The following is a 144,179-nucleotide window of genomic DNA, read 5'->3' on the forward strand; positions in this document are numbered from 1 at the left end:
GGATGATCAAGTTACCTGTTATAGCGGCACATCTGCCAGGGCAGTCAATCACTGTGATGTCTCTGACAGGTCGATGGAGACTGAGTACGAAAGGCTAATGCAGAGAGAAGCTGAGGAAGGGCTGCCCTCCTGCCTGTCTCTTGTGTTTGACTGGTCTGAAAGCTGCACTTGAATTTGCTCTGGTTAAAAAAAATCTGTCTGTAGCACACAGATCCTAGGAAAGACTTCAGTCACAATAAAAATATCCTAGTGCACTGAGCAAGCATAATTGTGAAATAGATCCATTCTTGATTTTGTCTGGGGCTTTTTTGTTTCAGGAATCAAGCAAAAATGGAAAAAGATGGATTAATATAAATATATTTTGGCGAAATCACTGCACAACAAAGAAGATGATAAATGTGAATCACCAGAATAGAAAGAAAGGTTAAGGCTGTCAAGTAACAAAACAAAATAAACTGTGGCACTGGAGTAGTTTATTTTTTCTGAATCTGTGATTACATTAATTTGCATTAACCATGATGTCTTTCTTCTGTGTTTTCAAGCGTATTTATTTTCAGAGCTGCTGCTCTATATGCTAAGGTTAATTGTCCTGCAAAAAGCTTACACTAGGAAGTACTGAGTACCAAGAAGGTTTTTCACAGTTACAAACAACTTCTAGATTTTTGTTACATATTGCATATGTGTTAAAATGAGTATAGTGCTAATTGGATTGCCATTTTACCACATTTGCACCAATATGAATTTCTACTTCTTGGACAACAGAGCTCAGAAGAGTGTAAATATAAGGGCAGAGAAAGTGCTCTAGGATACAGTAAAAAGCCTTAAAAGCTCCAAAGGTTTTGATCATTAAAGATTATTTGATTTTATTCAATGAAGGTCATAGAAGTTCCTATAGCAAGAATAAAAGTTATAAATTAAGGATGCTTTTTACAAATATAATACTCATTTTGTTTTCAAACATCTTCAAGCTTGCCCACCAACAAGCTATTACTTGGAAGAAAACAACCTGAGTGTCAAAAAAGCCTTTAATATTTCCAAACTGCAAAACTGATCAGTACCTATGGAATACTAATTAAATATGTTTTTACATATTATTAGTCTGGCACCCATTTTTTAGTAATCTTCATCAGACTATTACTGTGATAAGTATTTTCTCTAGAAATGTAGTTTCCTGGCACAAACACAATTCTATTTTAGAATATTTAGTTTGAGATCTCTGAAAGTGAAACTAATATTATTTGTGGGCTTCTAATACTTTCAGCAAGTATTTTTGACATTTTCTGGCACGGTAGAGGCCAGATCCATCCATGTTTCTGAAAGCACTGTACTGGTGATTACCAACACCATGTAAACTGAATATTATATTTATACGTTCAAGGTAAAAGCTTAAGAGGCTGAACTAGAATAAAGGTGAGTGACACTGGGTTTAGATTTTTAATTTTGGGAAGGTATTAAAGAAACCTCTCTGAAGAAAACAGTAATCATAGTTGATTTTTGTGGGTTTTTAACTAGACTAAGAATGTGTTAGTCTTTTGCATATGTTTACTCAACAAGAGCATTCCCAATGAATTAAATATGTTCAATAGAATCACCACTCTTGGTAAAGATATTTACAAAACTGCTTCTAGGGTCTAGGCCTTCAGTTTTATCTCTGTTAAAAGAGATCACAATATCTCAAGAAAACCATGAGAACAGGAGATCCAACTATGGCTGTGTAATACTAAGGTAGGTTGGTGAGGTATATCATGGGAGAATCTCTAAGAAAAATAATGCTTGTTTTTCCAAATGTAGTGGAAATCCGTGTCTTGCTAGCAAACTGTTAATAGATAGTAAGCTTGTTGAAATAAAGATTAATTGGGTAAGACACATCAGAAGCTGCTTTGTTTTTAAATCATGTACTATGACTGTGATGGAATGAAAAATGGTTTGCCTTATTTAAGTTTTTTGGTTTAAGTTTGATATTCCTTAATTAGGGGGAAATGTATTTTTTATAATGCCTTAATAGATTTACTTTGTCAGATGGCGATTGGAAGAATGGCTACCACAGGTGGATTCCATTCCTTATGTACGTAGTTAACACACAATTACCAGTCTGAGATGTCTCAAAACAAAATTATATTATTTGCATGGTTTTATTTCTTTTAGTCAACATATCTGATATTCTCAGGCATGATAGAGGCCAGAACTACCAATGTGTTTCTGTAGGCACTGTGTTTGGTAATTATCAAATGACCTAAGCTGCATAAACTGAGAAATATTTTTCCTGTATGAAAAGCCTGAGTGAAAGACTGAGATCATGATAGGTTTGCTGTATCAAATAAAATGTAGCATAAAATAATTCCTGCTACAGATTATGTAGCCTAGCAGGTCTGGGCCTAAGCTGCTCCTATTCTTATATTTGCTTATATCCTTATCTTTTCTGACATCATTGGTCCAACTTATTTCATACACTTAATGTATTTGTAAAATAATAAGACGAAATATTTATACATATGCATATCTGCACAGTTTAGTCATTGTGAAAGCCACACAGAAAAATCTAATACAAACAGCAACTCTGAATGAACTGCTATATAATAAAAGAAATTATCTGCTTGTTTTACAATATTTACAAATGGAACTCCCATCAACCCATGACCTGCAGTCACATATGCTAAAATATTTTGCCAGAAGTCATAAGCTAAACAGAAATATTGAAGTGTATATTAAAATTAGATCTTGTCCTTTTTGATACAGCATATTTCTGGAAGGTAATTGTAGCAAAAAGTAAACAATTCTCCATAACAAGAAAAATCTCATCCTTTTAGAGGTACTAGGCAAAGTGTTAATACTAGTCTATTGCTGTGCTAAGCCTTCTAGACTAAAGCATTTTAAACCTTTGTGGAGCTTCTCAAATTATATTTTCCAGCAAGTATCGTTAGAGAGGAAAAAGAATTAATTCTAGATATGACTAGCAGCCCATTTCCTCCATTACTCGTGGCATCTCATGTGATAATGCAAAAGTTCTAAACAAATCATAATTAGTATTTGTTTACATTAATAAGAAAACAATTAAATATTTCTGCATGTCTGATTTACTCTCTACCTTAAATTTAGTGATTTGCCTCACTAAACACAATGCATTATTTCATAGCCAACACAAATGGCATTGCTTTCAATTTAATCACTGCCTTTTTTGCCATTAGTACAATAGTTATATGGGAAGAAGTGATCATGTTCGCTGTGATGTTAAATGTAGACAGCAAAAAGCCCCCACTTGATACTGTGCTGGTATGCTGTAACTGAGCTATTTTTAATATTTCCTTGTAACTGATTTGTAAGTGAATTGTGCTTAGGCAGTGTCAGAACTTTCCTGTCAGCTACTTTAACAGCAAAGAGATAGCTCGATGAATAATTCATTAAAGGCAATTTTCTCCTAGTCACTGAGTCATCAATCATAGTTGCCTAAAGAGCCTTGAATTGGCCAGCAGAGCGCTATTCACAGGTAGTGTGATTTAGGGAATAGGAGCCACATTCATACTGACAGGTCAGGTAGCAATAAGTAAGGGAAGGTGCCTCCTTTACAGACTGCTAATGAGTCACCAAACCTGTATACTATTTCCAATTCTCCCCTTTTTGTTTTTTTTTCCTCTTCCTTTTTCAAAATATCACTCAGAATTGTAGCCATAGGGTGGTTTTGCCAAACAAAGGTGCAGTTGGATGAAAAACCAGTGTAAATATTTGCACATTTTTTCTGGCAGAAATCCTACCCTGAAAAGAAGCTCTTCAAAAGGGAAAAGTGATTTGATACATGATTGCATGCATTTACCCATGTAATTGAAATAATGAGAGATGATTGCTTTGAGCTAATAGTCATAAGTTACTGGTCTTTTTGTTTAATCCAACCATCAGCTGTCAAGAGCCTCACAGGAGCATGGGGAAGATGCACCAAGGATATCATTTGCATCACCTCAGACTGTAATTTTGTTGTTTTTTTCAGAGCTGATACAAGCGTCAGATTCTATACAAATCTCCCTGGAGCATAAGCGTTCTAGTGTTGTTTTGATAGGAGCAAAGAGAAAAGGAGCACGTATATGCTGCTTCTAGTAGCTTAAATGCTCTCAGGATCACAAATAAAATAACAGCAGTTTTTGGCAGACTTCTTGCAACTGTTAAAAACTAATTTTGCATTACAGTCAAGGTATGTCTTTGTGCTTGAGAAAACCTCATTTGAGCATAATTTTCAAATATATACGTCTTACATCATTGTGCTTATTGTTCCAGATGACAGATACCTTTGTGGTGTATTATACATCACCCATTAATTCCCTAAGCACTACCTATTGTATTAATACCAGCTGTCTATGACTATTCAACCAGCACAAGAAAACAGGCAAAAACAATGGTGCAGTGATGAGTCATAATTTTCATAGTCTTGCTTAATAAGGAGGTGTGAAAAATGTTTTCTAAATATTGTAGCTCTGCTGTTGTCTATATGTGATTATAATGTTTATGCAAGCAACACAAAACAATGTGTACACAATCAACATCTGGCTACTGAGATGGCTGTATAGAAAGATTTGAAGATTTATCAAACGTTACTTATAACGGGTCAGATTCTGATACTCTTACTCAGGTTCTGCAGCTACTGTATCGCAAGAGACTGTTTTCCACAACTCGCAGTACGAGAATCTAGTCTCAAAAATTAACCTTAGACTATATTTAGCACAGTCAAAGCAATATAAATAAGGACAAGTGTAAACTACATTTCTGAGAGTTAATAACTTTTTTCATTCTCTTTTTCAAGTGTTACCTGTCTGCACGTGTTTGAAATATTTGACAGACAGGACAGCCATTCCAACAACGCTGTCCACTGACTAAAGCTCAGGCCTAGTGATGAATACATGTTTTCTGCCCCTCCCTATGTGCACTGTTAACACTGAAGAGGCCAATTTTAACCCCAGACTGTGTCTGTCCATCATAAATTTCCTGTGCAGACTTCTTTGTATTGAAAAGAATAAATTAGTATCCAAATAAATGCTCAGGAACTAATTCTGGAAACAGCTGTAGCTACAGGCAGTGTAAGTCAGGTGGTAAGGAGTCAAGACGCTACTTAACTACAATGCATATAAATGTTTTCTGAATGGTCATTTTACTTCAGTGTTTTGGGGGTGCTTTTCAAGGGCTTATAACACACAGCTCCATATATTTGTTGAATTATTTCAGATGCACAGGTTGAAATGCTGGCTTCCTTGAAGTCAACAAAATTCCTCTTGATTTCTGTGAAGCTACCATTTCAGTCCTGGTCTCTGAAACAGTTTATTTCTAAACAGAAAGATAGTAAAACAGACTGCTGCAACTGCAACAAATTCTTAATCAGAAATATTTTTGTAAAAAAAAAAAAAAAGCTAATATGGTAACTGAATACCCTTGCTTTTTTTCCTAAATATGAAGCTCAAGCTAGTTTTTATTCACAGAGAATATAGTAACAAAATTAGACAAATGCAAACATAAACGTCAATAATGATTTAGTGTTGTTCTCCTTTCCTTCATCTTGAAAAGTTCATCCAAAGGCTGTTTTCTACTTAAGATCACTGAAAGGAATGAAGGGAGAAGTGCGAGGAAGCAGAGAACAAAGTCCAATTTTGTGCTTCTTTTCATATTCTACAGGCAGCATTTTCTGCATTAAGAAGTATTAATACTGCAAGAGTGTAATACAAATTTTGTTTTCAGCCTTTAAAACTCTTGATATAACTCTTTAGCATATGAGTGTTCTGTTTTGAAGTATTATTTGCCTTGATGCAAGAAATGGAAACCATATTTTTAGCTTTTAGCTAATGTTGAATGTTGAAGTGGTAGATGTCAATCCTCTAGTATCTCTGTTTTGCAGTATTCCTTTGAGGTTAGCAAGTTGAAAGTCAATGCTAATATCTTACAGCCATTCTTTGGCTGGAAGATGGGATTAGGAAGCAACGTTGAAACTGTCAGTGAGGAAAGCCATAGAATTTACGTTATGTGATAACACCTAACTCAAACGGAACAATCTTATATCTGTGCTAGTGTTTCTGAATGTACTGCACAACAAAACAGTCATAAACTTAAGAATTAGGAATAGATTATCTCAGTGCCTACTGGATCCAACACAAAAATGAAAAACATCCATCTGCAGAACTCTAGACTCACCCTAACATTAAGCAGACCTATTGCCCATCAAATTAATTGTAATTTTCTCCAGTTATAGCTGCAACCACTCACATCATATGAAAACAGAACCATGATACTTTTGCAATTAAATGGGTAAACCCATGTAGTAATATTGAAACGTTGTCTATTGGACAAATGAGAAAGTAAACTGTTTTGTAGTAAAATGCTTTCTTGTATTTAACCTTAATGGTGTCTCATTGTGAAAAAAGTCTGGTTTTGAAATGTAAGGCAACAGTATTTTGCTGGATACAAAAAAAAAAAAAAAAGTGTTTACAACACTTCTGTTTATTCATTTGATGGACCAGAGTCACCAATGTTTTCACAAGTAAATATTCCCTGGCACCTAAAATGGTGCTACAGACAACCCGCTTCTGGCGAGGAATGATCTTTCTCTTCAGAAGCACTGAATTTTATGAAGCCTGGCAAGACTTGGAATAAACAGTCATCTGAGTGTAAACTTTCATTGCATTGTAGTGTCACAATCAGGTTAAGCCTACAGCTCACTATTAACTTAAATTTGTGCTACAGTGAAAAAACATTCTCTATCTTGCCACTTTGTCATGCTTGCTCCTCTTCCCCCAACTCTTGTCTTTTTCCCATGGACTGCTCTTCTGCCAGATCAGTTTCCCATTCCAGTTTACTATGCATCTGCACAAACACTTTTTCTGGTATGACAGAGAGAGTGTCATGAAGGTTAGAGGTGAATACAATGTGAACAGTGACATTGCCAAATATCTAATAGGAGCCTATAGTGGCTAAAATAATCCTTGAATATGTACAGAAGGGAATATCAAAGAGAAATAAGTAGATCATGTTACCTCTGTATTTAAAACAGCTGCAACTGGGACGGTAGCACTGAACATCATAAACCTTTAGAACAGCTAATTTTCAAGCACAGAACGTTTAAGGTAGGGAGGAAGCTCCTTTCTGAAAGTCAGGAGTCTAACCACAGTCAGTGCACTTGCAGTAAGAGTTCATTCAAGGAAATACTACGTCCTGTTTTGTGTGGAATATCATACTGGTTTATGAAGAAACATTCTTTCTGGCCTTAGTTTGTCATTCTCTCAACCTGTTCTGATAAACATTTAATACTTTTGTTAACATCTTGCAATATTTTTAATTCAAATATTTTCTGAGTAAGTGGCTTTCATGGAATCTAATTCATTACAGAGATCAAATAGAAGATTTTTTCTAATATAAAATTTCATAGTTGAAATAAGGTTCTGAATTAAATTTGTGGGTTTGCGCATTATAAGTGAAAAAATTATTGCGAAGACAAATTTATCTAGATGAACCAAGCTCCCTAAAGAAAACGCAACTGGGTAACTGGTGTAATAAAACACAAAACAATACCACTGATACTCTAACTCATAAAAACAAGAACACAAAGTTTGTTGACCCTAGTATCTCAAATTTACCAGAACGTTCAGGCCAACCTGGAAATAATCTTCATATTTTAACTCTGAGGAAAATTGTTCACTAAAACTAGTTTCCAGAGTATGTGTGACTTTTGCTTGCACAAAGAAGGCAGTACTGGAGCAAGCTTTCATCAGTGGCAACATTCCTCAGGTTTCCAATAGAACAAATCACATTTCTTATATTATACTTAAATCTGTCTTTGACTAACAACAACTTTTTGTGGTACTGAAATTCAGATTACCTTTATCTCATACATTTTGACAAGGACTGTTTTGATATTAAGTAACTTTAAAATTACAGACAAACAAAAAACTGTGTTATCATACTAAAATTTATTTTTAATAGAATTAATAAGTAGCTAGAAATTGTAAAATTCATTGATAATACCAAAACCATTTGGAAAATCGGAGCTAACAGCCATAAATACTCCTGGACTCTTAGTAGGACTGAGATGAGATTATTATCATACTGTAATTTGTGGAGCTAGTACCTTGGTCAAATCAATTTTGGTGAAAAAAAGTTTCCCTACATCAACAAATGTGTGGATAACAAGATAATGAAATGCATGCAGCTTCACTGGACACCTATTAGGCATTCAGCCCTGCATCATCCTACTTTTAGAAATACATGAAATATCTTCCTTCCCTTGAACTGCTAATGAATAAATAGGTAATATTGTCAGGCAGAATCAACCTCAGCAGAGCAACCAGGAGGGGTGGGGGTAGCAGGGAATCTGAATACTATACCACTGAGTATCATCGATGACGTAGGAGTGTAATATCTACTGCTTTCTAAACACTCTTTTCCAAAATGTTCAATCATTTTGAACAAAATTAACTGCAGTTACAAGTCTATCATAGGGTGAAAAAGTCACAGTAAGTTGACAAGCATAATTTATTTATGCGTTCTAGAATTAAACTAACAGATGTTATGAGAACTCTTGGCTGGGATGATGCAGAGTGCAGTCATTTCTGTATCTATGTCAGTGCCTAATGATATTGCAAAGAGTAAAATAAATAGCAACCTTTGAAATCTAAAAGTGTACTTTTCTTAAAAATATGTGATTATAATAGAAGCAGATGATAACCAGCAGTTGAAGAAGCAGTTATTAAAACAAGCAGGGGGAGTTGTAGCCAGTACTCACAAAGGATCTGGATTCTGCAGAGGCCCTTCAAATCAAGGCCAGATCACAGACAATTGTGCCACTAAGATAAGCAACAATACAGATATCAAAGACATCGTCTTACTGTTTACAATTTTAAATTGTGATAGCTTTTTCAGCACATCAGGTAAGAAGCTGATCCACAAATTGGTATAACTACACTGCCTTCATCTAGATATATACCTCATCATGATTGGTTGTTAAATCTTTATGGCACTAAATATTAATTTAGGTGCATACTTTTATACCTTCTTACCCATGGGAACTAATATATCAAGGAATAACTTGAGCAAACAGACAAATTATCTTCAATTTGATTATGCTATTCCCTACTATTGAAGTTAGCTTGAGCCATCACACAAAAATACAGAGCATAAATTAAATTCTCACCTCACGTTAGTCTCAAGTGAGACTAAAGAGCTCAACTTCCTCATCTCAGAGCAGTTTTTCTTTTGACATTAAGTAGCCATTGCATAAAATTACTATCTCCAATATGAAATCACGTGGGTTTAAATATCCATAAAAATAAAGCAATCTATGACAAAAAAAAGCCCTTTGCACTTAGTTACATTAATCTGCAAATCTAGTATTGCATCGCTCATACAACTTGCAAACACAAACTCTCAGTTCTACTGCATTAGTAAGTTTGTTTTCTTTTAGGTTAATCCTTTTAAAGAATACAAGAGTCAAGATCCTTCAAAAGTGCAGTGATTGCTTTCGCATAGACTGGTTTCAAAAGCAAACGTTTTTTAAGAGGAAAAGGTTTGTTGTTTTATGACTCTCTTGCACTGCTCTAGGCTTCACAGTGTTTCAGTAGATATCCTTATGCTTCTTAGTGATTAATATTTCCCATTTTGAATTGAAAAGCCACTACAAGTAACAAAAATGATTCTTTCAATTAATCAGATACAATCATAATTTCCTCTCTCTCAGCTTTCATTTTTATTATAACTTTGAATTTTTCCCACTAAAGTACATTGAAAATAGGGAAAATGTGATATTTTTTTTCTCAAGGGAAAAAGGTTTGTTATTTTAAAATTACAGCATAGAAGATCAAAATAAAGTGACTGTTCATTGTACTATCCAAATAGCCTATCTTTGTACAAAAAAACCTTTCATTTTCACAACTAAATTGACTAAAAGGCACTGTTACCTAGCAACATTCATTGTGTTTATGACCTTTCATCCAATCTGAGCTCACAGATGTGCTTCTGAAGCTAATAAACATACATCATACAGTCCCCGCCTGCTTTGATGAAATATATGAGCCCTTAGAGCAGACTGTGAAATGTCCTTTCTAAAAAACGAGAAAAAACATAAAAATTAAGAACAGGATGCATTTGGAAATAGTTTTAAAAGTCTAAAGTATAAACTTGGAATCTCTCTGCAATCAGTCCAGTGTCTTTTGTAGCAAACCAAAAATTTGCCCAGAAAGTTGTGGCCCTGCACACAAACATACTAGGTGCATGACTGATAGATTTACTTTGTTGCCATATCAATGAATGTACTGGTCCTGACCTTTCTGAAATCAAAATGTCTTAAAGAAACTGAAGAGAAAAGGTTTGGACTGTAGAAGATACTGACTGCCTGAATTTCAGGTAACAGTGAATTCTTTTGCGTTAAAAATACAACACTTACGGATATTTCCATGCTTTATACACATGACTAAATTTAATCAGTAAAAGTTCTGTCCCCACATTAATCATGTACACTACCCTGAAATAAAAGTACGAATAACTCTGTATAACATTCTGAGCTAAGCTTACAGGGAAAACATTGTATCCCCTGTTTATAGGTCAATTTGAAAGTAAAAAGCACTGTGTAAGTACCATTGTTCTGTCTTTTTCAGGTTTAGATAGCTTGCACAAGCTCTCATGCTAAGTTGCAATTATAGTTCAAAAGTTACAGTCTCAAGTGACATTTGTTGGGTTCCATCTTTATTTGCTCTTTGACCATCCACACTTTTTCGCTATTTGTAATTAAAAAGAATATACTTTCTAACACTTCAGCCTTTGTATGGAAACTGAAAATAAAGTTCTATTTTTCAGGGTTTTTCACCATCGCCAATCATAGACTTTCTAGCCAGAAATTTACAGACTTGTACAGAAGCACCTGAACCATAATATAAAAATTGGCCTGCTCTTCTATAAGCAACAGCTGGAATAACTTTCTGTTGCCAAGAAAAGAAAAACTAGAAATGCATTTATCATATATGGTCAATAAACAACCCTTGAAAATACTTTTTCTGGATATATCACTTGCAGAATTCTGGGGTCAAATTCTGTTCTCAATACATGTGAATGCTATGCAGCTTTCTCACCTTACTACACCAGTAAATGAAAGCAGAATTTTAATTTTTTACCATTCAATTAGCTGAAGTCAAATAACGAGGCCTACCATGACAAGAATTTTTTTAAAAAATAATTATTTAAATCTCATGGAATTTTTTTCCATTAACATAAAAAACTGCTTTAATAAACTCGGTTCCACAGTGCTGTCTGATGTAACTGTAGTTAATTTTCAGTAACAGAAAAACATGAATAGAATCTTCCAGATGCCAACCTTAGTCTGAGATTTATTGCACGGGAACAATAACACAGTTGGTTCTACCTATACTTATGGCAGAACCTACAGTAATAAAAATTCTAATATGTTAGAGATGAACATCATACAAATTGTTAATTTGATGTCATTGTGATAATTAAACCATTGTATTCAACACATTTGAAAATCTACTATTTCAGAACCTGAATACATATTTCAATGCATGATGACAACTCCCATTCATAATGAAAAACTAAATGTTCAGTGATCAGTTTAAAGTCATCTGGATAATTTCTCTGACCAGTCACAGTTTAGAAAATGTGACTCTAGTAATAACCTCTTGCATCACATATGTTGCCTGGTAAGGGTAAGGATATGTTTCTCAGCACTGAATTAAAATAAAATAAATGTATAACATCTGTTCTTGCCAATATCAGAGAGTTGTACATGACAGATATCATCTTGCTTCCAGAAAATATCATTATAATTCTCAATATAATATATCATACAATTCTCAATAGAATCAATTCATTTTTCACTTAAAGTGTCTATTTAAAAAAGGTGATCCTGGTGACTGTATTCACACATATAGGTGTGCGTATATATATACACACACACATACATAATATTTTTATGTATGTGAAAAGAATAAATACACACACACGCACACAAATCCAGTTCTAGAGGTTTAAAGAGAATGAGTGATTATTGAATAGTAAAGGAAAGGCAAATTATGTTAATATACTGATAGCACATGAACACATTTCAAAACCACATCCAGACCATAGACGACTTCTAGGAACTGAAGTTAATAATAGCTATGATTTCATGGTGGCAGATGTCTAAAATATTTACAAACATATTTTAGAAATGAGCACAAACAAATTATGACACAATGACTATTCTTTGTCAGACAAGATGACCATTCTCCATCAGATTTGCTGTAGTTCTCAGTTTCTGAATCCTTTTCAGAGCACTGGATCAAGAACTCAAGAATACCGACTCAGAATGAAGACACAATCAGCAGCACACCTTCAGAACCAGCAGCACAGTTTCAGAACTTTCAAAGTGTTGAGAAACAACTAAGTATTCACCTGCATCACTAGTGAAGACTATTTGTGAGAACAGTTCCACAAAGTCAGTATTCACCAGATAGTAGACATGCAACTGCTTTAGAAACCAGTGCGTATCTTTTTATTCATTTTTTTGCCTTCTCACTATGCTATTTATTTATGCAACACAAAATAGTTATGTTCTTCACATGACCTACTCACATTTAGAATTGTTTGTATTTCATCTATACAGAGTATTGTAGTTAAGGTGATTTGCACTGTAAGCCTAAACTTGGCTCCTTCTCTAATTAAAACAAGCTGTGATATTATCACATATGATCCCATACTAGGACAGCATTCTTGGTAATCTGGAGAGAAGTTTTGGGGGTTTTTCTTAAAAAGGAATAATTTAAGAAACAAATACTTCTTTTTCCCCTTCATTTTTTTTTTCTGGCGGGGGGGTGATGTAGAGCAGGGATGTTTGTTTGGGAGTTTTAGTTTTCATTTAACTCATATGGCTGAGGCAGTGTTTCTTAACAAGAATACATTTAGAAATTAGACAGTTAATAAATGTTTAAACCAAGACTTTTTCTAGGTCATAGTATCTCTGTTCTCTATATCAGGTGATAAATTAAGATTACAACATGCCTTCTTAAGTATTCTCAGTAAGTATAATCCTGTTTTTAATATCTTTTTTGGGGCATTTTGAATACATTAAGATACAGGTCAATCTTTGGATTGTAGTATGGTACAGTGATACAGAAAAACATTCCAGCAAGGGAAAGAAAGGAAAACTGAATATGATGAAAAACAGGGATGCACATCTGGTCATAGCAGAAATCATCTACCTTCTATATAATACAGACCTCAGTAACATTTACTTCAAATCATCTCTTTTGTTTTGTCTTGCTTGCTTCTGATACAACCACTAGTCTAAAGAAATCATTGTGTTACAGTGAAGCTGCTGGGAAAAGAAATAGTCTTTCTCAGTATATTTATATATTTATATATTCTGAGATAACAGGGAAAAAAAATCTATATGAAGCACCAAATTAAGAGACTGACAACCAAATTCCAGGAAAAACAGAGGTGCTGAGTATTGCTGTCATAGGCTATCTTCTCCTTTGACTTCTAACTAATAAAATTATCGTTAGGAAGATACTTCATTGATAGTTTTTCTTCTTCTGTGCCTAAGATCCATTTAAAAAAAAATCAGAAGTAGGGAATCTAACAAGAAAGGTTAACCCTGCCGCAGTGTTAGAAATCTTCTAATATTAGAAGAATGAATTTTGCATTTCTCTGGATGATCTTCATACAACATCTACATAGGGATGAAAAGCTACCTATTTATGACAGTAACTATGAGCTTTATATGTAAGAATCACACGCACAATAACTGACATTGCAAGGGACCACTGGAGGTCATCTAGTATAACCCTTCAGCTCATGCAAGGATCAATGAAATCAAAGGACCTTCTTTCATGAACTACACCTTTCATTAAAATACAAACATAAACATTTTATGAAGTATCATCATGGGTCTTGAACCAGAATGCCACTTTATGAAGCATTATAACAACAAAGAGAAATTACAATGTCTTCCACAAAGTTTATTCTCAATACTTAAGATGCTAACTGGGTAAATACAAACACAGAGGTATAAATGGTAAAAGAATGGACACAATGATAAGCAGTGAACTCAGCATGCTATGGGACAGGAAAAGTATTTTGGAGAGGTTGCACATGTACAAAGAAGACTCCAAGCAATGACGGCATTTGAGGACATTTTTATCTTCAGGCATGGATAGTTCTATTTATTCAGACTCCTTAATAAATCAGCTCCAAAAAGAATACTGAACTTTAAAGTATTTTAACCAGACATAACTGATTCAACTATTGAATATTATAATCTTAAAGGCAGGTATTCAAAATTTAGTTAAGAGGTTCATTGTTACCAGCTTCTTCACAGAGCAGCCAGAGATCTTTCTAAAATAAAGTGGATACTGTACTATCCGGCAATACAGAGTTACTGTCACGTGAGCTAATGCAGATTTAGAGAACTCCACACTGAGGGTGTGAAAATATTTAGAAGTTAATTTAGAGTTAATTGCATCTATTCCTAGGTAACTTATCTAAACAAATGCATATGAAAAATGAAATTACAATAGAAATGTAGACATAGCCAATTCCATCTTTTAATGTCAGAAAATGTGGAAAAATTTCAAAAATTCAGAGGTTGCTTTCCCTGTCGTGGTTGCTCTTTACAAAGGCAGCTGGAGAACACTTGCTTTAATTCAGGTCTTAGTCAAATGCAGTAGTATAGCCACACATGGTTAGAAGTAAATTCCTATGCCATGGGGTCTAGGCCTCCTTGCAATAGCGATTTACATTTTTCAATTCCTTTGCAAGCTTCCTGAGATCTAATTTTAAATTATTTAGCTTTTGTCTTTTGTTGCTATGATTGGAAAGTTGTTCTAAGATTCTACAAAACTAACAGGATTGTATTTTTCAGTTTTCATACTGATTTGAGCTATGATCTAATATGAATTTGTTCTTCTGCCAACATTATCTTCTAGCTGAATTAATTCTTCTTCCTGTTGTACTGTTGTTTATATGAGCAGCTTTCTTAAAAATCAGTGATCAGAATTTTGCAGTGTAATTCCCATATGGCTTCAGAAGGGGTTACAGTAGCACTAAAGTTTCCTTTTCTACTGGAAGTAATTTTCCTGACCCTTTCTAAGGTGGCATTTTTTATTTTTTTCACAATTATACTATATTCATGGCTAACAGCCATCCTGCGTGCACATCCTTCTCTTCCTCAGTTGCTTCTAACTGATGAGACAGCAGACTAATGTAAATTCTTACTGCTACCCCACTGCAGGTTCTTCTGCTCCTTACCATTCACATATTTTGATAATCATCTTTATTATTAGTGATTTCCAACACTAGTTTTCAATTATTAACAAGTTCAAAAGTAGGCTGCATTTTCTGCAAATATGATTAGTAAAATATTTTTTTAAATTGGCCTCAAGACTGCTTTTTAAGAAATCTGACCAGTTGCCCATACAGTCAGCCTTATAGTCCTCTTTCACCACTAATGGTGGTGGTCTCACTAATATTTTGTGTCATCATCTCATATACCTTCCTATAGTCCCTAGAAGTGAAATTTGCCATATTTTCTTGAGCAATTAAGTTGTCTTGTACAATCCTGTTCCATAATCTGCTGTAACATTTTAGTCTTCTGAACAAAATTATTTTCTTCAAATTTTGTTCTGTTACAAGCTGCTGTGACTGACTAGCTTGTAATGCCTATTGTTTTTCTCCTTTTTATGTAAGAGCACCACATTTTTGTTTTCTGAATTGCTGACATTACTTGCTATTAGTACTGACCCGATTTACTTAAAATATTTGATAATAAGCTTATAGCTTAATATGATCTTTAAAAAGCTAATTGTATTTATCTGATATCAAACACAATCAAAATGGGGAAAAATAGTCAATCAGAATCCTTGTGCTGAGGTGAAACATTGGCAGAGCACAGTATTATCACAATTTCTAGCAAGTTATCTCTATTGCAATCCAATATCTTGTGAATAGGAGCAACAAGAGACAGAATTACCAGAAAGGACAGATGGCCAAGAAGATTCTTTTGGTCTCCTACGGTTGATGAACCACAGAATCTGGACATGCAAAGCTGACATTACTAGTTCAGAGCAACATACATGGCATATGTGGTTCATGTTACAATTAATTGTGCCCTTGCTTTTCAAGGACTAGGGAACAGGAGCCGACTGCAAAGGACTTCTCCAAAAATTAACCTAGAAAAAGGCATTTCTTCAGGATGAAGCAATCACTAAGACTGAATGCCTTTCCTGCTTTTTGATTCTTGAGCAACATGGATTTGGGGCTTACTTCTTCCTTTTTCTATACATTGGAGTAAGTGTATGTCTGCCTACGTCATCTTAAATAAGAATGAATTATCAGGAAGAAAGCTAGGCCAAATCTGAAAATCTGGAATTATGATGGTACAAACTATTTTCTTTTTATCCTTTTGTACATCCAATATTTCACATAATTTCACAGAAATCTGTGAAATTCAATATAAAATAATGAAGCAATTCCTGGGAATTTCAGTATACAAAACCTAGAAAGAAGTAAAATGGACAATAATAGAGAATCTTTCAAAGATCATGTTTTATAGCGTAGATTTAGAGACAAAAACATGGAAGTATTTATATTATTGTAACTATTTTTTAAAAATTGAACCTACAATTTTTTCATGTGAACAGGAATTTTCAGAATCATACAGAGAGGAAAGCACCCTGATGTGACTGTCTTGTCCATTTGCCTGCAACAATATGGCATCAATCATTCCTCACACTTCTTATCTGTTTATATTGTCTAAAAAAGCACAACAAATATTTCAAAATTTCCCTAAATAACCTCATTGAATGCTTTGCTTTCCTAAGGTTGGGGGGATGTAGGGGTGTGTGTGTTCCAAATATATAACTTTTTATGTTTAGGCTATTTAAGCCTGAGTGCTTCCCATCCTATCCCAAATGAACATGAACAGTTCTTACCCCCTCAGGAGTTTCTACAACTTAGAACACCTAAGTGGCCTACTATTTCTGTGTGATTTTGTCTGTAGATTGAGCGTACCCATGTTCTTCCAAAATGACTGTACAAATAGCATGTTTTCTAGAGCTCTAATTATTATTTTTATTTTCTGTGTCTTCTTCCTTTTCGGCTCAAGGTATCATTTGTACTCAAGAGAGAAAATATTTTCAAAATACCAGGGTCTTTAAATAAAACATTATTATTTATGTAGCCCATTATGAAAGTTCTTTTTCATCACAGCATGATATTGTACTCAGCATCTCTAGATCCTCCTCCACAAAACTATCAGTACACACAAATCTCTTTGCACTTACAGAACTGATGATTTCTAATTAAAAATCTCGCATTTGTCCTAATTTAATTACAATCATTTACATTTATCATTATTTTATATTCATTTCAAATTTACATCTTGACTTCCGACGTCTTTGCAGCCCCTCTCAACCTTGTGTCATTTGGAAATTTGCATCCTCCCTATGCCATCATCCGGATCAATACAAAATTGGACTGAGCCTTGAACCAATTTATAATGGAAAACACATGAAATGCTTTATGAGTTTGACTGCCTAATCTTTAACAAATACTGTTTGCATAAGTTTTTCAACTGCCTTTTTAATACATTTTCAGGATTTCAGTGAGGCCACAATACCTTGGGCTCTTCATGGTTTTGCCATTAGGGCACAGACAAAACCTTCAGTTTGTCAAGCTTCATTATATCTGCCTTTATATTCTCTCTTTCAATAAGGAAAATTATATGTAGTTTTGAAAAAAGATGTTCAACAGAAAATGCAACTAAGTAGAACTTTTCTTTCCCACAGAGACACTGAGTTTGCAATTGCTTCTGTGAGTCTTTAATTATGATCTCATTCTCAATTAGATTTAAGAAAAAACATATCTTAAACAGTTTAGGAATGAGATTTCTGTTTTACCCTTTAATCATACCATTACCATGGAGATTGACTCCGGCCATTGCAGGGAGCTCAGTTTGAAAGAAAAAAATAAATAACATTGAATCTGTTAAAAAACATGAATACAGATTTTAGTATCGGTAAGTAAAATAATATTGTTCTACATTATGTGGTTGTGTGTGCTTATTACCTAGTTTTCCATTAACAAGCCATCATATCTGAAACGTACAAACCAGCACCTATAATAGGAGTGCAGGAAACACTAAGCTCAAGTGTTTCCTTTGGGGCTTGATAATAAAACAATAGCAAGAACAGTAACCGATTTCATGAGAGGTGTGGGAAGTTGCAAAGTAGCGTCATTCTTTAGCTAGTTAAGTACAACTATTTTTGGCAAAACAGAAGGGCAAAATTGTTTGAAAGGAAAAAGCAAATAGAGAAGAACAACAGATGGAAAAGCTTTTTTTCCTTTTAGAATTAAAAGAAATAAATTGAGTAAAAAGTACTTTTAATGAAAATGTGAGTTAAATGTCGTTCTACAAAATTATTGTAATCTAATGAGAATATGCTGGGTTTGTGCCTTTATTAAAAACAAGGTGATTTATTGCAATGACCTCCAATCAACAAATGGGACATAAATAATATGAGATCAAAGTACTATATATAACATATAAAAACATTTATTCAGGCAACTCCTTTGCAAAGATGGCTTAATTAAAAGATTTGTTCAAAAAATGCACAACTTACTATAAAGTCCAACTTCAAATACATCTAGAAAATACTTTTTTTCAGAGTTAAGAGTTTAAGAGTTAACATTCCATTAATAACTGAAGCACGTGACTGAACAAGCATGTCAGTGAAGTCCCCTCAAAGCTTTATCAAGACTGCAATGCCTTTGCAGGGAGAGAGGCAGAATTAAAGGTGGAATTGCTTCCTTGTCAGTTCAAAAGGGTGGTTCATATTCACCCACTGCTCTGACCAAACCTCTCCATTTATTCCAGGGAAAGGAGATAACCCCCATGCTAGCAATACAATAACCATTACACAGAATTTCAGAGGTGTGCACATAAACAAAAGCATGGATATGGTGCTTCAGTTCCAGGACCTGTCTAGTCCAATAATTTCACAAGATCATAGAGTATGACCAACTGATGAGTAAGATGTACATACTTGTGCACCCTGGAGCTCAACAACATAAAATAGTTCTTTTTCAAGCACTTCTTATATTTTTCTTACACATACCTTGCAACCACAGGCCCTTTAGCAAGGAGTTCCACTGCTCTCTTGTCTAAAGAAGAATTCACTTAGGTTATATTTAAATTCTGGGACAAGAACCAACACATAACTCTTCATTCATCTGGACCCTGGAATTACATGAAACGTAAAAGAGAAAGAAGGGATGGAAAGTATGAATGTCCTGTCAAAGCTGAATTAAGATGCATCCTGGGATGTACACCTAAATCTGGGATCCTGTATTTCTCACTTAATACCTGAGGACCATTCAGACATATTTAGCTTTTGAATATCATATCTATGGTTCAGACTTTTGTAGGAGCTGTCAGCTGCCTGTCAGCAATGCCTAGAAACTGGGATCATCTAGTTGACTTGAAATTAAAATAACATGCCCATGATGGAGGATGCTTTTAAAAATCAGCTTTTTGTTTATCATGTCACATACCCCGATGTACATAAACACTATGAATTTTGAGACATCTGTATACAAAAAAAACATACAGAAAACATATGTATCCTTAGAGACCTACTAAACTTCCTTGGATGTGAATGAAAGGCTTTGCTGTAATTGGCTAACAAATACTTAAAACATTCTAGAATATAATAGTCACACAGATTTGTTAACTTGCAGGATATCAACAGGCAGATTTTTAAGATATTTATATAAACCTCATCATCAAAAGGAGAGTACACAGAAGGATGCCATAGAAATTTGTATATATATATTTTTGCTCTAATTTGTTGCAGGATTGTTATAATTCCAATTCAAACAAGTTTCACACACTTTTTCTGATACAATAATGTGTCCCTCTTATTATAGAAGTTGAGTGAGAGATGTCATTTTGTTCCTGCAAGAGATCTAGTAAAAGCTGAACTCCTATTCCAGCTACATTTCCAGAAAAGTAACTTTCTGGGATTTGCTTGGAGGATGAAGGGACATATATATCCACGTGCATGTATATAACAATAACTAATCAAGCTGTGTCCATAGTACATGTCCAACCACAATGCTGTCCAAGTTTTTACCCACACTTCTCTTATGGCCATGTTGTTCTGCATTTCTGTATCCTTCTGTACTATCTGTCAGACAAAGGTGAATAGGAAATGAGAGCTTAAAAAGTAAAGATAGTGTCCAAGCATACTACTAGAGAGGCATAATAAAATCTGAAGAAACAGGGAGTAATAATGGCCTTGTGACTTTAAGATAAAACAGTGGCAAATGTAACTCTGAAGGGTATTCTTCCCACGTCTCCCTGATACAACGGTAAAATCACTTTCAGGCTAAAACTCAGCAGAGGTAGCTGGGAATGGCTAGCATCATTCTAGCTATTTAATGGCATTAGTTATCCATTGGAACGGCCAGAGAAAGATGACTGTCCATAATGATGGCAGAAATACTGACCTGGCAATATAACTGACAGTTGTCAGTTAAGATTTTGCTCAGACACATCATCCAAAACCATTTCAAAATCAGTAAAATTCTAATCAGACTGTAAATCTTCAGATAGGTTTCCTAATCACTCCTCATTCATCTCATCCCCATCACTTATGTAGCTAATGTGCTCTTGGGCCAGATTCCCACTTTCTGAGAAACACTGTTTTGGCTTGAATAAAATTTCAAGCATCGCTACACACTGTTAACCTTTTAAAATGTCTTTTCGTGCTTCTTTATTTTGATATGTAGCTCTTAGACAATTCAATTCTTTTATAAATCTCTTGCATTCAGAAAATTATTTTATTACTTTTGCCTTCCAGCTTCCTTTTTTAATCATTGTCCTTTAAAGCTCGATATAAAGCTACAAAGAACTCATTAGGAACTGAAAAGCAGTTATTTTTCTTTATTTTAATTTAAAATAAAGCTCAGGCCCTACTGTACAATCAATTAGAACACAAAGTTTCTAATATAAATTAAAAGGATCAAAGAGGTTTAAAGAAAAACATACGACAACCCACAGCTTGAAAAATAGTTTGCCATTATTTCCTTCAAGCAAACAGTGTCCTTTTCTTGAAATCCGTGGTAATCTGTTGCTGGCATTCTGGTTTTAGTGGTATAAACATATAAATTCTACAGCTCAAGTGACATACTGGGAAGTATCTCTCCGCGAAGAAAGACTATTTCTTCCAAATAGCACATAAACCGTGTGATTTATTAGTTTCTATAGTAACAATATTTTTATTTTTTTAACAGTGGAGTAAATAGCTGTACACAATCTTCAAAAGTTATTAGCTGGACTATATCATGGTAACTTCCCTCCAAATCTCCTTTTTAGTTAAAAATGACAGTTTTATTACTTGCATCTAGCAATGTCCTATTTTTGGAGTGGTCAACAACTTCAAGTGTGCAATGACAAAAATAAAAAGTTAAAAGTATGAAACTACAAATTCCTTCAACTTTGGATTGTAAAGTGAAAAGTCCAAAAGACTTTACTGCTATCATTAGTTACAGAAGTAAAACAAGCAAATCCTGACCTGAAAACCTTGAGTCTGAAATTGATGGTCATGCTTATACAAGTAGGAATATGACTTTCAGCAAAAAGCACCACTTTATAAGCAATCTGTTAAAATTTATGTTTTCTAATAATCAGATCAGTAACAAAACTGAATGTTTGGTGTGTATTGATTTGGATACAGAACAGTTCTAACAGAACACATGACTTAATAGTAATTTTGAGTTCCTTATATTATGTTATGCCGTAGACTTATACTGTAACAAACCTGCAACATGGTCTGCCAAAGCTGGAATGACTTCATTTGTTAATGTATCATAAAGGAGCTCTGGATCAGATACATACATGATACTTTCATGTGTTCAGAACATACCATGAGAACCATTGCTGGATCCTAGGTTTTATATACTGGCAATAACACTGATCATTACTAGTTAACTGTTACACTATAGCACTTGTGTAAACACACTAACCTTAAAAATTTCTCTATATTTTTCAAGTTTTAGATTTAAAATCTCCAGAAATGAATAATACCAGCTTCCATATTTAAAGCTATTTGTTTAAGAAAGAAGAGATATTTTTATGTCTGAAACTACACCTATTCTTTCAAATATACTATCTGGGCAAAACAAGATGTACTGCATTTACTGTCTTTGACAAGTGCTGCAAAACCAATCCTATCATCAAAATTTTGCCATACTGTATACTGTAGTACAAATAGGAATATACGCTTTATCCCTTTTTTTTGTTAGAAAATACAGATCTCATTAATAGCCTTAATTATACATGCTAAATAGGAAATCTTAACAACAATTTCAGTAACCACACAATTTTATGAGATTCATCATGACTTTTGCCAAACACTATTCTCCACCTCTGACCTCTTCATTCTTTTCACTGAAGCAAAACATAGTTTTTGACTATGAGCTCAGTTTATTTCTTAAAGACAGGACAACCTTGGAAAAAGTCTATACATAATTAGGATTTTATCAAATAAATGCAGAGATACATACTTTCATGTGTTCAGAACATACCATGAGAACCATTGCTGGATCCTAGGTTTTATATACGCATATACATCTGTTGTTAAAAACTACCATTAAAATTTGTAGATACTCAGCAACTTCAAGTTCAAATGTTTACACAGAACCTTTAGAACAAAACTGTTTGATATCAGACTGAAATGTAAGCTTTGACTCTGAACAGCTTTTTTTGCACCCATGTGTCAGGGCCTAAAAATGTGCATATGTCCTTTTGAAAACTTAGTCCTTCACTTTCAAAAACTACAGGCCTACAAATAGCAGCTGTACTTGCTAATTTTGTCTTCCGAAAATAAAGCTGACTAAATACCTCTAAAGTCTTATTGAGATTTAGTGATCTTCAAAAGTTTTCTTCCTCATATCTTTAATTCAGACACATACACATCAATGTAAATGTGTGGTTTAATTCCATGGTGAATTTGGCCTGAAATATAGATTAGCAAAATTGGAAACAGCTGTGCAAGAAACTACTTTCCTCTTCCATTTATAGTATTATATCCCAATATAAACTCCATCATTTTAGTATAAAGTGATACCCCCCACTCTCTCTTCTCATCCAGATGTTTATGGATTTTTCAGATAATCTTCAGTAAAATTGCCAAAACCAACAAAAAGTCTTAACATGTAAATTCAACATATTGTTTCATGCTCATCATGGCCTTTTCTGCATCAGTGCCAATCCTCATTAGATTTCAGATGTACTTCGGTCGACACTGCTACAGAAAAGAACTCTGACTCATCATCTCATTGTGGGCTGGGTTCTTATTTAATTTTTTTTGTCTGATTCACGAACTGTTTTTTTGAAATTCTAAAAATGGTTCATGAATTGCTTGGGAGATGAGAAAATTAATAATGATCCTATTTACTGTACATTGAATTGAACTGATTATCATGCAACATACCGACAGATTTTTCATGGCAAATAAGTTCTATAGACAGAGGTTTTGTTTCCCTTCATACTGGACATGTCATTATACTGTAAAATAATCATTAAGCTCTTAGGCCAAGATCCAGCAAAGTGCTTAAGCACTAGTTTAATTATAAGTTTATGCAAACTCTAAAGTGAAACTACAGAAGAGTCAAATTATATTCTTTATTATAGCTGTGACAAACTTTAGAGATATGCATATACTTAAATATTTTGGTGCATCTTTTGTACATTTAAAGATGAGTGGTACTGTATAAATTCATAATGCAATGATTTTTAGTAGACTGCTTTCATATTTTTATATATGGAAATATTTGCAATTTTTAGAATGTCTGGAATGTTGGCCGTTCCCTGACAGGTCAATTGGCTACATTCACCTCCAACTGATCACAACTAAATAATTGCTAATTATCTTATTGGAAATAGTTTTAGAAAGCTTGATTTATTATATGATTGAGAAAGATGAAATACTGCATTTTGTTTTTCAAGAATTAGGCTAGAAGAGTCTCTTATGCAAGTGCATCAATGCACTTGCCTATGCAAAAAAATAATTATCAGAACAAAGCAGAAGCTACCTTTAGAGATCTTACTTCATTTTTAGCGTAACTAGTGGTAAGTACACATATTGCTCTTATTCTAATGATTTCTATAACCTAAGAACTCTCCTCAGTCATAACCTTTCAATGCAGTTTTAAATTTTCTTTTAAATTACAAATTTACATGTGTAGCCTGTTTATAAAGTAGAATAGGCCACTGTAAGCAAAAGGAGGTATTTACGGCAGGGGAACAGGCACTCCAGCACAGCGTGTTACCTTGCCTAACATTCAGGTGGCTAAGTCTTGCAGTGGAATATGCAATCTTGAATTAAATGCTGAATGTCACTGAAGGGTTTATAGCACCAGACCAAAGTCCAAACCAACCAACTATGCTGATCAAGGAGCTGCCTACAACAAATTAATACAGAATCTCTGAGAACAAGGATATGTCAAGAACAATTTCCATCTTTCCTTTCCATCATTTAGTCGCTTTATTAATCAGATTTCTGCCTGAATGTTTTTGCTAAAAGGTCACTATACAAGGACTAGATAAATATTATCAAGACTAAAAAGACCGTATAGTATGAAAACCACCAAGAGAAATCACAAATCTTTTCACTTTAACCCCAAGTTCATAAAAAATAGGACCTTACCACTACAGTTTACCTATTTTTGCCCCAGCTAGTATATCTGGTGTGGAGCCTGCTCTTAATGAAGTTGAGTGTTATCAAGGTACACTTACTAAATCAGACCCTCAAGGGGAGAGAAACAGGATCACAGGGATTTGGCTTAGTCATGAGAGATTCTGAAGTGTTCAGGAAGCTTAGGAGAGATATTTCCTTCATTTCCCAGCCAGAAACACAGGGGTTTTTTTGCTTCCAGGATACTCAAGTATTTAAGCATATGTACTTCATTAAATAAGTTTCCTCAAAGGCAGTACGTTGTCTAACACCTCCATTGCCTGGTACAGGCTCACAATGAGGCAGCTCGGTTTATCTTGTGGCACAGTACACACCTTAAGGTACCTGACTGATCTTTACAGTGTCAATTGAGTTGTGACATATGATCCAGAATTTACCATTTTCATAGGAACTGCGCTGCAAAGGATAAATGTCCAACCTGAAAACTTGGATCTCACTTGGAATTTGAGAGAAGTGAGATAAAAGATGTCAGAAATTAGTATAAAAATTTCAGAAAACAATAATTGAAACCAGAATTCCTACGCTGCTTCTGAAGATTGATATCCCATGACAATGAGCTTTGATAAATCGCTCCAGCTAAGGATCTATTCTTACGCTCTTTACAGAGTGTGTGTAATAAATCAACATACTGACAGATTTAAGAAAACCTCTCATTCTATCTTCATTGCATGAGATATCTTTGCAATACAGTAAAATCTTTTTTCAGTACTGGAAGTCTTCCACTGAGTGATGTGTATAGAAAATTGCTTCCTTCCTCGGTTAACACAAATATTCAGAGGAAATGTATTGTTCTCCGTTCAGTAATGTTTAACTGATTTCTTTCCACAGTGCCTAAACCAATCACTACAAGAGCTTTCGAAGTTGCAGATTAACAACTGATCTAATACATAATAATGATATAAAGTCATTAATTGCTGCCTAATTATTCTTTAATAAATATAACATAGCATGTAAAACCTCAGCTCTGCGTAATAAAAACACAGAGACAGGAAAATATAAGTAATAAAGAAGAGACACTGAATGATGCAATATTAAAGGAGACAAAAATTAGTTTGAAAAGATCTGTCAGGACTATTTCAGACAGGACTCAAAAAAAAAAAAAAAATACTGTCCCTGCATGGAACAGTAAGACTTAAAACAGAAGCACCACTCATCATTTAATCTCTATTCTAAACACTAATTCTAAATTTACTATTTCACCTTAGCTTATGTTAAATTACATTTCAATAAAGCAGGACCAATTGCTTTATTTAACTGTCCTGTCATTTTTCAACATGCAGACCCTACCTTATAGCAAAGCAAAAAAATTTTTTTGTAGGGATGGTTAGGGACTGGGTTTTTTTAAATGCACTATGAAAAAGAAATCTTAACAATTAGCATGTACAGAAATTCTGATCAGTGTTAAATAATTTGTATTGCAACAGCATCTAGAAGCCCTGGACATACATGAGGATCCCTCTCCACCATGCGCTTTGCAAACTGCACAAAAAAAAAATACAGTCTCTTACACCAAAGAATTAACAAGTATTACAGGGAACTAGACTGCTCAGTTCTTTTGGGCTTAGTTTGCTTTGTTTGGACAAAGTAATTTCCAGAATCTCCACAGATGCATGTAAAATAAGGAAGGGTTTTTCTTTTGTGCACTTAGGCCTACTAACTTTGAGAATAGATAAGTTTCTAAGGTAAGTCCTACATACATATAATTGTTTTTATTTTTCTCTTTTGTTGCATGTGTTTGTGTAGCAACCGCTTGAGTGTTTCACCCTTGACAGAACCCAAAAACTGCACAAAAACCCCACACAGGTTTTACTCCTTCCCCAACTTTTTAGAAGGCAAAAAACACCTTAATGAATTTATACTGCATTCCTTCAACATTCATCAACTGAACCTTATCTGAAAAATAAAACAAAGCACAGCAAAAGATAGGGCTGTACTTGATTCAAACCCTCTGAATATTTTTCATAATGTCTTTTTTAAGGAGGTAGAAGTTACTGCATTTAATTTTTCAAATTATTTTGAAAGTAGATTGACATAGAAATGCTTCCCAGTTGTGCAGATTTCTCAGTACAAATCAACCATTTTCTGAGGATGCAAAAAACTTGCAAAAAAGACAACTGTTTACTTTGCAATGCTTCAATAAAGACAAACAAAAGCCAGACCCCAAGGAATTTAAAAAGAGAGAACGTACACGATAAACAAAACACTTGCAGGTCTGCTAGCCAAATTCTAAGTTCATCTGATATTTTGGCAATAGAAAGTATTATGTATTTCACTTACAAAAAAGCAACCTTTGTTCTGAAAGTAGAGGGAGATCTGCAAGCATCTGTGGCATACGTGGACATCCACCTATCCATTCCCAATGCCTTTGCACGCGCAAGTCAAATCAGTTCCATATACATGCACAATTATCCATTATATTATACTGCATGAGTATATTTTCACATACTTCGGGTCTTTTTCACATACATATGTTCTCCTTCAAGTTTTACCAACCTTTCTCAAGAATTTGCCAAAGCAAAGCATTTTAAGTAAAACTCTTAAGGCAATTATTTAGAGAGAAAGTTCAGATAAGAAAGATGATAGATCAAATTTTCAACAAAAATAACTCTTCTATAGAAAAAATAGCTTACATTTCTGAGGCACTAAAGCATTTTTCCATTAAGAATTCTTCCACAACCACTCAATTTCTCAGGGGAATTTTTTGTAATTTTTTTCTTAGTAAGTTTTAACAATGTCCATTGTATCAGTTGCATATTTAACTCCAGCCATCAGATCAAATTGGATCTGCAATCTTTCAGGCCAGAAGTTCACTACTATGTACACCACTAATTATTTTTCATAATGACAACAACTATACTTACGACAACCTTGGAAACAATGATCTGCAGTTATAGTTCCATTTGACATTATCTTCCCTCTCAGACTCTAAGCAGGGTTAGGGCAGATCATCAGAGTAGCAGACAAGACCAATGCCAGTTGTCCATGCACCCATACGAGTGGTATCCATTTTTCCAGTTGCCACCCTAACTTGCCTACCTGGTGGCACATCTATCGCATCTTATTCAGATCCATACAAAACCTGCAAATCTGGAAAGTGACACTATTTGCTTTATTTTATTCACTCTTTGTTGACCACAAGACTTTCAGCTCCCATGTATCATCAACAAAGGTGCTGTGCTTTGTTGATGAATGCTTGACAGTGAGAAATGTAGAAACTATAAATTAAAAAAAGCACATGGACCTTTGTAAATTTTATTTTAATTTAAAACTGCTGATTTTATTCAAGTACTGAAGAGAAAGTGTTAACAGAGAAAGCCTTTTCTCATCAACATTTATGCAAGAATTTAGAAAAATGCTACACAATCTTCAGAGGAGTATTTATAAACAGGTGGGGAACAAATGAATTTAAAATAAGACAAATTAAGACACAAATTAGGCACTGTCTAAGGAAGACAAACAGTTTTGGACACAGATGCATATGTTCTGCCTTTTTTTTTAAACCTATTCTACAGCTTCCACAATTCAAGAAACATTTTCCATATGATAATTCTAACTCCTAACGGCTCCTGTGTCCTTAGGCAATATTGCATACATTGGGAAGAAAACGTAGTAGAAATTTTTTTTTTTGCTTTTTAAGAAATACAATAATTAGAGCAAGCATGATCAATGGATCATTTAGATTAACTTTCTAGCATACACACAGAAGGATAAAATACTCTGAAGTATCTGTGCTGTACATTTCAACAACAATAGCTACTATTTGGTGAAATAAAATGATTGCACCTACTGAATTTCCAAAGCTTAAATCATGCTGAAGAGAACAAGGATTTTAAACAATGTTATAAAATTGCAGTTATACTGAACTTATTTACCGGGTCTTGACAGTGATAACTAGCATAAGTGATGCAACAGAATAATCGTATTTTTATAGATGTCTTCTACTGTTCCATGCAGTATGTCAGTACAACATAAAAACCTATTTGAATAATCCAATGCAAGTCTGCAACCTGCAGTAAGTGCAACTTCTATGACACCCTGAAGGACTAAGGTGTTCATTGAACGCAATGTGCTCAGCCCACGTTATGGGAGAGCCCTTGGAGGACCAGAGTATGTTGTTCACAGTCATAATTAAGGGGGGGTTATGTGATTGGAAACTAAGGTACAGTAAGTGTCTTTGTTCTAGACCTAGCATCAGAACATAAATCCTTGTAGTAAAATTAAGCATATGTCTGGAATTTTTTAGAAGTGTGACAACTGAAAGGGAAAAAAATGAAATTTTGTAATGGAAGAAGTTACAAAATAGACATCAGCAGAATTATACCACAATTAGAATTTTCACTGTTTATAGGTACAGAAAAATGCCCCAAAATTTTAAAAACCTTTTGAACATGCAAAGGAGAATATAGTACTTTGTGACCTGAAAAGATTACTCTGGCAGGTGACAGCAAACTTAGGATGACAAAGTTGCATAGCGGTTTAAAACTTTGATACCTATATCCTATATGAAATGATTAAAATGCAATACTGAATATAAAATATCATATCTTCCAAGAATATATTCACAATGAACCACTCCAAAAATATATATACTTAAACAAGATATAGACACAGAGCTATGCTTCACATTTTTTCTTGAAATGCAGATTATTAATCTAAGATTTATTTTAAATTAGACCTAAAGTGGTTCTATTTTAAGGATTTGAGATTAGCTTCAAAAGATTATGGATAATTACAATTTTATTCAATGCAGGGATAATTTATTCTTAAAATGAATTATTGAAATAGGCATAAATCTTGAAAAATTCATCTGAAATCTTAGGTCAGATTTGCAGAGGCTTATGGCCCCATGAGAATTATTATTGCGTGTAATGATGGCTAATCATCACTAGAATGCAGGTTGGTTGGTAATGATTAGCCTACTTGTTTTGTAAACGTTACAAGGTTGAAATTATTGATAAGAACCTAATTAATAACTGTATTACTACAGAACTTTGCTTTATAACTTGGAATCAATAATTAATATTAACTACTGAACATTCACTATTGAGTTAATTATACATCTACGTTTGCAATTCCTTTATGACAAAATGCACTAAGATAGACCCAGAAGAACGACACTGGTTAAAGGCTCTTTGAAAGGAGTGTGGTTTGGGTTTTTGTAATTAATCTGATAATGTTGAAAATAAAATTACCCTTTAGCTCACATTTTCATAAGCTTTCTCTAGCCAAAGAAATTTTTTTTAATTTCTGGTAAAACATTTATGAAGCCTTATTTATACAGGCATCTTACAACCATTGGACTCACATCTGGGTTAAACTTTTTAAGTGAACTTTTTGAGTCACCTTTTGGAGTTGCAACTTAGTGGTTTCTCTTGTTTAAATGTGGATCCCTGATGGACTCACTGAGTATTGCTTTAGTCTGGCTACAACAATGATGAACAAAGAACCTGGTTAACAGAACCTGGCATGTCCTTTTATCTCTTTATCAGTATCATCTACTGTCCTCTGACCTAACAAGAAAAAAAAGCAGAAGTTTCTCTAATAAAAAGCAAGTTTCAAGTAGTAACAGGTTGAACTGTATTATATATCAGGAAAGAGCTGCTATTTACTGAGCCTGCCCCATGAAATTCAGGGGAAAAAATGACAGGTAAATGCCTCACATGACTTGTACCTCAAGCCAGTCTTTTCTTACCAGACAATTTTAAGCCTGAGACAGGCTATTTTCACAGGAAACATGACCTTTTTTAAAAGGTTTGTTTTCCTTTTTAAAAGGCTTGTTTTCTGATCACTGTTTACGATATTAAGGAATTATGACAGCCCTTAGCAAATCCCCTTCTTCAAATTGAGATGTTATTTTAAAATTCTCCTTCAAAACACATCTGCTTCGGTAGTTTAGACCCAAACTCAAACTCAGCAGCAGTGCTAATACATTCTCAAGATTTTTTTGAAGATTTTATTTTATATTTTCATGATGTTAGTTGCTACTGAACATGAATATCCTCTATATGACAAGAAAATTAGTACAAAAATTCCCTAAACTACACTGTCAATTTCATAAAAATATTTTTAATCCAAATCTGCAGTGCTAGAGGTAAAGTTGCTTGAAACACACAGAGAATAAAAGCATTCTTAATTTTTAAAATGACAATTTTTACCTAAACCATGTCACATTTGTGACAAGACACAAACCGCTCTTCTCTTTTTGGCAGCTTATTACTTAATGAAGCATATAAGTATCAACAAAAGGCTTATTAAATGAATTTAAGGTGAACTGTATCATTATTTTGTTATTCAAACATCTAAAAACCTGCATAAATCAGAGAAGTAAGTAATATCTGGTTACTTTATAAGTTCCCACTGAACTTCTGAAAGTATTTTAATATTGTTTTCTCTGCCACAGTATTTGCAGTCATAAACACATCTTAACTCTTTTTCAGTGGAAAAAGAATATTCCTGTTATGAGACCACATAAGCACATGAAGTCTGAAGATTTTCCTGTGTGCTGAAATTCTCTATTATTCATATTTCACACTGCATTTTGATAAAACCTCTACTAGAGATGTGTGCAGAAACAAAGATGAGAAACGAAGGTGAGTGTTACATATAATCATCAACTCATGTGAAAAGAGATAACTGTGTTTTGGGAGCCCCTTTTGAGTGTATACATCGCCTACCTCAGTCTAGAGAAGGAATAGTTTTAAGAGTTTACTTCAGATGAACTGAAGAACCAAATCAATATGTGCTGTGCCCTGAGACAGGTAGGCTGTGATGTCATCCATTTTCTGTAAGATTTTGGAAATTTGGCCCTGTTTAGATTTTCTTGAAGAATCCACCTAGACTGATATTTTGGAGATTTGCTTTCCTGTAGTGCAATGTAATAAAATGTGTGCAGTTCAGTACAATAAATTTCTTTGTAAATAGTCCAGGAAAACTATTTAATAACTTTAAATTCAGTAATACAGGAATGCAGAAATTTATAAATACTCAAATTCCCTCTGCAGAACAATTCTTGAAGTCATATTCAGGTAGATTGAAAGTCTAACTTTAGAAAAAGTCTTGCTTTATGTTTGGAAAGTACTTTCCATCACTTTCAGAGAAGCTGAACACTACACATAGCCAAAATATTCTAGATCAGAGAATGTCATATTTTCTAATTGAAAGATTATAAAATAAGCCTCCCAACTCTCTGAATTAGGGGAACAAAATTCCCTGAGACTTTCAATTACCACTGGCAAAAATGGGATAGAAGTGCACACCATCTATCTCAAAACCTCAGAACATCAAATTTCTATACTGACTTTTTCAAATGTGGACCATAGGGTCAGTACTTTTCATATTAGGACTTCCACATTTTCAGATCTGTATGCGCACCAGAACTTCAAAAGCTCTGTTTTGGCCATGGGCTGTTGCTCACATTTTAAAAAGGCTTCTCTTGGGCATTGTATGTGTTGTTAGCCCAACAGTCACGGTATTGATCAAGGATGACCTGCAAAGGATACCTGCTCCAGCAGGTTGTATCATATATATGTTTAGAAATATCTGAAATACCTGAGAACCTTGCATTTTTAATTTTCCAGACTACTGTCTGTGTAAAAGATAAATGATGTGATGTAATTTGACCCTAGAAACTGAAGTATGTTATGGTACAGAGGTTCTGAGGGAAATAAAAGAAAGTACTATGGTAGATGGTTTACCAGCTTTATTATTTAAAATTTAACCCTTGACATATAATCTTAATTTCAAAGTAACTGCTCAATTCTAAAAAGAATTCAGAATCTAAAAAAATCATCATGACATGCTTTTTACTCATTTACTGGTTTTGACTTGCAGAATTTGCTATTACTAATTAATTGCAATTGGAATAAAATCTTATTACATCAACAAATTAAGTGAAGTCTTCATCAAAACATTATCTTTTGCCTGCAGACGCTAATATCAATCCTATGAGGCTCAAAGATTAGACTGAATGTATCAGCATAAATCTAAAATGATGAAATGCAATATTCTGAGACCTTGCCTACTCCTTTTTATTACATTGGAAATTAACTTCTTTGAAAACGGGAATCTGGATATACTTCTGGATATTTAAGTCAAGAGCCTATTTTAACGAATGAAGCATTGATGTAAATATGCAGTCTCGAACACATGCAAGAAGCAGAAAGAGAAATGCTTTATACCATTGACTGTCAAAGCTTGTGCCAAATTACATTTGAGTAAAAACAGTAAAACATTCTAGAAGGGCAGTGGAGATCTATGTGCCTGCAAATCTGCTGTTGGCAACAGTGTCAAGAAACTAGCAGGATCATATAGCTCTGTGCAGTGGAGGATGCTGTGACACAAGACCCAGCAACTAGTACTGCTAGGACTGTTGTCCAGAGCTAGGGCCACTCAGAGAGACCAGGTTTACACAGTCAGATTTAATCCAAAAGAACATATATCCTGATTTCATGCATTTGGAAAATACAGCCCTGTACAGTTTGCTTTGTTTCAAACAATAAAGATTTTCTTAAAGTGTATTATATTTGATAGGACAGGGAGGGGAGGTACAGTAGAGTTAATGAGTTGACTTGAACAAGAAATTGAGTAGAAGTTTGAGCAACGATCATCTGAAATTATCTAGATTGAGTAGATGGACATGATTTTGGTCCATCTACTTGGAAAAATAAGTAATCAAAGACCTAAAATAAGGTTATTTTTTAAAAAATTCACATTGGGAGAGCTATCTCACTAGATAAATTTTAAGATGACGTACAATTCAGTAGTAAGATTGGAAGTGGCAAGAAGATGAAAGCGTTCTAAAGCTAAATTATCATTGCCTAATATAAAGCTTAGGAACTCAGACTATCTATCCCTGCTTGTTAAATGCTCTAATTGTTGTTTACTCATTTTGTTGCTTAGCTTGTTTGTTTTTATTGATTTTGCTGTTGAGTATTTTGTTGCATTTTGTGCCTATTGTGGTTGAGGTTTATTGTGCATTTTAATGAAAATGTGTTTATAAGAAGTTATTTTGTATTACTGTGAGGTTTTTTTCTGGTTTGCTTTTTTTTCCCTTTAACAACTTTGCATCTCAAACATACCCTGCTGCCAAATGAACCTCTGTATCACACTTGGCTAAGTGACAGGATTGTACTGATTGATGAATGCACTTCAATGCATCTAAATAATCTACCGGTATAGATATATTATGTAAATGTGAATCAGAACAAGTCCTAGGAACATGAACATTAATGTACGTGGATAGTAAGTGTATCACAGACTCAGGAAAGCACCAAGAACAACTCAAAGTAAAGTGTAGACACTGACCCTCTGGAATCTTAAATCCTGCTCTTGAAAAGTACTCAGTGATGATAAAACTCTGCATGAATGCAGAATCTGGCAGATTTTATGTATTTGAAAGACAAAGATTCGGGCAATTTAGCCTGAATGTCTTTTTGTCTATCACTTAATACCAGACTCTCCTCTTTGCTTGTTTACATCAAGTATCATCTCTCCTCTCAGTCATATTTAATACGGATTTTTTAAAGCACACAAAAGGTTACTCCTTTCTCTGTATGTGGATTCCAAAACATTAATTTGAATATGTCTATGAAGACATTGCCTTGAAGATGGATAACATATTTTAAAGTCCTTTGGAAACACCTTGTAACAGATATTTTAAAAATAATTGGGAATCTTATTGCTAACATAACACAAATATACGTTCTGTGGCAGATCTACATATATATAGATCTGTTGAGAGCTATTTGAAATGTGCAAATATTATCCTAAAGCAGATTGCCAATCCACATACAGCCAAATAACCTGCACCCACAGACATTTAAGCCTATCTGGATAATTAGCCATGACCTCCTTGGTTTTTTCCCCAAAAAATAATAGTGTTTACCTGTGATCCCAAGATATTACAGCAGAAATATTAACAACACTAGAAGAGCGGTAATGAATTCCACATTGATCTTGGACAGGGAGAAAATGGAACAACAAAAATAACTTTCAAAAATTTAACATTACTGCTTGCTTACTAAATCAGAAAAAAAATCAGTTTTTCCTAAAGTTGCACAGAAAGGTAAATGATTTTAACTCTTGCCTTCTCAATGCTTTCCTTGATGTTAAAAGGCACAGAAAGGTTGGTCAACTGTAAAGAAATTGCACTTAATACTTTGGACTGAGAAATCAGAATACCCTACAATTTATTTGTACATATTAGACACGACTGGGAAGTTTCATTTTCCAAGCATGTGTTTAAGGAAAAAAAAAAAAAAACCACATTATTTTTTCTTAACAATCTTGCCGATTCCTGCATAATTTCTTAGGGTTTTAGAATGTAAAATAATTTTGGGCTTCCCTCAGAAGAAGTATGTTCCAGTGATCAGTTAAGGGATGATGTTTACACAACAGAAGATTATGGCTGCTAGTGGCCAGATGAGAACTAGATATTTGGACCAAACCAGTTGCAGGAAACCTTTACTGACCTTTATAACGTTGCTCTGAAAATACTGAACCGAACCTCTAGTTGGAATAAAAGAATCATAGTAGCTCAGCATTAAAAATCTAGCTGCAGTGATCACCTTCTTTTCTTCCTCTTGCCCTTTCCCTAGGGGGTCGGGTACAGACCATGAACTCTCCTTTTCAGTGAAATGGTTACTTCAGGATGAGAAAGCATTTTTATCACAGGTTCTTACCTAAATTTTAGTGCTGACTCTTGCATTATTGTACCACTGGATTAATGAAACAATGCTTCTGCTAGAACCTGGATGCAGTTCACTAACCCATTTATTAAAACCCACTACATGTTAATTGAATCATCAGTGAGAAGGGTGCATACTGTGTACCAAATTCACTGCTGGCATACTTAGTTACAATATGGTAAAAATCAAAGGCACTTTTTAATATAATGACAATAAATCCAGCCCTTATGATTGCAGAGTGTACAAAACAAAACAGTGAATCATTCTTTAAAAGGTATGCTTTAGAGTACTCTCATTTAAATTCTTGCATTAAATACCCAGTATCAACTAAGCAATATTTAGAAATTCTATATACTTTGTAGCAGATTTTAGTATTGAATTCTAGTTCCAAATTACTTTTGCTTGATTAAATTTTCTTCTGCAGCCTGTCTGTCTCTCCCTGATGTGTCTGACTCAGTAACTGGGAAAGAAGTGTCTTCTATCAATCAATGACAGAAAGTGCTGAATCTGAAAATGCTGACTGAGCACCAAGGAGGACAGGCAAGCTGCTGAGAGCAGTCTAGGGAAGTTAAAAAATTTCAATAGGAGTGTTAAATGCCTTTTAAAAAGTTATTCAAAGACTAATGAGAAAGAAAAAATTATGCTTCTCAAACAAAATTGCAATAAAACATTAACCTGAGATTGGCACTTAAAGAACAAAATAAAAGAATTCTATTACTCCACTGAACTTTCTCCAACAACAATGAATAATAAACCAAGAACACAATTCTTGATTGTCTTCTCAATATTGTATGCCAAAACAATTTTAAATATTCTACAGTGAACTAGACTGAGATTAAGTAAACTTATTACAACCATTTAAGATTTCTTAAACCAGAACGAACATCTACAGCAGCGCACAACTTCAGTAATGACTTGCCGAGATTATAATCTATTTCCATGAAGAACGGCAGCGCTATCCATCGCTGCGAGACAGGGATTATTATTCACTTCATTGCCTATTAGTTTACGTGTAAAATATGTGCAGAATTCAATTTGTAATAAATATATGCATACCTATAGTAACATGTTTAATTTACTGCAGACTCGTACATCCTGTCATAAAAGTATAGAATTATCATTCTAAGAAAAAAACGTAATTGGTCTATTTAGGAAGGGAAAATCACGTCTGTCAACCTCATTATTTTCCTGGTCATGAATGAAGTTTTCACTCTTCATATGCAGAAATTAACTATGCAAAATAACAACTGATGCTAGGAAATGCACATGTGAATATTGAACTTGGTATTTAATTTATAATAATGTTTCCTTTATTTTGAGATCCTTGTTTTCAAGCCATATTTCTGAAAATACTGGCTTCTTAATAAAACGTAGGGAGCCCCCCCATCAAAGAAGGATTTGGCAAGGCCAAAATCGCACAGGTAGTGCCAGAAAAGAGCCATGTAGAAGAATAGGAACTGATTTTCTGCAAAGCCAATTGATTTGATAATTGTAGCCCATATTGGCAGACAAATTCAAGATGTCATTTAGCAGTGCTTTGTCAAGGTTAATGAATATGCTTGTCTCTGGCTAGTAAGAACAGCATCACTATGGATCACAATTAGCTTCTCACAATCATCTGTTGTTTACATCGCACAGAGCAATGTGCCATTTCATAGATACCAAACTACCTATTTTATGTTCTGCCCTATACAAGGGAACTTTTGCATACACATAGCAAATGGGCTGCAACGAGCTCCTAACATGAAAATCCAAAGTTTTTAAACAATACTATTCAGGGACTGAAAGGACCACAGGCCAAAAGCTGGTTAAGAGCTCTGAAGCTGAACTTTCAGCCAAGGCATTATTTCCTTGTGTTAGTTTGTGTCCCATTCAGGATACTTGTAGTTTTTATACTGGGATTTTACAGTTCCAATTAAATCATTTTGCATTGGTGGTAATTTAATTCTGTGACTCTCAATGTCAATCACTAGCTTAAAATGTCAGATCTTATATTTTCATTGAATTAGTTACATTCATTCCATCTACACACTGTTCTGATGGAGTAGTTGCTATCAAGATGGACTTTCAAAAACTGAGAAACATTCTTTAATCATATGTATGCAAGTAAGCAAATATCTTCCTTCCATGTTTAAATTAAGCAAAAAAACCCCTATTCTTTGAACAAGAATATTCAGTTGCTTGTTAAATTTTTGTTGGCATATTTGCTCCCAATTCTCTAACAAATTAATTTCATTCTCATATACACTTACATGAATAATATTTAAAAACAACAAAATTGCACGTGGGAATCAAAGAATTTAACTCCAGCTTTCTGCTGAGTACTTTCTAGCATCTTATTTTATAATTACGAGGGTTTATGACAATAAAATTAAGATCATAAAGAAACAACCTTGCAAACCAGATCTTTTCTTCTAACTGACACTGTATCACAGACTCTTCCTTCATTACTCATGACTATATGAATTCATTATTGCGCTGTTAAGAGATGTTAGAGATCCATAATATTAAATTTATCAAAATGAGTCATCAGATATGACAAAATACAGAACCTGACTTTTTGTCCATGATCAGAAATTAAACTAAATTGTAGTTTATAACAGGAACTTAGACATTAATGTATTTGTCCTGATATTACCAAAGCTTTTAGTGGCTAAGTTAAAAAAAAAAAAAAACAAAAAACACTAAACACAATCTCATGAAATGCGTACACTAAAAATGTGGTAATTCACACTGGCTGGAAGTTCCATCAGATTACTGTTTTACAATTTAATGTAGTAAGTAAGTGAGCAAATACAATTAAAAACAGAGTAATGTGTCTTAAAATGCACTTTATTCATTTGTTTGACAAGTATAATTTTGTTATGATATACTTCATAGTATACTTGTAAATGTTCAACACCACATTTGGCAAAAGTAATGTAGTCTAAGTAATGCAATATTTCATTAAAATACAGTTACAGCATCTTCATCTGAAATGTTTCTAGTGTACGGATGTATACAGACTAGTAAGTAATGAAGAATTTACTTTATCAAAATAGTAAGAAATATATAATGCCCATGAAAAGAGTATCAAAACTCACGTCATTTTTACCCACCTGTGGGAGATCTTGTTCACTCACTTTTAAGACTGGATGTCTGTGTGTTCCTCACAATATTCTCAATCTTCCCAGCAGAAATGCTGCTAACATAGCTTCTCTTTGCCATGGTGAAATCATTCCTAAAACGAACACAAACACCTGACTGTACCTGCACCTGTAAGCACCAAAAGCAGAAGAATGGTTGAAAAATGCTATTTTTGGGGGTTTTGTATAAAAACTTTTCGAATAGCTGAAGGAGAATAGTAATCTACTAAAGTTTTCTCAGGGGAGGTCTGACAATGTGACTGCTTCTCCCCTTTCTCTCAAAATTTATCATTTCCAAGTGGAAAAGGATAAAAAACAGGGTGGCAGAAAGCAGGCACATATTGGGAAAAAAATTACATTTTTCTACTTTCAAAATGAAATTTTCAAAGGCTAAATGTTGAAAACTTTTTTTTGTTCCAAATGATGCATTGTCATTTATCCAAACGACAGAATCTTCCTAGTGCAGGGATAAGGGATTTTAAGATGAAAGGAAAAACTAACATTTTTAAATATTTTCCCCTTTTTTTATGTTTGAAAGGTGGCAAAAAAATATTTCTTTAAAAAGTTATGTCAAAGACATTTGATTAACTTTCCCCAAAATCTTTCCTGGGAAGCAAACCTCAGTTGCACCCACCTGGAAAACTCTCATTGTAGATATTTGTAGCAGTACAATTCCAATAAGTGGCCAAGTAACATAAGCAGTTGGATCACTCAATGAGCAGGCATTATTAATGTAAATGCAATAAGGTAAATAATAGGAGAGGAAATAATTTGATTTTGAGCACTTGTACTGGCCAGTTACACAGAATACTTTATATTTATATTCCAGTGTAGTCTTACTGAAAAGTTAGGATTGCCACATAATCTGGAGGCAAGAGTGAGAATGTGTGTGTTACACATAGTCTTTATGTAAAAATTAAAGTATTCAGTACCTGGATATTGGCAATAAAAGTACTTGGCTGAGAAAACAGTCAAGATCCTCAGTGAAGTAACATCACTACCTCTGGCCAAAATATTCTTCAAATTCAGGTGAGAGCACTTGGGTTCCAGTTCTAGAGTCTGGCGTAGCTTTTGCTCAGTGCCTACAGACATTAGGCAGTTTATACTGAACTGCGGTTTGCCGTTCAGATATTGGCCTGAAACCCAATGCCAGCCACAGGTTTTGCTTTAGTTCAGAAATCCCTTCACTGACTTGTTCAAAGCTCAAATACCCAAAAAAGGTATTTCTTAGTTTGCTGTTTGAACTCTTTTGTCAAAGCATGCAGCCATTAAGTCTAGCTTTGTGCCATTTGAAGATTGTGACCAGGAAAAAACAGCTATTTACATTAATATATTCAGTCATTTTTATGCACGGTTTCTTATGCATGGTTTCATTTTTAACTGCATTGATTGCTATCAGGTCTACTGGATTGACTCCTGCTAGTCCAGTTAAGTCCAAAAAATCACCAAGTAGACTTCTGCAGAGGAACAAAACTATTATCATATTTCAATACTGGTTCACCATATCCAGGGATCCTCAAACTACAGCCCACAGGCCAGATACAGCCCCCCAGGGTCCTCAATCCAGCCCCCGGTATTTACAGACACACACCCCACCCCCACCAGGGGTTTTCAGGGGAAACCAAGCAGCTGCAGATGGCTGCCTGCCACTTCATCTGCACACCAGCCCCTGTTTAAAAACTTTGAGGACCCCAACCATATCCACTGCAAGAAGCAAACTGAAGTTTTAGCATGTACTTTAGAAACTACTAGTGTGATAAGAAAAATGACATTACCTACAGCTATCACATGACTGGTGCAAACTGTGCATCTGATCTAATTCCCAATAATATCAATGTTTCCATTGATGTCACTGACACAAGGTCAATTCCTGCAGGGGAAAGCTCTGTCCTGGAATCAGTTGAAAACACAATGCAGTCAGAATATCACACCCTCCTCTAAGGTACTGGTGACTAAAGGAATTTCTTTAAAATATTTTGCAACAGGTTCATGGTTTGGCTTTTCTCCATATAGCATCCCCCTCCTGTCAGTGCCATTACTTTTGAGACAAGGCAAACTTTGAAAGTGAAGGACTGCAATTACATGTCATTATGGTAACCAGGCAAGACCTACAGCAGCTCTGGGCTGCATTCAGAAAGAAAAAGTGCCTAATGTGTGTTTTGTCTTTAGGCCAGGAAGAAATGGGGAAGAGGATGCTGATAAGGAAAAGCATGAGAAAATGGAGACCTTGGTCAATGAAGGGTTAGCATGGAACACAAACATTTACATTTTCAAATTCTGTAAGTTAGGAGTATTGGCTTTCAAAGAGAAATGTGCTAACTTAAACAAGGAATATGTAACCATCTTTAGCATTTAACTCTTCCCAACAAAATCCATAGTTTATCTAGGCATCATATGCATATTTAGTCAAAGCAAAAGGGCTTTCTAAAGGAGTTATGAGAAGCTTCACCTGTCTAAATGGAAAAACTAATATTTTTCCTAAAATAATTTTAAAAAAAAATCAAATTTTCTATTTTGTAAAAGAAAAAATTTCCTTTGCATTGCAAAGGACCACTGGAGGCCCCTATCCCCCTTTTCTTCCTTTTAGAAGTATGGTAAGAAGAGAATATGGACAGTTAAAATAATTGAAGGATTATTTTCAAATGTTTGTTCCTATGGGCTTAATTTTTTCTGGGGGGAGAGAGGGAAGAAAAAAGAATGTGCCCTTTCTTATTTTAAAAAAATAGTGTGAAAGACTTTTTTTTTTTAAATCATCTAATTTTTTATCTTAATTTCTAGGAATGGGCAAGCAGTAAAATGAGGAAGAAAGAGCAAAACACCCAAACTAAGGAAATGCATAGGTGTAGTTCTATGGATCTCAATTTCCTCTCAGTTTTGTCTTCTGGCAATCTGGTTCATAGAGTCATACCATTCCTGATCATAGCTCATTTAAGCCCACATTTCTATAAATGCAGGCAAGTATTGCTTCCACTGAGAATTGTTACATCCCATGTAGACTTTTCCTGCCAAACATTACATTCACTTCTTGTTAACTTGCTGCTTCTTCAGAGATTCCAGCAAGGTCTCCATCTCTCACAAAAAAACCAGACATTAATTCATTCACACAAACATTTGTACAGAAAAAGTCTGCTCTACTGAAACTGAAAAGCATGGTGCGTTTTAGTTGCTCTTATTGTGCAGGTCTGATTGGTAAAGCCATTTTGCCAGCACCTGTCATTCTTGTAAAATTTCAGAACTACTCAAAGGTAGTAATATATAATATGCTTTTCTATCAAACAGTTCTCCAGAGAGTCAATCAAATATGCAGCAAATCAATAAGAACTTCATTTTCAATTGTCTTATGCATTTTAGCTGTTTGGACAAACAGTAAGACATCTGTAGTCATTCAAAGTGCAGCCACATTATCAAATCCAATCTCTTTTCCAACAGTGAAGAAAATATCCTTAAAGGTGAAATCTTCAGCAGCAGTAAATTTGACACCGTTTTTATATAATCCACTAAACAGCACACCAATCAGAGGCCACAGGGAAACCATTTTGTTAATTTATTTTGCAATCCCCCCTCTCCCCACTCACAAGAGGAGGCATGAAGAACCAGTTTGTAACAATGTTCTCAGTTATTTAAGTAGGGTTTCTGAAAGGTTATTCCACTTACATTAAGTACATGTGAAAATGACATGTAAATCTCTCATGGCTCTCTTCCTACATTTAGACCAAATGGCTGAATGGAAGAGAGAACGAAAAATGCTCATACCTGGTGACCTCTTGTTAGTGCCTGACTTCAGTATAGGGTAGAGGTACTATGTTGCTTGTTTATAAGTGGAATGTGTAAATGGACTCTTCTATTCAGGAGGTACAATATAGGGACCAATAATAACCTACAAAAAGTTATTCTACTGGGGGCAGGAGGCGGGCATTAAAATAAATAAGTTACAGTGACATCTAGGAATCAAGCTCTGGAAGAATGCCATTCTCTAGTCAGAAAAACCTAGCCCCAAAATTCTTGCTTGTTAGGATGATGCATATTTTGTTAGGTGATCATAAGTCCCAAGAATTAAGATCAAAGGCCAGCCCAAGAGGTGCAATGGTCCAGGCAGAAAGAAAAGAAGGAAAACATGTTAAGAAAAGATTCAGTCACTCCAAAGCCTAAATGCAAACTGCAAGGCACCAGCATTAACCTGCAGCAGGAAATAAACCCTCTGAGCACCAGTCAGGCATTGTAACATAACCAGTGGCTGCTGGGCTGGCATATGGAGCTGTCAATATCCCAAAAGTTTATGAAAATGAAAAAATAAGTGGCTGCAGATAGATGGGTTAATAGTAGTAACTAAACAATGCTGGTTGTCACAAACTATTTTCAAGTTTTTCTTATGAGGTATGACAAATAGGGAATTGGCAAGGAAGTTACAAAGGAGAAGGGAGGTTTTTGTTAAAGTAGTGGGAAACACAGGAGAAAAAACAAGTATGTTCAAAAAGTTAGGTTGACAAAAGAGATTAGATTCAAGGACTGCATCAACTCCTATTATCACATAAAACATTAATTTTGGTTTAGAAAGAATCAAATGGAATGTGGTTACAGGCTTCAGTGACAGGCAGGACAGCAAATGTTTCCCAGTCATCAGAAAGAAGTGAGAGACAGGAGTAATTAAGGGCTCCACGCTAGTTTCTCTAGGCTTGAGGCATTGTTAGTTAGAAGGAATTGAGAAAGTGACAGGTGCATTTTTAATTTGGATATAGAGTCACAGCTAGAAAACAAAGGCAATTTTTCAGTACCGATACAGAAAGGATAGTTGAATGTACTCTTGGAGGAAAAAAGTAAACTCAGAAGTGAGATGACCCAGACCAGACGTTTCCAAACTGATGCAAATCGGACATGAAATTGATTTCCACCATCTTTGGGGTCACCAGCATCATCAACAATAGCAAACATCAATAAATGACATATATTCAACTATCACAAACATTATTGAAACAATGGCTACCTTCCTTGTCAGCTTTAAAAACCCAAATAGAGACTTCTGGAGTTACTCCATGAACCTCTGTAACTTACTCAGAAAATCCAAGCCACTTCTTCAAAGTCATCTCAATCATTTAAACACTAAGGTTGTCTCCAAGCTGACCTGAGGATTACACTGATCTGAGAAATAAGCATTTCTCAGTTTGAAGAAGTGTTGACGTTTCATTAGTTTTGTTGTGTGTTCCTTTGCTGGGAGAGAGAAAGAGTGGGTGATAAAAATGTAAGCAATAACAGAATCTGATGAAAGCCTGTATTTCCAGCTCAAAGCCATTCTTTTTTTGAAAATTGACTCCAGCTGATGTATTAGCTGATGTTTGTGTGCTATTCATTTACTTCCAGTCAAAAAATAAAAATATCTTTAACTGATTTTCCTCAGACTAAAGCATTGAAATATCCTTTAAGAACAATATAACTCATTGCTGAGAACAAAAGTTACAACACTTCAAACCATATTCTGCAAACTTGGTTTATCTTGAGGAATATCTTGTCATCTGTGAAATGAATACAGAAAGCTGAAGGGTAAGATATATTTTAGTGAGAACACTTTTATTACAATTATTTTCTGATTAAGTCATTCATCTTTCCATTTATATCTAAGAGCCATATAGCAGAGAACTCTCAAAAAACTTTTCTGCTATTTTCAGTGTTACAGAAATATAGTATTACTGTCCCCTATTATTCTTCCACAAGCTTCTATGGTAAATGAGAATTAGCTGACATGAAGACACCATAATCCCTCTTCATAAATTATACAGAAATGAGCAAGGCTTTTAATGAGATTTATACCTTTAACATTTTCAACTTAACTCTAGAGACTATAGACTAAGTTTGTACAGTACATCCTGTGATTTTTTTTTTGTTTTATATATATATAATATTGTGTACAGAAAGCAATGTCTTGTCAAAATGCTGAAACACAGCTAGCAAAGTGTCATGTAAATTTTTTTCTGTAATTTTTATGTTTCCCAATATCTGATTATTAGTTTAACTATACATAATATATACAATCATCCATTGCCTTAGGTGTTTAAGAGAAGAGGAGGAGAACCTTCATCTGTTCCATGCACCAAAAGCCACTGGAAATTATATAGCTGTTTCACCAGCACATAACACAAGAGGGAAACAAGGGTTTGTTCCCCTCTCCACTCCACACACTACAATGCAATGGTGTTCTGCTGGAACAAGGACTGTGGAGAAAGGTGTAACTTTAAAAATAGTTTGTGTTAGAGGACTTAAGGAGGAGCACCACCAAGATTAGAAGCCATTAAGTAGACTTTACCAAACCACAAGGCAGTCAGGTCCTCATAGTGCTTGCAGTCTGTACAGACAAATATTTGGTGGTAACAATGGGTCTGGACCCATTAATTTCTCTAAAAGAAAGGCAGCAAAATACAGGCTTTCACAAAAAGAAATATGTGTTTCAGTCCCACGTTCACCAGAGAAGCAAATGGTTGGCACAGCTAGAGTAAAACTATTCGTCTGCACAACTCAGCAAATCTGTGGCATGTGAACTGCCTTTGCCTCAAATCTTTGGAGAAGGGATTCTTGCTACCAGTAGCTTGGCAGAAGATTGCATGACAAATCCTGTGCTATAAAGAGCTGTGTCCCCTTCTGAGAAGCAGAGGAAATTATAATTTGTGGGTACGTCTACTAGAAGACGTATGCTTTTTGGAATAGTAAATCCATGCACCCGACTGAGGTCTTTCATGGCACTCTACTTTGGGTCAGTGTGGGAGGCAGGAAAGGGATGGGAATTTAAAAGAAAAAAAATGTTTTTAAACTTGACCCCACAATACTCTGCATGCACACTACTGCCAACAATACTCTGCATGCACACTACTGCCAACAATACTCTGCATGCACACTACTGCCAACAATACTCTGCATGCACACTACTGCCAACATAGCCAAATTAAGTAATTTCAAAAAAGTTTGTATACACTATTATTACAATTAGAAATTTTGTATTACAGTTGCATTTACAGTCCTAAAGAGAATACACCTTTCCTTTTTTCTCCTCCCCAGACTCACTTCTCTGTGACTGCTGAGTTCTCTACTCTGACAAAAAAACAACATATCTGAAGGTATTTGAGTCAAATTCTTACTTCTCAACAATTCCTAATTATTTACTTGCATCAGAAAATTAGGGAAAAATATAGCCAAAGAGCAAGCACATCAGAGACTGCTTCACAATTATTTTCATTCTAAATTACAAAAGAGAAAAACCTATTGGAATAGTTGGTAAATATGATAAAAACAGAACTTCCCATTCTTAATTTAGTATCTATTTGCAGGGTACTGGCTGCATTCTGGGAACTACTATAAACCTCCAGTTTGTAGTTGCTAAATGCCACCAAACCATCCAAAATTTAAGAACAATTAATGTTAATCTAATATTCTATTAATAAGATAAAGTTGGCTTTTATTTTTAAAATACTTCAGACCATGCCAAATCCTTTAGGATTGTATATAAAAGCAGGGACTGGTATGCTGTTATTGGGCAGATGTTTAACTACATGAAGTAATAAATGATACTTTGAGAATATTTAAAAATGTTCATAACTCCTAACTGAAAGAACCTGACTTAAACAAGATTTGGTAGTGCCTTGTAAAACTATAGTAGCTATTTGCCTACAGGCCCCAGAAGACCACAAAATCTGGGATGATCTACACTTGAGAAAGCCCAGAAGACAGACAAGCCAGGACATTTTATAGGGAAAAGACACCTAGTTTCCTTCTGCATTTCTTATAACTAATTTCTATGTCCCTGGTCACCATACCACATATAGTGCAACAAATCTTTTGGCAGCATCATAAATTAAGACCTAATCCATAAATTTTCATAACCAGAAGAGGCCAGTCAGATTTCATTTACTTGTTACTTTTAAGACATTGTTTCTAAGATAACATTTGAAAAGACTTACCCTTTCAGAAATTAGATTCCCTGACGAGGTAATGTAAATTATACTTTTGAGTATTTTTTTTAAGAGTCCAAAACGCAGGTACTGAGTTCATATTAAGAGCCCTTCCACTTTATCTAGCCAACACAAGTATCTACATGTAGGAAGTTATGGGCGTATGGCACTGCAAATATCATACTAACCTATTCAATATTTAGAAATTTAATTCCTTTTACTTCTGGCTAAGACACAACTAAAACAACACAGGTAGAAGTATTATTCAGTTTAATTTTTTTTCTGAGGCTGTATTAGGTATTTACTTTATCTAAGATTTGTAATTATGAGGATGAAAGGGGAGGTGTGGGGGGGTTGACTCAGGAGTAGGTTCCCAGTCACTGAAGATACCATTGGAGTACACAAGGTACCTCAGTGAGCACTGACATTAAAGCGTTTGTGCCAACTGGAGTATATAAACAAAGCTGAAAGACAGTATCAGCATTTGAGACAAAGAACATAACATCTAAATTATCTTAAATAATTTAAATTATTTTAAAAAAATGATAACCTTGTTTGAAGTGCCTTGGTTGCAAATTGAATCATAAAACAGAAGGTGTTAGTAGACAGAAAAAGAATGTATAAAAGCAACTTTTGCTTAATCTAGCTTCTAGAATTTGTAAGTAAATGCAGCTATTTAAACTATGTCTCGTGTTATGTTGAATCTCCTCTTTCATAATAAATCCTGCCCCTCAAGGATATCTATATCCAAAGTACCTATCCCGTAATGTAGACTATAATAGCCCTCTGTGTTAAGAGGAACAGGGACAGAAATAGATACTGTATGACTAAATGCTGATTGACAGTTCCTTCACACGCTCAGCTCTTCTTAAACAAAACTGCAATAAAAAGACTTCATATCATACCACTCAAGAGATAGTAAAATAGTGTAAACAGATGTAACCCTGTGGAAGAAAAAATAATCTACTTTATTATTATCATAACACACTGAAACATTATTTTTCAAATACATTAGCCAGAGATCAAATTATTCACTGTCTAATGAGAAAGGAAGTGCTCCTTCTCAATTACCCATTAAAATGCTGTTCCTAACAAAAAAAAAAATAGCACATGGAAGGCTGTTACAATGTAAATACTTAAAGGAAAATATTTTTATGGCATGTGGGAAAGAAACAAGAGGAAAACAGTACAAAGACAGTGACTGAAATGTCTGCCAGGTACATATCCAAGACAGCTTAAAAGCCCTTATGAAATGAAACCTAGCTTTTGAAGCTGTCAGAGTTTGCCACCTTGATACATTATTGTACAAGTCTGAAGAATTCCTTGACAGAAGAACTTTTACAAAGAGCAGCTGAGACACTAGGAAAAGCATGGGGCCTCTCTCACAAAATAATGGTTTATAATCACACACATGATAAAGAAATGTATCATCTTAGTGACTGACAGACACTCGTAAGTGCACAGGCAAGAAAACTGCAGCCACCACAACAACTGGCTCTCAAGACTGGCAAAAGACCTATCAACATTTCTGTCAGAAATAAGACCATTTACAAATTGGTACCTCAAATCTCTCTCACCCCTGCCCCATTCGCTTCCTGTATTTCATTGTCTTGTGTTAAAGCCCAAGAAATAAGTACTAGGTAGAAACTTCCAGTCCATTAGAGAGCTTTAAGCAAAGTCTGAAAATATCTTAAAAGATTTAGAAAGCAAAAATCATACTATTTTATTGTTTATTTTGTCATCCATAAGTGACAATATATTCAGGTAGATACTTTTCTTAAGGAGTTAAAGGCCCAAGAACAAATAGAGAAAAACAGATAGGTGGAATAACTGGGAATATTGTATAGATGCTTTTTAAAAGCTCAGGAAGATCTTTGTCAGCAACACCACAAGACAGTCTCTGAGGTACAGATAAATAGAAGGGGAACCTTGAAGTGCAAATAGAATGAAACATGTAAGACTGTTCTGAAAAAAAGGGTAAGAAAATAATTATAAAATCTCCTAGAAATGTGCATGCAATTAAATAATGACTGGACAAATAGGTGAAAGAAAACCTTACTAAGGGCTTTATAAAATAAAAAACAACATACGGCTTAGTAAATCCCTATCTCACAGATTACAGAATGCTATTTAGTAGTAGTATGATTCAACTTCTTGCCATGTTCCATGTTTCTTTGTCTTCAATACTGATGGCTGTTTCATTGGTACAAGAAAGCTTTGGTATGACCAGACACAGCCACTTATGATCAGCAGGAGGACCAGGTAAATAAACCTTTAAAGACACTACCAAAAATCCTACGGATGGATTAAGCCTGGCACATAGTCCCAAGTGTAGTTACAACAACAACAACAAAAAAAGATAATTTCTGCAGCACTTCTATTTGGTTTTCACTAACATTGTGATTGTCTCTACATTTATGATTAGACCTAAAATTTAAATATTTAAATCATGATGCTTGTCTTGAGAAACCAATTTTACCGTTACTGTCATTACTGCAGTAGAAACTATGTTGCCCTCCAGGGAGATGAGAATCAGTAGGTAAAGACTAGGGTCTCCTCATTTCACACTCTGAGCCATGATTTATAAATAAATCTGTGGTAATTAGAAATAATTTACTAGATGTGATAGCTCATGCCTCTAATACCAACTACTTATGAAACTGTGGCAAGTGGAATATGATCTCACCTTTTCCTGGTCCACCAGCCTCAGTGGAATTTAAGTTTATGAAAGATTCTGGTTAAGTTGTTTGTACACACAGGGACTGGCAACCCAGAAAGTCCTTTATGGTTATAATGGTGAAAGTGTAAACATGTCTGGAACAAAGAGAATCTAATTATCAATTTTTGTCAATTGTCATTCACTATTTCCTCCTATTTTTCATTGTGTAATCTTTCAAATGATGCTCTCTTGATCAAAGTCGATAACTTATTTCTGTCATCAGATATGCACCCTAGTGCAGCAAATAAAACAATCTAAAAATGAGGAGAAAAAACCACAAAATTCAGACCAAAACCACCTGTGCTCTCATTTATGACATTATTCAGGTTTTACCTGAATAGTGTAGATGCAAACAAGATTCCTTTGTACAGTCTAATACCCTGACAATATAATCTCACCTAGCCAATCTTAAGCAGCAGTATATGACGCTCTCCAAGCAATCATAACAGAGCTATCACATATGCAGGTTTTCTGAATACATGATTCAAGTCCTCTGAGAATAACCTTCAGCATTATTATTCAGAATTACTGCTCAACATGCAGGTCCAAACATGAGCTGCAGACCCTTAGACTTCTGAAATGCATGAATCTTATAGAAGTGTTCTCGATTGCACAGCAAAATTATTCAATTTGGCAAGTACCTAACACAGTGTGTGCACAGTTGGTATGATGCTTCTGGAACACATCTAACTGTCCCTGTATTTGCCTACACCTCTTTTAGACTAGGCAAATTAGAATCTAAGTTATTCCTGAGCAATTAAGACTTCAGAAACATTATTACAGCTTACCCTACAACAGTTCCAGGATGGTGTGTCTTCAACATGCATAAGAAAATAGGATTCTAATTCTGATCTCCTCAACATTTAACATTGTTACAGCAAGATAAAAGGCATACTTACAAAGGAAGTTACGGTATTTTCTTTAAAATAAAGATTAACAGTTGGCTACACGTCTGAAAATCATCTGGCCTCACTTCTGCTTTTCCACTCTAAATACCTGAATGCCTCATTCTGCTAGGAAAAATTTGCTTATTTTGAGCACCATCACTTAACAGACATTGGCATTGAAGGAAACATAAGAATTTATTCCACGTGGAATGAGATCAGATATACAGTGGATGGGATAGGTGATAGGACACTGTTGTCAAGTACCAGAAGTAGCCTAGAGATTAAATTTGGGGTAGAAATGTGCAAGGATTAACACAGGGCCAGTTATAAATGCAAGAAATTCCCTTTACTCCACACTCAATCGATACTCAATCTGGAAGTCACCACAGAGGTTCTTTCCAGAGAGGAAAGAATCTGACCAGGGTAGGTATAAATATTATTTTAGAGCAGTAAGATAGCAGGGTACTAATTAACCTTGCAACTGTTATCTCAAATTAATTTCTCTGGAAATCACAAAAAACAAGCACGTTTGCTGAAGATCAATGCATCAAGAAGAACCTCCAATGAAAATCTAAATCCTAAAATTTCTCCAACCATTCAATTTGGTTACGTAGCTCAGACAATCTTCAGGAATATAGATATTTTCCTGTCTTGGACAGACTGACCAGATTCCAACAGCCTGCACTATACCTGCTGATGCAAAGCACATAACAGCTCACAACAATGAGGAAAATCATCCTGTGGTGGCCCAGAACCAATTTAGCACTTTTCTTTCCAAAGCATTTTCAACTATGAGCATGGTGTTGTAGATTATACTAGGTGACTGCTCTGGAAGATGTCTGGTCTAAGGTCAGCACAAAATCTCCTTCTTCAGTTTCATTTTTCACTTGCCTTGTGTAACAAAAGAAGAGCTAGAGTTAGCATTTTAAGGGACTTTTAAAAACATGGTATTGGAAAGCTTGAAGAAACCATTAGCACTGATTCGGTGCTTCTTAAAACTAATCTTTTATATATATATATTTGTTTTGATAATGGTGCTTTCATCCCCTGCCTTGAAACTAAACAAAACCCCAAAACAAAAAAAAAAAAAGCCCAACGCTGATGAGCAATCTTGCAATAATGAATCACTGTGCACACATGAGGGAAAAACAAATGCAGTTGGGAAACAGATTTTGGTGTCAAGTTTTCCTAAGTGTTGTTATAAATATCAGGAAATTAAAAAATGCTCTTAAAATGCATGAACATTATTTAGGTCTTTAATCTGGAAGGGGCATGATTGATTTTGCAGGGTGGAAACTGCCAACTGTACCAGTGCCTGCAGATGGAAGGGGCCGGCACATAGCTGCCAATTTCACGGAAGATATCTCAACTACTCTCTAAAATGGATTGCAAAAGCTTGTCTTCTGCTTGCTTCTCTGGGCTCATGCTGCACTAGACAGCTTAGGGGGAGAATGGCATCAGTCTTTTCCTGAAACAGCTGAAGTCACAGAACATGGCTATTTTAGGAACACCAAAAAATGAAAAACCTGAACCTCTGAGGGCAACGGGGCCACAAGCTGAACTGGAAATAATAGTCAACTCAAAATTAAAGAGTCTTACTATTTACATAATGGCCATTTTGCACCAGAGTTAAAGGAAAACTGACCTTTAAAGTCTAAAGTTCACTCTTACATCCTTATAAATGAACAAAAAATTTGGGGAAGGAAGAACATTTCCTGAAAACAAAACTACACTGTGTGAAACGTATTGAAGTCCCTCTTGCACTGTAGAAAACAGCAGAATATGACAAAGTAGTAAACTAATTTTTCAAGTAAGACCATCTTTAAACCCAAATGCTCTTAAATCTCAGCTTGCTCATTTTCATAAATATGTATCAGATTTCAGAACCTGACTCCTGATAAACCATTTTGGATGTACAGCTTTAGACTATCAGAGCTGAGCAGCTCCAAGTCACATGTTAACAGCTTCAAAAACTCTTCAAACAGCTACTACATGTGTAGAGACTTGCTTGGGGTTTTGTTGTTTTGTTTTTTTTTTTTAAATATCAGGCTTGGCTTCTTCTGTTTTTTTTGCTTGGGTGGAAATACACACCTCTCCTCAATTTTTATCTTATCTTTTCTCCCATATTGTAAAATTAATTTCCAATGGCAAAAGGAAATTTAGTAGCATAAAGCCATCTTTTTAAGCCATTTTCTATAGCTTTCTTCTTTCAAGGAGTATCTATTCCCTTTCCTTCTACTCTGCTCTGGAAACTGTGCTTATGCTAGCACCTTCTTAAACTGATTGCTGAGTCCTTTCCTCTGGAATTTAGCACCGCTACAGCAGGTTAGTAACAGAGGCTGTCTCAAATATCTTGTGTTAAGGACAGATCTGAAAAGGTATCTGCACTGTGGAGTAAAGCCGTTTTGCTGGCATTGAGAATACTAGAATGGATATAAAGTGTCTTCAGGAAAATTGTCTTTAGGACTGCATCACATTAAAGACATCTAAGTGATATTTTGTCCCACTGGTTCCAGCAGAGGCCAAACATCCCTGCTTTAATTCTACCAGTATAATACACACCTACATATGCAACATGAAAAGAACTCATTCTTCTCCTTTTAAGGATTCTTCCTCTCTACTCTTTTTAAATTGTTATTTGCAGACACTTGTGCCACTACAGAAATGAAATTGTTGGCCTGAATTCATCGCTACTACACAAGACAAAGCAAGGTGAAAAATAAACCTTTTGCTTTCTCTTTCTTTTTGAAACACGCTTTTCATGCTGCACTGTAGGCTTGTGAGATATACTCTAACATCATTTGTTACATATTTCATACTGTAGTGCCATGCTTGATTACATCAATCTATACAAAACAGAAACTGGCAGCCAGTCTCCCAATTTCTGCCAACTGTAAAGGTTAACATGTACGTTGGCATAATGTGGGTGTGTAAATAAGGGAATTTGTGTAGTCCTTTATTTAGCAATGTAAGAAAACATATTTCAGGTCGGAGATGAATAGTTTTCCTTCCCTCCAGGTGTCTATTTTCTATTTTGGAAATTTCAAGGAAGGCATTAAACATGCACAAGCACTACTTAGCAACAAAACACTAGGGAACCATACTGTGTGTACTATAACTTCATTTCATAAGACTATCATCACAAACTGCCAGTATTTCATCACTGCCAAGATGTCTTCGGAGAGAGACAGGAGAAGTCAAGGAAGTGGCTCTCAAGACACCCCCAATAAGCTCTCTGCCATCACTCAAGCCTCCCATAAGGCAAGTTCACCATCCCCAAGGATAATTAACAAATTTAATTCTAGACCAACAACCTTTAAGAAAAAAAAATTGCCCAGTTGAGAAGGTTTATGTTTTCAGTTTTGCACCTTTAGACGTTCTTATTGTTGAAGAAGTAAAGACATAAACCAGCAACTGCCTTATACAAAAACTGGTTTTCAGTATAAAACAAAGCTAGATATATTTCTGTATTTGTAGACTAAATGCTTTTCTAATCTCATGCAGAAATCCAGATTAAATGAGACTAACTCATATGAATTTTCCTTTGACAATTTATTCTGGAATTCCAGAAAATAATAAAAAAATTTGGCATGAATAAGCAGTTATTTAACAGTGAAGATAAAAAGGAATGATTGATGTACCTGTTCCCTCTTTTTCACAAGCTTGTTTTGAGTAACAATCTGTGGTGATGACTATTGAACAAAAAAATCTAAATAAACATCCACAAATATTTAAGTCATGCTAACAATAGTACCATATTTGCCAGCCTTCTATGTGTATTTCACTGTCTTCCATTAATTTTAAACTATAGCAATGCATTCCTTTGCTTAAGTACTAGAAAACAAAAAATTACAAGTCATGAAACACAGATGTTAATCAGGAGATGATAATTTTCAAGGATCCTAGTCTTCTGAATCTCCAGGATAAGATGTAAGAACAGAAGGAAAAATTAATAATGTGCAGCACTTATTACAGGTTGTATGAAGGTGATCATGCCTTTAAGCCGACTGTGTGATGGCCTAAACACTGAAGGAGCACTAATCCAAAATAAAGACAGTGACTATATACACAGCAAAGTACCTGCAACAAATGACAGCTTTTATGCATGATCACCTCTGCTTAAATACAGAACAATAATGCAAAGCTCCCTTTACCAAGATTCGAAAGCCTGCAGAACCAGAAAATACCAAATTGAAGTTTTATAGGAAAGTCTTATCTCTATCTATGACTAACTTATCGAAGCAGAAGTAAGCAAAAATAAGTTTTCTGTTTAATAAGCTATGAATCCATTGACATTATTCTTGTGCCTACTTTGCTGTGCGATGTGTAACAAAGGTTGAAAACTGAAATGTATACATTCTTAAAGAAAATGAGACAATGAGCACAAAAGAAACCTGATATCTTAAAATAGATAACCACTGGCTGCATCTCTCTAACAGAAGTGATACAAGCTACAGATATACCGCTACAAAGTGTATTCAAGCTTGTCATATTTGCAATTGTCTTTTGACAAAAATGTGCAAAATTTGTAAAATGCAACTATAGAACATAAGAAATAGAGCAACAGTGGAGGTGAAAGACTTCCATTTGAAAAGGTTAGATGAATACTAATGAAGTATTCTCCAAACTAAATGGCCCGCTGGAGACTTTGAAAGGAAAGTATAAATTATATGGTTTATGTACATTGCTGCAAGAGCACAGATCATTTTTCTTATATTCTGAACCGCAATGCCAAAGAAAAAAGATTCCCTGAGGTGACTAGTAAAAGCAGAAGCTGAGGTTCAACAGAAAGATCTGTGGTTAGAAAAAGGAAAAAAAGGTATGTGATGAGATTCCTAGAGCAAATTGCTGAAGACACTTGGAAGTCCAGACTTCAGTATTCCAGTATGCATACATGGGGCCAGAACAGAAAAACATTTAGATTGAAGGATCTGGTGATAAGAAAACATAAGAAAATGCCACTGTCTGATCAACACTTAATTAATTTCAGTAAATATGAAGCTATTTTAATATGTCAAAATATGAATATACTGTAATTATTTTTGTTCTTCAGGGGAGACTAATTTCTTGAGCAAAAATTATGCTCATCTTTACATATATATTACTGCAAAATAATGAAAAACATCAGAGATTAAGCTAGCACACATGAAACAAATCCTTAAAAGTATTTAAGAACCATTTAATATAAAATTTTATTTTCAGTTGTGAATGTAAAAAGATCAGCTGAACCTTTTAATGCTAGGAAAACCAGTTAACTAAATGGGATTTGTAAAGATCAGCTCAGAAACTGCAAGTACTGCAACTGTATATTTGCACAGTGCATACCAGAGTGGGCCCTAATATCACCTGCAGCCTCTAAACACTACTCTTAATAGTAATAACAACAACATTCATCTTATTGGATATAGCTGTTCCTATTTTTGTATTCACAGTAAAGCTTTAAAAATTTTCAAGGCACTTTGAGGGGTAGTTTTTCTTAAAAATAAAAAAATCCCAAGTGTTTAACCATAATCACTATTGGGAAAATACATTAGTAATGTGCACTTCAAAGCACTTCTGAAAAGCTACACTCCTAATACCAGGTAAATGATATATGTTTTAGAAACACTTATGAATACCTATTCACTTATTAGACTGGCATGACCTCCAAACAGTATTGGCTAAACAATAGTGCTTCTATCATGGTTTTATATATGGTCAATCAAGTAAACAATATGCATTTTTTTAAAACGTTTGAATGCGTGCTTACACAGCAGTTTATTCAGCTCCATTATGGACATCCAAGTAAATAAATGTTCTAAAGTCCATAACTATATATTCAGTAAATACAGAGCTGCTAGTTTCTATAGAATAAATAATAAGCACTATAACAATACGACAATCACAGGGGTTTATCCAACAATCTACTTCACCACAAAAAAGATTTCACAACTTCTCACTGGCATTTTTTTCCCCCCATCATTTCTTTCTTTTGTTTTTAAAGAAAGGTGTTAAAGGGGAGAACATTATCTTTCAAGAAGCTGTTACTTTGTGGTAATACACAGCCATTATGAGAAATAATAACATGGAAGGAATTTTTTCTTGGGAGTCCTATTTCAATCTCACCACCTTACATTGGTCACCAGCAGACTTAGATGAGTTCTGCACTTTGGAGCCACAGTTCTACATTGGTGGCATTTGTTACCCTGAGTAATTGCTCAGCAAACATTCAGGAAGGGTTTTGTTTCTAACTATGAATACCAGAGGAGAGCAAGTTCTTTAATAATCCAATATATACTTATATGTGGGTGAACACTCGCCTTTTCCAGCCATCCTGAAAGCTCATTACCCTTTGTTCTTCATTCATGTTTTAGTAGTGCCAGCCTTAAAGATGAAACAAGTAACTACTACTGATAATAGAATTGCAAATAGATAAAATGGTTAACATTAGGACCTTATATTTGTTTTGTAAGAAAGCAGGAGCCCTTAAAGGAGCATGAAAAACTGATTTTGGCTACAGAAAGACATCTGCCAAAGTGGCAAAATAATCAAAGTTAATTTTTCACAGGCCTTGAAGTGAAGGCCCTCTGTGGATAGAAGGGAGCATAAAAGGAGAGTGCCTAATCAGGAAGGCTTCTCTAGCAGAAGCCCAAGACTCAGCAATCTAGGTCCTCTTGTGTGCACCAGGATACCCCATAGATGTTTAAGGCAGAATTTAAATAGTCCAAATAGACAAAGTAAGACTTTTGCTTTTAAGATGAGCCTTCCACCTGGACTACTAAAATGATGATTTTCCAGCCTCCAAGGCAGACTAGATTTGGAACTACACAAAAATGTCTTAACCTCTCAGAGACGGCAGAGGCTTCCGTATTCCAAGCAGCCTGTAAATTTGCAGCAGTCTGATGTATGTTTGTGACACCCTAGTAAGTATTGAAATTAAATTAAAAATAATGAACTACTTAAAGTCTATTCATGGATATCCCTGGCAGGATCTACGTGGGCTTGGGAGAAAGGAAAATTTGCTAAATTAATAATTCACTTAGGAACAGCTTGTTCGGTGTATGTCCTATTTAAATGTTTTCAAATGTATATTTTTTTACCAGCTCTACTCTTTTTTTGCCTTCAGCCAGCCACTGAAGTAACTTTCTCAGGGGGTCCAACAAAAGAGCTAAATGAATACAGAAATGACACCCTTGATTTCAGGAAGGCTATGTACTCACCAGTGTACAAAAGCCTGAGCCTAATGACTTCAGTTAGATTTCAGGGATGCTAAGGTAGGAAGGTGTCCTGGTTTCAGCCAGGATAGAGCTAATTTTCTTCTTAGTAGCTGGTTCAGTGCTGTGTTTTGGATTTGATGTGAGAACAATGTTGAAAACATGCCGATATTTTTGCTTGTTGCTGGGTGATGTTTATACTAAGTCAAGGACTTCTCGGTTTCTCAAACCCCGCAGCGAGAATGCTGGAGGGGCACGGAAAATTGGGAGGGGACACAGCCAGGGTAGCTGACACAAACTAGCCAAAGGGATATTCCATACCATTTGACATAATGTTCAGTATATAAACTGGGGGAAGAAGGAAGGGGGGAAATGTTCTGACTGATGGTGTTTGTCTTCCCAAGTAACTGCTATGTGTGATGGAGCCCGGCTCTCCTGGGGATGGCTGAGCACCTGCCCACCAGTGGGAAGCGGTGAATGAATTCCTCATTTTGCTTTGCTTGCCTGCGTGGCTTTTGCTTTACCTATAAGCTGTCTTTATCTCAGCTCGTGAGTTGTCTCACATTTACACCCTTCTAATTCAATTCCCCAGTCCCACTGTGCAGGGCGTGAGCAAGCAGCTGCATGGGGCTTGGTCACTGGCTGGGGTTGAACTGTGCCAAAAGGAATACAAACCAACTAGGTTTGTTATACATCAGCATTTTTGTTCATCAATTGCATAGTGTTTATTCCTGATGTGCTGTTGGGAAATACAGCACAAAAACTTCTTTCTTGACACTAGATTTTTTAGTATAATCCACACTATAAATAAGGGAGAAGGATATTGAAGAGTGGTTGAAACAATAGGACTATATTCTAGGAAGTTTTCAGAACAAAAATAATGCATTAAATCAGTTCATAAATTTATCTTTGATACAGCAAGAAATTTATCTTTGTTTGTCTTTTTAATTACTAGATTAATTTTCCCATTTATTTAATTTATTTTGGGTGATCTTATCAATGTATATAAATACCTGACAGAAAGGCACAAAAAAGAAATAGCAAGGCTCTTTTCAATGGTGCCCTGTGACAAGACAAGAGGCAATGAGGACAAACCAAAGCACAGGAGGGTCCCTCTGAAGATTAGGGAACGCTTTTTTACTGTGAGGATGACAGCACTGGCACAGGTTGCCCAGGAAAGTTTTGGAGTCTTCCTCCTTGAAGATATTTAAAAACCACTGGGACATGGTCCTGGGCAACCAGCTCTCAGTGGCCCTGCTTGAACAGGGCAGTTGGACAAGATGACCTCCAGAGGTCCCTTCCAACCTACACCATTCTGTGATTCTGTAAAAGCTACTTATTCCGACTGATTTGTTTTAAATTGTTCAGTCCTGTCTCAAAGTCATGCAATTTCCACAGAAAATGGTGTCCTGTAACTTTTGATGAATAATGTTTCCATCCACAAAAAAATAAAATAGGCTTTCTCAGGTCTTATTTTTTAGTATGTTCTAAAGAGCTAAACTTAATAGCACAGAATTCCCCACTCCTCAAAAAACCTACTGAGGTTACTTTTCTACTGTTTTTTCAAGTGCTGAAACTTACATTTGGATTTTTGTAACTATATCAGACAATGAAGGATTGAGATCTACTAGACAACCCTGAAGGTAGATTTTTCATCCTAGATTTAATCCAATAGGAACATTAGTAGTATTTCATTCAGATTAGTGAAAAGTTTTCCTGCTTCATTTTTGTATTATAAAAGTTAGTTTTAAACGTAATCATTCCTATACGAATAAAACCAAATTATGTTCAGATTCCAAACAAGATGGCACATATTTGCCTTTTACAGAATTTAAATAGGTGCTTAATTTCAAATAATTGCTCATATGCTTTGCCTTACTGGTGTTTTCATAAGTCTTTTGGTTCAGTGAAACCACTGAGTTGTGGTGTTTTTTTAAAAAAAAGTAGTTGCATTATCTAATACCATACATGAGAAGTAACATTATAGCTATGTTTTGGCCCATTGCAAAACTGGAGGTGCAATCACTACATCCAGCACTGTGTGTTGTATAAGAGAAGATACTACTCCATTAACCTTGTCCAGTGAGCTGGCAGGCACACATTTCTTCTACTTTGCTTTAAGGATTATGCAATTAAAAAAATTAGAGATTAAAAATGAACACGTAACTTTTTTTGCAACTTCAAACCAATACATTACCTACACTATGATGAAAATTTACAGACAAGGTTCTAATTTCACTATGCAGAGAAATAGAGGAGTTGATTTATAGCAATGATTTCATTACTTGTCTTGCTGGAGCTGGCTATGACTACCTTCGACATGAGTTTATCATCCAGCAGAAAAACAGGTCCCCTTCGTAGTAATGATGTAGTTAAAGGAGCCTCCTCAAATGTTTTGTCTCTTTCCCACTACAAAAAAGCAAGGTTTTCTTCAAAGAATAAACCGCAGCCAGCAACTTACTTCCTGATAATAACATCCCTCTAGGTCTATCAGAAGGGAACAGACCCTCTTATCCTTCCACAGCTGTTTCTCATCTCTCCTTATACAAAGACACTAGTAAAATGTTAATCAGATACAGCTTAAGCACCCTTTGAGTCATCTGTGCTACATACAGGAAATAATGAGCAAGCTACTGAAAATTAACTAGTCAAGTTTGAAGAAAGTACATTGCTTTTAAAAAACTCCCTTCACTTTTATTAGTTAAAATCGTTGATAAGTATAATACAGGTACTTTTGAAATTAACATTTTCAATTGCTTATACAATTGGCCAAAGAGCAGGCTGGCCTTTGTATTGAATACTAGATTTTGTACTTTTTCAGCCATGTTTAGTAAAAAGGATGTCCAAAGGGAATTTGCTTTAGCATTTAAAGTAATTTGTGCAGATTTTTTTTATTTTACCATTAGGGTTTGAAAACACTGCTGTTGTCAGATGAACTAAAGTCTGCTTTCACCCCTCCCCCACATTTAGAACTAGAAATCTAGAAATTGTCTTTTAAGAACTGTAAGAGGCTATACTTGATATATTTAATAACCTTTTAAAATGTTTTCATATAATCTATCTCAAAAGTTTATTCACCAGTTTTTCCACCAGCTTTTTTTTTTCACCTGTGTTCTTGTCATATGGTAGCTTATTAGTGGTTCAGGAACCATATTTCAAGCCTAGTGGGAATACTTCCATTGCAATCATACTCAAGTTTTTATTAAGTTTTTGGTTTTTTTTTTTAATAAATACTTTTTCATCTCCTGAAGTGCTTATTCAAATGGAATTTTAACCAAAGCCACGTGCGGTATCTACTGGTTCAAAAAATACATAAAGTAAAAAACAGAAGAGGAATTACTAGGTGAACATAATGTTTGAGGCATGTCATCTATTACTGAAGATACCGAACTATTATCAGCACTAAGCTATGCTATTACAGCTTTAATAGGTGGCTGCAAAGCCACAGTAGAGGAACAAATGCAGAGACCTGAAAGTTCAAAAGATCAATAGATAAGCAGCATGTTACATGATAGTTGAAATGGGATCCTCTAAGAAATGAATCTCATGCCATAATAAGCAAGTAACCCTATGTGATTTGAGACCAACTTTAAGATTAGACTCAAGACAATCTTCAAAATGCTGGTAAACAGCAAATAAAAGTACCTTTCTCAGATTTTGCTGTTGATTTGAGAGATATCTTGCAAAATAACTCCTCTTCCTCCACAGACTTCCTCCCACTGTTAGAGGAAGACAAAGTAAATACAAGAAGTATTTGCTGTTGTGGCATAGAATGTTGCCTACTCTGGATATCTATCTGTCTTCCCTCAGCTTTTAGTGAACAGCCAAAAATAAATAAATTTCAAAAATCCTATCTTTTTTTAGAAGTATCCACCAGTACCATACAGGTGCATCACAAACAATTTATGCAGGACTGTTATTTTATCTATTAAATCAATCCCATACAAGAGGCTGGGGGGAAAAAAAAAAGTCTTAACTTATGCTTTTCAGATGCAATTTATCACACACTTTCTTTTTGTACATTTCTTCAGTATTTCCAGTATTCCACATCTTGCCAAGTTTCCAAGCTGCTCTGGTAAAATTTCAGGTGTCCAAAAAGCAGAGCAAGAGGTCATTGGGCATGCATAATTTTATACTGTTTTGAAGACATGGTAGACCTGATGCACCTCTGATGCAGATTCACTGCACACATCACTGATCCATTTTTGTGTCATAAATCCAGTACACGTTGGACTCACCATACATACAAACACATTCTCTCTGACTTCCCAGAAAAGAGAAATACTGCTTTTGAACAGTGACTATGATGGCTAGGAGAAACTAGGGTCATAATGTGTAATATACAAGCATGTAGATAAGAGTGCCAAACTAAAAGCTAGAAAAGAATCTTCAGAAGTCAATACCTCAGAATATCAACCTATTAAAGGCAAAGTTAACTGAAACTGATTTTTGGTTTTACTAATCTGAAAATGTGCTCACAGTCAGAATATTCAGCTAAGTAGTCAAAACTTCCCAACCAGCAGCAAAGCAATTTAGAAATAAAAGGAAACTCATTCTGTTAAAAAAAATGATTTTGTCTTTAAAATGTACAACACCACAATTGAACTTATTTTTCCATTTCAGAATACAAAGAGGTTTTAAGTATTCAAAAGTTGTAAGACAGTTTTGTGCATATCTAGATTTTCATATATTCTTCCTTCCAAACCCTTCCCAAAATCTCCTTGTGTCAACGTTATTGTTTATTTCCTTTCCATTGTCGTAACTGTATAGACAGATATTCCTCCTTGCTCCCTTTTTCTATCTTCCCCAAGTGAGGAAGGGCTGTTGGAAAGAAAGACAAAAAGGGAAAGCTATTAATAGCAGCTGACTTTGCCCTAGTCTTGGCCTTTACATAGATCAGTGCGACATATGGCCTCAGATAAGAGCAATACATTTGAGCAGGAGCTTGCTGAGGAGGACACACTAAAGCACTACCTCTAGGTTATACTAGTGAGTGGCCTTGATGCACCTGAGTGCATCCCTGGATTTATGCTTTTGTCCTTAAAGCATGAGAGCCTTGCATCTTTCAAATTCTTTAAGCCATGCTTGCCAGAACTATAACAGCAAGAGACTTTGGGAGGACAGACGCACAGAAGGGAAGTCCATTCAATTTAGAACCTGCTTGTTGAAATTAGGACAAAACTGGCAAAGATTCACTTGGAAGAAAGGAACAGATCATAGTTGCATTCATCCACTAAGTTGTATATTATCCCACAAAATACAACATGGGAGTCTGTTAGACATGTAAGAGGTAATTCATGACACATTGAATAAGATCTGACTCATGCAAGTAGGCAAAAAACAGGTGTTAAGATACACCTGCTCTCCTCTTTCCCAGATGTTTGATAGCTACCCCTCTACTGCGATGCCTGTCAATCACACAGTCAGCAAAAGGGAATATATGCTCCTCACTCACCAACTCCAAATCACAGCCTGGCATCTCAATGCAAGGCCAGTCTCAAAAGGTGTTTAAATTAAGGTGCTGGATAGTAAACTGGAGCAGCTGGGACACAGCCACATATTCTCTTTTGTCTTCTATTACAAAGGAGATAACCTTGGATAGAGGGATGAGATAGCCACAGCAAAAAGGTACAGGAAGACAGCAAATATCATCTGCTAGACACCTTAGACCTCCTTTAGGATATTTTTTTCAAAGTGGTTCACAAACTCTTCAGACTTTTAGAACATACTTTTCATTGATGGGAAGATGACTCCTATGCAAGAGCACAACTACATACAGAATTGCCAAACAGAGTGCTAGCATTCTGAAACCTGCAGACTTCACTATTGTTATCACTCGGCTGCTGCATTTGGTCTGATCTGTCCACATGCCCTTTTCTTCCATCTGTAGCCTCCACAATAAAGAGCTACAGGAAGCCCTTACATTTAGTGTGAGGAATCATGCAGATATCACCTTTCATCTAGGAATTTACACATAAGGAGATGTATTCTGTATTGTCCCTCAAATAAAGTTCTCACAACTTTTGAATGAGACAGACAGAACCACAAACAAAACCTCAGTGTTTACCAAACACAACCTGGCACTCTCCTACAAAGTACTGCTAGCTCTAAAGACAATTCATTACTAGAACAGCTATAAACAAAATCAAATATCATGTATTTCCCTCTCTTTCTTTCTTTCCTGACAAATTTACTTCTACAATACAAAGAAGCTAAATTAAATCTATTTTTTCCTTTCTATAATGCTGAATCGATTGGACACTGGTAAAATTTCAGCTTCCCAAAGGGTGAAACCATACTAATTTGCATGCTGATTAGTCTGACAGGGCTACATTGACAGTGTATGTATATATTAACACACAAACTCCTGGCATTTCTATTAATTCAATGTGTAACAATATATATTTAGCTGAGACTCAAATTTCATGTTTATAACTTGACAAATTAGTTCAGTGCTGCTGTGGAGATAGAATCAAACTGCTGTGTTTACGCTATGTTGCCCCTTCAACTATGACTATATAAAAACAGCATTTACTAAAGGAAATGGAAATTCACTTTGGTCACAAATGCTCTCCTCAAGTAAAAGTTCTGGAATTTAAGAAGCACTTAGTTGCTGCATTAGGCCATTTAGGATGTTTCAGCATCTCAATTGACTGTAATACCAATCTGCTCAAGTGCCCTGTTAATGACCTTCCATCTCACAGCAAGCTCAGGAATTCAGTGTTTATACTTTTCAGGTTTTTTTAACTATACCATGAACAGACTGAAGGACAGATCCTTCTTTCTCTCTCTACTGTGGCAGAAGGGTGTAAACTTAACATTATTTCAAACAAAAAAATCTAACCCTCATGCCTCTTAATGAAAATTATCATTGTGAACGTTAGAAAAATGGAACCCCTTAAAATTACAGGGTGCTAAACATTAAGAACTGTAGACTTAAGTGTTCTCTCTAAACCAACAAAAATATTTGTATACACTAACTCCCATGTTGCAGCATGAAGCGTTCCTAGTTTTGTGTTATGGTTCTAAATTAATACCTGCAACACAGTAATACGAATCCGGACTGAGAAACACCACTACTGTTTCCCAAAACACTCTCCAGAATTTTAAGATAAGTAGTGAGCAATGTAATAAAAACTTGGAGCTCTTCAGCTGATGACACTGAGATAACTTCATTGCAGCCAAAAATTTCAGTCATCTTCACAAACTTAATATGTGATCCAGAATATCTGCTTTGTTAACAAACATGAATATTTAATCATCTACCCTTTCATGTCTTCACTTCTTCAGCTAGACAAAAAGCACGAGAAAACTTCCTTCAGTGATGTCATTAACACTTGTCTGCATTGTTTACATTCTATTGTGGCAGTCTCTAGTAAAAATCTGAGTTACAGTATTCTGCAAAATTCTAAAGCCAAATTCCGTTTTTTAAATCTTTCTTCACAAGCCTCAAAAGAAAACTACTTACAAGTTTTGCACTCTGTTTCCACCAAAAACCAACACGATCCCATGAGATTTCACATCTATATATATTTTCTAAATTATCATGAAAATACAAACTGGAAAGAAAAAATCTTGTAACACTCTCAAAAGGTTCTAAAAGCTGAACACTAATTATGGAAAGCAATACAGAATTTAGAAGGTAATTGCTCCCCCTCTCCCCCTAGTAGAAACTTGAGAATGTAAAGCACTTGGCTTGCTTTTAGAATTTTGGTTTTGTATATCCAGGAGAGTAATCAATGGCTCTGAAAAACACAAATTCTTTTAGAATATCCTTACTTAAAACCCTCGGTGGACTATAGGAACAGTACTTGTTCTAGGATAACAGCTGCCACACACTACCTCACATGCAAGTATGGACATCTTAGGGCCTTTACTATGCAGCAACATGACAATCAGACACGTGTAAGCATACAATTAGAAACCAAAATTGTGGCTGTTAAACGGACTTGGTTCAGTTTAATTTTCATATCATTCATAGCAGAGATCCCCTCAGCCAATACGTCTAGTTAAATACCTGGTCCCTTAATGCTAGGTAGCAAATACCACTGCTGAAGTTAGTGGGAATTACATGGCTACAGTCAGTCTGTAGACTCCTGTTACTACAGTCTGGCTGGAATGTGAATTATCATGTCTGTGTATTAATTCTATCAGGAAGAACATATACAAAGATTTAGTTAATACTAACATTTAAACCACTAGTTAAATAAGTTTTCATTTTTTAAAATGCTATTTTCAGCAAAATAATATTAATATTTTTTTTAAATGTTTAATGCAAATGTCTTTAAATGTACTGTGGAGAAAAGTATCTATCAAACACTAATACCTCTTATTTCCCAATAAGTTCGTCAAGCCCCTGATCCTTATTTGTAGCCCATTAACAGACTCCTTAGGAATATTATTCTACAGATTTTCTCATGTTATGTTTATTTCTATCTTGTGGAAACATGTTTACAAAGTGCAGAAAATTGTTAAATTCTGTGCCTCCAACCACGACCAATCAGAAGGCCTCAAGGCAAGGCAAGAAAATAAGCCATCTGCATTTAAGACACCTAAGTACTGATTTTACAAAGGGAAACTTCATTTCAACAAACACAAAGCACCTGATCAGATACCAGTCAAGCCTGGCTTTAGTATTATGGCCACACCTACAAATAAGGGGTTCCATTTCAGGCACAGCATACAATGAACAAAACAGACTTACAAACCAGTTGTAACAGCAGCATTTAGCAAACCCGATCAAAAGTAGGAATCTCCATAGAAAAAAACGTTCAAGTAAGTAAAAATCTGTGGACATTTCTGGGAGTACTTCACAAAGGAAACCATTTTCTCAGCAGAGTAGAAGTTAAACCAGCTTTACAACAGCCTAGGAAGTAAGCCACGTACTCTCCAGCACCATCTACTGACATCAAGTATTTTCCTATTTACAGAAATGGCACTCAAAGGTGTATCCAACCGAATCTCCTAAATAGCTCTGAAGCAACAGACAGAACTGACAGATTTGCTTGTACAATTTCTTGGCACAGAAAGCTCACACCTGTAACACATAACCAAGCCTACTATGCTGCAACAACAAAACCAAAGTCTTATGCAAACCATTGCACTGCTAGATTCATCAGCTAAACAGCTCTTCTAGAAGGAACCATGACTTGTGGGGATTTGTTTTAGTAATCTGCCCCGCCAGGTTTTTATGCTTTGAGAAAGAACATGCTGGAGGGGGAGACATTCTAATGGACTGTTTTAATTTTTTAAGAGAAACTCAAGCAATTGATTGCTTATTTAAAAATTAGATTTTCACTTAAAATACAACTAAAGCTGCAGTAGTAATATAAACGGGTTTTGCTATTAAATTATTAAAACAGAAAAAATGGCATAAAGTCAAACTTGGTCAAATATCAGTTTTTAGGTATACTCAGGGTTGCATTTTTACTAAGTGTTTTATAAGAGCAGAAATTTCATTTAACACTACTTTGAATGGAATAACGATTCTCAGGATTTTGAACCTCAAGTATGATTAGGTTCTTCTAGTGCCTCACAGCCCTGAATGAAAACTGTCTTAACCAAAAGGCTAAGAAACATTTAGTTGAAACATTAGGAAATTGTGATACAGCGCTGTCTTCAGATTTGTCCTGGCACGTCTCTTTTGTCCTATTCAGTAAATAGTAAGAGACTGATCTCAAAGCTAGTTCACAAGCCTAGATGTTCCCTCACTTGCAAGCCAAACTATGGAGAAAGAAGAGATGGTGGAACTCAGAAATAGATTCAAGCCTGCTGCTTCTCCAGATTTGCAGCTGAGATACAGCTGAGAAAACACCCAGACCTAGGATCACTGTTGCTGGGAAATTCTACACATTTTTTCATTACAAATCAGGAAACAAACATTTTGGCATTTCCCATAGAATAACAATTCTTTCAGTTTAAAATAAATTAAAATGTTTGTGATCAGTTTTTCTGTAAAACAGAAGTTTGCTTTCTCAGCTCCCTAACTCTGCAGAGACAGACCAAAAATCCTTATTACCTCATTTTAAAACATCATCCTTAGTATTTCGAGACTCCTCTGGAAGAGCAGCGTTTTCTTAGGTTGAATACATCTCCAGGCTTCCAGGGTCCAAAGCACCAAGCCTCATACAGCTGCACAACACACTACCGTTCGTGGACTTAGCTCCACAGCAGAGAGCACGAAGCACAAAGCCTTTAAATCTGAAACAGTCAAATGGATATTATTTCCCCAGATCCTCAAAGCCTTGGTTTAAGCATCTTCTGCTGCTTCTGTTAGCTGGTTTGTGTGGGTGGTTTGGGGTTTAGTTCTTAATGCTCACTGAAAGAGGCCCACACTGTATTCTCCCTCCTTTTCCCCCATTGCTGAATCGGACCTCAGGAAAGCAGCAGGCCCATGGAGCTAAGGGGAACTGGGACAGATAAGCAGGGCGGAGGTTGCCCATTGGCTTGGAAAGCCACCACAGTAGTCTGCCTTCATTTGTGAATCAAAGAATTGTGTTATAGTTTGGAAGTTTTAGGGTTGCACATGATGCTGTGTGGAAGTATTTCTGGTCTGTAGGAAATGAAGTTCTTTTAAGGATATTCACTGGCATCTCTTACAAGACTGTCAATCTTACATTCGCTCCCTGTGTCATCATTCCATTATTCAACGTTGTTTCGACATGATACTCATTTATAATTTCATGCAATACTTGTGTTTCCATAACATTTACAAAACTATCATCCACTCATAAAAGAATCTTCACACAGAAAAACTCATCATGCAAGTAACTAAATTTCTGACCTCTTTCTCTTTGTAGACTATTCAGAGCATAACTAACCTTAAATCCTATTAAATTCACCGAGTAAGCTCATATTTGCTGAACAGAAAAAATTACTAACACTTGCTGGAAGTTAAGCAAGTGGTTGATTGTTTGACTGAATTGACACCTCTATATCAGCTTTTCATGCTTTTAAGTGATTAATTCATTGTCAAACAATTCTAGTACTGCCATTCAAGTATGAAGGCTGGCATTCTTCACTGGTTTTCTATATACAAAACAATTAAGTTTACACATATAAGTGGCTACTTGAAGTAATTTTTTTCATAGAAAAGAGTTATTTCTCCTTCAAGCAAACAAATAAAAACTGAGTTGAGAATGCAAATATAAGTTGACACCTCACTATTTTACAGAATTATAGTAGAAAATGTAATTACTAGTGAACTTCAGCGTGATTTTTGCAAGTAATTGACAAGTTGCTGCAATTTGTAGGACAAAAGAAACATTCTATGAGTGGAAGTATTTACAAGTCTTACCGCATATAAAGCATTTATGATGTCTACACCAAATTACAATCATGTCCTCTTTCAAAAAGAAATATGTGCAAGTAATATATATACTGGAAGCTACCTGGCTTTAGAACAACAAACACTTGCTACACAGTAAACTAAAACTATAATACATACGGTATCCACATGACATAAAAGTACCCTACAAGATAATCTTAATTAGCCAAATATTTTTCCCAATTATGCCCCATCAGAATAAAAATAGAACCATAGAAGAAAATCTATATATGAGCATAATGAACACACACTATCTGGCTTTTTATATACAATAATGCCAAATTTTCTGGAAAAAAGCCATTGAAGTAAATGTTTTTCATGAATGTATCAATTATTCAGCTACAGATATTGAAAAAATATTTGCTTGCCACCGTCACTACCCTCCTCAACATGTTGAAATGCCTTTTGAAATATTTGTTACTTTGAATATGATTTTTTTAAATGATCAGTTTTTAAGGACAACTCCAGGCAAGGTATCCAGAAAACGATCAGCCAAAGAATAAGTTTATTCTGTTTCAAACAAGAAGTCTTTTTTAAATTTTCAAGTTGCCAGACTGAAGAAAACACTCATTTATAAGTACTTGAAGAATTGCAAAACATTAACACCACAGTTAGTATGACCTGCTATTCAAAAAGACAGACCAAAGATGCTCCCCAGCAACTTGCAATTAAACTACCAGGAGGGTCTCTGCAGCGATTGCTGTCTGACCTTTCAGGCTTCAGCAACTGTCCCCTGGGGAACAGTCAAAACTCACTGGACTTCAGTCTCTGTAGGGCACCCATTACATCCACAGACAAAATTTGACTGGATAGACTGTACAGGGAACTTTTTTTTCCTTTAATGCTGTGCACCATAGCAATTATGCTGAAATGGGAGCATCTCGCTGCAGTGAGACAAAGCTCCAGGTGACTCACTCGTTGATAGCCCGAACCAGAATAAAAGTGAGAAAAGGCATTGAAGTGGTCTGATTCACTATGTTGCCTCAAGTACTTAAACTAGGGCAATTAGGACCTAGACTGAAAAATAGACATGGAAAGGGGCTTTTTTCCCCCACGGTCATATAAATTAAGAAACAGGCTGTAGGATGCTTGAGGTCCTGAATCCATTTGAAACAGGGGTAATCTGGCTTCTAGGTCCAACTTCATCATGTGCTTTAGAAAAAGGGCACAGCTTCATCAGAAGAGATTCCTCACGCTCATACTCCTCCCTCCAAATCTTTTCCCCTGCACATCCAAGTTCTCCTTTAAAAGTGGGAAGCACAATTAAGTAGCCCACTCTATTCGGAGCAGCCAGGGTGAAACACACCAGGCCTAGTGGGGCAGGCTACCCAAGCCATCAGGCCACAGAGGTGTCCTGAATACACACCAATCTTTCCTTTGGGAAGTCACGTAGGCAGGTATTTACTGGACCTGAAATAAGAACCCAAGTCTGCATCACTTTTCTAGAGCTACAGCTAGTACCCACTTAGGGGAATTTTATCAGACATTTATCACTTCAGAAACTAGATCATTACTGTGCTACAAAACAAAAGGGAAAGCATCTCTTCCTGTAGCAGAATCAAGCATTTCATTTCCATAATACTGCAAATGTACCATACATTCTGGAAGTCTTAATAAACAAAGTTAGCTTTCCCAAAACACTTTTTTTTGTGTGTGTATGTGTGAAAGGAAATGTTAATCACATCATTCATTGAATAAAATGTACTTGAATTTGAATTTTGAATGATAACCTGAAAATCAATATTTTGCAAAGTTTGAATATGAACTCCAAAAAAAGCATATAGGTATCCACCAAGATCTATTTATTTTTTTAACCAGTATTTTTATATGCCACATTCTTACTGCCCTATTTTTTGCTTTCTTCTCCACAGTAGCTTTATTCTTTCCTAAATTCCAGTATATTAATTATTTCACCTAGGATTTCCCTGGTGATTCACAGATAATATGTACAAACACTTTACTACCATGAAAATAGCAATGCCACTTTTTCTTTGCTTTTTTTATCGTTTAAGAAATCAGCTTTATTATTATGTGGCAAGTATATCGCTTTCATGAGAGTAGTATAAAAGGTAAAAAAAAGGTGCTGAAATAAATGACCAAACATCATACCTGTCCAAGAAATGTTAATAGATTGTAGTTTTGAATAAAAAAGGGTTTTGATCAAGCATGCTAGGTGCACCTTTTAAACCATTTGATACATTTTAATTGTCAAGTCTTTGCTGAAACACAGGAAAGCACTATGCTCTCCAGCAACTTCTTTCACTGTCTATATGTCACAGAAGTTTGGGGAGGACCTAAAGTTTCTACATCTTGTATATGTAGAATCTTTCTAGTTTTATTGTGAGCTGCACTGGTAAGGTTCATCCACTGTTTCCTCTCCCCACTGATGAAAAGCACACACCACCTTTGCAGGTTTCAGAAACTGCTACCTGTATCATAAAATAAGTACATCCTTTACTGCCATTGGAGCAGACCACTTCTCATTTTTGTTTCTGTTGCAGAGACTGGTAACATATCCAGAAACATAAGCCTAGCAGAAAGTAGAAGGACTGAACCTTCAAGTCATTTAAGTACTTTTGAAAGTTGCAAATATGCCTTTTGGGGGAGAGATATGAAATCTTTTCACTAGTCGCCCACATTTTCAAACTCCATTTTGATAGCCGTAGTACAACTCATTTTGTAATTATTGTCTTGTGTTGACAGCTAAACATTTCCAACACCCCATCAATTAAATTTCAAGATAAAAGATGATAAAGCATACGCAGGTCAAGAAGCATGCAAAAAGTAGCTTCCAAACCAAGTCTTACTATGCAGAGTCTAAAATTGCTTTCCTAGGTTCCAAGTATAATTACTTGTGTTACACTGATAGCTAGCCAAAGCACAGATGTTTGTTCTTTTAAATTTGTATTTTATCATCATGCTCAGTCTCAGTAAATTTGAAAAGCTCTTGCCATATATTTCCCTGTGTGTCATACATACATTCATTTTTCACCATGTTACTACTGGAAGGCCCCTGTGGCTCAGAATCATTACATCAACTAAGCCTAAACCAAACTTCATTGTAAAAGAACCAGTTGAATTCAAACCAACTCACTGCAAAAATAATCAATTTGCTGGGCTCTGCAAATGCACTGGATACAGGGAAATTAAATATGCAAATTTAAATCTGTACAGATTGTGCATGCCAGAGTGGCAACCAAGTGAACAACTTTAGCTCTGCTTTTATTTTCTGCATACCTGTTCTCATTATGGGTCTTAACTGAACACAATGCAAATTAATCTATCCCCAGAACATTCACCTTCAATACATCTGTCTCAAGATTAGCAGGAATATTGCCACAAGAATCCTCTAACACCCTCTTGGGTTGTGCTTGGCCTGCTCATTTACTTCAGTGTTTGCTATCAAGGCTATCCTCACTAGCCAGAGTGGTAAGTCCATCTTACAGCAGAGTTATTAGAAGTTTTACCTTTCCAGAATCCCAAGAAAATAACAAATCTAAAGTTAGCACACAGTACTTCTATCTTCTAGGGTCAGCATGCTCACAGGTCTGAAAAAAGATCGCTAGTTGCTTCAGGTCAACAGTTCAATCTCACTCACCCATTCTGTAGTGGACTGCAAGCCTGCAAGAGCAGGAGTGGATGCTGTGCTGTCAGGATCTTTTTTACAGAGAAGCTGAGCTTCTCCTCTTAAAAGAAGTCAACCATGGACAGTGTGGAAAACTACTCTGTCCCATAGTAACTTATCTAGGGAAGGATCTGCGTATTGTAATCCATAGCCTTACTACAAATCATCTGAAATCTTATCCACCATTAGAATCACTCATAACAAGTGTTTTATAAACAATTGGCACAGATAAAAAGAAATTCAAGACCATGTTTACTCCATGTGCTATATACACCTGATGCTTTAAGTCGGTCCATTATTGCATGATTAGGATGAGTGGCTGAATGTAGATCTGCCAGTCTGTCAAAGAAACAGAACTTGGGAGGCTATATAGCAGAAGATCAGAGGACAAAAATGTCCTCTGGGAAAAGACGTTAGGTGCTTTTAGAAGCAAAAGATGTATCTGAGAAAAACTAATACGTAAAGTTTTGTGGATTTATCCCTGGCTTTGTGAGACAAGGTGTGAGCCAGTTGTAACAAGGTGGTTTTCCACAGTTAACAAAAAACAAGCCCACATTGCCTTTGGCATAACCCCCAACAGAACTTGGCCCCACTTGGACCTTTGAATGCAAGCATGAGGCTTTTCTTCATTTATAGTCAAAGAATTCAGCCATAGATGCCTTGACTGAAGAGCAGCCTGCAATCAGATGCTTTAAGTTAGAAAGATAACTCCCTGCTATTGTGCTCTATTTCTACAACCACTTCAACACAGGTGACACATATGGTTTCACTGGTCACACCTATTTGCAGCTTTTGTTCCTGCTGAAACTCACTGAGGTTTGGGACTCTGGTCACTGGATTTCTTGTAAGTACATATGAATGTGTATACACACATACTTGCAGTAGTAAGCTCAGCTTTACAGATCAATCATACTTCTCTTAAGTGAGCTATTACTACCACACAACTGCCAGCTGGTAATGGAACTGGTCTTACCCGCAACAACAGCTGTCATTCCTGCTGCATGACCTCCTCCTACTAGCTTTCAGTCACAAAAATGAGAGTTTTTCTCACTTGAAACCCCTCAACCTGGCTGGAGAACAATCCAAGTCATAATCAGTTGCCAGAAACCTACACATTAACAGTTCCCTTGAGCCCATAGGCCTGCATGCTTTGCTTTCATCTTGCTCTGGGGTTCAGCTGCTCCCGATAATTAGCCAACAGAACCACAGAGTGCTGCCTAACAAAGCCGTTCAGGCCAACTGACACACTAAGAGGAAGCCCAGCCACACATTCCCACGTCTTCCCGACCACCATCTGACCCCTCCCCAAGTAGGTTAGAAAGCCACCTCAACAAACAAAAGAATGCGGTAATCTCCCCTAGAGTAGCTGGTGGCAGGATTAAATAAGCATTAGTGCCAGGAGGAGCACAAAGCCAGGCTGAGGAGGAAGGAAGCAGGAACATCCCTTTCAGCAGGGGTTAGCCTTTTGATTGGCCTCATCTGCATTGTCACACTGCGGTCGGAGGGGTGTGCTTCGGGAGCAACTGAGCAGACTTAACAGCTTTCTGATGCCAAAAGGAGCAGTCCCATTCTCCTCTCCCTCACGTTCCAGTCCTGGCATGTATCTGACCCCTCAGTAAACTGACTCATTAATCCAGCGGAAAGCTATTTGCTGTTTTGCTTGGGTTAGTTTGCTAGTGGTTTAATGAACTGAATTGGCTCAGAGAGAGGTCAGAGAAGCACCAACCAACAAAGCAGACACAGGGAAAATGCACAGCCAGAAGAGAAGGACACAGAGCTGCCCTTTCAGCAACAGCCAGCAGGCAGGTCAGCTCAGGCATCCTATCCTACTGCAATCCCAGCCACCCAGCTGGCAGCTGCCCAGCTCTGGTTTTCCAAGGGAAAATAAGCCAAGGAGGATGTGGTTCTACTTACCCAACTGGCAGCTCTTCCTTTTGGGAATAAGAGCATCCTGAAGCACATTTAACACCTACTAGTCATAGCAGGCTAAAATTTATCATCCAGCACACCTTAATGGAGATATAGTCAGTTCAGAGTCACCATATCTGCTAAAACATCACAGCTCAGCTCCAACACCAAGCCTTCTGCTTCAAGACCTGCTTCCTTTCTATAGTCCTCCACCCCTTGCAGCAGCAGGCTCAGAAGCCCTCCCTCATTGAGAGCCACAGGAACCAACACTACCCCCATCCACTCCCCCAGGGTGGCCTTCCCTCCCTTTAACACCTCCCACCCCACCACCCTGCTCCCCTCCCACCCTCCACCTGTAGGCGCACCTGGCAGCGGATGCCTGATGCCTCAGGAGAAGGGCCATGGTGCTGCTCCACCAAGGAACCTTCCTCACACATAATGTGTAGAAACTTCAAACACACGTTCCCATAGTTCATTGGATGACTTCAGTTTTCCAGACTGAAAACTACTTAGTCCAGTTCAGAATTGACGGACAAGGGGGATAGGAAACAAGTACCCTTAGTCACCTTTATCAGGTTTGAAAATCTGATGACGCTTCCCTATCAGGTATTTTTTGTATTAAGTATTAAATATTTTCATTGTGGTATGGAGAAACAATCATTATGATACTGCGAGTCCTCTCTTCCAGTATTTACAGAAGACATATTAAATACTCTTTCTAGATTACATTTCCATCATTCAAACAGTTTAAAAATTGTCATTAAAAGAACATTAAAGAAAACAGAAAAAAAGCAATAAATATGCAGATAAGTAAATGTCAAGCCTGTTATAAATCTTTTCTTAAATACTTTTAATAGAAAACCCTGAAATGACAGAGAATTAATATTGTGGAAAACAGTTCAAAAATTAAAATCTTTCAGTTCTGCAGTAACTGTAGGAGCGTATTACGAAGTTAGGCAGCAATCATATGCATAATTAAAGAAGTGATTATATGTATATTTATACCATCAATGCATAATCCTCAATTTGTTTAACATAAAACAGAACATCAAGGAAACGAGAATTTAAATTCCACTTGTTTAATATGGAACATTAAGTACACCCAAAATTGCTTGTAATTTTAAAGTGTATAACTTCAACAAAATTTCAGGGTGGAAAATATTTGGGAGGAAGTAATGAATGAAAAGAAAAGGAAAATATTAATATTATGCTTAATGAACAGAAACTTCATTTGTAATAATTAAGAAGTGGTATGCTCCCGTTTCAAACACTTAAAAAGAAGGTAACGCCAAGTAACAAGACATCTCTTCCTTTTATACAAACAAGGTAGATGTGAGTTCTTAAGTACTCACACAGAATTTTTGTCTGGCTCCAGCACATCAGGAAACATGCACAATCATCTCCCTTACACCGTGTATGTCTCCAACAACAATCATCTCGGGAACATTTGCTTGTATTCAGGTTAATAACAGGATGTATTCTGTGTTTGTGATGAGAAACTGAGGATTTGTTTACCACACATTCAAGTTGATTAGCACATTTAATGTGATTAGGAAGAAGCCTTCACCTCCTTTGTGCCCTCCCACCCCAAACAGAGAAGTCTGGGAAAACACAGTGGACTCCCTGTGGAAAGGAATGAAAGCCCTGCCTGCTCGAGGAGAGGGGTCTCTGGGAGGTGCTGCTGAGAAGCAGCCAGACCTTCTTGGCAGACCAGAGGAGCCATGGTCAAAGATCTGTAATTCTGGGGAAAGGTGGTCTCTGCTTCCTGCTAAGCACTAAATTTCATGGACCTAAACACAGTGACACCAATTCATTCTTCCTCCAATCTCAGCCAAGAGCTGTGGCAAAGATTATTCCTTCATATTTTCTTTTCTCACAGTGTAGCGCAAACTCATCTATTTTGATAACACTATTTACAGTGTTTTCTTTTAGTCTCTTTAGAAATGGTACCCAGCTGTCTTGAAGGCAGCCTTTTTTATATTTGATTGGCAGCACTCTCAAGACCAAATATTGAGCTGTTCGAAGAAGGAGTTAAAGAGCTATCATTGTAAATACAATGTTCTGTCTTACCAAGAGTTCTGTGCTTAATTGGATACTGGAAATAGATATTAGCCCATATTATCAGTGTTGTATGGACTTGATAGGATAGGGAGTCAGCTGTCATCAAAATTAAAGGTATTATCAAACTTTCTGCACCCTTAATTCTGTTGCTCAAGGGATTCCAGCTTTCCACTGACCCTTCAGCAATCCTTCTGTGCACAGATACATACTATAAGCTATTAAAGTCATCTGCTCATGAGCAGGGAGGAAATAATGTCGTGTACAGAATGTGTATATTTCCTGGTGAAGGGAAAAATGCAATGATAAGTATTTATCTTTTCATTTCCTTACTTTTCAGAGTTTGTGTTAAAAAAATTACCTATAGTGGTGTTAAATTTACAATACATGAGGGATTGAGAAAACTATGAAATTTTGGTTTATGCAGCATGTTTGGTTTGAAAGTACTGTAACTTAACATTTAACATTATATGTATATTCAATATTATCACATGAATTATTTTACTAATGTTTATTCAAGCCATTATCATTTGTGCCACAATTGCAGAAAAATACATTTAAAAATGTTTGCTAAGACTATCTAAATACCATAATATTTGTTATTTATACATATTGAGGAGTTTTAGAACAGCTAATACTACATTACCACTTTGTATTATCGGAAGAGAGTATTCCTATTAATTGTGTGCTTAGCATTGTATGTTTCTTCTGATTCAGAAGTGTTACTCAAATTAGTCCCTCTGGTTATCATTAGAACTGTGAGAGCCTGAAAACTCAAAGCTGTAGTGCAAGTCAGTATCGGTGACAGCTGCAAAAATGGTAAGTCAATAGAATTAATAGAAGTACTTTTGTGCAAAGAAATGTTATTTTTATGTAAACATGTAAGCAATGTTAACCAAGTTTATAAGTAGAAAAATAGGAAATGCCATTTAGTGATAGGATCTATAGTCTTATAAAGTCAATAAGTCATTAAAAAGAAGTCAAAAGTGTTTTGTCCTCATTTTAAAATATTAATGTTTTAATTATTAAAAAATGTAGAAATAGTGAAATAACTGATGCTTCTGCATTACATGTTTAAAATATTTTCAAAAGAGCTGATGTGGAAATCTTATCAGCGCTCTGTTAATTCATTTATTAAATTGTATTATTGATGCACTTGATGTCCTGTATGTTATCCTATATATCAGATCATTATGGTTTATCCATAAACCACAAGCAGCTCCTAGGTATCTCAAAGTGCACTGTGACGGTATGGACAGAGCAGACAGTGAGACTTCACCTGCAGACTGTATGCCCCTGGGAGTGATACTGCATGTTATGATTTACAGATTCTGCTAAGAGTTGAGTTAAAGCTCTGCTGATTCTTTTTGAAGAGGACGCTCACTGCATACCTTTGCTCCTTATATTTTCTTCTTGTTACTGTAGCCTGAAAAAATCTATACAACCACAGTTAAATATTGCGGTGGCTGTTGTGATTTAATCAACTTCTCAAATTTTCCATCATTCAGCCATCTTTCCTCGGAAATGATTTATAATAATTAAGCATTGTATGATATGAGCTTACCTAGCAAAAATATATGGGACTGTAAAACCAGTTTTCACAGAGAACAACCCTTGAGATGATCTTAGGAACAGGGAACTCAATGTCATGAAATGTTACTAACCCATATGTATTTCTAATGAAGTAGACTGTTACTAGTTCTGATAACTTCTGCAGAGAGGAAAGACACGGTTCTACTTCAGTGCTATTTTAAGGTCTCAAATAAAATTTAAAGATTCTGCCTGTCATCTGCTGGCCCATGTTTTTAGGCTGCATTTCTTTTGAGGAGAAAATGTACAGATTTTTCAAATGAGTAAGTAAATAAATAATTATAATACATTATAAAATTTTATTTTATTTTGTTGAATAACTATTATTTAATAACATTAATTACACTTTTACAATACTGCTTTTTATATTAGCTATCCTTGTGGTGTATCTTTTAAGGAAAGGGAATCTGAGTAAGAAGAAACCTCATTGTAAGTCTCTTCTATTAAGCCTTTGTTGAGAATTCTTATGGACCAATTATGGAGCATTCAGATTAGCAAAGTATGAACTACCAATGTCTTTACAGCAGTTAGTGAATATTTGTTTGAAATAATAATAAAAAATAAAAGGATTATATAAAATACTTAAATATATACCAAGATAAAAGTAAAACAAGACTTTTTAATTGTTACAATAGTCTTTTTGGAAAATTAACATGAAGCAACCTGTCCTTTTAATCATACTTATTTTAGAAATATAATTTTGGAAAATCTCAGAATTGACACCTGGATAAATTGTTACCTGATGCTAAAGATGTAAAAGACAATTGATATTCTCAGATTTTTATTCCTAGTAAATGACAGAATTCTTAAAATAATTTAGAAGGAACAAAATGTGTTCAAACTATTGTAAGGTAAAGAAGCAATATTAATTGACATATATTGCAACACTCAATGGAATATAGTGTGAAGAGTTACACTAAGTCTGTGTGAATTTGTTCATCAGTCCTGTCACTTCAGTTTTAAGATGTGTTATCTGGAATGATTTACAGGTACAAGGGACTAAAAAAGAAGACATCACCATTTCACACCAAGGAATGTTCCAATTATTCTCTGTTACCTGTATTAGCAATTTATAATTTCAGCTATCTAAAGTATGGGGTCAAGGTTCTGTGTTATTAATTGATATGGAAATGAATGTGGTAACATGCTTTGCAATTTTTTAGGATGTTGTACGTGATAGGACATCAATATTTAGCAACTGTATATATCTGACTAATTTTGAAGATGGAAATGCCTACTCTGAGCACACACAATACTTTTATTTATAGACTCTATACTGTAAACATTTTTCATCAAAATGGTTATATACTTCAGACTGAAGTTTAAAAGATGACAAAATGTCTAGTGAACTGGCAGGCACTGTACTTTCCTGAATATTGCAGTTAGGCCTGTGTTCTATACAGCCATAAATTATTTATCAATGTAGGTTTCATTCAGTTTTGCTTTTGACTACACATATAATTTAAATTCTATAATAAAAGTCAGAATAATATAACTTATTTGGGGAAGTTGTATAAGCATTAAAGACATAAAGTCATATCATAGGCCATCACTGAAAAGATTTATTTTCTTATACTAAAGGAAGATGTCACTTCTGCGTTTTCTACATTGAACAATGTAGAAACACTTTAATAAACCAGACCTTTTGAACCATCGAGGTAACTGCTGGGAACCACTGACGACTCCGCCAACTTCTGCTTCTAAGAGGCTTGTATGATCTTACGGGAAGTGTAACACTCAAGCATGGGGTTTTAGCAGAGAAGAGTTACCACTGAACTGCTAGAATGTCTTGATCTTGTGAACAGCTTATGTACACATAAACATACATCTAAACTATATGAAGTTTACTTGGTAAATTACTCCTTTAAATGTTTTCTTAAATAATCTACCATCACTCCTCTATGCTTATTGTGCCTCCTTATTACAGTAACTGTATGGATAGAAAGAAGATGTTAGAATACATGTAGACTTTCTTACCTCCACCCAGTGTGATGACAGAGAACGATTCCTTCAGCAGACTTCATGCCAGCAAACACCAGGAGGTAAAGAGTCCACAGTCTGAACTGACAGTCCATGTCAGAAGACACTTTCAGAGCACCTCAGTCTAGAAAAATGAGGGCCTGGTGTGTTGCTGGGGCACCCTGCTGCTAGCTAAACACATTCCTACAAAAAATTATACAAACCTGCTAAAAGAATGTGATTTTATGGAAAACAAAACAGATCATTCAATTGCTATTTAGACTGATACATTGCCAATTTTACTCGTTTCCCGTGACAAGTTAAAGAAGCCATTCTCATGTCATAGTACAGGTAAACATTTGTTCAGCGGTAAACTGCAAGGATCTGTTTGAAGGACTGGGCCGCTCCTCAACATGGCGCCCTGCAGAAAGGCATTCTGCTTGCCTTAACCCACCAGAGAAAAGTATACAACATAAGGAAAGTATTTTCCATTTATGAATGGGGAAAAAAAAGTCTGTTTGAAAAATATGGAATGACTCAGACATTTTTTGTGTTTCATAGGCCTGGGCTGTGGCAACTTTTGCTGAAAGAAAAAAAATAATATAAATCAAATTTAGGAAAAAACTTGACAATACAGCAAATGGACATGCCTTAGATGTCACCTTCCTTTTCTAAGGACCAAATACAGTAAAATATGTATTGTAAATCATTTTCTTTTGGCAAGGAAAAATTTGTTCGATATTCATAAGGCAAAAATTGTCTTTTAACTACCACCAAAGAACTACTGCTCTTTCATTGCTTAGATCCAATAAAACGTGTAAGAACCAAACTCTTTTCGGGTTCCTTCTTAGCTTATTGATATCACAGGAAATTTAGCGCCTGAGCGCTGCATTGGAGTGGCATACGTAGAGCCCTACTTTCACTGCCCTCTGTGTGGTCTCCCAGCATGTTTCCTATTTGTTGTCTATGACACTATGAGGTCTCCAATTACCTTCCTTAACTCATTGTTTGAGGTATATACTCTGATATGATGGTCTAATAATGTACTTTTCAGCCAGCATACCATGCATGACAGTATTCCATTTATTTTTATCTGCTCGTTTGGTCACCATGCTCAGTATTACCTTTCTAGCTCTTTGCCATCTGGGAAACTGCTAGTAAAATGTGTACTGGCTTCACCCTGCAAACAGAGGGAACATTACTATGAAGTCACAGAACCACTCTATGAAACAGTTTCCAAATGAACAGCCATTTATTTATGGACAAATAACATGCTCTGAGGAAAGTAGAGAGGGGTTAGCCCTGTTGAATTCAGAAGTGTATTGTCAGAAATACAGGGCAGTTGCAAGCTGAATTAACTTGCATATAATTTTATTCATACAGCCTTTCTTTAACATCATAAAGCTGGGGAAAAGCAATTCTCAAAGGTATAATGGAAATGACAGATGACTTAATGTATCTGGAAGGTATAACTGGTATTCAAAGTTTCTTTTCTCATCCCGAGTAAAAGTCTTGTGAAGATCTGTGTCTTGTTTCTAAAAGTTTCCTGTCTTAGCTTCAAAAGAGTCCTGACATGAATAGTTTTCGCATAAAACACTGTTCAACTGAATTAATTCATCCCACTTAATTACTAAATTACCACTAATTCAGTTTAAGACTTGAATGTGACTTCATTAGGGAAAAAGTTGAATATACAGTGTAAAAATTTACAAATGTCTTTTTTACGTTAAGAGTAGTAGACATTCTGTACAACAGAAATTCGTGAACCTTTTGGAGCAACTTGTGTTTCTTGTGGCCCAGTACAACCCATGTCAGCTTTGTGACTGAGGATATTCTGGATATATGAAACAGTTTCAGAGCATTTACTTCACTGATGACTTGTCACCTGAAGATCAAAGACTGTGAACCACCACTCTGCAGAGTTCTATTTATTCAAATGTGATTTCTATTAGTGTAGACTAACCTGCATACATACTTGATAACAAAGGGAACCTGCACTCATCTTTTAGGATCTATGGGCTTGTGTGTACATGTGTTCAAGAGGATAGCCTGTTGTGCTCCTTATGGTGTCAGCTGCAGTAATGCGCTGGGTAAGAAAAAGAGCAAACTGTTCTAAGACCTACTATCACATATCTCTGGGGAGAAAAAGAGGGATATTGTTAAGCCTAGGAAACACAAATTTGCAAAAGCAAAGCCACCAGAATATGCTAGGGTAAATGCACAGGCAAAAAGAACAGCGCAGATTAAGAAGCCACAAAGGAAAACGAGACACATCCTGTAGGCAAAATTTCATGGCCCAGGTAGCACCTTCACAGCTGATTGGTGTTTCTCCTCCAAGTGTCTGTGGACACGAAAAGCAAGGTAATAAGCTTGAAAGAATGTGTGGCTTTATATTGGATGTCTAAACTTTGCAGGCTTGGTCTCAAGGGAACTGCTTGTTTGGGGAAAAGTCCTAAGAAGACAGTGCGCTGTCTTACAGTCTGGTCAAATGAATAAAAAGCCTTAAGTTCCTTTGAATGCCCAGCCCTCAGAATTGTCAAAGTCCATTTCAGACGAGCTGCGAGGTATGAGGCATGTTGCAACTGCTTGCTGTCATGCTGTTTCCCAGTCAGTTTTAGAAGTCAGCCAATATGGTGTGCTATCTGAAATGCTATAGTAATTATGTGTTATTTACAGTAACCAGAATTGGCACATGCATGTCTGAAAATGCTGGCTAATAACCAGATTTCTTCAGTGTGCACTGTAGGTCACTTGTGAACACTCAGGGGAGTATAGATAGAAAAAGTTAACAAGGAAATGAGAGGTCTATTTTGCATCCTTCTAGACATGACTTTCTGTAGATATGTGTAGATATTATCCGCAGACAAATGCAAAAGGCTACAAGGTCACCTGGGATACCTTTGGAAGCCTGTAAGCTAGGCAGGACATGAAATTGCCACACACACATTCTGCCTGAAAAAGCAGAGGTTGAATACTACCACTGAGTCAGCTGATAAGCGCCAATATATAGAGAGCACAGACCCAAGTGTGGTCCTTGATTAAGAACAGATCATGAAAAAATTTGAGAGAATACACATAGAGTTGCTGGTGAAGCCATACCTCCAGGAAAGACCAACTAATCTTAAGGTTAATTTCTTTAGTGAAGGTCAGGAATTTTATGTAAGTAAAGGTTATAGTGAAAAAGGAGTTTGAGAGATACTGGTGGAAGCAGCAGTTGCCCAGTGGCACTCGGGCCCATGTTGCTGTCAGCCTGATGTACCAATGAAAAAGTGTTTTTATGGGGGGGAGGAATAGAGTAGCTACCAGCTGCACTAACCATTGAGCAGTGAGCTGTCTGAAATCGGTTCCAGGTCAAATATTACTGCTTCCTATTGTTTTCTTCTTTCCCCTTATGAGCTCTACATCACCACAAACTCTCCCATCCTGAATGCACTCAGTACAAATACCATAACCAATAATAAATGAAGACAGGTTTTGTTGTGTTTAGGTAGAATATCAGATGATTTCTTTCTCTGACAAAGAAACTCCATTTATTTTTTCTGATGCAATCTATGTTCTGGAACATATGTGTTGCTGTTGCAAGCATGACACCATTTTGGTTGTACTTCAGAGGTGTTCACTTTGCCAGCTCTAATGCAGTTTTTAACAGCTTGTCTTTTTGTGACATATTGCAATTATGCCAAACTATGTAATCACTTATTTCACATCGAAGTTTCAAGTTTTTGTATGATACACAGCCTTGAAACTTAAAATTCCACTACTCACTAAAGCAATTAACTGCCTTCTGGGGTTGAATTTCACAGAAAAAATAATGATTATTCTTGAAAAATAAGTTTAATGAACACAGTTCCAGAGATGTTATCTCCACTTCATTGAAGTAGGTGGGAGTTTTGCAACTGATTTCAACTGAGTCAGGCTTTTGCCTTAGGACAAGATGCTTCTCTAATGAATAATAATGAATGACTAAGAAAGACTAAGCTGTGGACTGTCTTGCTAAAAAAGTCCACTTACAAGATTATTATATACCTTTTCTTTGCAGGTTCTCAAGCTTACATATGCCTAAGTTGCTCCCATGTTTTTTGATGTGGCACCGTGGCCTGTTAAACCCTCAGAACCCATCCTTTTGCTTGGTGAAAGTGGTGTGTGGGATTCATAGATATGATTTTTGTTTAGCCTGAGAAGCTAAAATTTTACAAAATGAAAATAAAAAACCATAAATGACTGTTTCAAACTCCTACTCAAAGATATCCAATTATGAAGTAGTTTGCTGAATTTTCCCAGCACTGAAGTCAAATCCCTTGATAATTTTTTTATACATCAAAAATATCTATGAATCTTCTAGTATTAAGAGAATAAAAATGTTTTCCCCTTAGATGTGGAAGGAATTTAAAACATGAAAGATTAACAAAAATTAGAGAAGTGATTGTATTTCTTGCTAGAATAGTTCAATACAGGTAGAATTTGTTAATTGCCTATCATTCCTTAGGATTTTTAAAATTTTTTTAAGGGTATGAAAGAGCTTTAGAAGAGGTACAAAACTGTGGCCCACATCCAACACAGGGCTGGGGTAAAAGTAAGCTGATTAAGGCACTTGCATCGTATCAAAAGAAGTTTCTAATGATCAGGTTTAGATGGGGACCTAGCTGCCTGCTTGCATGCTTAGTTTTTACTTTTCTTTATTCAGAATTTTAGTGGCTTGAAAATTGAAATGATATAAACTCTCTGTTTTGCATGTGGGGCTTGAAGTATTGTCTTGCCTTAGAGTCTTTCCATTGTAATAAAGGTGGTCGTCCTGCCTGACATCTGCATTTAGTCCCTGGGTAGAATTCAGACATAGCCTGCTACATCCTGTTTCAAAGAGCTGTTAGGATAATTAAAATAAAACTGAGGAAAGTAGTTATTTTTAACATGAGACAACCTTAGGGATCAAACTGTTAACAATATTGTTTGAGACAGGCAAGGACTAAATTTTGTACAAAAATACTCACACCGCAGCATTCAATATATACAAGTCTAATCTCTAAATTCTCTTTTAACTACAAAATAGTTTCAGAAGATTAAGCCCAAAATCCATACAATTCATAGAGATTTCTGAAGAACTAGCAAATATGAAACTTTCAACATGAGGTTTTCTTTGCACTTCCGCCCCTCTCCAAGGCATGGTTACCTAATTGAATAAAACAAAAGGACACTTTTCACTCATATGCGTGACATCTTGACCCACTGATAGAACTTGGATAGAAAAGAGCAATGCAACTCTTTGCCATTTAAAATAGGCCAGATAAAATGATGATCCCAACATGTGTTTATATAAATGGCTAACGACTAGAGCTGTACCCACGTAGAACATAGGAGACTGCTCAATTGCTCTTCTTTTTCTAGTATGAGTCAAACTCTCAGTACCAGATGTCTACCTGTATAAAAAAGAAGGAGGCCATAGAGTACAGAATTTTGTAACCCAGTCATTAGGTACTTTCATAGAAAGGTAAATCTTAAAGACTGGTAACCATTACATAGCTTCTGCATTTTAATTATACTGTTCAATAAAAAATAAGAAACCTGGCTTCAGGAATCGAAACACAATGTACCGACTCAGAGACCATGCAACCACATTCTTTCCTCCGTGCTTGCCTTTTCTAGCATTATGAATTTTCCATTTCCTTATAGTGGCACATCTTATCTCTACCCAGTGGCCTAGGTTCATCAAGAAGGGTGTATAATAAGGGGATGTAATGTAAGGGGATAATCTCCTTGCCACCACTTTATATATGGCTGAGAGGTGGAACAAGTTGCTTCTATCAGATGGGTTTTGTGTGAGAGCTTTAACCATGAAACTATTACATAAAACCCTTAGCTCTGCCAGCCACTGTGTTTTAGAATAGCTATAACAGCATTTTATGGGTTGTCTAAGCCCTTCTTTTAAAATGAGGTGAGTTCAGAGCATTCCTTTACATGCAGCAGTTGTGCACTAGTGTGTATTGTACCTACCACAAGAGGCTAATGCAGCTCGCTTGTAAGAATAGCTACATACACATGAAAAAGTCAGGTAAAGGTGCTTCTGCTGGTAGTAGAGACATCCTACAGCTACATTAGATATATGCCACAAAGAGCTTAAGGACTGGTGATAACTGAAAGCAGCAAATGATTTCTTGGCTGCTACACAGGCAAATTAACTCCCAGCAGAACCTTCTAAGGATCAGTGGGTCATGTCCCTTACAAACAGGCATCACCTACCTAATAAAGAAGCATGTAATGACTGGACCATTATATCTAATAATATGTGTATATTCAACACACAGGGTGCTGAATCCATAATTGGTGGAGTTCACGAGAAAGAAGATGACATTTTTAAATTAAATTAGATCCTTTTAGGCATGGAACAGCCATCTCATACGGTTTCTTATAAAGATTAATTTTGGGGTTACCACAAGTCCTAAGAATATTTGCAGCTTACTATGTTGGTGGTTTTTTTTCCAAACAGCTACATAGTTCTCCTAGAGACAGAAAGCAAAGGGGTAATAAGTGGGGAAAAAAAAAAAAAGTTTAAGTTTCATGGCTTCACAAGCCCTTAGTAAAATTTTTTTCAAAATCCCTGCTGAAGTCCAGCCTTAAATTCCAGACAGTTCAGATTCCCAGCTGGACACAGGGGCCTAAGTCCTCCAGTCTCATTCAAGATACTGATTCAAAAGGTTACTCCTAAGTAAGAATTTCCAGCTACGTGCCCTAGGGTTGCATAATTTTACCTTTATGAAATGTTGACTTTATCTATGTGAAAATGATACCTGTAATGATGGTACAACACAAATTACAGCAAAACTGTTCGAGTCTGTTCTCCCTGTGGTAGCTACCAGACTGTTACCCCTCTTTCCCCTCATCACTAATGCAGTTTAGAACCAGATAAAATAGTCTTTGTCTCTGTTGTGGTTTGTGTCAGCATGCTGTAATTTGGTAAAGTATGTGTTTTCTGATAATCCCTATTACTCTCTCAGAATCCTAAACTTAAATTCTCTATTTATTTTCCCTTTGAGAAACACCAGGAACCTATATTTGAAGCTTAAACATTATTTTTGGTTACTTGATTATTTTCTTCAGTGTCACTAGTGACAATCTAGTCTATATTACTGTAGTTGTAGTGATTGTTAAAACATCTCTGTGGGCTTTTCCTTGGGGATGTCTTTTTCTTGTCAGTGTGGGACCTTTATGCTCTTGCTCAGCTGACTTCATTATCAGGTTCATTGCAGCTGAAAACACAATAACCTACAATATAGAACCTGTTGTAAAGCTCCTTTCTATCTTTTGCTCGTTTTTTAGTTTAGAGATCTATAATAAATATCATGAAAATTGCTTTATAAGAGTCTCTCACCTGCTGCTGCACTATGTCTGGTACTTTATTTCTTCTTTGGATTCTTATACCAACTTAGGTGGCCCAGTCTGGCTGGCATTGCTATAGCAGAGCACTGTCTCTATTATAGGTAATACTGAGAACTTAGTTCTTTTTACAAGGTTGACTTTTTAACTGCTCTAAAATTCACATGTTATACTGGATTACCTTACAGCCTGGTATCCTCATGTGGTTTCCTATTCAAAATTTGTGAACACATTAATAAAGCAATCTCCTCCCAGCTTGCTCTCCCTACCCACAACTTTTCACAAGATCAATAGATTATAAATGTTTTTCTGCACAAAATAAAGAATCAGCTATAGCTTTGATCACATCCAAATCCTTTTAGCCAGTCAATTATCATTCTACTGAATGGATCCTGCTCATTGTGCCTTTGTGGAAACAAAATGGAAAATTATATTAAAAACAAGAATTTTGCTCTCAAGACAGACATGAACTTAATACATATGAAAAAGACATTGTGCACCATGGACTGGGTGGCTGAAAGGGTATCTAGCTTACAAATGTTGCACAAACTGGGCAGTTCTGAAGGGCATGGTACTGTCCTTGATTCTGAACTAGCATTATGATTTTATTTATAAAATATATAATAAAATATATTTATGCATTTACATGTAGAGGGAATTGAAGCTCTTCCCCCCTCACTATACGTTTCTAAGCACCACTTTCTGTTCCTTACAGGAAATGCTCTCCAGGAATTTCTACCACTCTAGGCATTCGGAGTTCATCCTTCTGTCCTTGAAAAGCAGGATGTGTTTCAGATGCAGAAACCTTAAGAAAAATTATCAGGCACAGGGGTACATGTAATCTGATAGACTCTGTCAGGGGAATGGAATGGAAGTAACGTGTGGGAGGGAGATACATGGGTGGTGGGGGAACAACTTGTTCCAGTAGCATAATTAGGACAGGATTCAGCAAATATTAACTATTTAGCTCAAGCTATATAACTGATACAATCTGTGACCATGAGACTTTGAAGTCTGAGATGCATGAAAAAGCAGAAATTTTTAATGTGTTAATGGCTTTTACAGTGATAGCAGCTTAATGAGTTGGACAGGATGATGTTCTGGTTGCTGTAACCACCATTCAATACAACTGAAAACTCTGGGCTTCTACATGTGTTTTTTTCCACTTATGCTATCTATAGATGGCCATAAAGAGGATGAGAATTTTGCACTCACACAGGAGCCTTCATGTTGCCTTCAGCAGTAACATTCCAACTGAAAACCTATTTGTGATTATATGTACATAAAATATCACTGAATCTTAGGGGGGGAAAATAAAAGCTAAACAGGAAAAAAAATCTGAACTAATTCAGTTGTCAGATAAACAAAAAAATATTCCTAGCGAAATTTTTTGCTTTTTTATGATGTCAGGTTCAGCAACTCAGACCTCTAATTTGCGAGAAGTGAAAGGAAGGCATTTGATAATTATAGTTTTGAAAACTATAATTAAAATACACAGCCATGCATCCTGAATTCTGCCTTCTAAGAGTGATTTTCTTAACTGCCCAGAATATACAGACTCTTCATTTCCCTCTTAACTGTATTCAAATTAAGCTTCATCTTCCCAGAAGTCAAACATGAAAAACTCATCTTGCCATCTTTTTCTCACTTTGTGGTTGATGCCACCTAAAACAGTAGTTGCACTTCCTCACCATTATATCCCCAGATCATTCTTCTATCTCTCAGGTGACAAACCTCAGGCCAGGAAGAGCCATGTACTCCACTGACTCCAACTGGACACTTTAGTGTGAAATGAGGTATATGGAACCCTTTCTTTTATTCAGTTCCTTTCACCATAAGAACATCTGAGATCATGACATATCCTCAAATACAGCTCTGTAAAGTTGTTTTACTGCTCAATATCAGGTATACAGTGTGGTGAAATGTCTGGTGGCTTTCACTTTTACAAAAGTATCAGAATGAAGATTGTATCTTTATTTACAAGAATAAATAATCTCTATTTTTTAAAAAATTCAATTCAGTAATGTGGAAGAATATACTATACATATATTACCCTTAATCTCATGTAAACATAGATTATTTTATTATTTTTCTTCCCCTAAAAATGTTTTTATCTATCTCCTTTATGTTTTAATAATTTGTTAAATTATGCTACTTTTAAGTTGCAGGGCAATACTGCAGTCTGAAAGTAAAACTACAAGAACTTATTGATAAACTATCTATTGGATGCATCTAAATAACAGATCCTTTGGGCAACAACGAACACACTCACTGTAGCAGGCCAGAAGGAAAATAACTGAAGGAGGAGTCAATAATAAATCAGTACATTTAAAATGAGCAAGGGGAAAATCAGAGACATCAGGTATATTAGTGGAAGAAAAGGAAAGGAAAGAAGAAAGGAAGGAAAAGAAGGAAGGGAGGGAGGGAGGGAGGAAGGGAGGGAGATTTTTGTACCTAAAGTATCAGATTTCCCTAGCAAGTTCAGAAGACCCTTCAAATCAATAACTTATTCTACTTTGTGTCTTTATACCTAATAAACTAAATAGTCACCTAAAGAGCAATGCCAGGTGGCCTACTGCCTCTGACTATGGCAATGCCAGAGCACAGACTGAACATAATTTTTTGTTAGAGGAATCTCAATGCAGCCTCTGACCTTTTTCTGCCTTACTGTGAAGGGTAAATGGTTCCTGCTGTCTCAAGTAGCTGGACTATACCACCATAGACTATACCAAAACTATCTGAGATCTTATTTCAGCCTGAACAAGACCCAGTCTTCTGGAGACTGAATGCTAGCTGTACTATGCAGAGCACCTCAATCTTAATTTATGTCAATACATGTGTGAATTCATAGAAGATAAAGAGGTTCACTGTTTCACAGGTGGTGCATAAATAATCAGTGCTGAACCTCTCTCTGACTCTGTCTTGCAGAAAGATGAAGGATGACATTAGGCATCGACCTACTTGGAGAATTTTCAGACTTAATTCCTTAATACATGCAAAATGTTTAAAAAAAAATTGATAAGAAGTATGACAGATGTGCAAAATTTTATCAAATACAATTTGAGGAGGTAAGTGAAACCTGCCAGAACCTCACACGTTTTATATTTTAAAAATGTGAAAGTACCTGCCAATGATTCACTGGAAGTAAATCTTTTTGTTGCCAGGACCATTACATATTGAAAACAAAACATTTTGGGTGTAATGATTTATTTAAAACTATCTTACTGTTTCGTCTCAGTCTCATACTACTAGTTATTGAGTCACAGCCTGAAAGCAGCAAATAAGGAAAGACGGACTTGCGAGAGTGGCAAGCAAGGGCTTTCTACAGAGTATCACCAAGTTTTTCTTCTCACTTCAGTCCTTGTTGTGATTAAAGGTTACTGTGTCTTGATAGCTAGATTACAGAAAACCTATTCAAATCACTATTGTAAATATGCTTCTGTATAACCTGCTCCCTCAGAATGCTTGACTCCTAATTATGTGCTAAAATAAGACTGAGATGGAATTGCAGAAATTGTATAGAATAAAATGATCCCATCTACCTCACAATAGGCCAAACAGAAGAATTTAAAGTGGTCCCTAAATCATGGCCAAATGCTCACTAAGAATTCTCTTTATAAACAATCTGTTGGTTTTTTTTTTCCTAAGGAGCAGCAAGTCTCAGTTGTTTATACTATTTCCGTTAAGCCACTTTTTTTCTTTTCCAAAAGATACAATGCGAGTTTTAATCCAAACATCATGGTTCCTGTAAAAAAACCCAACATTTAGGACTCTGAAAATTTTTGCAGTATACAGATATTTCAAGCTGATCATGAGATTAAGCAAAAGAATTTCCGGTGGTCTTGAATGAAAAGCTGGGGCAACAGAATTTTTTGTATTTCTAGTGTGATGTCTAATTTCTGCCTTTAGTTAGCATTGCTTAGTGAAGCAGTAATTTCATCATCATAAAACTAAATATGGACTTTCCCTCCACCGTACTACATATGGTAACTACACACTGTCAATGTGCACATTCTGGGACAGCAGAATACTCAAAATATTTGTTCGTATTACTTATTTGTTCAAACAAAATGTAATCTTATTCCACATTATTCACAAATGCTTTAGCATCATATTTCAAGAGCATTAAGAACAATTTGTGCCTAAAGAACTTTGTCATGTTTATTACCTAGCAATAGCACTGATGTAAATTTGTGTGTAATATCTTATTTTCATGTGTGCGCACACACACAACTATAAAAATTTTCTAGAAAAATGATAAAGTGGGGAAATCAGACTAATTCTGTACCTAGTTTGGGGAGGGGTTTTGTATCCATTTGCTTTTTTACAAAGGATGAAATAAACATGGAGAGAAAAAATGTGACACCAATTAGGGAAATACAATGTGAGAGAAAATATTATTTAACACATTTTCCTTGTTTTCTTCCCAATTAATTACACTTTCCCTCACTTAAAGGAAACAAAACTGAAAATTGCTACTTCTGAAATAAAAGTACTATTTTATATGCCTTTGCATTTTAATTCTCTCTCGTATTTCTCCCCAAGAGCACAGCATTTTGATTTTTTCAAAAACAATAAAAATTATCTTGTTCTTTTTAAAGCAAAGCCATAAATCAATTTTATTTGAATACTCTCAATAAAATTATAATGCTACTCAAGTTGTAATATGGTTCAAACATAAATCTTTAGGTTAGTTTTGATTGAATAAGTTGTATTTTCAGCTCATCTCTGGTGACATTTCAAAAGTTGCATATATTATGGACAAAAAAAATGTTTTGTCTTCCAAGGCACAGTTTCTACCTATGGGCTCCAGTCACACCAGCTAGCAAAATCACGGAAGGTTTTGATGTGTTACAGCCATAATCTCCGGTCACAAACATACTCTGTGCTCTGAATTTTTTCCTTAAGGCAGATAGGATACAGATAAACACCTAACCTACTCTTCATTAAATGATTTTTGTGGTTCTGTATTACAACTTGTTTCTGAAAACACAAGCATTTAAAAATAGTTGCAAATTGTCCAAGTAGCTCCTAGAAGTGGGAGTCATCAGATCCTTTCAATCTGGCAATTTTACGGAGAAGTATTGTTTACCATCAAATTCTTGCCACTCTACTGACTGTTTGCCAGTTTATGATTAAATGTTATTCTCACATTCCCTTCTACAGCTTGATCCTTCAAAATAAAAAGGTATTATGAGATAAACTTTTAAAGAACCGCAATCAGGATTTTCAAATACAAAGAAAATATTCCTATTATTAATAGGTTCATTCCATTTTTAATACATAAAGGGATAACTGTGTCTTCTGAAGGACAATTACCATGACTGAATTTTTTATTTTGATTGTGAGTTTATTTTTATCAGTCACATGTAGCTGTATTGTAATGTTGCCACAATTTTGCAGTCACAAAATCTGACAACTAATTCCAAAAAGAGATGTTCAAATACTTCCAAACCATAAACAAACAAACTTCAGAAAATTTTCTAAACAGTTTATGCCCATAAAAAAAGCTCATTTTCAAGTTCGTGTTTCATGCACTTTACAGGCATCAAGTGCAGAAACAGAGGTAAAACCATGGGGCCAATAATAAAATTTGCTGTTCAAATTGTAAATATAGTTATGAGACAAACAAAAAAATAAAATTGTTTTATATTGCAAAAAAAAGTACATACTTCAGAAAAAATATTTTCTGTTCATACACACAGAACAAAAAAAAATAAGACCCCAATTGCCAGATAAGCTATTTTTATGAGCTATTCACCCTACACTCTTTCCTACCGTATCCCAAAACGAGCAGCATTTCTTAGGATACAGCATGAAATCTGCCACACAATCCAATAGAAATGTTGTTTCAATTCTTCTTAATATAAATTCAGGAAGTATGTAAATATATTTTAAATGTTAATTCTTCAACAATGTGCATTCATTATCAGAATTTAGCTCAAATCAATTTTTTTGTTACTGAATTTAAAGATATGACAAAACCTCCTGGGTATCTTTCTCACTCCATTTCTGAGCACAGCTTCCATTAAGATTAATGGCTGTTTTGTATCTAATGGGAATATATATCTTAAGAAAGAAGCTGATGTAGAAGCAGAAATTTTAGTGGAAATGATGAACAATAGAGGTCATGATTACAATAATTGTTGAATGAGAAATTTAACAAGGTTCTATGAAGGAAATGTTCCTTTCTTTAAACAAAAAGGCCACATGTTGACACTAATCATATTGAGTAGACCTGCTGAAGCTGATATTCCAAAGATTTCATTGGGGACCATTTTCCAGACTAAGATATTCCTTCACTTACTCAGCATAGGTTTAGCTGTGTAATTCCCAGTTGTTCAGTGACATTGGGACTCCTCAAGGTTGGATAGCTGAGTAGGCATCGAAATATCCAAGGGCAAAGACCTAAAACAACAGCTTAACATGAAAGATCATTACAGGAATTGGCCAAAAGTTTCATCGCTAGTGTTGGTTCTACAACGAAGGTGATCTCAATGATACAATGAAATAAACCACAAATGTGCTACAATGATATAAAACAGAAATCAGTTTTAGCATTTAATGGTTCTTAAACTATAAGAAAACAAATGTGATCTCTACTATCTGTGCCTATATGTACTTCAGAGTAGTATTTTCTTGGGTTTTGTCGTTGCCATACAAACACTTTAAGGATTTATTTAACTGATTTCTCTTCAAAGTGAAAGCCTGATATGGGGCCATTGGAGTCAGATGGAGTACTGAGCATGAGTACGATCTGATTCAGGCCCTATGTGGCTTAATTAATTTTAAAACATCCAAGGTTAAGAAATAAAAAGTATGTTCTAAAAATTTTCTTTCTTGAAGTTAGAATAACTTTTCCTATTTTCAGCCTTAGTTTTTAATCCTGAAGGCATTTCTTCAGTGTGTATACATTTATGCTAATCATATACTACAGCCATGGGTTCCTCTATCAATATGAAATGTTTTGTACTTGCTGTTTTTGTGCATCTTGTATTGTTATGTGCAATATACAAAATAATGTGTCTAACTATGCCATTTATGCTTTTGAAAGAAAAAGCAAATTACTTACTGAAGAGAATGGCATTTGCATGCATGTGTGTCAGCTTTCAAGCCATTTCCTTCTACAAAATATTGCTTTCTACACTTAGAAAATGCATCCATCCATCAGTTACAAACCATTTCAAAGCACTTTATGAATCTACAGAGCAAAATGTACTTATCTTACATTGGCAGTGTCCCAGCTGTTACAAAATTGCTATTGTCCTAATACTTACAAGGCAATTTTAGCATCAGTTAATAATTTTACAGGATAGATAACTTCTAAAGCATTATAAAATGACAGACATTAAACAATAGCAACTTAGCATTTTTTGAAACAGTTCATGACAGCTTAAAAACTAAAGTGATTTTAATGTATAGTCTACGCAGTTTTAGTTTCTCATTGACAATTCCTTTAGAAGATAAAAATGTGAAAAATCCTTTTAAACAGTGGGTGAAAGAATAAAACAAATTTATCTTTAAAAGATATTCAGTAAAAATCTCAATTAGGAATAATGTCTCAAATCTTCCTGTACAGATAGTAGGTGACAAGAATTAGAATTTATTTAGGCATAAAAAAAATGATGGTATCATTTAATGGTAGGGTACCACAAAATAAAAAAGGCATATCTACTCATTAAATCTAATATAAAAAGGAAAATACAGTGAACAGCATTTTCTATAAATCAGTATGCATTATTTCTTCTCAAAAACTGTTTTCTATCAATCTTAGTTTAAGAGCTTCGGTTAAAGGCAAATTCTAGTAAAATTGTTACCTTTAATCTTGTTTAAATAGCCATCGCAGCCGAATGTTCACTTTTTGGTTAGACATTTATAATTTACCTAATGTACAGTACAATCTGTGATAGCAAAAGACTTGATAATGTGTAAAGTGTAAACTGTTCTAAACAAATTAAATTAATTGATATTTGAGGTTTGACTTTGGTAATAACTCAAAAGAACCTTTTCAGTGCAACTAATGTACATCACAGTGGCCTTTTTCATCAATGTACTTATTAAGTTAAACCAATTGTACCGCTTGCTGTCATACAGCACAGGTAATTGACCACCTCATCAAACCATAGCAAAAAGAATCCCTTAGTGCCTAATTACCACATTCTTCTGTACTATTGAACACATTTAAGGCAACATTAATGTATTGTGCTATATACATCATTACCCAGTAATATTAGAAGGTCCTTGTACTGGAGAAAGGCGTTCTGATTGCAGTACAGCTATTTTCAGAATTTTTACAATTTAACTTTCAAAACACATAGTATCTTGAAGAACAGTTTAAACAGTTATCCAAAGTGAAAATTTCAATTAATGTTGCAGTTCTGCTTTACCCAAATATCATGAACGTTAGAAATTTAAGAAATCTGCAAAGTGAAGTACAGAACAGACCGCAGGGCTCACCAACAAATGGTTGAAGTGGTGACCCCAATCAAGCGGCAAATAGGTAATTACTGACATGCTAATTACTCACTTATCTCCAGATGTTTTACTTAATGGAACATTATTTAAAACTTCTTGCACAGTGATAAAGCCTACAGAAGTCTGTCTGAATGTGATGGGAGAGAGTGAAGTTCTCAGAGAATTCAAGCATGTGCAGCTGCCATACCCACATTAGACAAGGTTTCTTCTCCTTTTGAAGTCACGCTTACATATGTGAGTGAGCATGCCCTTGCTCGTGTCCTCCCACAAATTTGGCCTGCAAGGCCAAATGTGCAACTGAGCACAGGCAGAAGTACTGAACTGTGCTGAAGTGGGCTGAAGTCAAGGATCTGCAGAAGAGGTGGTGCCTATGAGAGCAACCCTATCTGTGTCCCTGTGAGGGACAGTTTTCTAGTAAGAATCTTTGTGAAAGACTGCTTGTACCATGTCATCACCTGAATTCCTTAATAGTCCCTTGCTATAAAAGAATCTCTTCCTCTGAAGCAGCCAACTCATGTTATGAATTCTGGCAAGGCAAGATTGCCGTTATGGCTACATCTCATATTTGTGATTGTCAGGATGCTAAGACCTCAGAAACTGTAGCCCTGCAAAAAAAGAAGTATGCAATTGCAATCTACCTCCTTCTTTTCCTGTTTCATGCAGAGGTTCTTGAGACCCAGCTGCTACCTTAATGTTAAGTAAAACTTCTAAATCCAACATTTTTAGGTGGGTACGTATATATATAGATCACCTCATTGTGAAAGAAAACAAGGTGCAGAGACAGATGCCCTAACAATTTCCTTTCTTCCAAATTACCATGGACTGTCTCAACATTCAGTGATACCACACAGTGGTAAATAAAAACAGGTTGTTCACATCCTGGTTTGTATGAGAGGAAAGTAAACTCTGTATTGGCTAAACTTAAAGACAACCAACAACAACAGATAGTTGTACACTACTATGATGATAACCAAAAGTTAACTGATGGAAATTTTTAGAATCACTTTCTGCCCAACCATTCTCCACCAATGTGGAGAATGAATACTCTACTAGTATTCTGAGTTACTACCAAAGCCTGTCATTTCTGGACTCATAGCCTATTATCAAAGAACAGGGGACATACGAACCACCAGCAAGTACCTGTGAACTGCCTTCAGCTCCAGCTGCTCTGACACTCCTCAGTCCCTACCGTAGAGTCGGCAGAAAAAAAACTGAGAGTCCACAAGACTTCAAATTGTTCATCCTCTCCAGATTACTTAAAAAGAACAAGAAATCCTTTTGAGGATAAGGTACTTTACAAAAGCCCCCTTCTATGCTCTATCACAGCTTCACCTGGATGGAGCAGCCTCAGCATTGCCTTGGAGAACATCCCTCCTTCAGCTACTTACTTCATTCTGTGCAGTGGGTTTCTAAGAGGGTTCTGGTATGACTGTGCTGAACCCATTCTGACTGTAGAAACCGTATTTTAAAATTTTCCTACCTGAATATACTTTCAAAACAGGTTAGGTAAGTTGTATTTTTCCCTAGAGAAGATAACAAGTAAAAAGGTAGACCTCTTCATCTTGCATTGATTTTCTCCCCAGTTTCAACTATTTCTATAACGGATTCTGCATTAATAATTAGCATCTGACTCATGTCTTCAGGTAACATTCAAGATGCATTACTCACAGTAGTCTGGCAATTTCTGCATTTCCATCATAGGATATTTACTCTGTCCTGTATATATGCTATATCTCTACATTTATTCTTGGCAGAAAGCATCAACAGTTAATTGGTCCATACTTAGTATCTCACACAGAAACAGTGACATTTTGAAAAATGTAAATTGTAGAGAAAAGGTGTTGATAAAATATATTCTAGAAATAGCAAACAAATTCATGCATGTTCCAGCCAACCATTTCAAGCTCCTGAAAATCACTGTTTTATAGAAGCTGAGCCTTTGTAGGAATGTCTTCTAATATTCTCTCAAAATGAGAAAGAATGATTCCCTCTTGCAAGATGCACAGAACATATTACATTGTTCCTGTTTTATTGTATTGCCAACATTTCAGGCAAAATACATGTTTACATTAATTATCTCTTCCCTGCAAAAATTAACAACTGCTTGGATGGTAGCATGAGAAATAGCCATTCATGAAGTCACACGGTGGGCAGGTAAAGGCAAAACACAGAAATTAGAATCAAGTGGCCATCACAGGGGAAATAGAGTAACCTGGGTGAAGCAATATTTTCAGTTCAAAATTCCAAATGAGAAGAGCAATTGAAATATATATGTTAGCCCCTAGGAGCCTCTTGTTACATAGCTTCCATAGTTGCAAAGATCAGAAATCTGATCTTCAAGCAAAAATCTTTTTATACGCTATGAAAAAAATAGAAGAACTAATATGCATTCATATATCAATGCATAAATGTATATATTTGAAATTACAAATATATTCTAATATTGAATGTGCCTTAAATGTTTGGATTCTCTTTAGGTTTTTTCAGGGTTTATGTATTTATGTATAAATCAACATTTTCTCTTATGAAATTTTTTATAGTTATCTAGATATTCTAATAGATGTTTTGAATAAGGTGCATAACTTGAAATTCAAAGTAATTGGGATAGAAGAAAAGATTTTAATTGATAATTTAAAACTTTTAACTCCTTTAAAATGCTTTCCCTTAACAATTAAGGGTATTATAAGGATAAGTTATATGTCAAAAATTCAATTTTCTTCCTAACTGAAATTTTCTCATAAAATACACTACCTCTTTTTCTATAAATAAAAATGTGCCCTGTTGCTTTTTACTGAAGACATTTACTGGCAATGATTTTCACTGAGGTGCTAGTAGTATACCATACAAATAGAGTAACTCCTGGAGCAGAATTGGATTCAAGTAAATAAATCTTAGCCAATTATACTACATTAATTCTGGAAGTGAAGGCACTCTGCATGTTTAAAAACTTGATTCTGGTCATTATAATTTATGTTATGATGCTACATTTCTTTGTTCAGGTTTTAGTCAGTTTTTTTCTCTATTGTTATGTTTATGTAAAGGAAACTTGTAACAGACATAATATTCTTTTATTCTGAATATGTTTTATTGTCCTTTATTTTACTTTGCTCTTACCCTACTCCTTTATGCTTTCAGAATAATATTAAAGTGATCTCAGTTTAAGAGTAAAAACTGTAGTGTTCAATGTTAAAAAAAAAAAAAAAGGCATGTTACTGTCATGTCACAAGACATTGGGGAAGTTCCCGTGTATGTTGCTCATGACTTCCTGATGTGTTTCTCCTTTTTCCAATCATATAAATGCTTTTTGATGCTGTTTCTTAGGAATACCTTACAGGACCTTCTGCTTCTTTGATGTCTTTTCAGTTTTTCCTTCAAGGCCGATGTTGCTGTGAAGCTTTCAGCAGGTAAACTCTATAAGTAAAAATAGACAGAAATTTCCACATCACATTTTCCTAAGACTAAATAGGTAGAAATTCACAAAAAGGTGAAGTTGCACTTACCACAGTTCAAAACCTATTCTGCCAGACCTCTGCTTACCCTGATAGGACCAAAAATGGTGGGTTTCTGTTTAATTTTGTTTTAAATTGGGATGTCCAGAAAAAACAGAGAAAACCAAGGTATTTGGTTTCTGTTGTCTCCTGATGATTTGGTTGCCAAAGGTAAATGCCAGCTACATGCAATCTGGATGTTTACACTTATAAAAGAAGGGCAATTTGATAATCATAGAATGGTTTGGGTTGGAAGGGGCCTTAAAGATCGTCTAAGTTCAACCCCCTGCCATGGGCAGGGACACCTTCCACTATACCAGGTTGCTCAGAGCCCCATCCAGCCTGGCCTTGAGCACTTCCAGGGATGGGGCATCCACACGATTCATCAGAACACAGATAAGGTGGAAAAGTATAAATCACACCTACGGTGATTTGGTTTTGGGGTTTGGTTTGTTTGGGTTTTTTTAATTTTCTGCCTATCTCTTTTTAATTGCAACCCTTGATTTAAACTCAGGGAACAAAATTATCTGTAACTGCTAAACTTTTTTCTGCTTGAAGGCATAGTGAACTTCAAATAGAGGACGAATGGTGTATATACCATGTCAGATGGTCAAAAAGAGGCTAATGGCTTGTACTATAGCTACATAGTTTCTGAGACCTGGAAGCCGCTATACGTGGAACACTTATCAAAAAAACCCTCAGGAGCAAAAAAGGAAAGAAGTTCTGGCAGCACAGAAATAGGGCTCCCAAGCCTGACAGAGAGAAAGGGGAAGATGAAAGGAGGCATGAAGTCCCTACCATTAGAGAACATCTTTAACACCAGTGCCACAGGTCACAGCTACTGTTTTCCACAGCCAAAGTCAATTATTTGGACACTGGAATATTACTACCATGGCATTTTTCCCATTCAGTCAACAACACAAGAACCCTTTTTAAAACATTTTAAAACTCAGTTTTCCAAAACCAGTATTATTTTCTTTACTCATTCACAGACAAAAAAGTGTAAGAGGAGATGAAAATTATAAAAAAAATCTCATTTCACACCAAAAATATTTTTCAACCTAAAATGTATAGATTATTTTAAAAAACCAGCCTCCTTATGGTGAACATAGTCATTCTTCAGAAAGGAAGAAGGTTACAAAAATTGATCTGGGTTTTATTCAATGAAGTAAACACTATGGCCTTATCTTGCTTGCCAGCAGAGTGGAAATCTAGATGAGTGGTTTAAAAGAAAGTATTGGCCTTTGCTGGATGTCTCTAAAGTTCTCTGGAAAGCTGTTTCTTGATTCTTTCCCAAGCTGGATAAAGACCAAACCTTTTACAGACATCTTACCATCAAAGATGAACTATGACTCGTCACCAATACAAACTAGAAGAACTAAAAGTTATGAACCATGTGTGAATTCAGCATTTGAAATATTGGAACTCCCAACAAATCTACATATTCAGTAAATAAAAGCTTTAATATTTTTTTCTTACGCACTTAAAGAAAATACATTGTTCTTTCACTTCGGAACTGAATGAACATCCTTCCCATATTTGCAAGAAGAATGCTTTATGGCAAGTGTCCTGTCCCTGATATTCATCTTCTCCTTTATGAAAGAAAGGCTGCACATTTGTGACATTAACTCATCAGGTGTTGAAGATGGTGCTCCACACAGATGTGCACAACTAAGGCACTCAGCTGCCTACAGGAAAGAATGATCTAGCTGGATATTTTCTGGCCTGATAGAGTCACAGTAGTGGACAGCACCCCTGAAATAGGATCATTGAGAGGGTGCCTTTAGTCAGGAGCATCTGCAGTGATACAGTTCCAAGAGTCAAACTGCCAAAGATACACCTCCACTTGTGAACTCAAACCTTATTTGCATCCTATGGGTCTTCTTGTGGCCTACTGTAAAAGAATCATATCAATTCACCCCAAAGTGTGGTATGAGTGATAATACCACTAAAGAAATCCTCACAGAAATGTATGTTTCTGAGTTTCTCTCCTCAGGGCATAAAAAAAACAAAAACAAAACAAAAACATTCTGCTTAGCTATTATTATAACTGAAACAGATTCAAAAAAATAAAACAATGTTCTACAAGTGGTCAAGCAGTCTTTGCAGAGTAATGAATCCCACAGATTTCAGCTTGTAAAAAATGCTGGGAAACATGTAGTCTTAGACCCATGTTTTATGCTGAATGCCCTTTTCTTCTGAGAACAAATTAAAAAACAACAAACAAGCAAGCGAGAAACACAAGGCATTCATTGAGGCCAACAAAAAGAACTCAACTGCCTGATAATGAACATCAAGAAACATAAAGACATTCAAAAATGTGTCCTGAAAATGCAGTTATTTGTGGGTTTATATGCTTGTAAAGAATCATGTTACTTTATAATTGGCTTTTGTTTTCTTTATTTTATGTTTAAAATAAACTACCAAAAACCCAGAGAAAAAGAAGGGAAAAAACCCTCTGCTAACAGCATTTATTTTCTATATCCACATAATCTCACCTGCCATGTTGACCAACTCAGCCTAACCAAAACCCATTCTTTCCACAGGAAACAGGCTGTACAGAAAGGCACTCGTGTTCTCTACAGACAGCATGGAAAACACTGCCGGTCAATACTATGCAATATATAACAGATAATTATGAGCTGAGTGTCCAAATTATAATCAGTTTGACAAATGTCCGCAAGTGTCTTCAGTCTATTTTATATTTTCACTAAGACAAGGCAATCATACAACCAGACAATTCCATCAGGGAAGCTTGTTAGCTGCTTAGTCTGTTAAACCCTGGTTGCCATAGCATCTAGAGTTGAAAAAGCTGCAGATTGGCATGAAAAAGCATGTCGACAATTGCCCTGTCACAGCATGCAAGCCAGGTCTGCTCAAAGGCAGCACACTACAAGTTTTCTTTCCCAGTTTGCACTACCCCATGCTGTTTAATAATATCCATTTACTGGTATTGGGATTGATCTAGTGCAGTGTAAAATCCACATCTACTGAGATTTTACTTTTTCACGTGGGGGAGATTCATTAACAAATAACCACAGAACAATTAATTTATAAAGGAAACATTGAAAAAATTTTAGGAGGCATGTCTGATTTAACAGAGAAATAATCCAAACTTTTACTGATCAGGTCTTTAGCATGCGAATCGGTTCCACAAAGTTTAAAAAAGAAAAATAAATGCATTGTTCAGAGGTTTTTCAAGTAGTTTTCCTGCTGATAGCTTGTTTCATCAGACATTGCAATATACTGTTTTGCATTTGGATTTTTTGTCATCAGAAAAATTTTAATATTTATTACGGCTATACTTTAATTGTATGTTTTCTATAATTAAGTAAATTATATGTGCTACCAATTAAAGAGCATTCCATTCATAATTCACATATTATAGTCAAATAAAAATTAGTGTAAGTAACTGAATAGCAACAAAATATTTTTTGCAGAATAAACCTGTTGTGCAATTTTAATAGAAGAAGTTAACATTATTGGTAATGTCAAAGGACTTGCTTCTATAAAAAGTATATTTTGGTAGCACATTCATACTTACTCTTGAATGTGGATCACTACATACTAAAAAAGTTCATTGGTCATCTTCATCAAAGTGTTGGAGTTACAAAAATATTTTTTAAAAAGCACATAACTAGTGGGCTTTACACAAGTGTTGCCTATCAAAAGTTTACACTTGGTTTATTCACTTTCCCTTCCATTATCGCCTTCTAATCAGTTCTGTCACTTCATTTTACTTTTCCTTCAATGCCACAACTGAAGAAAATCTTGAAAACTACATACCCAGGAGCACGATTAAACTGGCAAACCCAAGAGGATTCTGACATGCATCTTTTCCCACATTTTCCAATAGTATTGTTTCACTTTTTAAGCTATCAATATCATGTAGACACGTTTTACTACAGCTCTCACTATCAGTTATTTTATCCTAGTCATTACAGCTCTGGATACAGAATTAGAGAAAATACAGGAGAAGTTACATCTTTAGGTAAAATTAGCAGTCTATTAAACTGTTCACAAGAAGTAAATCTTTTCAAAGGTAATTTTCTAATGCATGTTTATGATCCCAGTGACAGAAAATATCACGAAAAGTTTTTTTAAAATTTTCAGTTGAAATTGTTACTCAAAGCTGCCATGTGAATTGCGGAAACAAAAAATCTTCAGTTAATGTTACATTTTATTGTAATATTTATTGTGCCATGTATTTTATGTCTATCATATTTGTATTTTCTTTGAATTTTTGTCATCCTTGTACTTAGTTTGTAACTTAACTGTAGTTGTAAAGATGAAATTTGACTGAATTTTGACACAGGCTGAGTTCAGAGAACACTTTTTTATTTGAGATTTGTATCTCTGTGTATTTATAATTTGGGGGGGTTAATATTTAGCATATTTCTGTGTATGTTTACGGGGAATTTTTAAGCATCTTAACAGAGTACTGAATCTACAACTCTCCAGCTGACACCACAGACTACAAGATGTTATCATTCAGAAAAACTAGTTGTAACTTATTAGTTCTTTGATTAATCAAATACTGTTTATTAAAGCAATTATGCATTTACCTGCTGCAAACCAAAACAAAAATCTCCAGTTTTGGTGCAGAACCTCTTAGAAAAACAAAAGATTTTTTTAAGACTGCCTAAATGATAAAATTATCAGCTAAATAAAGTATGTATTCCATCATAAATAAATCAGCAGCAGAATGCAGCTTAGCGCACTAGTAAAGTTTTTGGCACTTCATTTTCCCCTGTTTTTGTGATGTTTCTGCTAATTAAAGAATTGCAGGATTATGTTGAAAGTATAAAAACATGGTTCTTTTGGAAACCCTCAGGCGAAAGGCAGTATGCATCTGTGAAGAGCAGTGCTTTCCCATCAGAGTTCAGAAGTAAGGCCCAGGTATTTTCTTCTACTGATTTTTGGGTGACTGAGTATACAAACAAGCATGATTCTGGATAAATGGAGGAGAGGACAGTGAGAGAAAGCCTGAATTCAGCACAGCTTTACACTGCCCTGATGGTGCCTCTCACTGCGGACCCTCTGAGGGGTGCCAGAAGGAGGTGGATTGTGCAAGGAAAAAGTGGGTGCAGTCGATAGGATGGTAGCCCCGATGACCCACAAACTCTGGGAGTCTCTGCCCATGATGATGCAGAACAGCGGTGTGCCGGTACATTGAGGGGAATATGACTGAAAGGCTCCAGGCTGCCAGTCAGGAAAATCGAGGAGTAGCTCAGCAATGTTCCTTCACCAGAGTGAACATTTTCTGCAGATGCTCAAGCTGTGTGAAAAAGAGAAATAATCTCCTTTGCTGCCTGAATATCCTTTGCCTCCATTTTGAGGAGGGAATGAGTCAGGCTCTGTGGGCCATCTCTTCATACGAGCCTTTGAAATCCACTGAAATGGGCATACACTATTTGTAAAAGCTCAAGTCACAGTTGTTAAGTTCCCTCTGGTCGTAATTAATTCTTCATTGGCATCCCTATTTCTATCAGTGGTGACAAATTGGCCCTAACACTGCAAGTTCATTTTACAGATTCTATTTTTATGTGGCTACTGGTGAGTAGAGTAAACACACATTGCACGGGGTCACATTGTGCTTTGGAGGCACTGCGATGGGTGGTAGAGGGGAAACTTTTCCTGTTCATAAATGAGAACTGTCTACAAATGTGAAGTCCCCGGACCCACTCAGGATCCTTGCTGCATGCTGGTACTGGCCTTTGCCTGTTATTCCCAAGACTGTTCTCCTACTTCCACATCAATTTCATAAATACTTATTCAGTGCTATTAAATGTACACAATAATTTAATGTGCAAAAAACTCCATTTGCCTATTTTTATTGTGAATTTGCTCTATTACTTAAAATGAGTAGTGACAGATTATCACTTTGTTAGACAATACACAATTTACACTAAACATTATCCTTCTTGTTAGGATACTTATTTAGAAACATGCTTATACCTTTTTGTCTTCTAATTAAAGCAAAAGGAAGGTTAAAATAGAAATTATCACAGTTGAAATTCACTGACAGAAAAGAGTGGTTTAAAATAATGGTAAATACAGAGCTTTTACAATAGCTGTGAGTGATACTGCAAGTCAAATAGTTCTTTAAAACTCCCACTGCAGATTTCCCCATGATACAGATTTTCTTTTTCTTAGATATAAACCTTTTCTACTGTTTCTGTGAAGTCAAATAGCAAAATAAAACTTGAATAACAGAACCATTCCTATCGAGTAAAAAACAGCATTGCTCTGTAGTAGCTTATATTTTTTTCTGTTACATTCTGCCTTATTGTGAAATTTTCTTCAACTGGCTGAAAGCACATTAACTGCTAGATAGGCATCACACTGATGTCTCCATGCTGTAGCTTACAGCCGTGAATTTGCTACGATCTGTTTAATCATCAGTGTATTGATTTTCCTCAGCTTTCCTTCATTTTAGCCCCATAGCAGGCTTCTGTAATTTCCTTTGGACAAAGTGTAACCAAACTGTGCTAAGTGATGTTGATTTGCAGGCAAAAGTAAAGGGGTAAATATAAATTAACAAGCTATAAACATTTTACAAGTGGGGAGTCAATAAAAACAGTGTCTGCAGTTCTTTAAAAAAATTATTTGAAGCAGATTGTTAACAAAGGTGTCCAAAGAAACTGACATGAGTCTGAGAATAATTTTTGTGCTTTGTGATTAAGAATTGATCAGTCTAAAAGCCTCTGATGCAACTGAATCACCCATAAGCTGCTGGACTGAAAAGGCTCAGCAGGGGCTGGTATTTGTTTGTTAAACTCCCATGATTCCAAGTAGATAATTGGTCTGTGAAGTTCATGGCAGAATCTGAATTTGCTTTCTTGCTTCCCAGCTGGCTGAGCACTGGTTTATAGACTTCTGTGTACAAATTTAGCCAGCAGCAAACCTCACATCTTTAATGTAAAAGGTGTTTTGTTGTGTTTTTCAGGTGCTGAGTGGAAAGCCCACACTCCAGAAGCTCATTAAAAGGGCCAAGTTACAGTACAGGTTTATTTCTGTCACAGCGTTTCAAAAAAAAAGTGACAGAGATTAATATGTTTCTTTAGTACTGGAAAAAGCCTGATACGATCCCTTGTGAATTTGATCATCTGTTTCGTTGCCTGTATAAGATCCAATCTCCTATTATATCCTGAAGTTACAGCTGTAAACCAGGGCTGATAAGAATTCAGAAAGCACTGCCAGAGCCTTCGGAGAATTAATTGTTTTATTAAGCAGCATCTTGTTTATTTGTAATTTATTTCATACGTCACTCAGAGAACCGACTCTTCTTTAAAACGATAAAGCACGGTAAATCTGCTGTACATTATCGGTGACAGGCACTATATTGTATAAATATGTACAAGTAATGGAGTTTAAAAATCTCTCAAACTGTTACTTCTATTCTGTTGTTGCTTATGAATAGCTATTTTTGAACATTTATGGAATTCCTTCCAAGGCTTTTCATAATTCTGACAGTAAACTCAGATCTACAGATTGCCTAAAAAGTCATCTCTGTCTGAAGATAGAGCCTAACAGTGTAATTGCATGCTCTGGCCTGATTTGGGGAAAGCATCCCTGTGCAAGCGCCCAAGAGATTCACAAAGGCCCCCTCTTCCAGCAGCACAAGTAGCCCTGTTTCTAGAAAGTGCCCTGCGAACAGTGCACTCTCCTGAACGATGGGCGCCAGAAAGGGACACCAGATCCCTTCCGACAGAGATTAATACTCACGTCAAAGCTTCTTGGGAACCCTGAGCCAATCCATCTGAGGATAATGGTAGCTTTATCATTGCCACTGATGCCTTTGTGATCAGACCCAGAGACATTACAAAGAATTACAAGATACTATTTTAAATCACAAGCTAGAACAGATGGGCTTCACTGCATATTTATGAACTACCAGTATAATGGGATCATTTCTGGGAGTAGGAGGGAGAAGACTGAAGGTCCACTTCTATTTACTTAGGATTTACGTAGGGAACAAATAACGCTGTCCTTTAAAGAAAGCTCGCTTCGTGTTCAAGCCTAAAGCAGGGCTCACATTTTTCCTTGCTCACATGTAGTAAGAGGTATTCATATGGTTAGTCCCACTGGCTTCATGGGAATATTCACAGAAAAAAACACTTAATCATTGGTACTGCGGGTGGAGTTTGGGGTATTTGTCTTTTTGCTGTGATTAATCATCGTATGTGTGAAAATATGTTTCAACATACCGTAATTCAAAGCCCACACCCTTACACAGGGAAGGATTTAAGGACTGAACATAATCAAACAGATATAAAAGATACACATTTTACTGCATATGTCAGAAATTGGACAATAAGCCCACATTATTCTTAACAGTAGTTCTTATTCCTAATTTCTGAAGTGCCACACCAGCATTTTAACCCATAATTGATTGTATATGATTGTCTGTACAATACATAGCTAAACAGACCCTTGTTTGCAGCTGGCAATTTATTGCCCTCCTGCATTACAACAAAGAAACCCAAAATGGTAGCCAAAGAGAAAACTGCCAGTCAAAACACTCTTGCTCTCTTATTCACACTGTTGCTTTCTACCTCCACACTCCATTTTTCTCTAACAACAAATTTAACTTATGAATGAGAAAGGTTAAAGAAAAAATATTTAGTTGCCAAAAACATGGCAAAAATATTATAAAAAGATCTGTTACTGTTAAACACTGTATGTCCTTAGAAAAATGCTAGGAACCACAAGAGTTACACTTTTATCTAAGAGGTAGCATATGTGCCATATAATACATATGTTGCAATCACAGCAACTTATTTTGCATGAACAGCAGCAAACTCTGAAAAAAAAAATCGTCCAGTGCTCAAATGAAAGCTGTCATCATGCCTTCATTTTAAATATGCATTCAAAGGAAAAGCAGTTTTGTATACTTTCCCTGACAGGTCCTTTTTTTCTTTTTTTTTTTTTTTTTTTGGACAACGGTACCTGTTAGCATAAAAAGAAAAGAAGCACATTTATATTTTTTTCTATTATAAGATGTTTTCAACAGTTCCATAATGTCATCATTTTTATGCAGAATGATATATGTTGAGTTAAAATAATTGTTCTTGTTCACATGCTCTTATTTCATTCTTCCAGTGATCACTAAAAATGAGGGTTCACGTTTGCCTCATAACAGATACTAAACTGGTATTCCTTTAAATATTTGTTATCCAACCATTAACAATTTGTACAATCTCTTCTACAAAAAGGAAATGTTGAAAAATGCTGGTAGATTCTGGAAACCGTAACCTGTGTAGCTAAATATGCAGTACCTCCTATTCTGCATGACCATTAAGTGTCCATTTGTGCCATAATAAAGCTATTTTAACCCTGTCCTCATATAATTTGACCCCTGCCTTCATTATGACTCTATTGTACTAGCACTGTAGATTCATATAACAATACTACCTAGACTGCTGCCCCTCTTGGTAATAAAATTCTTCAAAATGGGGACAGTCTTTCACAAGTTGGAAAAGGGGAGTTCAGAGAGCAACAAACTGTCCAGAGGGCATGGTAATGGAGAGACATCCATAGGCCCTGAAGTCTAGATCACTGTTTTCAAACACAACAACGTGAATTAATCTCAGAAACTTAACACACATTAAAATCAGACAGATTTGTCTCCATATTCCTCATAATAGAAGACTGTATCCGGAGCCTTTACGCTGCCAGCAATGATGGCAGATAGCCCAGCTACCAGCCTTTGCAGGTTACATTTGCTTCAGACCTCATACAGGAATGATTGATACCAGCTTTTCAGGGAGGTCTTCTTCTTCAAAAAGCATAATGGCAGTGATCATAGAGTTTTAAGATTTGATTTATTAAACAGCATATTGATTTGACTTTGTGTACTATAAAAATTGAGTGCAAATGAAACTAGCAAAGACAAACTGTATCTCAAAGCATTAATTTTATGTAACGTTCTTACAAAATAACCCCAAATTATCCTGGACTGCAGGACAAGTGTGTTTTGCTAACTAGACATGTTGGTACAGTTTTAGATATATCACTATTCACTCTTAGTCTTATCACTCTGAACCCAGTGTTCTAGACCCTCAAAAGGCATGGCAGCACTTAATTCCAAAAAAGACTTTGCCCTAAATTCTTTTGATCTGAAATTAGCAGTGTCTTAATAGCTAATTAAAAGCTCATGAAAACTTCTGTATTTTGATTCAAAAGTTAATTTGGCCACCAAGTACTCTTACATAGTCGAAAAGACAATGCAACCCTCTGCTGTCCAGCCTTGGGGACAAAAAAAAAGGGCACTGACAACAGCCATGTCATTCTATTTGAAGAAAAAGTATATACAAAAACAGAAATTCTATAGATTTGTTCTTAGGACTGCATTATTAATTACGCTATATTGATTTGGAGCCTTTCCTGGCACCGAAGTGTTGGGTATTTTATTTCTTTTATTTTGAGTTGTTACAGAGAGTAAATACTCCAAAAGCTTCTGAATTGCTACACAATGGTCTTAAAACTCTAGGTTCTCTTTCCTGAGGCTGATTTTTTTTTTCTTTTTTTCTTTTTTTTTTTTAAAGGACTGGATGACCACAACACAGCAACATGAACACCTTCTCCAAAGATCTGCATCACTTTGTTCTCAGAACTCGGGAGGTGATAAACAAAATTTCTAAAGAAGCAAATCATTCAGGAAAATGTGAAAACATAATACATAGGTAACTACAACACATTTTCAAGGAAAGATAAGAGTATGCTACTTCACAAAGAAAGAGCTTTCAATTCCCTGGAAGATTAAAAAAAATTATTATTTTTTCAAAAAAACTTTCCAAATCATCTCCCTCTCCCAATCTTTTCCCTTTCCAAAAAAATGAACTGACACTCTAATCAAAAGATGTTGCAGTTAAACACACTTTTACTTCTAAGGAATCTACCAGAGCCTGTAACTTCACGTCGTATGATTTTTCTCCTGCCTGTTTGCCCATGCTGCCTTCACAGTCGCCACAGACCCTCCATGACACACAGAAGCACACAGCCAGGACAGCGGTGGGGGAAAGTACTCTGTGACATGAGGCCCTACTCCTTGATCCTTTAAAGCTCTCGCAAGCACAAGTGTTACTTCTGGCAAGCAGATGAAGAGTCCTCCACTTACAGGCTACACAGCTGCTCTTTAGCCACATCTTTGTGTGTGAAATACAATCTCCAGAGCTTTCACAGAGCCTAGCTGCTGAGCCCACCTATTCAAACCGGGCACTGGAGTGAGACTGAGGTTTTATTCAGTGCTTAAATATGAAAATGACTATAATATGCGTGATGGACAAGGACTTGGAAGAACAGTAACTCCAATAGATCTGAGTATTTGCACACATACACATTCTATTCAAAGCATCTGTAGGCTATAGAATGTTATCAGAAGACTAATATATCCCAATCAGACAGGATTTATTTATAGAGAACGCTCTTTTCGCAGTGTTAGATGCCTCATTAACTTGATTCAGCTTGCACACAGCAAAAATATTCCCTCCCTCTTCAGATTTTTGATAGGGAATTATAATTTCTTGTTTCATTTGTTAAAATCCTTTCGCTATGAGGACATTTCAGAAATGCTTTATTGCACATGACTTCTTAAAATGCCAGAGTATTCATTTTGACCAAAAGGCTCTCCTTTTGCTGATTTCCTTTTAAGAGAGATACCAGAGAGGATTGTCCTATTTCTTCTTTTCATTTGCCTCTTCCAGAAACCATTAATAGGCAACATTTGATCCTCCTACACAAAAGTTCATGATAGCAAAGTTGAAAGAGTGGGTTATACATCGTGCTATGAACTGATTATATCTTTGGTATGTCACTGCTACTGTCACTATAAAACTGAGGGAAATTATACTGTATGAATTTTATCTAAATATAAGTACAAACTCATTCCTGGAAGATTTAGGGAATCTATGGGTTTAAAAAATCTGGAGATTTTAAACTCAGCATTTCAAGTTAGTGTGAAGGTTTACAGGAGTTATCATCAGAACCTTATCAGGAGAAACTAGCAAAAGATTATTTTTGGTAGTTTACCATTTTTATCCTGGTACCATAAACCAGTAAACTCCAAGTCCGCTTCATCATCGGTTTCACCTCCACAGCCTGCTCTCAGTACTGATTACAATTAGAGAGTAAAAGGAAAATATCCAGAAAAATATATGAACCTACGAACTTATTGAATTCACTGAATTCCAGTCATATGCTTACCCAGCAGACAGGGTCTCTCTAATGACTGGAATGCAACAGGGATTGGGAGCTGGGGATGCTATTTTTAAGAAATGAATAGGCAAAGCATTGTTTAGTAGTTGTAGTTCATTTGCAGCTTGGTTTCAAACTACTGCTAGCAATTTGCTTCGGTGGGTTACTAATCAAACCCTTCTATCTTAAAATCTTTTAGATCAATGCAACCTCCTTTTTTAACATCTCTTACAAGAGAAACAATGTTTACACATGTTCTAACCATTCCCACTACAAGCCCTGTTCTCTTTTCTCAACATTCTATTTTTCCAGTATCTGAGTATAGGGAGCTGCCCTTTAGGAATGGCTTATCAAATTTCATTTTGAGCACCATATGGGAAAGTGACATGAAAATAATCCATTCCACCAAAGGTAAGTTTGTTGCAATGCTGCTTAAAGGAAGATTCCATTTTCTAAGAACCTGTGAAAAACAACCTTTGTTTTAAAAACATGATAAATATGAAGTCAGTTTTAGTCTCAAGAGTAATCTGAAAGCCAGTTGCCTAAAACAAACAACACAGTGTTGCTGAATGTTGTGATTTTGTTGCAAACTGTCATGATAATTTGGTGATTTATGAAAAACAAGAATGAGAGGTATAAAAGCTGTGAATCTTAAATCTTCATGATTTTTTTAAAGTTCACCCCCATGTACTATAAAAATAGTTGGGCAAGAGATCTTGAAAGTATGATCTGAATCAATATGAGCGAAAAGAACCATAAATATCTCTGCCTCTATCTCTACCTTTCTTTTTAGTTGTGTCTCCAGTTCTCTTTCTCTCTCTCTTCAGCTGTCACATTTTTAAGGACAATCTCATGATTTATGCACCCACTACATAGCTCTTGAACATTTCAAATATGTGCATAATAGTCTGGAATCCAAAGGACTTTGAAACACAAAGAAATTATTACAGAGTATTCAGTTATCAGATGTGCTCTGATCTATGGTAAGCACGTCTCAGAAATCCCATAGCACACATGATGATGATGGTGAGCAGTTGGAGTTAGCTTCACAGTAAGCATGAGGGCTCAAACACCTAATCTGGAGCAGCCGATGCATGACAAATCAATAATTATGCTAATTTTACTGCAAAATTATTTCTGCCCAAGCTTTTTACATTAGACAGAGTAAGAAAGTTATGTGCCCATTGCAAATACTGTTTAGCAACATTTGGACTGCAAAGGAAACTGCTTTGCTGAATACCCTTCAGCTACATTCTTGGTGCCCCATAATCCAGGGTTGACAAGGATTTCTTAGCCTGTAAATGCTCTGGTACGACACAGAATGACCAGGCCATAGACCAAACACTCTCTAAACAGCATGAAAATGTTAGAGATGTCTTTTTTAGCCAAACAAATGTGTTTTATTTCTTTAGAGATGTCTTTTTTAGCCAAACAAATGTGTTTTATTTCTGTCTCTAAGAATGCTTTTTTCCTATTTTGGCAATACAGCCATACTACATTTCTGCCTGTATTTCCTTCCTTGGTGCATTAATGTTGATGAGCCTGTGCAATTTCCTCAGTGATGAACAAACCTGCCATTAAAAACACTGTTTAACCTAAAACATATAACAAGGATAAAAACAGCAGCAGTTCATAAATGAGCCTGAGTTTCCATGGAGGTACTATAGATCTTGCTTGTGTCTTAATTAGCTTCTCTGCTCTTTAAAAGTGCATTCTGGCTAATCTGATGGCCTACTGACAGTACAAACTGGTTTTATAAGCATGGATCCCTCTTTTTTCCTGTATGTAGTGACTGAGATGATCAAGATGATCAAAAAAGAGAACCTGCAGCCTGCTGATGAAACTACATATAGCACTCATCGAGATCTAATCTGCTCAAATACAAGGTCCTAGAAAGTTGGAGTAATTGTTTATTACCATTGTTGTTGTTGTTATTACTATTATTATTATTATTATTATTATATTTTAGAAGAAACTCTTCTCTTTTTTCTCAAAATTATTAGGTTAAGGGACATTAATCGTATTTTCTTCTCTTAATACCTCCCCAGGTAATGTAATCTTAATTAAAATCTTATCAGTAAGGAATACAAGATGGCTGCAATCAGCTGTTGAAATTAATAAAGGAGACTATATAAATTAATCATTAAATCTTTCCACTAAGATATATTTATAGTAAATTTGTAATAAAATCTAGAAAATTATGACATAAAGGCCAGCTATAAAAGACGGATTCTCCAGGAAGCTCATGAGTTTCAGCAGCCCAAGTGAAATTTCCCTTTTATCCCCTGTTTTCATCTGTTTACCTCCTAACAAATCGTTCCAATAGCATGAGACCCTCCCAGCCATATTTCCCAGCTTCTTCATGTACCTGTATATACCTTCTTCCATGGCTCACAAGAATTATATACAGCATGGCCCAACCTTTTCAGAGCATCACCAGCAAGGCTGGTAATTTACCAGAGTACTAGAGATTGTTCTGATACCTGCTCAGCTCCTGTACAGGGGAAGGTTCCACTAGGCTTTTAATATATGAATACTATACACATGCTTTTTAAATACTGCTCAACCTCCTCCCAGCCAAGAACTCCAGTTATCCTCAGTTTGCAAACAGTACTTTCTCGTTTCTCTCTTGATCTTAATCTGCTTCCTTATTAACCTGTTTCAGCTTCAAGTTCTGTTTTGTCTCGTCATGTATGGCCAGACTTTGTAAAGTTTTGCAAGCAGCCCAGAATGCCCCAGGTCTGGATAGATTCTTTCCTAGTGATTTCTCTTCAGAATAGAATTAGACAATGTTTATCAAAAAATGTATCCATTCCCCTGTCTTCTCTGGAGCAATGACATATCATTCTATATTGCAACTACAGTAAGTCAGGCTTAGTTTCTTCCATGCTATAGAATGCTACAACAGCCAGAAAATGTTCCAAGGTGTTCTGGGTGTGACAAACTGGTGTTGTTGCTGGGGGAACTAACCTTTTTCTCTGATCACTAATCTAGGATCCTTGCATATATTGTTGTCTTCAGAGTTTCCAGGGAGTTTCTCCATTAGCAGTGCTCCCATTGCCAGAATTTCAGGCCTTAGATTCATATGAGCGTATATTCTCTTTTGATCCAACATGGATTTTCATCATGATAAATTTATTCCGCTGCAAATTCCAAAATAACACTTGAAATAAGTCAGATAGCATCTGACAGGTAACTACTAGAGGCCAGCTACCTCTTTTAATCACCACTAGATTCAATGGCAACAATATTTGTGTTAACTGCAGTTATTTTAAAGACAGGTTCAGATAACACAAACTAAAAAGTGTTTCCTTGTTAGGTGTGTTAGGCTACTGTGAAATTATTCCTCCTGCCACTATAGAGAAATCTGAAGAAGTAAATAAGTGCCAAGAGGCTTGAACAACACACATCAGAGGCGCTCAGATACTCAAGTAACAATGTGGGAGTTCAGATAGACAGATAGATGGACCTCAAAGAATCTTGTATTGATGTGGTGGTATTCATGAACTAAAAGAGCAGCCCCCACACAGCCTGAAGTGAGTCAGGCTGATTATAAAATGCAAGGGATGCAGCCTCCCACATCTGACTACAAATTCCCATTCGTTCTGCTAAAAAAAATTCTTCATTTGCTCAATCTACAGATTGTTAAGCACTTCTGTGGCCAGTGTGAGCCATAATAAAGCATCCTCAAGCCTTTAGACAATCCTGCTTACTGGATTAGGTAGGAAAAGAATTTTTTCAGCCATCACAGTGGGAATTAATTTTAAAAGAAAGACATGAATCAATGTGTCTAAGTAGCAGAAGCAAACTATAGAGACAGAGAGACTCTGTGAGGAAAACTGCAAAGAATTGGTCACATAGAAAACCCAGGAGGAGGAATGTTTTGGGAGCACTTGGTTGGAGAAAGGCAAAAAGCTACTCAGATCTGGAGGGAACACAAAAGAAAAACTTGGGGTGCTCTGGTTCATGAACTGAGTGGAAATATCATTTACATGAATGGCTTCCCTATATGTTTTGTCAGGTTGCCATTAGAACTTTTCAGTAACCGTTCTTCAAACTGGAAAAAATTAACGTATTTCAAGGCATATTAAATCCAGACTGAACAGCAAGATTAAATCACGCTGCACTTCAAGGAATGATGTTTGAGAGCAAAAGTACTTTATTCCCTCCAACTCACACTGCTAAGAAAGTGAAAGAACATCACAAACATGATGCCAGAATACGTTAAGTACTAGTAAGGCAAAAACAAAATAATCTTTTGCTTACCTTCCATCCCCTATGTCCAGTCCAATGACTCCTGAGTTGGATCCTTTTAAAACAGGGGTCAAGAAATCACAGTCAGCTCCACAACTTCCACTGCCACATGCACTCCTCCCTCATAGAGGCTCTTGCTGCTTCACTCATAGCCAGTCTCACCTATATGCATGCAGGGACTGTGATTTGGAGAAAACGTACTATAAAAGGCAGTGCAGGATTAAAGGCTGTATGGTATTAAAGGCAGCAATGGCTGAAAAAGTAACCAGCAAAAATGAGATGTACTTTGAGATATGCACTTCTGTAGTTCTTAGTCAAATCTTATTTCAGATTCTGTTTTGTCTCATTTCCATTTAATTATGATTTTGGATTGTATCCCTCTAAATCTGTACTTCATTATTACCACAGCATATCTGGGCTTTTTTGAATGGCACTAATTGGCATCCTTGCTGGCAGTCTCAACAAAGAGGCCAAAGACTGAATGTGCATGGAGAATGAATTGTCACCTTCTTCGAAACTGTCCTTAAACTGGACAGAGACATGCTGGAGAAGCAGGGTTTGTGATCGCTGTTGGTGCCAAACCCACTCCCTGGAGGCAGGCTGGGGATGTTGCTGTGGATGGACCTCTTCCCACCAGCAGCCCATCAGCCAAACTCCACCCCAAGGTCCTGGCACACAGCAGTTTGCAGGACTGGAGTGCAGAGGCACCGTGGACTTCACCCTCAGAGGGCTGTTAATCTTGTTATTTTTAAAAGTGGTGAAACTCAAACATACGATTAAAATATAAATGTCCAAATACCTGCTACTTTCAGTTTCTGCTGCAGTATAAATTGGATGAAGTCCCATTCATATTGAAATGTAAATGCAAAACATAAATCTAAAAGGTAAAAAAAAAAAAAATGGCCAGCTTGGAAAAAGATAACGTTTTTCATCTGTGTAGAAGATAATGATACAATATTCAAGTTTTCCACTCTAAAGGTAATATTTTTTGTCTAAGTCAACATACTTTACCATTTTTAAACTTTTCTCATCATATTTTTGACAGCAGGTTTTCCAATTTTGACAGCTTTTAAAAAGTAATTTTAACAGACGAGTGATTTCTCCTCTCAGCAAAGTCAGATTATGTGAAATGTCAATGTAAAAACTATATACTGTGACACATAATCATTTTTCATTGAATTTACTTATTAATTTTACTTGCTATTGCTAATAAAATGTAAGTGCTTAGCTAATTGTATTGCTTATTTAAATTTTTTAAAGGAATGTATTTTAAAATTGCATTTTTTCTGACTACAAAATTTCTCAGAGGCAGCTATAATTTGTCACCCTTCCAATTTATTTAAAGAAGAAGAATTACTATCACAATTGATATTCCCAGCTGAGCGGCCAAAGAATGAATCAGCAGGGAGAGGTTAAACCAGCCTTTCATCCATAAGGGTGGGCTCTTTGATTTAAGGGCTGGAGCATATCTGCAGAATTTTACAAGAAAGTGTTTCTAGACATGGTGCAGGTACTCCATAGGGAAGTTGCAGGCTTTTGTTACCTACTGTCAGTTGGGCACCTTCAGTAAGGGTGAACTCAGCAAAGAGTGGGGGGAAAATCAGGAGGGAAATGGACAGCTCGAAGGTTTCACTTCTAAACCAAACTCAGGTCAAGCGAGGCATAAATGAGTTGGACCAGCTGCTACTTCTAAAGGAACACAGTAGTTCTAAACTTAAGTTTTCCATTTCTGTGCAGTGAGATTTATTTGTAATTTTGTGCACCAGAAATCCAAAAGGATTATCTATTTCTACTCCATAAGCCTAAATGGGGAGGGGGAACCAAACACCTCACGCTCTCAAGATCAGTACTATAAGTAGAGCATATCTTTTACTGTCAGGGTGTAAGCCCAAAGTCATGGATTCACTGCAGTTTCACGCACCCGTAGCGAAGACTGGAATGCAACCCCAGCATAAAGCTCTTTTGTTACTTGTCTCACTTGATCCAGGAAAATACTTTAGTGCCTGAAAGTACCCAGATAGGAGAAAATTAAGAAGAAATAAAGATTTTTCCTCTTTATTAGCCCTTAAACTATCAAATAATCTTACGAAGTAAGGAGTATATCTCATAGGAGGAAAAATACTCAGTGTCAGTCCCTGTATTTAAAGTATTTCTATATCAGCTCAACTTAAGTGTCATTACAATCTATTTTGTATTCCATTTTGATCCATCCACTTCATATGTCGCTGAGCCAAAAGTGTGCTTGTGTTTGAAACCGCTGACAAACTTACCATGATGTAGGCTGCTCCTTCACAGCATTAACGTAAAACAGTTCTAAATTGAGCAATGTTCAATTATCCCTGAAAGTACAGATGACTTAGTTCTTCGTTAACTTAATTGTTTTCCAGTAAAAGTGAAATGTGCTGTATGCAAATTAAATAATACCAAGTGTCAGCACTTAAAAGAAACGCTCATTTAGCTTCAGTATAGTTTTTCTGTTGCAAATTTTGTTCATTTATTTTATAAGAAATTATGTTTGTCTTAATTTGTTCCAAGTACAATAGGATTGTGGGACACAGTGCCTGCTGGCAAAGTTGGAATTGCTGTCTGCAGGAAATGGCAAACTAATAATAAATGGTAGTAAAATATTTATGTTATAGTTTACTGGGAAAATGAATGCTGTTTTCTATTTCATTCCTGCTTGAGACAGTACACAATAACATAGTTGTTTTCAAAATAAGTGGATAGGATTCTAAATGCTGTGGTGGCTTATCTTGCAACCATCAGCTGGGGAAAAAAAAAAGAATTTATAAAAATAGAGCCTTTTACTAGCTCAAATTTAAGAAATTTTAACTGGGAGTATGTAGCACAGTAATTAGCAGCATCTCACATTCAATGTCATTGGACACTAGTCTGATAGATCAAACGCTCGTGTATGTGGCCTACTTACTTAGTTGCTCACTCATAATTTTCAATAACAGCGCTGTTCTCATAAGGGAGGGGTGGTCCAGAGCCACTAGAGCACTCTGCAGGATAGTGATGTTCAAGTACAACACTGTGTTTATGTACTCCCCAAAGTGTATCAAAGCTCAGATCCACAGAAATAAAAGAAAAGTCAAACAAAACAAGCATTAGACTGCGTAAAATAAGGTATGGACAAGGCAAACAGGTGAGGCATTGTTTAGGTGGCTAAGGTAGATCAATATCTGTGCTTGCAAGCCAGGAATTCTGCCTGCTTTCCTCTGGCACTATGCAGATCATCTTACGGCTTGCAGACAGACTGTCGCCTGAACCCCACTGACAGACAACCTATTTCACCCTTGCAAAAATCATACCCATCTTCATTCTTGTGGCTCACAAGGGAAAAATAAAAGCCCTCATGCCCATGCAAAGTCACGCTGAAGCATAGGCACAAAACAACCTCACAGCTAACTTTTTTTTTATTTTATGATGCTAATTACATGATGAAAGCAGTTAAGTTTTCTATTTCTTCAGTTACCAACGCCAAGTCCGTGCACCTTGCCTAGGCTGACTTATCAAAGCACACTGCAGTAGTCTTTCAGGGTTTGAAAAAGATTCATATGATAGGTTGATACTGTTCCCTCCTTTCTCTTTGAATGATCTGTTTTATTATCTGAGATGGTTTGTGATTTGAGACAGGGAGGCATCAAGAAGCTCTGACTGCACATCCCGATAACAAAGATCGGCTAAAGCCCTTTCCCCTTCAAAAATATGTTATAATTTCAACCTTAAACTAACATATGGTCAGTTAAAGAACTACTGGACTCCTTCAATAAAAACTTGGACCACCAGACAGATAACCTGGACCACAATTACCAGAAGCAGAACCAGGATTTTGTAGGAAACCATGAAGTACTTCATCTCCAGCACCAGAACTTCCTATGGGGGGGGAATCCCCTACGGGAGAGGGGATAAGCTTCAAATCATGCCAGTTTCAGTACAGGAGAGACCATTCCTACAGCCTGTGTCTTTTAGGGCTTAGACAAACAGTGTCACAATTTGAGGTTGGGGAAGGAAGTGAAAATAAGACAACCTTTTTTAGACCCATTGTTCTTGCTTTTATTAAAGATGTTAGTACAGCTACTACATTCTGTTCACTTTTTAAATTGAAAATCTCACACTTTTTCTCTCATCTCTGAACTAATTAGCTATTAAAATAGAGTTACAATTTTGAAATAATGTCTATTTCCATATTTTAAGGAGGTAAAATATTCAACTTTAATCTCCAGAGTCTAAAAGGTCACCTTTGTAGACTGATGTATATCATATCTCCAAGTAATGAGAACAAGTGTGCTTTTCCTCAGTGCAACAACCTTAGTTACTCTTATATTGCAACCATTTTCCTGCCTTACCTTTCTTTATGGTAGAGGAAATGTAATTTACTTGTCAGATTGAAATGTTTGATATAAATCTTTAGCCTTTCTTTCAAACAAGTATTTCTGAAACATTATATTATAAACAACTGGCATGTTTAATTAAACAACTGCTTTATTTTCAGCAGAAGAAGAAGGTATGATTATATTAATTGAATAGTAGGACCTGTGACCAAATTTAAAGAAAACATTTTCAGCTCAACAAGGAGGTATGATTATCTTAATTTCAAAGCAAGACACGTGACTAGAATTGAAACAAAATATTTAAGTCTCTGTCTTTACAATGACTAAAAAATATTTTCATTGTAAAAAAAGTGAATAAATGCAATTTACAAAGTGTACCTTCACATGATAATTCTAGCTTCAAATCACAAGCTGGCTAACAAATTCAAATCAGTTAAATGAAAGTCCTACACCAATTTATTTCTATGATGAAAAGTGTTTTAACTGTTTTAGAATGTTTGCTGGTACTTTTGAAATAAAATACTGTTTCTACAAATGCATGATAGCAAATCTCCATAAGTTATTTTTGTAGCAAGACAGGGAACCAATGCTTATGCTCACATGGCTTGCTTACATAAGAAGGCCATTTAATATAAGTGATTTCACCAGTGTGAGTAAAAGAGCAAAATTTCACCTACATTGAATAACAAACATTATTTTTAAAATATCAATAATATCAATTTTGTTGCTGGGTTTTATCCTCTTGTCTTGAAAACAGTTTCTGTCATTTCCCACATGTATGTCATGAATAAATTTAAATGACCATGATTTCCTATGAAGAGGAAAATGTTGCAAGGTGTTAACAAGAAAAGGGATGAGACATAAAAGAATATTTTTTTACAGAAAATCTTCTTTTGTTTGTTTGAAATAAAGAAAAGCAAGATGTGCATAATTTAAATGCTTATGACCAAATAAAATTATCAATTAAAAAGGAAAAGCTGTTGAAGGAGACATGCATTGAGTTACAATCCTAATTACCCATGTTTAAATATGTTTATTTAGGTAAACAGGTGAAATATTTTTGATCCAGATGTGACAATTTCCATGCTGTCATTTACCTTGCAGAGATCATACAATTTTTGCTTTTATCACATTCCCCCGAGTACTTTCATGTTTTCGTTAAAAAGCGGTAGTTGAGAAAACATGTCAGATGCTAAGCACAAAATCCACAATGCAGCAACATGGAAAAAATGTAACAACTGTTTTGGAATAAATGTCTTTAAGTCAACCTACATACAATCTTAAATCACTTGCCAATGAATATTAATTAGCTTTAAAGTTACACCATGACACGACTTCAAGTGCTAAAGAAAACACTTGCTGATATAGATGGTGTATGACCAAAGAACAAAAATTAACAGATACAGTTTTTGACAAATAACTACAGGTGAAGTTGTATTGGTATTGGGGATGGTTACTTCAACGCGAGCTAGAAATTAAGCCAAGGCTAAGTAATGCCCACAGGCAAGTTGTGAGCATTAAAGGTGTGAGTTTTTTCTTAACTAACTTAAACCGAAGTTTATACTGAAGTGCACAAATGTCACTACCTGAGACTCGAGTGTTTCTCTTATAAAAAAACTTCATGTTTTGCTCCTGCTGTAGCTAATGAGACTCCTCGGGGATTTGAGTGTATTATACTAGTGTATTGTATTATTTTCCAACATATCTAACAGTTTTGTAGGATGCTCATTAAGAGTATTTCCACTCACAATTAAGTTGAACATGAGCGTTGTTTAAGTAACCTTAAAAAGATCAGTAAGTGTCAAAAGTGTTATGTAATGATTTTGTATAGCAATGTTGCTTTGTCACATCTGGACAGTAGACTAGTTCCCTCTAATTTATTTACCTTTATACGAGCAAGTACAATATAAAAGGACAAGTCTTCTCATCTTCTCATGCAGAAATTGCTTAGATGTCAGTGGAATTATTCATGGAGGAAGTTAATGAAGTTTAGCACAAGATTTTGAATTGTTAATTTACTTGAAGGGAAAATGTATATGGGTTAACAAAGATGAATTTTTCATTTTCCTGATAATAGGAGATTTCCTTAGAGTCTTCCATGACATATCTCATCAAGATTCATCATTCTGCAAAGGAAATAAAGAAATCAAAAGCAAGCATTCGCATTTACTAATATATCCTGTGAAGCCTGTTGAAGAGAAAGGAGAGCAGCCTTTATTGTTGTTTCTGTACAAGGCTGAGCAGACAGTCCACACTAAACAGAAAAATGAAAACAACTGGTTTGCAGGAAATGAAAGAGACAACAAAACTAACAGCCAAACTCTTCACGGTAACCTTCTAATATTTCTCTGCAATATATCTTTCTAGTTAGAAAGTCCTTCTACTGAACCTGTAAAATGCTTCGCTGATTCAAGCTACACATTAAACTAATGACTCTGCTCCTGCTGCTATCATTTCAGCCCTTTACTTCATCCCTCCTCTTTGGTTCAGCCCTTCCCTCCCTCTCAGTGTGTATCCTAAGCTGAATTTTGCAGTTGTTCCTGAATCGAGCTCTACCTCCTTCTCTTTTGAGAAAGGAAACCACTTCTATTAACACCTGTGATCCCCAGCCTACATGCGGTGTTGACAAGAAAAGAAAAGTCAGCCACTGGCCTCTGCCCTTCTGTTTAAACTGTGATACTGAAAACCACTGATCTTCATGGGGCAATATGAATTCACTTTGGTCATTCCTTCAATTCAAGAAATTGTGGCTGCTCTTTCTACCTTTTGAAGAAGTTTAATAGCAATTTAATCTGCTTTTTGCTGCAAACTGTGTCCCGTTTTTCCCCTGATGGTCAAAGTGACTAATCCTCTCATTTTGTACTGAAGTGAACTTTAAGTAGCGCACATTGCCTTTCACACACCATGTATCTTGGATAATTGGATGGCCTCCAGTCTCCTGTCCCTGAGCTCCATAATTTGGCAAGGTAAATAAGAATAGCTGATACTGAGCTGATCTTCCATACTACACACGTGTCCACCACAGGAGTTTCGTCAGAGTTTTAGGACATCACCAGCAAATTTTACTGTTTTTCTAACCTACTTTCTCAGTCTGACTTATAAGAGTTTCAGGGAAGTCACCATATCTTCTTGTCATTTTATATTGCCTAAGCCAACATCCATGCTCATCAGTAGTATCCAAGGAATCTTATAAGCAGCAGCAGTACAATGCAAAGAAAATGGTATATTTTCTATTTCTCTGTTGCACCTCGAAGGACTGCTCTCATCCTGCACTCAACCAACAAAGCCACTTTTGGTTTTCATTCTTGTCCCTCTTTCTCCCTGCAAATCAATAGTTGCTTAATCCTAGGAATCCTCTTTTACTCCCCACCACTACAGTTAGAAACACTTTAGTATCTCCATTGTCTTTCATTGCACTGATTATTACCTAATTTGTCCAGATTCCTATTCCGTCTTTTTCACCATCTGTTGGTAAAGTTTGCTCTCCTTGCATTCCTTCAGTCTGACTTTCCATGTAAGATTAGTTTCTTTGAGACTTTTCCTAATAATACCCTACCTGTAACTACAACCCCATACCATGACTCTCAGGTCACATTCCTTGCTGGATCTGTTACGTCACATTTTTTTGACACTGGTGCTTCTGCCTACAACTTGGTATCTGTCCCATGGTGCCAGCATCCTTTTTGGACCCATTTTTCAAAGATTGCCTTGCCAGCTTCACAAGCATATACCCTCATTGCTTATCCTTTGCAAATATCCTTGAAAAAGACCCCACTATTAGGCTTTTGGCTACTTTTTTTGCCACTTTTATGGCTTTTGTCTTGCCCAGCTACTTAAACCCAAGCAACCTTGGGACAATAAACCAAAACATGTGGCTTCAAGGTAGAAGCCAGATGTTAGTTTACATCTGAGCAAATGTGCTTTCCAAGAAACATGATAAATTCTGTGTCTGTTGCAACTTTAAAATCCAATAACTTTTTTCTATTAAAATACCTGTAGATAATGTTGATACTTAATGTTCATGGGCATCACTTTTGGTAGTCTGCAACACTCACAAATGTAAATAATCTGTCCTTCAAACCCCTGTGCTGATTCATCCTGTATCTGAAGAACAAGCAGGCAAATGAGCTTAAAAATGTAGAATAAATTCTTAACTCTCCTAAATACAGGATAACTGCAGAGTCAGATCTGTGGAGAAACATTAGAACTTTAGCTTGTATCTTTGATTTAGTGGTCAGTTTTCTGCTTGAGTTCTAATGTTTTATGCTATCCCTTAGAAATCTTGGTTTCTAAAAGAAAATAAGATCATTCTGAAACTACAACAATTGAATATGAGGAAGTGTCATTAACTTAAGAGTCCATTCATATTAGTAGAACATGCTCTCCTAAAGGCAAGGTTTGGTTTTGATCTCCAATTGCAAAGGAGGGAAGGTGTTCTCTACTGGAATTATAAGGTTTTCTTGCTATGGGTCAGCATTATCCTTTATTTTGCACAGACTTCTAGTGCCAAAAAAATGGCTTATTTTAGAAAGACACTGGATTTCCCAATAATTTCTTATTCCTGCATTAGCCATTTTCTGTATCCCACATTTGCAACTAAGCAAATGGAAAACTAACTGAAAACATTCTGCATTGATGTCTGAAGATAATGATGTGTATAGCAATCCTGTGGCCATTAAACAATCCTACTGGCCATATTGCAATCTGGCCAATGGTAGAAGCTAAGCCCTGTCAAACAATAACTGGAGCAGGGCTAAAAGAAAAAATGCACTATTTTCCATCTTTTTGAAACAGAGAGCTAACTCTAGGCTTAGCTATATGAAGAAGAAGAAAAAAAAAAAAAGAAAAAAAAAAAGCAGTAACTGATAGCTAAAGAAAGGAAAGCATCAATGAGGCCTGTGAAGGAATTCCACCCTTCTTAGTAAACATAAACAACATTTAACCATAATACCGTGAATCAATAGCAGAGACTGCATGGATAAGAGAGTACACTGGAAACCTCCACATCTTCCCATTTCCCATGGAGTCCAAACCTTTCTTACTGCAACGGAAGACATTTGTCTTCCAACAGCTTTGGTTGTTGGGTAGCAAGCTATTGGCATTAGTCAGGTCTATTCAAATGATTTGGTCTGAAGAATCTCTAGAAAAAATGTCATGTAAATATTAGTTCAAATTTGAATATGAATATCAGTTTGACTGCATTTGTAACCAGTTATACTTTATTTGACTTTTTTTTCTCATCTAAATATGTCTTTCCATGGAAGCCAAAATGTTTCATAAAGATATGTCAGTTTTAATGAAGTTTTCAATGGGAATGTTCTAAATATTCTGGCTTGTCTATTTAGTCATTTCCTAATGAAAGAGTGAAACAAAGAAAGGGTTGGAAAGAGAAATACACACACAAAAAAAAAATCTGTCTTTTTTTGGCCCCAAAACAGATATATGCAATTTTATGACAAAAAAATGTTCAAGAGTTTTGTTTTATTTCCAGTGTGGGACAAAAAGACATCTCAAACCATACATGCTTTCACAGACTGGGAAACAGCGTGTTGCCCTTAGGTTATCTCTAGGTGTGATATTTTGTGTTTGCTTAGGTCTGTAACAAGGAATACTTATGAAAATATTTTTCAGTTTGAATTCTTTAGTAGTAACAAAGGCAAATTCCAACTGACTGTAATTTTTATATCTACAATTTTTTACATATGTTGTCTTGACCTATATAAATCAGCTCTTTAGAGAAAAGAAGCAGTACTTATTAACATAACAAACCAGTACCTTATACACAGATGATACTGAGGATTATGCTCAATTACGTTTCAAATAATGTGTCAGTTATATTGACTGTATGTATATGAGGTATCAGTTATATTGCATGCAAATATATTTTAATTTCACTTTTATACTGGCTTCTACAAATGTCTTTGATGTAAGTAGTAAAAAAATCAAGGTTGGCTTTTCCATTGTTGGATAAGAAGATACAACTGAAAAGATCCAGAAGGCTGCCTCTTTAAACACAGTTAGTCATTAAATAGATGCAAGGCTGGTATGAATTTGCCTTGGTCAGCCCCAGTTCCCTGAGATTCAGGAAATTATGGCACCTCTTCCTGCCTCTAAGGAACTGCAGTGGGAACAGGTGTTTGCTGCAAACTGTGTCCATGGTTCTTCACAGTGGTCAGAGACAGTAAAGGTCCTAGGAACACCTATGCACTCTGCCAAGGTATGTCAAAAACCACTTCCCAAAAATTTAAGATTGACTTGATTTAGGATTTATACTAGTAGGTCAAAAGCTAGAATTAAGATGTGTTGGAGGTTGAGAACAAATGTCACAGGTTCCTGTAGTAGTAATTGTAATATGTTAAATAAAACTCCCAGATAATCCATGGAATACAAGCATATTCCTCATTACAAAAGGAAACAAACTTTTCAGTGGTCTCCCTAGTCAAATCTGGGGGAAAACAATTTTCTCAGTTGAAATTTGGCAACTGGTTTTAACTCAAAACCATGATCATGACATGTTGCAACTTTTGAAAAAGAATCAATACAGCATGCTTTTGTGTCGTTACTCAGATTTTCAGTTAAGGTAAGCTAGCATAATGTAGACCTATCCACCCTGAAAATGAGAGCACAAACAGATTCACATAGCTTACTGAATTAACTAATACAATTTAAATTGCAAATTGCCAAAATTCACAACAAACAGGGGGGGTCTATAGATTGAGGATTATCCACTGAACTGATTTACAAATAATTTTAAAGGGTAAAAATAGTAGAGAATTTTGTAGCCTGTTTGCAGACAATTAGAGAACAGGGAAAAAAAAGCAACATTTGGCACATCGATTATTAATTCTACATTGATCAGTTCACTTTAGCTGATACTATAGTAGAGGCATTTTCTAGAAGGTTTTCATACTGCAGTGATACCAGGCATGCAAGCAGCATAGGAATGAAAGAAGGCCATTTGTTGGCCTCATCTTTTTTTTTTTCACTCACAATCATGTAGAGATTCTTTGGACTACCCCCACTGTTTACAAGGTGGTACATGCATCACCTATAAAACATCTGCAAAGCACAATATCTGCTAAATGTTAGTCAAGGATCGCTTCCTTTCAAAGTGATTATTGATCCACTCTTAAAACAGCTTAGAAAAACAACCATTTGGGAAAAGACTTACAACTTTCCACTGCTATGCTATTACACATTTTAAAGTTATTTTTAGAGGAAATTTCAATATTGCCAAATAATTTTTGATCTAATTACAAATGCCTATGAAATATAGGAATAAAACAGTATTGGTGGTTTTTTTATATTTCTATAGAAAGGAAAGATAATGTCCAGGACTGGCTTTTAAAACTATTAATGAGCCCTGGCAATGTGAAAAAGAGATGGATTAGGTAGATGTAATGAGATATGATTAAAGGGTGTAGGCACTGAAGGGTGTTGGAGAAATTCTTTTCAGAAGGAGTATAATTAGTGTCTGATAAAAGTACTTAGTAGATGAGATTTTTGAAGAAGAAAGGTTAAGATAAACACATACCATATGACAAACCTGTTTAATTTTTTTCCTCTGGTTCTTTGCATACTCAATAATCTGTTGAAGTTTTATACATAAATAACATTTGTTGAATACTTGATGAAACTTCACTAGACAATTAAAGGGGTTTTAATTGCAAAACATAGAAAGCAAAGAAAATGTTGAAATGTCCTATTGCATTTCTGTTATGCATTTCTCTTTTGATTTATGGAACTTAGATAATAATATGCAACCTTTTCCTGAAATTAAACAAACAAATGAACTTCTTAAAAAGCAAGCTTTCTAGAAGTTGCTTAGCAACTTTCAAAGCACTTTTTATTAAATTGGAAGCTACTTTTTTAGTTTAGGCTTTAAAATATGCAGCAGCCTAAACCAGATCATCCCAGCCACCTTTATATAAGCCCTGGACAGAGATGGCTTTTTGTTAATTTGGCTAATAATATTTTGTACAATTTGAAATATTTGTTATTCTGAGATATCAGGCCTTTGGTGCTCCACTTTTAAGCATGAACCTTCAGTCCACAACTGGAGATTGAAATATGCCAAGTATTAGTCCAGTTAGAGCACTCATAGATGAATGGCAGGTGAATATATTAAATACTTGGGGATCCAGAAGACAGGTTCACCATCAAGGGTCTTTCCAAGTATACATAGAGTCATGCACCTGTGTAAGGAATTTACCATGTGAAACATGAAAAACTGAAATAACAGCAAGTGCTACTCCCCGTTCATTTGGGGACTTCTCACGGAAGGAGACCTACCATGTCGTGATCTCCAGTTTCTATTTTCAAGATCAGCAATGATGGATTCCCCTCTTGTTTCCTTGCCCTTACAGCACACTATCTTTTCTCTACAGCCGTTCATTGCAACAGAAGATTATTTAGAATTTGCAGTTTTTCAGTAAGCACTTTCCTACCCATGTCCTCACAAGGAGAATTAGTAAAGCTCAGCATTGGAAGCTTTAGCCTGACACATAGCTTCTGAAATATCTCCTCTGAAAGCTACTTCAGATCCGTGTGCCGAGAAAATCTGCCTCAACATGTCTGCTCCTCCACATTCGGTCACTGAGCAAAGGAACGTACTTAACAATAGCAGAGCAGAAAAGCAAAACAGCAAGCCTGAGACCAACCTTTGCATGGAAGCCACATGCTGACACCACTAGCCTTGTTTCAGTGCAAAGGCATAAATCATGATCGTCTTTCTCATCCTCAGAGACGTATCACCTTAAAGGACCACCACACATCAGGAGCAGCTTTTCTTCCCCTGTCAGCATGCAGGAGTGACCATTGTTTCTTATGTCAGGCTTCCTACTGCACACCGCACATGTGATACGCGAGTCCTTACATGGCATGGAGGACAGCCCTGCTGACTGAAAAACGCGCAGTTATACAAAGTGGTCTCTAAAGCATTGGCCAAGTTATTCAAGCGTACTTCTTGTTCAGTACATAAAACCAGTTCCCACTAGACACCTAATCTATCCAGAGAATACCTGAAATCCCCACAAAGTGCTGAGTTCAAATGTCTTGCAGAAACTGCCCCAAAAGACTTCCTGTTATCAATGAACAACTAAAAGAAACAAATGATGCAATCAGCAAAGAGCTCCTGTCCCTAATAAGCAAAAACCAAGTACATACACCCAGACTTGAGGATTATTTTTGTGAAGCTAGATATGGGCAAAGGGAGCAGTGCTTTTGTGCTATTTCAGTATTAGATCAAAATCATTAAAATAAATGGAATAGATCATTTGCCTCATGACTTCAGCAGTTTGCACAGATCCTACCAGCCCATTTCTAATTAATTAACTAATTACGAGATTTGTAGCTCCTCCAAACATCAAGCAGACTTTTAAATAAAAGTGAATGCAGGGTCCTGTTCTAGGTGCCAGAAAGAGGCTTCAAAGTCATTCCTAATCAACAGCCCTAAAAGAAGATTGAAAAACTGCATTTCTTGGCCGTAATATGTTACTTCTGAAGTGTAATGATAAGACTCTGTAAGTCAGCATTGTTCATTGCTCCTTCTTTTTCAGCTTCAGCTAAATACAGAGTGCCAAAAAAATCCAAAATAACTGATTTTTTTTAATTATCCCAAGCTAATATGCTAATTTGGCTTATGGTTTTGTGAAGGTATGAATACTAAAAATGTACAGATGAGAGAAACTCTTAGACCAGCTATTCCCTGTCAGTGAAAGGAAGTTCCTCAGACTCCATTATCCTCTAGATTTCTTGCAAACATGGCATCAAGTGGTTAGATTCAAGGGGCTTCCAGCACTTACTTGAAAAATCTTTTCCACCACATTCCATCAATCCATCAGTCAGGAATATTTCAAGAACATTCAGACCTAATTTTGGTGGGGTTTTTAGTGCTACTCTGTTTCTCCCAGGAATAATCCAGGACTATCAAAGAGGCAAAGATTTAATGGACTCCAGAGGATCAGGAAAGGAAATGGAAGTGCCGGGAGCTCTATTGTGTTGCTGGAATAGAAGGTGAGGAAGTTCTTTGGAGAGGGTAAGGCAGCCAGGCCACTTACTTCTCACACACGTCTGGTACGCACCCACTCACACACCTCCTCAGAGAAGTCCTTCTGCCCACTTTTCTTCCTGTGAACCAAGGACACTGTACTTCGTAGCTTCAATTAGAGGTCATGGTGGAGATGTGCAGAGAAAGTCAGAACATCTTTAGGTTTCACATGAAAACAAGGCAGCAAACACTTTTCTGCTTTGTAAGGGCATGGAGATGTCAGAAAATTAGAGACACTGACAGAGGTGGCTTCATGTGCTGCAAAACAGACAGTGCTCAGACACCCGGAGACAAGCACTATTTTCTCCTGTACCTGTCTGGGTACTACAGGCTGCAGTCTGCTCCATCTTTGGGGTAGGAATTACATAGGCTGGAAATCAGGAGTACCAACCTGCTCTGTAAAACACTTCTACTTGCTTGCCTTCACTGCTGTTAGCATTTCTTTCCTCTTCATTGTCTCTTTTTTCTTGATACAGTCTTAGCATTGCTGTTGCTGATGCTACTGTTCTGCTTGAATTGGGAACAAAAAATATGCAACTTTTCCTAGCTTTCCACTTTTTTGCAGTTTCTGCACCCCTCAGACTGATGGCACAGCCTGCATAGCAACAACTCTGGGCCTTTCCTTGGCAAGTCTTGAAAATGCAGTACGAACACACCGCAAAGAGAAAGAACGGAGTTTGCCCATAGGTGCTCTGTACTTTTCACTGAGCTCATTTTATGCTGACAGAAACTGGCTACAGTGTTTGGGTGACAGAATTTACCTATCCAAAATGGAAGCCAGTGCAGACGAGAGGAGCGTCAGAAACACAATGAAAATCTTAAGCAAAAATGTGTGGGCACACCCTCTTTGGAAGGAAAGGTGCGGACGAAGCCCTGCTGGCCTTAAGTGATTTAGGTGTTTCTGCAAACAGAGAACTGAAATCCATCATTGATTTGATTTTTTTTACACAGGGAGATTATGTCTAATATTTTCTGCTATAGAATTGTCAGTGTGTGTGGTTTAGTGCTCCCTCCAATTGTTATACATTGGTTCTTGATTTTCTTTAAATACAGACTGTCTTCTGTCATGTTCTCATTTGCTTTTGCTTTTTTTTTTCCTGACTACACTTTAAAAGGTTCTACTTCTAGATGAGGGGAGTATTTCCCCCCTCCTCTCTCCCCAAAATAAAAAGTGGCTCTTCTGAGTATCACTCTCCTTCAGGAAGGTTTCTGCAATCTGTTGAAGATTAGGGACACATTGTATGCAGGAAGAAAGTTGTCAGGGACTAGATCAGGCTGGGAGGGGGGGTGGGGGTGGGCAGGGGGGGATCACCAAGCTGATCTGAGAGACTGCAAAGCATCCAGCTCCTTCTGTGTCAGGGGAAACACGTATCTTTTCCCCACTACTTTCAAGGAGTTGAAATAGCTATTTGAAAAAGGAAAATCGCTCCTCACCTCAGGCTTAAAACAATAATGAGATTTAGGCACCCATCATACTGAGATGAAGCTTTAGGAAAATATTGGGCCCCTTTTCACCTCTCAGACTGTCAGAAAATTCTTTGCATGTTCTGTTTTAGAAAACCCCACAAATAATGGATAGTTCCTTTCAGAAATTGCTGGTAACACCCCATTCTTCCCAGGTTTTCAGAGCTCACAGTAGTGGCTGCATAGATGAGGCCATCACGAGCCAGAGACATCATCAGCACAGAACACTCTGCTATTTATTTAGACTCTGAAAAAAAAAAGCCTTCTTGCTTATTTTCCTAAAATAATTAAAATGCATCACTTAAGTTCCGATTTGCTAAAAAAAAAAAAAAAAAAAAAAAAGGCGTGGGAGCATAAATGTTTTGGCTCTGAGCTGACAGTAAATATATCTTCATATCATGTTTTTATTTTACCATTTTTAATGCATCTCTCCTTCCTAGCCCCTTCCCCTCCCCCATTAATTCCTGAAGTGTCTGAACGAGCCCTGGAGCTCACAGTAGTCTCTCCCCCCGCTTCGCAGCTGAAGATGAGACGTGTGGCTCTCCCCGCGGCACGCCGGACGGCGGGGCAGCAGTCCTGCCTCAGCCCAGACCTGCGGGCGCGCGGGCCAGTGGCCCACGGGGCGAGCGCGGCGGCAGCCCCCGCTGCGCCAAGCCGGGGAGGCCACCGCTCGCCGGGGCACACGGCAGGGGCGGGGGGCGAGCGCGGGGCCGGCGGGGCCACTGCCGCCCGTGCGGAGCGGTGCGGAGCTCCTCGCGGCGGGGCCGTGCGGCCCGGGACCGTGCCTGCCCGCGGTGGGTGCCGAGTTTCGTTTGGGGTCCTGGCGGTGGCCAGGTTTGGTTTGGGGCGCTGGCGGTGGCCGGGGTTGGTGGCTCGTTCGCTGATGGTGTTTTAACCCGCAAAACAAGTCGTGGGGGCGTCACCCCGAATTCCTGCACTGCGCGCTGGCTGCGCCGGGAAAGGAGCTTCTTGGATGAACTAGGGGAAGATATACGTGTATATATTAATTTAAATCTTCTTTCCCTCGAAAGCTAGGAAATGTCTGCTACTTGCACTTTGTGCGGAGAAGCCAGCTCGATATTAATTTAAGAAGGGTGACTCCAGCCCTGCTGGTGATGTTCATTTGCAATTCCTACACACTGGCTATTATGTGCGGTGAACTAATCCTGCCTTGCCTTGGAAACAGAGCTTCCACTTAGCTCGCCGCGCTCCTCAGATTTCCTTTATAAGAGAGCCGTTGTTTTGCTGGGATTTTATGATTATTAATAATATCACATAGAAATGTGAATGCTCCCAACACGTGTGTAGAGCTTTCCTTCTCCTTCTCTTTTTCTGGCCTTTTCTCTCCTGAGCTTTCGGGGTCCTGCCGTGCTCCCCTTGCCGTAGGATGGGGAAGCTGGCAGCACCCACCTCGAGTCCTTAGCCCCCGTTGCAGCTGCCGGGGGCGAATACCGGACCAGAGGCACTGCACAATGGGCAACCCTCCCACACCCTGTATCGGTGTCCGGCCGCAGAGGACCGCAGAGGTTTAATTGCATCCATCTGCTGGCGTTTGCTGGAAGGATGAGCGATATGGGCCATGCCTCACACCAGGGAATTCGTCCCTGGGAGAGCTGCTTCTCCTCGCAGGCAGCCACTATGTCGGGCAAAATCCTGGCGGGGGTGTCTCCAGCTGCTGAACTTCAAGTCCTGAAATCCTGACCCCGCTGAAACGAAGCGACCCCTTGCCTCTGCGGCCCCTTGCAAGCCAAGACTGGCCCCTCCAAGGAAAGCAAGCCCAGCGGCCGGTGCAAACAGGCCCCCACCCCCCGCCCATCCATCCACATTTTCCCAGAGTACCAAGTGCACTCGAAGGCAGGGAGCGACCCCGCAGCTCCGGGCCGGGACAGAGCTCGTTTACCGCGGGCCCCAGAGGCCGGAGCATCTCCTGGCCGCTGGTAAGACGCGTTTAAAGCGTTTATTGGCATTATGGCAGTACAGTGCGAGGTCAAAAACAATGCGAAAAGTTACAGGCTCGGTCACCAGCAGCCTTCCTCGTCAAGCCCGAGGAAGATGCGCGGGATCTGCATGAAGTTACCCAAGGAATTAAATGATGTTTGCAATTGCAGTGGGGTTCGGCTTATATCATGCCGTCTGTCCCACTTGCCCCCCCTCCCACTCAATTCACCCCACCGCTATCCGATCCCCTGCCCCGGGGCAGAGCTCGTTCCCTGCGATTGTTCGGCAGTTATCTAAGAGCCTGGTATAACCTCGGACATCTGCCTGGGAGATTTCGGGACCGGTTACTTTGTAAAGTACTGTCCTTCGGGTCGTCTTGGATGCAGATTTCAAGGCGGCATCTCCGAGCGGTCCGGTGGCGCCTCTGCCTCTCCTCTGGGCTCTAGCGCGTTTGACAAACGCAGCCTCCCCTTCTCCCGAGGAGATGATGGACTCGTGTTTACACTCCAGACAGCCACTAACTTCTCCGATCTCTCCCTCCCAACCCCCACTGCCTCCTCCCGCCCCTCCATTTTTCTTTTTGGTTCTAGCGAACAAAAACAACCGGCATTTGGTGCCAGCGCACTGTCCCGTTCTGCTTTTGCTTCATGACCACGCAGACCTCATTCATCACGGAGCCTTCTCCTGGACAGTTCCCCACTTTGGCTGTCAGGCGGTTCTCGTCACGTCACCTTCTTCCTCCGCAGATACCTAATCAGGGAGAGAGCACACCCCAGGCACAGCCGCAGGCAGAAAAGCCCGCCCCCCACACCCCCCGCCGTGCTCCCTGCGACCGCCCTTCAGGCCCCATGGCTGGGTTTTCCCAGGGCTCAAGAAACACTGGAACAGAGAGAAGGGCCCACCTCTGCAGGACCTGCTGCGAGCGCAGCTTCCCCGCTCCCAGGCTTATGGGTACCGAGCTGGTGATGAATTTCCCCAAGCGTGACACCACAGCCCCAGACACCTTTCTGGCTGGGCTGTTCACATCAGCCCCTGCCAAAATACTTGCAATGCTGGACAACGATGCTGCTGAGAGAGAAAAAGGCGCTTGAAGGTGCAGGCTAGGAAACACTGAGCGGCTGCTTAGCGGAGAGCGGAAAAGGAGACGCCAAGGCCAGTTGTTCAGGAGCTCCTAATAAAGCCCCAGTAGATAGTCATTTTTCTTAGAAGAAAGGTAGAGGTATGAGGGCATCTTGTTTAACCCTTTTTTTAGTCTTTTAAAAAGCAGGGAATAAGGTAGTCTTTAAATGATGGCTCATGACTCACACGGTTGGTAGCTTTTCAACTACCGACTACTGCAGGATGTGCATGTAGCATTTTAAAAAACAAACACACACCAAAAAAAAAAAAAAACCAAAAACAAAAAAAACCCAAACAACAACAAAAAAGGAACTGCAGGCCCAAAGTCCCGTGAGTCACAGTGTTTAATAACTAACTGGGTTCAACTCTGCGTGCCTATGCGTGTTTGTGTTTCCATTGTCAAGGAATAAGGGTGTATGTTCTTCACATGTTAGATTTGCAATTTCGTGTTGATTTCGACATTCCCTAACGACCTATCCCACAGAGGTGTCTAAAAGCACCTACAGATTATCTCCCATCTCTCTACTACTCTAATGTGACACACCTACCTACATTTTAGGGGTTCATCATTTGAGACAGATTTACAGTTCAACCCTCTAAGCAGACAGGAGGAGAGATCTGCGTGGAATATAAATTCAAGAATGTAATTCTTTCTCAAACAAATAATCTGCTCCCTTTCAAATATAATTAATGTTTTGATAGTGCATTTCTTGTGAGAGAGAGATACAAAAACAGAGGCAACCTCTTGGATCTCTGTTTGTATATTTGCAACAGGAATTTACAGTACCTATCTTGTGGATGTGACAGATAGAGTGTTTTAAACATTTAGAAGTTTATTTATTAGCAGAACTACAGCAGGAAACTGATTGGTCTTTACTATCCACCGAGCCCATTTTACGCACGTTTTTGTTGCAAAGGAAATTGCAGTTGCAGGAGGGGGGCATTAGTCTTTCATTGGGATGAGAAATGTTTCCCAGCTCTCAGGATGCAGCCTTCTCTGTCCTGTTGTGCTTGGGAGGCACATGTCCTTGCACTTTGTCTTTCATTCTCCTCTGTCTTTCCTCCGTGGGGCTGAGCCTACATCCCTTTTTTCACTCGCAGGGAATGAAGGACAACAGTGGGAACAACATTTCGGTTTTGACAGTCTTCAGCGTTCAGACTGGTCCGGGCAACGACGTGTTTCGAGTCATATAGTCTGAACAAAGCCATGTTTGAAAATGCCCAGAACATTTGTCAGATGCTTGCTAAATACTGTTATATGATCGTATAGCTCATTAGTTATAGATCCGCTACCAAATCCAGCCGGGCTGCGTTATCTTTTTTTTCTTCTCCCCCTCTCTCCCTCTCCTTTCTTCTTGCTCACTTTGCTTTCTAACATTGGTTTCAGAGGAAGGCATGCAAAGGCGATTCTGCCGCGCTTAGGGACGCGAAACTCAACGATATTTATTCTCAGTGCCTACATCGTTTCTCAAGCACAACACAAAATCGTCTTGATGGGAAAAAAAATCTATGTTTTACCTCCAAATGCTACAAACGATGAAGATCGGCTTGAGACCAAAGCCATCTGGATAGTTCTATCTAGTTCACGAATGGCCAGATTCGACTTCTACCAGTATCAAAAGTAAATTTTCCATTCGTACCACTGGAAACTGCATTGGGTCCCCATTATGTCTGTAGCCTAGCAATACATTTTGGCATGTCGTTTAATTTCCAATGTCGTACTATTTTTAAAAATTCAAGTATTAAAGGGAACAGTGGAGAAATTGTAAGAAGCATTGGTTTCCAGCTGGGGTTGCCTTGCCTCGCTTTGCTCAAACCAGTATTTTCAAAGAAAAGGAGGACACATCTGAAAATTACTTTTCACCAGGAGAACCAGACCTGTAGTCGGTCAGGAAGGCTTTACCAACAATAAACATTTGTAATATGCATCATTAGTAACCCTAAAAAAAACTATCAGTGGGCTTAAAGGAGTGGGGTTTGCATTTCCCGGATAGTGCAAGGCCCTCTAGTCCCAAAGGAAACAGACCTGGCTATTCTGATGGCAGGCTTCATTTTTAAAAAAATATAAATAATAAATCTGAAAAAACACAAACCTCCCAAATGTTTCTCCTGAATTTATAGTCTCTAGATAGATTGTTGTAGATTCACAGAGTGTTGCCTCCCTACACAGGAGTAAAATAACTTGGATTTGGAGTATACAATATCGTAACCCCTTTTTAATTTTATCATATGTGTTCTCTGAATTTATCTTTTCTAGAAGGACCTGAAATGTCTTGTAAACACCTGGACATTATGACAGAGATAACCTTAGTTCAGTACAAAGTTACCAACCTCAGTCACTGAGATCCAATTAATTCGATGTTTGCCTCTAGTGATCTGTGAAAAAAACATACGGGACGGACACACACACACACACACACAAAAGGAAAATATTTACCGCATTGGTCTGACAATACCTAGGAAAATGTCAAATACACACTTTTAAACTAATATCTTTAAAAAATAAAAAAGAATAGAAAGAAGTTCGGTACCTCTGGGATATGCCACTGGTCTCTGTCTTTTTTTTCTTTTTCTTTTTTTTTTTTTGGTCAAAGCTAACATTAGGGACTATCGCACTTACGTTCAGAAAATATTGTTATTTTTCTTAATGGGGAAAATTGGACTCCCGCGACTTAGATCTGTGGTTTTTAGAACTGGGATGGAAATTGGACTGACACCACTTTGCACTTTAACAATCGGATTTCGTCAGGGTACAAGTTGTTTGTTTAACCCGACAGCTCCGTGCACCCCGTCGCACGCTTTTACACACTCATTAAAACGATTATTCACGACCTGTCGAGTGTTTTCTCGTTCATTCACAGGAAAGACTTAGCGCTCTAAGATTCAAGCGCATACGGTCAGCTATACCACGGGCCGAGGGGAGAGATTACTTATCTCTGTGATCATCTGATGCGAGGCCGTCTTATCTCTACAGGTTGTAAAGCAGCAATTGCTGGAGGTAAAAGAAGGAGAAAGGAAAAAAAAAATAATAATCCTGCCTCCCCTCCCCGACAAAACTTGCCGAAAGCAAAAGACAGGTCAGGAAGGAAGAGCGCGAAGAAGGGCTTGACACTCGCTCGGCACCGCACGCCGCTCCCGCGCGCCAGCCTGCGGCCGGGGCTCCCGCGGCGCGAGCGGCGGGGCGCGGGGCAGCGCGGGCGGCGGGGCCGGGGGGGGCCATGGGGCGGCGGGGCCGGGGACCCATGGGGCGGCGGGGCCGGGGGGGGCCATGGGGCGTCGGCCCCCCCGCCCTGTGCCTCGCCACCCACCCGGCCCGGGCCGCCCAGGTGCCTGTGCCCGCACGGCCCCAGCGACGGAAGGAAAGTGCGGTAACTCAGAGCCCTCCCCGCAACGGCCCCGAAAGAAAATGCCCGGCGGGGGGGGGGGGGGGGGGGGGGGGGGGGGGAGCCGGGGGGAAGCGTGTTAAAAAATATATCATCATGTCAGCCTTCTGCGGTCTGGGGAGGGATGGCTGGAACCCAGACTATGCAGCAGAAAGGCCGGGGCGATTCCTTTTGAACTGATGAAAATCACTAAGCCAAAAAGCAACTTAAAATACCGCCTGCTTTGGAGCACTCCAACATTCGGATGCCGATCCTTCTATCATGGTTTGGGTTTTTTTTTTCTTTTCATATATCGATTCCTGATTTCTATATCCAGATTACCTCCGATTCTCAAATTCCATCTAAGGAGGAAATCCCAGGGGCCACCCTATTGCTAGGAAGGTGTTTTACACTCACAAAGGCAACCAAGGGCCCGGAAGGCGAAGCGCACATCGAGTCCTGCTCAGCCTCTGCGGATCCAGAAAATAATTTTTCATTTGGAAAATATCTAAACAGAATATCCCTTTATTTAAATGAACCGACCCCGAATGCAACAAGGGATTTTAATCTTAAACGGTTTCCTAATTGCTCGAAGGGCAAGCACGTATAAGTAATTTGTTAAACTTATTGGATTGCAATAATCCACTATCAGGTTAGCTAAGAATGGATCTGTCAAGTGTGTTTCCCAGTCTAAGCTCTTTCTTTCAAACCAATCTGGTATAATAATTAGCAGACAAAGAACCCGAAATATGTAAGCAAATACCGAAAGTTCTGCACAAATAAACATATTAATCAATAGCAAGCTACTCAACACTTGTCTTATTGATGAAGAGACAATCGATTTTGCTGTTCCAACCTGCAATCAGAGCTCTGTATTTAATTATTAGTACTTTTACCTTCACTGATTTAATAATAAAAATAGAGCTAATAAGTCCTACCCTTCCGTCTAAATGCAAATGATAGTGATGACACAACTAAAGGCAACTTACGCTTCCCAGAAAAACAAACAACTTTGCTCAAACAGAATAAACAAGCAAGCAAGAAAAGGAACATGCAGTGCTGCCTTTTCTGATGAATGTTAGAGGACACTTTCACATTCAGAAGACATCAGGCAAATATATACGTGCATGTATACACACATGTATATATACACGTGTATACATATATCTAGCTACAGAGATATAGATATACTAGGGAGAGTTCATTGATAAAACAACAATACGATTCTTATTCGCATGATTCTCATCTGTTTTCTCATAGACCCATATGAGTGTGTGCATACTATAAGCTAATAAAAATACCCTTGCTATTCTGTACCACCGTGCTTCTCTCCTCCAGATGCACTCCCCGTCAGAAGTGCAGTATGGAAACCTAAGAGGAGATTTACTTATCGGTAGCGTGTTTTAAAGTTACCTGTGAGCCATGGCATGATAAATATACAAGTGATTATGTGATGCGCTTAACCGTATCCCTACAAAGACCGCTTAATAATCTGTCCCAGCTTTGTTTCGTTCGGGCTCCAGTGAAAAGTCTTTGTCGGAGCCGTCATCCCCATTTGGAAATACACTGATGTGGGGATGCGAGCGTGTTTGGGTGTGCAAGGAGCATAAAAAGGGGGGGAACGCAAGGTCTAGTATAGCCTCACCGAGATTTTTGCTTCGAAAGAACAGTCTGGTAACCGGTGAATATTACCTGTGTTCAGTTCTCGAAAGTATTGCAGCCCTTTGGGACATGCAGTGCTTCACAAGGAGGTTTTGCTTATTTTTATGAGAATGCAACTCTTTTTTTGTTGTTCTTTCTGTTTTTTAAAACTGTCTTCCAAGGCTGAGGAATAATTCCTTCCTTTTTTTTTTTTTTTTTTTTTTTTACTCTACAGCCAGACTTCATCCAGATTTTTTAGCCTGCTCTTGGGCCTGATTAATTTCACAGACTACCTGATATTAAATACTCGCGATCAGATAATTTCTGGGTGGAAACCAGGTGAAGGGAGTGGTGGGGCGGAGAGGGGGCTGCGGGATCTTTTCCTTCCGCTAACGACCAGCGCTGGGCGCAGAGATAACTCGGAGGGCCTCCAAGTCCAAGAGGCGCTGGGCGAGGCGCTCCTGCAGCCCGGCCGCTGCAGCCCCGGTCCCTCCACCACCGTCACGGCCGAGCTGCCGTACGCGCCGCCGGCCCCGGTGCCGACTCCCGCCGCCGCGGGCCGGGAGCATCCCGGAGGGGGAGGCCGCTTTTGACGTCTTCCCACCTCCCTGTAAAATATGCCCTTGCGAAATCAGTTCTAAAGCGCTCTGAATTCGTCTTCGTGGTGGAGGGAAAAAAACGACCAAACCACCAAGCCAACGCCACCCCGCCACCCCAAGAAAGCCCGGGCTCCGTGCCGCCTTTGTGGCTCGAAATTCAGGCTCCCTGGCCAGGCGGCTCTGGGCGAGGAGAGTTTTCACCTCTCGGTCTTAGGTTAAGCAGCTCTTTGCGGCTAACTTTACAGGGATGCTTTACTCACCTTAGGGTAGGGTGACAATGGCAGGCTTTTCTCAGACTGCCTCTCGTTTAGTCTTTCCTGTCGAATCACGGATAACCCCAAATACACTTGGAGGACTCCCTAGAGATAATTCTTTGAAACGGACTTTGCATTCATTTCCCCGATAGAGAACAGCAAATTCCCTCTCTTTAAGTCTAATTCACTAGCCTGATGTTCTATTCTGTTACACGATATTAAGAAGGGGGTGGGGGGTGAAGTTACTGGTTACTTGCTTTGATTATTTATTTCGGCGGTTTGTTTTATTTCCTTTGGGTTTGCTTTTCAAGTTTCCGCCGGTTAATTTTGCCCTGGTGGAGGGGGGGTGGGGAGTGCGATACTGTTCCTGGATGGCAGCATCCTGGACCAGCTCGCAGGAGGACTTTCAGCGCATTTCCCTGCGGCGGCGTGTGTCCCTTGGTGGCTACCTCAGCCGGCGCGGCGGACACCTGAAATTTTCCCTCCTTCCCGAAGCGGGGGCAGGAGGCACGGGCCCAGGCCGTCCCAGCACAAATGCCTGTCGCCTGCAACTCGCAGTTTTACCGGCCGGAGGGGGCAGCCGGGGCGCGCAAGGGGCCCCGCGCACGCAGCTGCGCTGCGGTGGGCGGCCGGGCCGGCGCGGCCTCTCCCCGCGGCGGCAGAGGGCGGCTCTCCCGCGGGGCAAGAGCGCCCCCAGCCCGCGGGACGCGCAGCGCCGCCGCCGCCGTCGCCGGGCCCGGCCCGGCTCGGCCCCCCCTCGGCCCGCGGACACGCGTGTCCGAGCGCGGGGTCGGCTCCGCGCGGGGCGTGGGGCCGCGCGTGCCTGGCAGCGGCCGTCCCCGCGCCCTGGCGGAGGAGCGCGGGGGCGGCTCTCCCAGCGCGGGGCGTGCGGGGCGCCACCCGTGACCCGCGGGGCGTCCCCGGGCAGGGCTGAGCCGGGCAGGCAGCGCCGGCGGCTCCGCCACAAGCGAGCGGCGGCGTGGGCGAGCGCACGCTGCCCCCCTGCGCCGGTGCCGTTTCCCACGGCGAGACTGAGCCCGCCGCTCGGCACCGCTGCCCCTGCGCTGCGCTGCCGCCACTCGCGGCACAGCGGAAAACTTCTTTTGCTGTATATCAGAAAATTAATTATTCTCATGAGGTGGCAAATGGCAGGAGCAAGGGGGTTATAGTTACCCACCAGGTGGGACGCGAGCCGTTGCTCTTTCCGTCTGCCACGTCGGGACAGCAGAACCAGAACCACGTCGGTCCACAGAGGGCCCCCGCCGGGGTCCTGCCCACGCCCCCGCCCGCCCCCGCCCGGCAGCCCCAGCTGAGCGCACCAGGGGCTCAGGCTGCCAGCCCCTAGCCCGAGATTTCAGCTCGCGGCACGTAAGTCTCCATCTCCCCAGAACGCGGGCACTGAATTTGGGGAGCGGGAAGACAAAGGGAGCTCCCGGCCCTCTCCCGTGGACGTGAACGTTGCCCGTGATCGGGTCGGCGGTTTGAAGGGCGTATTTGCTGCGCTGGAGCACCCGGAGCAAAACCCAGCTCAGTTCTAGACGTACGGCTTGTTACAAGGTCTCTCTCCTTGCTCCCCTAGAATTTTCGTCGTTTAGTCGCTTCCCTGGGAATTTAGGGATATTAGCACTCTTTACACAACCCCCGAAAGGTGCGAAAAGCCCGTAGCTTTTTCTCAAACGTCAGGCTCAGATTTTTTAGAAATAATTAATTACGGAATCCGCCTATACTCGCCATACTAAAATCGTCTTTCACACAGCAGAGATGGAACAAGGAGCACATTTCATCCCGGAATGAGTGGTGGCGGGGAATTTTGCCTAGCCCCCATATTTCTAAAGCTCAGCCGTGACCAAAAAGGCAGGGCACGCTCAGGGCTCTGCGGGAACCGCGCTCCCTCCCATCCTAGTACCGACGCACACAAATCGCGAGTGTAGCTACTTGATTCCTGAGTGTAAGAGAGGAGTAAAATCTGCACTCACCCAATGCTGCCGGAGGACTCCCATACCCAAGTGCCGTCGTGCGCCTTGCTTGCAGGTAGAGGCAGTTTCTCCTGGCACCTTAAAAAAGGCAAACACAACATTGCACCAGTGTGACTTTCTCTGGCGTTAGTGGCAAACAAGCAAACAAAGAGCACGATAACAAAACGAGCTAAAAAAATTCTACAGCTAAACCATGAGAACTGCTAAACCGGCGAAGAAACTTCCAACTTACCGATTGCAACGAAAGAACCCGAGGGGGAGGGGAGAGGCCGGGGGAGGAAACACTTTGAGGAAGAGACCAAAAAAAAAAAAAAAAAAAAAAAGAGAGAGGAAAAAGAAAAATCCTAACATTAGGCACACGCAGTTTTGGTGTAACTGGTGCTTTGAAACTGTGCTTCGGTTGCACGGGCGATCTGCTTATCAGGGGGCACGGGGAAACAGTACGTTTAGACAGGAGTCTGTCATCTCTATTCATTCGTATCACATGGATCTGCCTGTTGGGAGAAGAGGTAGGGAAGGTTTTCTTGAAGTGCACCTACCCTTCTGGCGGGAAGGCTTGCTGGGATTGCTGGGCAGGTTTCTTCTGGAGGGTCCCATCTCTCTGGAGTAGCTGCAGTAGAGTTGAGGGCAGGTTCTCCGGTGAGGTAGGAATGTGCAGGAACTCCGCCCTCTGGGCACAGTCACACAAACCCAGCAAAACAGCCACAGCCAGCCCTAAAACCTCTAATGATCTTCACCTTCACCCCTTTCTAATCCAGTTCTCCACCACTTTTTGACCCATTTACCCAGGCACCTTCACCACGGGGCGGGTGTGTGTGTGTGTGTCTGTCTGTCTGTATTCAGAACGAGCATTACAGTGCACAAAACTGTGGAGAAGCTACTACAGGCACTAGTGCATGGATACACACCTCTGTAGGGTTGTGTGTGTGTCTATAGGTATGTATACATATTTATTGACATTCGTTGGATTTGTAGGTGTGTGATATGTATGAGCAGATTCTTTCTTGGGCAGGTGTATTATTCGCGATTATACAATTAAGTACCTAGCAGTGACTAGCTACAGTCAGACCTTTTTTTTCCCTGTCCTAAGGGAAAAATACGAACAATTAAATAATATAGTTCACTAATAAAACAGTGAGTCTTGCTCAACGTTATTGCCTAAACAAAACTGCTGTGGTTCAGTCAGAACGTAACCGGAGTTCAGTGGGAGTTTTGCTTGAGTGAATAGTGAAGACGTGGTGATTGAGACCTCGTATTAACACAAGTGGTGAGGGGGTGTGTACCTGAATCATGATTTCTGACATAAATCTTAATAATCATCCGGAGAAGTTGGAAAGAGCAAAATGACCTCCCGATTAAACTATTTTTTTCAAGTACCGGATTAAAAAAATTATCACTCCCTCAAACAGTAGTTTTATGCCATTTAAGACAAAATATATTATTGTTCACTTTCTTTTAAACCTTTTCGTAAGAATACATTCCACATAATGGACGCTATTTTACTGGAACAAAAGAAGAATATTTAAAATATGTAAAAAATTGGTTAGCCAAGTATCGCATTGTGGCTTCCAGTTACAGTTTATTATCCCTCAAACACGTTTGCGAAGGCAATCTTAAAATCGTAATTGGAGGTTTCTTGATGAGCAGATTTCTTCTCCTACCATCTATGCAGCAAAGTTAATCACCTCAAACATCAACTAGGAATATAACAATAGCTCCTTAATTCCATAAAGACCACCCGTCCCCCATAAACACTCTAAATTAGGAAACGCTAAAGAAACGATGCTAAGACACGGCAACGTTCTACAAATGTGCATATTAAACAAAACAAAACAAAAAAATCCTAAAAGCTTAGCTTGAGGATTTGATATATAAACCACCATGG

This window comes from Falco peregrinus, chromosome 1 (genome assembly GCF_023634155.1).
Source record: "Falco peregrinus isolate bFalPer1 chromosome 1, bFalPer1.pri, whole genome shotgun sequence".
In the NCBI taxonomy this organism is placed as follows: Eukaryota; Metazoa; Chordata; class Aves; order Falconiformes; family Falconidae; genus Falco; species Falco peregrinus.